Raw genomic sequence first — 144,179 nt, forward strand, 5'->3', positions numbered from 1 at the left:
ATCCCATCCCAACGAGTAGAATTCTGTGCCTCAGTTGTCTTATTTTTAAAAAATAAGAATAATGATAGTAGCTACTGCAAATAATTACTGTGAAAATTAAATGTTACCATATCTAAAGTGCTTGGAATGATTCCTGACACACAGTATGTGAGATATAAATTTTATCATTAAGATTGCACAAAGGCACATACAAACACACACAATTTATACTATCTCTTGTGAATACTGAGCAAGCGTTCTAAACAATGATTGGCTAATTGGTAGGTAGAATCCAGCAGAACACCAAAAGAATAATAGCCATGGCCCAAGATCGGTTTATTTTAAAAATACAAAAATGTTCAATATTAGGAAATTTGTTAATATTCACAGTTAGTAATGAGTGGAAACTAGGTCCTTTCTGGTTCATAAGTTAGGGGTAATTTTTATATTTTTTTGTTTTTTGGAGGAAGATGAGTATATATCCATAATAGCCCAACAACACAAACATTTATTATAGATTGCAAAAATTAGCTCAGCTGCTAAAATTGTTTTTTCTTCTCTATCAGAGTTTTGGGCAGGTGTTGAATTGTAACTACCTAATTCTGATTATAGATGACTTCTCTAGTATTATGGCCTTATGTACTAATACTAATAATGCAAGACCGGAAATGTAGTATATAAATAAACATACTTCTTTTATACATGGCATTAAAATTAGCTACAAATAAAAATATTGTCTCCATTAATATTTATTTGGTAGCATTATATTCAAGTGCTTTGAGATTTACATTTGCCACCAGATAGAGGAGCTGTTGATTCCTCAATACCAAACATTTTTTAAGAAATAATTTGATATTGTAACAAAGTGAAACTCATGTTTGTGAAATAATTAGTCCAGGCTGGAATTTCTACCTTTGATATGTTATAGGAGAAAATGCTCTTTGGGAAGAGAGATTGTATCCTTGTTGGATACTCCTTGCTGTCATTGGTTTTGCTGCTGTGCTCTCCTGCGTTTTAGGCCTGGAAGGAGACTTGGGTTCGCTGAAATATTCTGCAACAGGTATTGTCATCTTATTTCTTCTTATAAACACTGGAGGCTTGTACTCAGCCTCTGAAATAGAAAAATATCTAAATAAGACCATAAATGAGACATCAAACGTAGCTTCTGCCATGTTTTAGTAGCAAATGACATACAAAAAACTGTATGAAGTTTAGGTGAATCAAATACACCCAAAATTCAAAAAATAATCTATTCTCATCTTTCTTAACACCTGCTCATCAATAATGAGTTATTTGTTCTATAACATGCAGATATGTTCTTTACTCTTAGAATCAAATATTTTGGTAGGAATGAATGAGAGCTGGTGACAGGTAAATGCGATGGGTAAGGATGGGACCAGTGAAAGAAAAGAGAAGGACCTATAGCCATGACAGACAAAAGATAAATAGAAAAGCAGGTTAAAATAAATTAATTATACTCATGAGACCTTCCCAAGGCCTACACAGTCACCTCCAAAGAGTAATAAGGATTTGGGGAGATGCTGAATATCAATATTAGAGACAAAGGGGTATGATTTGGGTATTCTTATATAAAACATTTTCCAAATGTCAAGACGGTGAAATATATATGGGACCAACAGGTAAAACATAAAATTGAGTGATAGAAACTATCACTGTCAGAAATTTATAGCCCTGGGATGAAGAGTTTGGTACAAGAAGTCAGATACCTTGGAGTGTCAGAATAAGGGGATATTTTCTAATTTCTAAGTTATACTTATTATTGCGTATTTGCAGATAGAACCTCTTTGGGGTTGGATAACCCCAGTGAAAACTGTTGGGGTCTGGAGGAACTCTAATTGATTACCATGTCATTCCTGGTAGAAAGGGAACTTGTAGAAATAACAAGACAGACTTTTTGTTTGAGGCTAGTAGACAGACTTCATAGTTGTAGCTCCAAAGTCATTGCCCTGTAGTACTTGTTGCTATGCTTGTTTTAAAGCTAGGAGCTGCCAACCCCCACCCACCCCACCCCCGCCACACCCCGTCCACCACCACCCCCAGGAATGTTTCAGTTGGGCTATTCTGGACCAATGTAGGACTTTCCACAATTCTTGATTCTTCTTGGTCCAAATTGTAAACTGAGGTTGGGCTTCTGGTGGGGACACAAACCTGTTCCTTTCCGTTGTACTTCAGCCGTCTTCTGGGGCAACTGCTTGTGGCTAAGTGCCATTTTATTGTTTTTCTCTGGTTGACTTTGTTTCTAGTGCAAATCATTTAGCTGAATGACAGTTAAGCTGTGAAGAACCAAAACTCTGAAGTCACTGTCTTTTTGTTAAATCATGCAGGGCTTCTGTCACTAGACTGGCATGACTACACCTGTACTTCCTGTGTCCTGCTGTCTTGTTTCTTAAAGAGTGTCTGTCCCTGATGAGACACTTGACCTTCCAAAACAAAGTTAAATTTATGTCAAATTTATCTCTGAGAAATTCAGCAGCTGCTGTCCCTTAGAGTAGCTGAAAATCACTATTGTGTTTTACTGCCTTTAAAAAACCATAGAAGCTTAATATCTGTGTCCCTAACTAGTTAGATACTTACTGATTTCTTTAAACCAACTCAGTAATTACCACAAACTGTACTTAACCTTTTGGTACTTCCTTATTTTCTTCAGATCCTTGACTTGACGATCTAAATCAATTGGAGAAAGAGAAAATGAAATTCACAAACACAAACAAGTGTTTTCTATAGACTTCACCATTATCACATAAGCTAAGTTTTATATATCTTGATATCTTTATATGTCTTTATATATTTATATCTTAAATATGCTATTCCAATTCTTTATTTTTCAAAGCAGACAGTATTAAACGTATTTTCCAATGGAAAATTCTCCTGACTTTGAGTAAATATCTAAACAGTATATCATGTATTATTCGCTAAGGTAGAGAGTCTGACCTTGACTATCTTACCACATTCTTTCACCATGATGTTATATATAAATACATATTTTTTTCTGTCCTTGTAGTTACAAGGTTTAGGAAGAATTTCTACTGAAATAATTTCCAATTCCCTTAGTAGTTATTTTTCCCTCTGGCAGCCCCCAGGGATATGTCAAAGATAATTAAGTGAAGCAATTTAATCGTATTATTCTATACAAAATGAAGTGATACTTGTATGATATGCATTTAACAAAATATACAATGATGATACAATGTTGTTTCCTTTATAGCTTTTTTTTTTTTTTAGGTAAACTTAAAAAACTATATTTTCGTAGATTTCTGGGTGGCTACTCTTGCTTTGCCCGTAGTGGAAAGGGAACTTTCCTCAAAAAGAAAGCTTGTTGGGTGAGGAAGACGGCCCCTGCAAAAATGCTCTGAACGATAGGGTTTAGAATGATTCTCATTACATTTATGAAAATGAAAGAAAACAAGTACACATTGCTGTCATTTACTGAAGAGAGGAGATTTAAAACCTCAGCGCGTTTAGTGTTTTGAAAGACAATGAAAAGAATTCAGTCTTTATGTACCATATGCCCTCTAGGTGGCTGTTATATCTAATTACCTGGTGAGTTGATGTCCTTCCCTAGATGTGGTCAGCACTTTTGATTTTGCAGGTGAATTTGGGGGCGATTTAACTTTGGGTGGCTTGCCAGTCTCTGCTACTGGTTCTGGTGAGATGTTTCTGCGGAAGTGTGTCAACAAGTGTATCTCCGCCAGCTCAGCATGAATCAAAGCTGAGACCCACTCTTTTTCTGATTTAAAAATGGGGGGGGCACAAAGGTTGTAATTATAATGTTGGCTACAAACACTGAATTAGTTTTGTTTATCCAGCACTACAATGCGAAAGGCTGGTAATCTTTTTCGATATATTAATACTTAAGAGTTACAAGTATGTCTAGAAAGGTACATACCAAAGTATTCATTGAAATAATGTTTGTGGTAATTTTACTGATTGTTGTTGTTCTTTTATTTTTTTCTGGTTCAGCTGTTTTTTTCCCCCAACAATAAGCACTTGTTACTTGTGTAATTTTTTTAAAGTTACATTCTTCAAAAGGAAAAACAAATAGAGAAGAACTAAAGACTCCTTACTTCCAAATACTTCTCAATTGGCCTGCCCAGTAGTCTTGAGTTCCTGGGGTAGAGTACTATTTCCAAAATGCTCCCATGTGAAAACATTGCACTGTCCCTAACACACTGGTATTTCTTAACTTTGATTAATGCAACAATTCTCAAAGAACAGCCCCCAGACCATCATTATTAGCATCACCTGGGAACTTCTTAAAAATGCAAATCACCAGGCCCCACCCACCTCAGAAGTTTTTCCTCGGTCAGTCTGATGGCCAGTGTGGTTAGAAGATAGCTGCTCTCTGCTATTTATGATTGTCCTATTTAGGACTGGCATGTGTTTTCATGGAGCAGGCCAGGAAGGGCCTAAAGGAGGCTAAGAGATGACCGAGATGATGGTTTTGGTGGGGAATTGGCAGAGCTCTTAGCATCTGGAAGCATTATATTCTAGACAGGGTGAAATATATGTGGGTGCTACTGCCATCCATACCAAAGGAAGAAACTGGCTCTGGCTTCAGTGTTCACAGTAGGCCAGAAGATATGCTCAGGGAGAGCCCTGGGTGTGTGTGGACTTAGGAGAAGAAGCAGAAATCAGTCCTGGACACAAGTGTTTCTTTCATGTCACCCAAAGAAGTTCAATATGAGTACAGCAAATTTTAGGTCATTAAATGACCAGCTTGCATGGTCATCTCCTCTATATAGGACTACAAAGATTCTGATACTGAAACATTGTAATGTGTTACAATATATCTTTGCAAATAGAGTAGATTTGGATTTCTTCAAATATTGGCACATGCCTAGTGCCTGACAATAAAGTACTCAGTGTTTGCAAATGCTTAGTTTAATCTCACCTTTTGAACTTGCATGAAGCAGCCACTGTCGAACTTCTGCCAGAGAATCAGTACGTAAAATGTTACAGAGCCTTGCCAGAATCTGACAGAGAATAGTAGAGTTACATAGTAAGCAAATAAATAGTACAAGGCTCATAAAGTTCCCTTACCTTCCCAAATGTCACTCTGTGCACAGTGCTTCATTAAACCAATTGGGACTTTAGCTTGGGAGCCAGTGGAATCTTTAAAAAAAAAACAATGTCTCCAATACAAGTAGTATGTTATAGTTTAGGTTAGGCAATGCAGTATTTCCCCTGTTTTCTCTGTTCAGTACCAAAATCTTCCGGAGGAGCCATTAATTTTTCTTCTCTTGGGGAATTGATCCTTTCCTTCTGTATCATGAGGTTCTAATGGGGATCTTCCAGTCATTGAACTGTCCTTATCTGAACTGCTTCTCTCTATAATGGGTAAATCCAGCTGGATTCAGAATTGTTCCTCAGCTGAGCACAGTAATTGACCCAATGGGAGAGGAATATAATTCCATTTTGTCACTCAGAATCCTTCCTTGACAATTTTTTATCAGGAGGTAAGGGCCGAAGTGTGGATGATACAGGAGACATATATATGAAATAATTCTAATAAAAATGAACTGTAACAAACATTAAAGTGCAAAGTATTAAGCACATGCAATGATGTTTCCAGTTTGACCCCAAACTGTGCCTGCTGTTGGAATTTAGGCATATCTGAAATTCATACCTGTCTCCTGAACTTCAATCCTATATATCCATCTGCCTAGCGGCTGAATGCATTTAGATATACTATAGTTACTCTGAACCCAAAATATCTCAAACTACACCCCCATCTTTTTTTCCTAAAACCTGCACCACACTTACTGTTCTCCTGGTTCCCCTGTCTCAGTGGACAGCACCAGCATACGTTGAATGTATGGCCAACCCAGACTCTGGGATTCGTCCTGGAAAGTATGTTTTCTGCAACATACTGCCAGACAACGAGGTCAGTAAATTCTTCCTTCTGGATGTTTCTCACATCTCTCCGTTTTTCTTTATCAGCACAGCCTTGATCCTGTCTAAGCCATCATCAATTCTTCCTGGAGCTACTGCAACATCCGTTTTCCTAGACTCTCTGCCTGAAATCTTTTCTTAAAATGCTATTAATTCAACAAACATTTGTGTCTGTCATTGATCTAGATGTTGGAAATATAGAATTGAAATTAAAGGACAGAAAAATTCACTGCCTATTGAGCTTTGTTATATTGTTAAGATTCTTATCCTCAATAATGTCATATCCTGAAGACATCAAGTTAAATTTGCTCCTAATTTCACATTAAATCAATGGCCATGGCAAAAATAATAGTAATAAAAAGAACCCTGTGGCATTCTCTAGGCCTCTAATGGCATTTTCATCAATATAGTGATTGCACATTACTTTCAGCTTCTTGTAACTTGTACATCACTCATTGATCAACTTTGAGAGCATATAATTATCCTGTTAGTGAGAGGAAGTAGAATATGTCTTCCTAGAAAGGCTCCTCCTTGCTCTTCATTGAGTTTTGTTCTAGAAGGTAGTAAATACATTGGCAGGTGAGTTTGATCTGTTGAAACTTGATTTTAGGACTTAGGAATATAGGTCTAGAGCAGCCCCTACCTTGGGGCTAGAGTACCCTCCTTTTTTTTAAGGTGTGATCTTTCTGAGGTCTCAACTGACTTCCTGGTGTGTTCAACAAGGTCTCTTCACTCTGGTAAATCACAAGCCCAGCATCTGTAAGCAATGTGCCGCCTTCCAGTAGCTGCCTCCTGCCTCGTCTCAGAGTCATCCTCTGCATGTGCAGCTGATGTTGAACTGAAGACTCATAGAACCCTTTGCAGATTTGGGGAGCTTGTTTTCTCCACAGATACCTCTCCTTTAATATCTTAACTCGCAAATTCCAACCACTTCAGCAACCCCAGAGTCTGAACTGTTTTCTCTACGTAGTGAAACTGTTACCTTTGTTTGGGCTCCACTTTTCTGTGCCATGATTCAGACCATGCCCCAGACAAAAACGTGGAAATCAAATTGTTTTCCTTCTCTCAATAGTCATATATTTGTATTGTCTGTTGCCCAAAACTGCCCGAAAACAGTTTCTTTATATGTTTTCCCCAATTATATAATTGTTTCTATCAGGAGGCTAAGTCTTGCACCCAGTCTGTCGTTTTGGAAGCAGAGGATCTTGCCTACGATTTTTTCCTCCTCCCAAATTAGTTCTGCACGCGAGTATTGTATCTATAGTAATTTTTTGAAAGTACAACTCTGACCATGTCATTCTTGTATTTCCAAAGTGATTCAGTATAATTCACTGCTTAACATTCTTTGTTGACTTCCCACAACACTTTCAATGAAATCTGGACACCTCAGTATGGCTTTTAAAGTACTTCCTTACCTTAGTCTCCAGTGCCATCCTCTTTGCAGCATTCTCTCTGCACTCTCTGCAATGGCCATTTTAATTGCTTTTAGTTCCTTGAATAAACAATGCTCTTACCTCTTAACCATTAGACAGAAGTTTTCTTGGCTAAGAATGATCTTTTCTGTACTTCTTTTTATCTTCTAATTATACCTTAAACCTTCTTTAGGCTTCTTCCTCCTTGAAGACTTTCTTAACTCCCAAATCTCCTCCTATATGATTTTACAACACCTGTACAATCCCTCTCATAAGCTCTGTGAATGAAGGAACCAACTGTATCTCCAAACTATAGTATTTTGTCATTTTACTTAAATACTTATAGAATAAATGAATGTGTTTGGCAGACTTTGGTGTCGATAATAGACTATTATTTCTGTACATTCAAGATCTTTGGGAGGAAGGCTGAGAACAAGATCCTAACTGCCACCGAATTCTGTTTTCCTTTAAAGTAATAATTGTAAAACTACATGGTTTTTCGTACACACCCCTGCACAAATATTTCTTGATTACACAGCCCATTCAGAGTTACCAGCCTGGGTAATAAGAAATTGGAAGATAGGTCAGATTTTTTTGTGGAAGGCGTAGAGGGATGAAATGCCACCAAGATGAGCTCATATTTAGGACTCACTTATACAAGCCAAAAAAATTTAATAAGACCTATTTTTTTTCACTTTACTCCCTCTCCTTTCATTTATTTAACAAATAGTCAACAATTATTTGGTAAAATGCCATTCTGTGTGTGTCAGTTAATATTTTTCAAGCAAAGTGATAAGTGCGGAAGAATCACTTGTGAACAACATAAGACAAGATCCCTTCCTTCAAAGAGTTTACATTTTAGTGGATTTTGTATTAATTGATACCTAGTTAATATCTTTAAAGTGGAAGATGCTTTTGAGAGGAGAACTCTTTAATGGATGCCCACAAGGTGAGTTTTACAGGATCTTGGTGGTCTATTGCTGTGCTCAAGGAAGCAAGACAGCCTTACGAAAACTGCACTCAGCTCATGGTTTGGTTCAGTTGAGGGCCTCCATGGTTAGCTGATTTTCTACAGTTTTTCCTTGATCTTGATAGAACTTTTCTTTTTAATTAATGTATTCAACATTCATTGAGTACGTATTTAATAATTCCTAGGTGCCTAGCACTTATCTAGGCACTGAAGATAAAGCAATACTACTAAGACAAGACAAGTATGAGATTGTGTAAAGACTTAAATTTTAGTGTGAGTGGGGTGAGGAGGCAGAAACAATATTGGGGGGGAAAATGAACATCAGATATGGCATGTGCTATGCACAAAATAACAAAGGGCAATGGGATAAAGAGAGACTTAGGTAGCTACCTTAGATTAGGTGGTCAGGGAAAGTACTTCTGAGTAAGTGATATTTAAACTGAGACCTTACTGAGAAGACGGTGACCACTGAAAGGATCAAAGAGAAGAGACTTCTTAGTAGGGGAAAACCCGTAAGGAGGAAATGAGCAAATTATCGAAAGATCAGTGATGCCAGAGTGTAGTGGGTGAAGTGGGCAATAATTCTGAAGACTCTGTGTAATATAAAGTCTTTAGCCATAATTATCAGGAAATCATGTATAACACAAGTCATAGCTGTAGATATTATCTTTTATTGTCCTTCTTCGCTTTTATTCTTCCCAATTTTAATCATCGGCATAAATTATACCCAATGATACTGTTATCCTTTACTTTTAAAATAGCTCCTTATCAGGATTATTCAGTAAGAACCCTTACAACATGCGCTGTTATTTGCAATTGCTATTACGGATACTTATTTAAAACTTCTATCAGAGTCATCATTATAATATTTTGACCCTTAATTCATTGTAGTGGGTCTTACAGTGAGGGAAGGTGGAGGTTACCAAAAGGAACTAAAGAAGGAAAACAAAGAATAGCAGATGACAAACATCAACTGATTGACTTACTCTTGATTATATGTCATTCTCAGAAATAACTGTGGCTAGAGAAAACCTAGTAGTCTGATATGATGAATTACCATTAATATAACTAAGTTTATAACCTCAGGCAGAGAAGGTTTAAAGAAACAGTTTTCCACAGATAAGAGAGAGAGAGATGAGTGTTGATTGGAGGAATCTCTGCACATTAAACTATGTGAAGAAAATGTATAGATAATGGCTAGACATCATGGAAAGTGCCTCTGAAGCATTCTGAAGATGATGAAGACAGACATTAGAAGAACAGGGCCGAGGTTGTTTGGCCAATGCCAAGCATTTCATTATGTCTAAACCAAAGGTGGTGTTGCTTTAAGAGTGCAGGATTTCAGGGAGAAGTAAGACTGCAAATGAAAATAGGAGTAGGCCTTGGATTTCAGGCTAACCAATGTTAAATCAATTCAGTTGTCAAATGGGACCTACCAGAGTTTTAAGGGTGCTACAAGATGTGATTGTTTTTATTGTTTGTTCATGCTGTTCCCAAGTTATGGATTAAATAAACCTGCCTTACTTTGATTTCCTGCTCCAGATAGTTTGGTATGCGTACGGTGTTCTCTTTGGCACCGGTCGTGGTATTCAGCTCCTCTGAAGAACAACAGCCAGCAGTAGACCATGCCTTTGGAGGTAAGGGTGGGTTTTTCACCTTCATTTTTTCCTAAATCAAAGACACAATACAATCAATATATGCTTGCATCCACTTATATTTTGCATAACAATGAAATGATTTAGAATAAGAAATATTGTAGCAAAATGAAAGACATACATACAAGCAAAATGAGGTTCGTTATACTCCTCCCTTAAATATCAAATTTTAAAATATTTGCCTTTGGAGACAGAACAAATAGTAATACATTATTTACTTTTTGTGAAACCGTTTTAAACCCTTGGTTGAACATTAAGATAATAATTTTTAAATGTTTACTATGTAACTTTGATTTGTATCGATGGTTCAGAAATAACAACCCTCTCATGACACTTGAGATTTTCTGTTGAGGTGGGAAGATTTGTCTTTTATGACTGGAAAAGACAGCTGAGAGGTTTTATGCTGTATCTGAGAAGCAACTGCATGGTGTGAACTGTTGCTTCCTGGCTCTGCTAAATGTCAGCTGAGAGCTGGAGAATTAGAGAGGTAAACTACATTAGCTTTCCTTGATTAGTTGGAAGAAGAAATAGAAAGTCTGTTTTCTTGTTCTGGGAGGTAAATATACTGTTTGCAATTTAAAAAAAAAAAAAAAAGGTTGTAGGAGCTTTTAAGTCCAGGAAGAATTATATATCTATGTGCCTATTCCAAGAAAGGTTTTTCATGTTTAGAAGTGAGTGATATGTAAAGACACACAGAAGCTGGTGGCTGAATGAGTCAACAACCAGGGACTGTGATGATGGGAATTGATAGAACAATGTTGACATTTAATTGTTGACGTTTACTGAAAATAAAGCTATATTGTATTTAGATGCATTCTTTTGTTAAAATTTATTATGTAGACTTCTTGTTTTGGGGAATAGTAATATACTTTTTTGTTGTTATTGTTTAACCCTCCCACTGAACACAACTAAAAGGTCAGATTAAAATTAAAAAACAAACAAACTGTCAAGGACTGAATAAGATAGGAGTTAATAGATCAAAAGTGATGGGGAAGTGAGAAGCCTGAGGTATACACAGTGCAGCAGCCATTTTTGCCCGGAGGTCATTGTCTGACCCAGGAAAATGAGAACTCTCCTTTTGACTCTCCTTAAGGTCCTGAAAGACAGGACTCAACGTTCAGGACCCAGATAAGAGCCACCCAAGGACTGTACTCTCAAGGCGAAGGTGACCTAGAAATGTAACAGCCCTTGGAGAGATATGTATAGCTTGAGATCAAGGTTTGAACTTGATTTAAATAGTTCTAGGCTGGTAGGGCCTCTGGGTTCCTATAGAAGCAAGTGCATATTTTCTCTGAAAGAAAATCCATTTGCCATGGACTTCAGATTGCCACAAATATTTTTTCACACACAGTATCTAGCAATTGAGCTGTGAGTCAAGAAGAAATTATAACGCAAGTTAGAAAAAGTTTTAACTTAATAATACTGAAAATGTTATAGTAGCAAAAATTATGAAAGCAACTAAAGGAATCCTCAGAGGGGAATTTATAGCTTTAATATGTATGTGTATATGAGAAAGCTAAAAGAAGCTAGAAAAAGAACAATAAAATGAAGTGTGTGAATAGAAAGAGAAAAAAGATAACAGAAGTCAACAAAATAGAAAATGTTCAATATAGAAGAAAAAAATTAGTTCTTTGATAGACTAACAAATTGATAAACTTCTGTTGAAACTGATCAAGAAAAAGACACAAATTAACAAAACTGATATGTAAAACCATACACCTTATAGATCCTACAGATAATTTTAAAAGAATATGAGGATATTATATAAAACATTGTCAATAAATTTACTGACAATAAATAACATTGTCAGTAAAACTCTTAAACTTCTAGCTGGATACACCAGGAAAAAAAGAAGATACAAATTATCAATATCAGGAATAATGTGAGAGCATTTCTACAGATCAGATAATCATTAAAAGAATATTTTATGATTGACTTTATATCAGTAAATACAACAACTTAGATAAAATGGACAAATTTCTTGAAAAACATAAACTACCAAAGCTCACTAAACAAGGAATAGATAACTGAAATAGCCTATATCTATGAAAATGAGAAATTTAATTTGTAGTTAAAAATCTTAAATCAAAGCAAACTCCAGCCCTGATGGCTTCACTGAAGAATTCTATCAAAGCTTTAAGGAAGAAATACCAATTCTTCATAAAATCTCTGAGAATATTAAAGAGGACTTCTCAACCTATTCTATGAAGCCAGTATTATGCTGATACTAAAACCAGCAAAAACATCACAAATAAACTGCAAATATTCCTTATGAACATAGAAACAAGAATGGTAAACAATATCTTATGAAATTAAATATATAAAAGGGAACATGACCGAGTAGGTTTTTTTCCAGGAATGCAAGATTCATTTAACATTTGAAAGTTAACCAATCAACTTTACCCTATTAACAGACTAAAAAAGAAAAATAATGTGATTATCTCAAATAGACACAGAAAAAGCAATTGACAAAATCCAACCCCCATTTCTGATTTTAAAAAAAAAACAACAAAAAAACTCTCAGAATGGAAAGGAATTCCTTAGCCATATAAGGGCACTTATGAATAAAGTAAATTAACGTCAGACTTAATGGTGAAAGTCTGAGTGCTTTTCTCCTATGATTTAGATAAGGCAAGGATGTCTGCTCTCACCAGTTCCATTCAGCATTGTACTAGAAGTTCTAGCCATCATAATAAAGCACAATAGAGAGATAAACAGTATGTATATTTGAAGCTATAATAGAAAAATTAAAAATGTGGGCTTCATCAAAATTATGAATTTTGCTTCAAAAGGTACAGTTACAAAAAAAGTAAACCTCAGACTACAAGAAAATATTTGCAAAATGTCTGTGTGACAAAAGATTTATACCTAGAATATATAAAGAACTTTTATAACTTCATAATAAGAAAACAAACAACCCAATTTAAAAAGTAGACAAAAGATTTTAACACACACTTTCCATAAAAAGATATATGGATGGCAATTAAGAATATGAAAACATGTCAGCCTCATTAGTCATTAGGGAAATGCAAACTGAAACTACAATGAAATACCATTACACACCCACTAAATTGGCTAAAATAAAATACTGGCCACACTAAAGATGTTGAGGAAAGGAAAGTCTTATAACTATTGCAAGAACATAAATTGGTATAACCACTTTGAAAAACACTTTGGCAGTTTCTTAAAATTCAAACATACACCTACTATAAGACCCAGTCATTCCACTCTTAGGTATTTACCCAAGAGAAAAGAAAATGTCCATACACGGACTTGTACACAAATGTTCATATCACCTTTGTCAAAAATTGAAAACAAGCTAAATGTCCATCAACAGGTGAATGGATAAACAAATTGTGGGATACCCATACAATTGAATATTCCTCGGCAATAAGAAAGAATGAACTATGGAGGCACATTACAACATGGATGAATCTTAAAGTAATTATGCTGAGTTAAAGAAACCAGATTAAAAAAAGAGAACACATGTGATTTCATTTATATAAAATCCTCAAAATTACATGCTAAATCTTTAGTGATAGCAGATAAATGTTTGCCCATGGGAGGGACAGGGTCTCGAGGAAACTTTTGGGAGTGATGGATAAGTTTATTCTCTTGATTGGGGTGGTGATTTCCCAGGTGTGGATATATATTTGTCAAAACTCATCAACGCCCGTGCTTTAAATATGTGCATTTTATATCATGTTAATATACTTAAATAAGGCTGTAAAAATACTGTCTTTTCAGAAAGGTTTGTGAAGAAAAGGAGAGGGAACGATAGAAGTCAAACTAAATAGGTAGCTGTAAATAGTTGTTTCTTTACCTTTTTAATTACTAAGGGATTCTCACTGGAAGTTTTGAAGCACTCCTTGATTTTTCTATAGGGCTCTGAAATGATATTGAGGAAAAATACATTTAGATCAAACCAAAAAATTTCTATCACATGCCATAAATGACATCAGTGGCTTAAACAGATGAGAGTACTTCTGAATTTCAATTAAGGGCAACTGGGGATCTGTTTATAAGTATCCTGTTTCCCCGAAAATAAGACCTGGCCAGACAATCAGCGCTAATGTGTCTTTTGGAGCAAAAATTAATATAAGACCCGGTCTTATTTTACTGTAAGAGTGGGTCTATGATATGATATATGATATGATATGATATGAACCGGGTCTTACATTAATTTTTGCTCCAAAAGATGCATTAGAGCTGATAGTCCGGCTCGGTCTTATTTTCAGGGAAGCATGGTATTAGAAAACCTGCAGGTAGAATTATACTACAACAACATAATAAAACATATTTATCTTACAAAACTAATTCTTTGCCCAGGAAGATGATATAAAGAGACTCTGCAAGAGCTTTCTTGATCTGGGTAAACTGATTTTTAAAAGTACATATTTCAGTGTAAGTCATGTTTTTCTCTGATTTCTATCCATATAACTGTCACTTTCTCTAATTAAAGAGACTGTGTGCCGTTTGCCCTGTAGACAGAAAGAGAAGATGTATGCTGAGTTCTTATTACGTTCTGTATTTTATTTCTTGCTTTATCAGTCTCTCAACCCTACCCATTTCATTCAGTCATCCAACTAAATCCCCCTACATTGCCCTAAAACCACTTAAATATTTACTTAATTTTTCTTTACATTAATTTAAAGATATATTCTGTGTAAGTGATACTGTGTCTTTACTGAAGCCATAGTTAACACAAAAATTTTTTTTAAAACATGAAAAGATTTTGTGTATATACCTAATGGTAACTAAATTCATTACTTAGAGTAAGGAGAACAAAGTTATGTGTGTGAATTTATTTAATGTTTTTTTTTGTGGGAAACAGAAACTACTCTAGCTATTTTAAGCAAAAGTGTAAATAATACAGGGAATTAGTCGTTTGTAATATCATTGGAAGGGCTGGAACAGTGAACTGTGCTCTTGACCCTTCACAAATCATTTCAAAAACAGCATGTTGCACCTGGCCCACCAAGGGGCCACAGCCTTTATCGCAATCAGGAGGAAGGGGTGCCATGAAGTCATTGCCACTTCAATTGCTGTCACAACACCCGTGAGGCTAAGATTAGGCATTGGATCGCTGCTGCAATCAGAAAGCTACCATATCTGCTGACTTTGCCATTTGACATCTATAAATCCAGAAGCTGAACACTGGGATGTTGTAGGAAATAAAAGAACAAAAAACCCACATCTCCAGTCATGCTTGATAGCAAACATCAACCAAAAAAATGACCTTAGCCCCACATCTGTGATATAAATTTTACCATATGGCAACACCTAGTTTCCATCAAGGGATTCTTGCAAATGTAATTTTTAAGTTTCTACAGTATATAAGTAGGGACATCAGAAGGAAGATGGAATAAGTAGGCTTTGATTCTTCATTGCTAGTGGAAAGGAGGGAAGAGGAACTTTCAAAAAGATGAAATGGGTGAACAAGGCTGAAGACCTTAGAATGGAATCATATAGTAAGTACTCTATTAATGATCCCTCTTATTGTTGTCTATTGAAAGCTATACATTTTACCACATTACACCAAAATAATTTTCATGTGCCCTGGAACTTTTAATAATAGCATGTAATTGGATAGGGCAGGAGAAGGAGAACTGGATGTAATTTCTGCCATCCAGAATTCCTTCTATTTTACCTTGACCTTTAGATTTTGCCATGCTGTGCTTTTTTTTTTTTTTTGTATTAGTTTAAGGTATATAACATAATGATTTGACATATGTATATATTGCAAAGTGACTATCACAATAAGTTTAGTTAACATCCATAACCTCACATAGTTACAGGTTTTTTTTCTTGTGATGAGAAATTTTAAGATCTACACTCTTCACTTTCAAATATACAATACACTCTTGTTAACTATAGTCATTATGCTGTACTTTTGATGAATTCCTCGATTTCAATTCAGTAAGCATTAATTCCTTAATGAAATTGTTTACTAAAGTCAAGGCACTGTGCTGGAACCTGGGGAGATACCAAGAATAGCGAAAACACAGAGCTCTGATCTTAAGGAGGTGACTGTCCAGTGGGGCAGATGTAAATATTAATTCTATCCCTATTGCATTTCCCCCATTCACTTTTTGTCTGAAGTAGCTTCCCTATCAATGTTAGCTAAACGCTCACTTTTGGTATCTCTTAGCTACTTTCGTAGGGACTAGAGACCAGAACCACACCAAATATGCCTTGTACATGATAATGTTAATAATAATTATTACTATTATTATTATTATTAACATTTTTGAACTATTGAGTTGAGATTAGATGAGTGAAAAATTTTTGTAATGAATAACCTATTTCACAGTGAGAAAATTTCATGACTATTTAAAAATCACTGCAGCTATATTAGTAATCATACAGCTTTTTTACCCCCTGATAGTTGGCAGGAGGCCTCAGGAAAGAGTTCATCAGTTGAGAGGGACTCACCAGAATGAGGCCGTGGAGAGTGTACCTTGACCCTGACTGGGTCTGGTGGGCCTTCTCTGACTGTGTTCTCCAGAGCTGCAGTGCATGATGGATGTGGTATTTCGTCCTTCTCCAAGTGGTTGAACTGGCCAACACCCCACAATGTTCCGAATGAGTTTTGATCGTCATTCACAGTACAGATCGGTATGTTATTCAAACCTAGGTGAGTAAGGATAAAAAGACCAAACCACTAGATTAGGTTTGGGGCAGGTTTTCTTAGAATGATCAGTGATTTCCCTCCCAACCAGATAGTGTTAAATATATGTAAGATGTCCGACTTCAAATTGTATGAACCAGTGCTAGTCATTGAAAGTCACTGTAGCAAATTAGTCTTACTACATGCTTCCGTAAAATGTTCTGCCATCTTGTTAGCCTTGAGAACCATACCCACATCTTTGATCTTGGTCTTAGAGTCAAGTGGAGTAGATCTGCCTCTATCCCAGACAGAATTCTCATTTCTCAAGTTTTGATGATGACCAAGAGGGGTTATGTTAGTCCTCTTTGTGAATACCAGATTGAGATTTTTGAAAGCATCCAGAATGTCGTGTGGCAAGGCCTCTAAAAGACATACACTGGCTCTTATTTTGTACTGGCAGAAGGTAAAAAGCTGTTGGAGCCAGGAATAGGAGACAGGCTAAGATAAATTCTGAGGGCAGGAAGGAAGAAATGTGGGGTACAAAAGAACCTCCTTCCTCACATCAGAGCCTTGCAGGTTCATTCCCTCTCCTACAACAGCTGTTTGCTTTTGGCTCACATATTGATTTATAGACAGGTTGTCTTTTCAGTTCCAATGCTATGTCGTGTCATATTGGACAGCTGAGGAAATGGGGACACACAGGGCATTGCTTTGTGTTAATCAATGAATTATGAGAGGTAGTAATGGATGGCTGCTTTGTTCCACAAGAAGTGGCACAGGAAGCTTCTCAATAGTGTGTTTCATAATTGCCCATTCTTCCAAATCTCCTTCTAGTACCATTGGTCCATGCCCTTCTTATCTATCTGCTCAAATGACATCAAAAGGTATTTGATGACAACCTGTCTGAAATACACCCCAGCAGGCTCTGTCCCCTTATGCTCTTTTATTCTTTCCATAACAGTTGTCACCTGTCATATGGATTTGCACACTGCTGGGCTGAGCTGCGCTAGGATATAAACCTCATGAAAGCATGGATTTTGTCAGTTTCATTTGGGGCTCTATTCCTAGAGTCTAGAATAGTACCTGGCACAAAGTAGGTGTTCTATGATTATTTGTCAAATGAATGAGTAACATAGCCAAATATAAAGCTTTTATTTAGTATAATACTTTGAAATTCACTGATAGTAACTAGTTCCAAATAGAAATGGGACCAAAATTTTAAAGACAGTATCACATTTTATCATTTTATCTTAAATACCTGGGTTAGCAATTGGCCCAGGTGCAGAGTGAAAAATTGATTATCAAGTGAAATATATAAAACATTAACACAGAGACAAATCAATGGGAAAAAAATCCCTATTTTCTCTGCTATCTCCTTTAATTAGTAAAAGATGTGTGTGGGGGGGGCTTTTTTTTCCTTCCATCCCTACTTTTTTTTCAGCTTTATTTTCCTTATTCATTCACACATTTTCCTTTCTGGTATGTATATATAAATATACATACGTGGATCTATATCTGAACATAAGTAATAAGAAAAAATTCAGATTACATCTATCTGAAGAGTTAAGAAAGAACTATATAAGAATGCATGAAGGGTCAAATAGAATGGCATTTTAGTGACCTCAGAATCAAATTGGAAATGTTAAATGATTTAAAGCTACTCAGAAAAATATTAAATTCAATCCAGCAGTGAAGGAGGTTAGGGACAATTTTGATGGGCGTTTCATTAACTTCCTTGAATATATAGAGGTTTCCTGTGTCTGCTTATCTCTTGTGTTTTTCAGAGTTCTGTTGGGGGTTCTTTGCTTTCTTGGGCAGCAACTTGATAGTTTTAACCTATATGCCTCTGTCTTTTAAATCTATTTTATAGCCCCATCCAATCCTTAGGCTCCAAGTCCTTATATCCGTTTAGCTACTTGGCCATTTCCTCCTGTATGTTTCATCAGCACATCAAATACGTGTTTAAAATGAAGCTTATGATCTTCTCTCCAACATGTGTCCGTCCTCCTGAATGCTTAAGACTAATTGGATGGTGCACCATCCAGCTAGTCAACCAAGCTAAAACCTAGCAGTAATTTTAGATTTCTTACATTGTTTCCATTCCCCAAATCCAGTAAATGCCAAGTTCTGCCTATTCTTTCCTTAATATGATATATATATATATATATATATATATATATATATATATATATATATGTATATATGTGTATATATACATATATATATACATTATACATATATATGTGTGTGTGTGTGTGTGTGTATATATATATATATATATATATATATATATATACACATTACTGGATGTATATATATATATTTGGGGTAAAACCAGTGAACAAACTAGCTGTAATGTTCCTGTACTGAGTGTGGGTTCCAAGCACATGTTGACTTTTAACATACCGTGTTCCCCTGAAAATGAGACCTAGCCGGACCATCAGCTCTAATGCATCTTTTGGAGCAAAAATTAACATAAGACCTGGTCTTATTTTAATATGATATAAGACCAGGTATAATATAATATAATACTGGCTATAATATAATATAATACAATACAATACTGGGTATAATATAATATAAAATAATACATAATACTGGCTATAATATAATATAATACAATACAATACTGGGTATAATATAATATAAAATAATATATAATACTGGCTATAATATATAATACAATACAATACTGGGTATAATATAATATAAAATAATATAATATAATACTGGCTATAATATAATATAATACAATACAATACTGGGTATAATATAATATAAAATAATATAATACTGGAGCTGATTGTCCAGCTAGGGCTTATTTTTGGGGAAACATGGTAGCTATTAATAGTCAAAATAAAGCAGCTGGCTTCTCTTCACTTTTTCATTTCAATTCCAGTTACTAAGCTTTCTAGAAATTAGCAGAAAGATGTCCAAAGAAAATTTTCTATTTAGTTGAACATATATTTCTTTGTGAACATATATTACTATGAGCAAGCCTTTTGGTAGGCATTATAGGGGATTTGAAGACATAAAAGTGTGAACAGTTCTATACTGCTTTGTAGGTATAATTCAAGGAAGAATGTGAAATAAGATATAGAAGAGTTATATATCAAGTACATTCAAGTATTTGAAGTCAGAAAAATATTATACTCAGTTTAGTATTTGAAACTTGTGAATGGTTTAATTTGACTAAGGTCACAGTAGAGTAAGCAGAAAGAAGTGCCAAGGTCTAAGCTATGAGGGACTCCAACGTTTACTGCAGAATCAGCAAAAATAAAAGCTGGGAAAGAGAAACCACAGAGGTGGGGGGGGTATTGGAAGACATGGTGTTACAGAAACTAAATTTAAATTTTGAAAGAAAGACAGGGAAGGAGAGTGTGGGAAAGATGGACGGAGGAAGAGATGAAGGAAGGAAGGAAATGAGGAAGACAAGAAAGAAGGGAGGAAAGGAGGGAGGGAGGAAGGAGAGAGAGAAAGGAGCAAGAGAAACGGAGGGTGGGTAAAATACATGCTTCACCAGGGCTGATATTCAGCGCGCAGATGTTAGCATGACTGTGCAAGTTGTTAAAATACTGAAATACTTTCCTACAGTTTGCTCAGTTGCTGCCCTGAGCTCCCTGATTGGCCCCTTTGGCGCTTCTTCAGGCCTTTTTCCTAACAATCGAGTTATCCAAGCATGAAGGTGGGGCACAGAGGGTGCCTGCCGCCTCTGCTCTACCTCCAGGGCTGGCATCTGGTCTCCACAGTCAGTGCCTGTGCCTGGGCAGTGGTTAAATATTCTGAGTAGTACACCAGAACCAAGTAGCCCAAGTGTAGAGGAGAGAAACACATTCTAGGACTTGAGTCACCTTACCTTTGATGTGGCAGACCCTTCTGGGATGAGGCGTATGCCTGACCAGAAAACAACTTTCATTTTTCGCCATCATATGGCTGCCTTTGTTCTCAAACTGAAGAGCAGACGTCGGGGATTTGAGGCTCATGTTCATGGAGTGTTGTTTCCCCGTCTCCACTGTTGCCACAAAATGTCTTGGGGGTGTACCTCGTTAGCCTCACTTCCACTTCTAGCAGTGCTCAGACCCTGAAATCACAGAATGACAGTTACTCTGACAAGGGGTTCTCAACATTTCCTGACACAGCAAACATTTCTCCAGCTTCTTTGTTTGCACTGAATTGTTTTCATGTCAAAACAATGTGAGGCTCTTTTACTTGCAGTCCAAATTTTTGTAAACACTGAAATCAATATAGGCATGAGTGGAACAGAAAAATATTTTCCCTGGAAAAATCAAAACATTTGTGCGAAACTGAAAGTATATTCTATACTTAATTGAATTTAAGTTCACTTTGTTGGCTTACCAACATAAAAACACATAACGTTGTTACCAATTTTGGTATAGTAAATTAAACTGATAGCTTTAAAATACCATACCTACAAATGCGCTTTACATTAAATTAACTTTAAATGAGGACCTTTCATTATTGTACTTTAAGAAAGTCAACATCGTAAATTTGTGTCATGTTCTGAGAGAATGGTAAAACCTGAAGGAGAAAAAAATCCAATAGCAAAAGAATGATATTACATTTATAGATGATAAACTGGAGAACCTTTGTCATGTTGTTATTTGCCGTATTCAGTAGTATGTAATCAGGTTCCCTCAGTCACTCAGCATCATTTATTAGATATGTACAGTATCATAGGCCTAAGGGATAAAAGATAATATTATGACTCTTGGGGAATTCACAATCATTTGGGAAAGAAAATTTCTGGCTTAGGAACATAGGAAAGAGTTATTTAAACTTTCTTAAAAATGGTATACTTGTCTTGAAATTTAAGGATGTTTTTTCTGAGGTTTGTTGTATATTTCCTATCTTACATGGAAATCGTTTTCATCACAGCTGTATTACGAAATATACAGTTTATTTCTAACCATGGTAGGGAGTTTTTCTGGTCTGAACAATTTTCAGTGTCAAAATATTTCCATATTCTAGAAATTGATCTCAAGAATTTGTTGGGGCAGATATTTTTAGTTCAATGACTATCTTTTTAGACCACAGCAATCTGTATTCAAGTTTTTCATGAATATACTCAGAATGTATGGTATATTAATTATCAGCCGTGTTGCCACAAAACATCTGATTTTCATAAATTCTAAAATTGTTCTAGGCTGAATAAAATATATTCCAATATTTTGAATTCAGAAAATACTATCATCTAACAATAAAAATATTTTTATTGTTACTTATGAAGAATGAGGAGGTAGTTCTAACCTCTTTGTGAAAATCAAGCCTTAGACGTACTTGTTTTTCTTTCTGTGTGGGACCTTTTGTCAGTAAATTCATTTTTTATCTGTGTTGGGGGGAAAAGGTATAGTAGGCAGTTTGGAGAGTGAAAAGGATGCTGAACTGGAAATAAAAAGTAGGATTTATGGTCCCAGCTTTGCCATTAACGAGCAAAGTGACCATGGGTGAATTGTTTTATTTCCTAGATTTTGGCTTGCTCATCTGAAACCTGTAGGTCATTACATGTCCACTGGAATACTCAGCTTTTCTACGTTGTGTGTCTTCCCCATATCAATTCCCTTAGGTTAATTTGAAGGATAGTAATATACTTTAAATTCTGATCTAAAAGATCAACAAGCAAACAATGCAGAGAATTCTTCTTTCTCTTATGAAAATCACAGTGCAATCTGAATTCACCTTGCTCTTATATTTTAAAAGGTGCTATAGTGCTTACTCTTGGATTATAGAAAATTTAATAATCTGATGTCATGGTTTTTATTGTTTCTTTTGGAAGTTTCAAAATAATGTTAAAGGAATAAAGGCAATATATAAATATTTTGTCCACATATATCATTAAAAATTCTACAAAATTCATAACATGCATTGTGTACTATTGAAAGTTTTATTTGAACTTAAATTTTCAGAAGTAAAGTAAATAAATAATTCAGGACTAAGTTTTACTTTGATGTGTTCTAACAAGTGATCCAATAATAACAATAAAAAACAACTACCTCAAGTCTGAGGAAAAGTAAAACTATGTTTTGCTCTGTGACAGACACTGTTGAAAGAATGAAGAGTCAAGTCACAGACTGGGAGAAAATATTTGCAAAACATGTCTGATAAAGGACTTGTATCCAAAATGTACAAAGAACACTTAAACTCAACAGTAAGAGAATAAATAGCTTGATTAAAAACTGGGCCAAAGATCTGAACAGACACCTCACAAAGATCATCAGATGGCAATTGAGCACCCATATGAAAAGATACTCAACATCATTTGTCATTAGGGAATAACAAATTAAACCAACAGTGAGATACCACCATATACCTTTTAGAATGGCTAAAATGCAAAACACTGACAACACCAAATGCTGACAAGAATTTGGAGAAACAGGAACTCTCTTTCATTATTAGTGGAAATGCAAGGTGATACAGCCACTTTGGAAGACAGATTGGCAGTTTCTTACAAAGCAAAACATAGTCTTACCGTATGATCCAGCAATGATGCTCCTAGGTGTTTACCCAAAGGAGTTGAAAAGTCATGTTCACACAGAAACCTGCACATTAATGTTTATTCATGTTTGCCAAAAACTGAAAGAAACCAAGGTTTCCTTCAATAATGAATGGATAGATAAACCATGGTACATTCATATAATGGAATAGTATTCAGTCCTAAAAAGAAATGAGCTATCAAGCCATGAAAAGACATGGAGGGAACCTTAAATGAATATTGCTAAGTGAAAGAAGCCAATTTGAAAAGGATACATACTGTATGATTCCAACTATATGACATTTTGGAAAAAGCAAAACAATGGAAAGGGTAAAAAGATTGGGAATTCTAAAGGAAAATGGGGGAGTGGTGAATAGGTGGAGCACAGGGGATTTTTATGGCAGTGAAACTAACCTATACTTATACTGCTCTATGCTGTAACAGTGGATAAATGACTTCATGCATTTGTTGAAACCCCATGGAACAAAGCAGAGTGAACTCTAATGTAAACTATGGACTTTAGTTCATAGTAATGTACAATATTGGTTCATTAATTGTAACAAAGTGCACCACACTAATGCAAGATGTTAATAACAGGCAAAACTGGGCAGAGGTTGCAATATATGGAACTCTGCTCAATTTTTCTGTAAGCTTAAAAACTACTCTAAAAAGTAAACTATTAATTTTTTTTTTTAAATCTACCTTAAGCCTGAAGAAAAACAAAACTATTTTGGTTACTATTTTTTTTACATAATGAATAGACTTTAATTTTTCAATTAAGTAGTAATCCATTAGTTTTCCTGAAGAGCATATGATGATAGAACAAGATATATTAGTAAACCTTTCCAAATTTTTGTTCACGAAGCATTACAAAATGACTATTTTTGTTTCCTTATGCCATTTCCAACCAAACTTTATTTTCTTTTTTAAATCAGGAAATTAACCTGAATTAAAATTAGTAGGAAGACTTAACTCTAATTGTGCTATAACATTATAACATATCATCTTTTTTTTTCATTATCAAATGCCAGTGATTAGTCACTTGTACATAAAAGTAAAATATAATCAGGGTTAAAGATGATCATCTTAAGGACCCCTGGAGAATCCTTATGACCACCAGTATTACTAATATATATATTTTTTAATTTATTGGGATGACAATTTTTAGTAAAGTTACATAGATTGCAGGTGTACAATTCTGTTACATCATCTATAAATCCCATTGTGTGTTCATCACCCAAAGTCAGTTCTCCTTCCATCACCATATATTTGATCCCCCTTACCCTCATCTCCCACCCACCACCCCCCTTACCCTCTGGTAACCACTAAACTATTGTCTGTGTCTATGAGTTTTTGTTTCTCATTTGTTTGTCTTGTTCTTTTGTTGTTTTTGGTTTATATACCACATATCAGTATTAATAATGACCTACATCTTACCCTTCCACCTATTGCCTATATTGATTTCAACACTTTAGTTGACTGACAATTATTGCCCAATGATTTTAATGGACATCTTTCCAAAGTTCATGAATTGGTTTGGAATAATATTTCTCTACTAAGATTTCTCTTTCTAACAAGCATTGCTTTTGGACTATAACTTTTTAAGATTTATAAACTCAGAAATTAATGAATTATTCTTTCTCATACTAAACGGCAGATTTTTCCCCCCAAAAAGACAAGGGAAATATGAAAAGGACATATTATTAAAATAAGAAACTAATAGAAATGGAAACCAGGAAATAATTTGCTTCTTGATAAATACCCGTAAATATTATCTTTATTGGAGAATCAGAAATCTCATTTATTTTGCAATGAAGTGAGTAAAAATTTTTCTAAACAAATGTTACAGAAACCCATCAATGCAAACCTGGTCAATGTATATCATGGATAGATTCTATAAACTAAATCAGTTGTAGTTATTTGTACAAATGTGCCGTGGATTGTTTACTGTGACCCAAATTCAGTTTTGTGATAATTAATAGGTATGTCAAAAAAAAAAAAAAGGAAAACAAAAAACACACAGTTGTTTCCAGTCTTTTAGCTAATAGGTATTGGTTATATTAATATAATATAGATCAGCAGTTCTCAGACTGTTTTCCTCACCATGATACACATGACAGATGATGCTGACATGGAAAGACACATTCCCATCACACGTCCAGATTTTTAAAAATGCATCCCCAAATTGTGGAGAAGTAAATTTTTTCAAATTTTTTCACCAAAAAATTTTTTCAGTCACCACAACTATGGTGTGTCTGTAACTGTTGCTCAGAAGAGTCGTATAAACAGGGTCTAACTCCAGTCTTTGCAGTCAGGTAAGCATATGGCATTGCAGCTAATGCCAGAGATCCTGTTAGAGAATTACCCTTCTTTGTATTAATAATTCCTTTTAAAAACCAAACAATTTGCGAACATGAGCATTTTACTTATTATTAGTAAATATCTATGGTCTGGGCTCACTACCTGTGTGTTGCAAAACCTAGGCTGAGACCTCCTGACTTAGAGGATACACCCGAATGATTTGCTGAGTGAAAGTAGCTGAGTTCCATTTATAATTCTATTTTAATTGTGACGTTAACATCTTGCTTTCACTTTGAAGAGAAAAAGAAAACCCTGTATAGAGGTAACTCTGTGGGAAAACCTAATTATAATTACCATCCACCATTCAGGGAATTGTGTAAGTACTTCTGGGAGCAATATTTCCTTTCCTATAGCCTCTTGATTTTACCTACGTATTAGTAAATTATTGAATTTCATTTAGGCTGCATAACACAAAATCCTCAAATTAGGTGGTTTTAAAAGCATGATTAATCCATCTCCTCCTAACTCTGGCCATTGTTACTTAGAAAATACCATGCAAATCTGTATTAAATACTAATATTCTGGGTCCAAAATAGCACATATGTTAAATTTATACTTACAAAAGGAGAATACTACATCTGATCAATGAACAGCTGAAAGTTGCTTTATAACTTGGGATGTAAATATTATTATTTTGATGAAGGCTGAACCATTTTGTGTTTGCAAATCCCTTACCCTAGACTGCATACCTGTGACGGGCCAGCCGCCACGAGTCGATCAGTACCTGAATGGGGGAGTGGGAATGAAATAAAAGACACACACAAATGCTAATGCGGCCGGTCTTCAGTCATGCTAAAGCCCTGAGTTTATTATCTCTAACCAATATATACAGTTTGAGTACGTGCAGTTAAACGAAGAAGATATGCATTATCTCAGTGAAAGTAAATCTTTCCAGCTTCAACCTTACTTTGACATAGAAGATACAAGGTCACTGAAACTCACAAAAGTAAATATCTCAAGGAGACAGAACCTACCAATTGTCCAGAAAGCCCTTAGTTTTCTGTGTCTGGGAACTGGCCGTTTCCACCACATTCCTCAGCAGCCGTTAGGCGCTTCTCAGATAAGGCAGAGACAATGTTATGGGGGCAGAAACCGAGCCAGTCTGCAAGGTTCAGGGCTGCAAGAAACCATGGCTCCCCACACATACCAGTCAGACCTTCCCGTGGCTTCTTCCCCGCTCCATCTAAAGGAGACTTTCTCCAAAGGGCTTCCTTACTCTTCTCTAAAGGACTTCCCACCATCCTCCCAGCCTCGATCAGTCTATCCCTCCCTCTCCTTAAACTGTCTTCATAGTATGTGTCACTCATTGACATTATTTTTTTATTTATTTTTACTTTTCTGTGTGTGTTTTCCAGTTCTCTCAGTGGGATGTAATTATCAAGCAGGCGATGATGTGGTCCAATTTTCCACAATATATGCTCAGTAAGTATTTATTCAATGAAGTTAAATGTTTCCCACAGAATAAATGTCTTTATCCCATAAACTTAGCGTATTTTATTTGTATGCTCTCCTCAAAAATAGATAATGTGCTTTGAAAGAAAATACCCCATTTCCTCAAAGCAGGCTTATTTGGCTTTTACATAGTCTTGAAAAGAAGATGAACTTGAGGTCCATTAACTAAATTATACCTAAAATTTTTGAGAATTATTTTAGTTAATGAATTTAAAATTGTACCTGAGGACAGATTTGAAAGAAGGTGATCTGGTTGACAAGAACTCAAGGCTGTTGATATCCTCCAAACATCATAATGGGTCTGTACTAAGTTGTCCTAGATGTCCTTAAATGTTTGCACTTGAGATGGGAAGTTTTAATTGGCAGAGACAGCCTAATTTCTAATGCTTCCAGAAGAATACAGCTGTCTCCCTCTAGATTCTCCCACTCTTGCTCCAAGGAGCCTACGTGGTTCCCTGGTTGTTAAGTTACACTACCTAGCTTAGCAACGTGGTAACTAACATTCCTTAGAGAAAATCTGAGTTCCAAAACTTCTCCACCTGTCATTCTTCTCAGAGCTCCACTTACCCACAGCTTGACAAAACCACATGGCAGCAGTGACTTTTCTTAGTTTTAGACGTGTGATAGAGTTGGATCAAGTGCAAAAGAAAGAGATAGAAAATAAATACTAATTTTAATCTTATTAATACTCCTCCCCACAATTCTGCGTAAAGAACGCATACCATGCAGATATAATCAAACTTAACTCATTCAAAACCTAGGACAAGAAACTTAAGAGTGTGAATGATTTTAAAGATATCCGAATCAGCCTGTTCTAGGAGTTAGGATGCTTATTCTGACAACTTGTTCAACAGCCTTGAAAAGAATTGAAATGTTAATTAAAAATTATAAAGAAACATTAATACAGTGAAAGTCATAAAATTGCCTGTGAAAAGTGAAGATTAATTCAGCCATAGTAATTCCATATATGCACACACATAGTACATATACATGTGCTGTAAACTATCAGGGTTTTATACACTGGTGCTCCCCAGTATTTTTCTTTCAGGCCAGACATGATTTTTAATTTCTGAATTGCAGTCTCTGAAAGCAATGTAGACAATTTCTGAAGGACAAATACTAATTTAAAACAATGCAAGGATGGAGACTCATTTAGTCTGTTTTCTTGACTCGTCCCCCAAATTAAAGGCTCAACATCTCCGCATGCCTGTAACCCATTCAGGACCTATGCCACACAACTTTACTGTATTTTATGGGGCCGGGGGGTAGGGGGGCGGATTTAAAGGATATTTTAAGGTAATTTTGGTATTTTGAGATTTTCATTCTACACTTTGTATCAGTTGGGAATTTGTTTTACACAGTAAGAGACTTATTTCTCCCTCACATGAAAAAATTCAACAGTCCATAGTTGGTATGGAAGCTCCCTGGTGTCATTATGGACCTAGGCTGGTTCCACCTTTTAGTTCCATCTTCCTTGATGTGTGGCTACCCTTCTTGAAGTCATCTCTTGTCCAAGACGGTTCTTGAAGTTCCAGTCATTCAAATGGCTTCTGTATTTCTAGACATCGAATCCGTAGTCCAGGCAGAAAACAAGAGGAAAGGGAGGTAAGGCAGACATGGCACATGCTAGCTGTGTGCTCCCTCCATAAAACCATTTCCATGAGTCCCAGACAATAGTCTAGATGCATTGATCACTTCTCGCGGCAAGAGGGTGTAGAAAATGTAGGGAGAGGGGTTAGGTACTAACCAAAGAGAGAGAAAATGTGTATCTGGTTATGAACAGCAATCTCCACCACAGATTCTGACATTCATTCCTAACCTCTGTGTAAACGGTATCTACACTCTATGTGGTTGTACCTTTCCTTAGAGAGGGCTGAGGCCATTATAGGGCGACATACCTCTGGCTGTGTAACTGTGGCTCTGTTGTATTTCCTTTATGAAGACCTACGGGGACCTGTCTCATCTCATTACTAGAAAATAATGATACAGCTGGTTTGTTTGAGCACAGTTTGCAGTAATTCTGTCAGAACCAAGGGACACAGGTTGCTCTGAGACACTACTCATGGCAGCACATATATCCTTGTTGCCTTGGTAACAAACAGGCTACCAGTCCCAGACACTCTATCATTTTCAGCAAAGATAGAAAATAGGTGGAGACATTTCTTAGAATATGTGCATACATTTATGAATGTTGACTAGTGTTTTTTAAAACACTGTGGTAATGACAAGCAGGGCACTCCAGAGCATGAGATAGGGCGGCCAGGATGAGTCTCCCTGAGAAAGTATTAAGTCGAGATCTTCAGCAAGGCAGAAAGTTGGGAAGGACAGTCCAACAGAAAACAACCAACATTTTAATTTGAAATGAAAATTTGTTGTCCTCTCCTGTGTGCTGCGTTATACAGTAATGGAAAGTGATCATCCATTGTGAACTTGGTTCCACATGCCATCCCAGCTAATTTAATCCTGAGAAAGGGGCCCTAAAATGTTATTCTGGCATGTGCCTCCTTGTGAAGAAAGTTTTTCAAAGCTCCAAATAGCCAATACCCACCCAATCCTGACTCAAGCCTAATTCAAAGAAGACATGACTGTGTGTCAAATTCTCTTTTCACTTGATTCAAATCAGCATGTTCATAAGTATAGACTTGATGTAAAAATCTTAATCCCAGTCTTAATTTCTATACATTTATATCTAAAAGGCAGACTCGAGCACATAAATCTATGTCATCTCCCAGCTTGTCCATGAAATGTTAACTGTCCTAAATGCAGTGTGGTATCTTGCATTGGATCCCTGAGCAAAAAAGGCCTAGATGGCATCTTCTTTGGGAATTACCCGCTCCTGATTTTGTTTTCATATGCTCCACTGAGGTGTCTAATAGGTACCAGGGAAGATGGTTTTAACTCAGCCAGATAATAATAACACAATAATAGCATGTTTTTAAGAACTTGTTTTTAAATACTTGCTTTCAAATACTTGTTTTTAAATCAGAGTCAGTGCTGTATTAAGTACTTTATATGGATTATCTTGCATAATTTTCACAACTCTTTGAGGTAGATGTTATTCTTATTAGATATTATTGTCAGATAGGGCAAAACTAAGGTTTCAAAAGGTTATATAATATTCCTCACATCATGTGGTAATGCTCTCAGGGGTTTACCTCAAGTCTGTTTGAGGCAAGACCTGTGTTGTAACCACACCTGCATTCCTAACACAGCTAACAAGGATTACCTCAAAAAGGGGAGCTAAAGCTCTTTCAAACCCTAAGCTCCATGATAAACTGGGAAATGTGATGGAAATACTTAGACATGCATTCTAAACCTGTTCTGAAGTTTTTAACATTTAACATTTTTAGGGAAGCCCTGTGCACCAGGCTTACCCACCTGAAATGTGGCTAGTCTGACATGAAACGTGCCCTTCCATGTAACATATACATGGGATTTTAAAGATTTAGTACCAAAAAAACTAAAATATCTAATTAATAATTCTTATTGTTGATTACACTGTGAAATGATAACATTTCGAATAGATCAGGGCTATTAATATTTATTTCACCTATTTCTTCTTACTCTTTTCAATGTAGCTACCAGAACATTTTTAATTACATATGTGGCTTACATTATAGTTCTATTGGGTAGCACTGCACAAAACCTGGTTTTGTGCCTCTTTAAGCTTGTCTCAGTGGCAAAACTATGCTGTTTCTCACATGAATTCTCTTTGGCAAGACCCTTAATATTTCAATACTGAACAGGAACAAAGATTTTCCTCTTCACTGACAACAGACTTCAGGCAGATCATTGCAGTAAAAAGATGGTTTGACAACTGTTACAGCAGGTCTTTATGAAACTTAGATTTGATAAAGGCTTTCCAAATTTCCTAGAAAAAGAAGCTGGGCTAAGGATCAAGGAGGCATGTCTCCAAGTGCTCAGCTAAGCATTAGCTAAATAACTAAGTTTCTGCATTGTGTAAAGGAAAGCTGAAAAGTAACAACATATCTTTAGATTGGCTGATATCTAGTAATTTGGGAGACAGTGCAGACATTGTGGGAATTTATCTTTTCTCTTTATCTTTTTAAAGATAATTACAAACCAATGTTCCTATTTCATTGGCTAAATTAGGAAGCCATTTATATTGACAAGTTCTCCTTTTTGGCAGATAGATTAGATTAGATTAGATTAGATAGATAGATAGATAGATAGATAGATAGATAGATAGATAGATAGATAGATATTCATAATGAGAAGGAAAGTTGCAGAGAATACTGAAGCATTGACCATAGAGCAGGCGTCTTCTCTGTGTCACACGTGTAGATGACCCTGAATGGGGGGAGTAGAGGAGGCTCAGATAGAACACTGTGCTTAGCAAGAGAGTGCTGGTTGATTCCTTTTTTGTTGTGTTACATACTTGTAATTCTCCTGTGTTTATAATAGTTTTCATTTGTGACTAAGGAAAGAGTGAACGTTAATTTAAAATTTTTGCATTCATTATTTGAATAATTTTTATTTTGGAATAATTTTAGATACACAGAAAAGTTATAAATATAGCACAGGGTGTTCCTGCATTCTCCTCATCCAGTTTCCCCTATTGTTAGCATCTTCCATTACCATAGTACATTTGTCAAAACTTAGAAACTAACATTGGTACATTACTATTAATTCCAGACTTTCTTTTCCACTGATGTCCGTGTTTTTTGTTTCAGTATCCAATATAAGATACCGCATTGCATTTATGACAGTTAATATTTAATGGACAAGCTGGGCAATGACTTGTCCTAGGTAGTGATTATGAATTTTTTTTAAAAAAGCTTTATTGAAGTATAATTGACACACAAAAAAAAAAACTTGCATGTATTTAATGTATATAATTTGATGAGTTTGGACACATGCATACGCCCATGAAACCATCCTCACAATCAAGGTAACAGATGTAGCCATCACCTCCAAAAAGTTTCTCATCCAGTTTTGTTGTTGTTGTTGTTGTTGTTGTTGTTGTTATTATGGTAAGAACATTTAACATGAGATCTATACTTTTAACAGATTTTTTTTAAGTGCACAATACAGTGTTGTTTCCTATAGGCACATGTCGTACAGAAGTGCTCTAGAACTTAATTCATTTTTTTATAACTGAAATTTTACACCCATTGAATAACAGCTTCCCATGTCCTCCTCCCCAGCCCCTGGCAGCCACCATTCTACTCTCTGCTTTTAAGAGTGATATTTTTAGTTCCCTCCTATAGTGAAATCATGCAGTATTTGTTCTTCTGTGATTGGCTTATTTTTCTTAGCATAATGTCCTCTGAGTTTATCCATGCGTTCGCATATGGCAGGATTTCCTTCTTTTCAAGGCTGAATAACATTCTATTGTATGTATATACTACATTTTCTTTATCTATTCATTGGTTGATGGCTACTTAGGTTGTTTCCATATCTTGACTATTGTGAATAAAGCTATTTAAAAAAATCCATAATTCCTACCTTGGACAAGTGAGAATATCCCAGAGAAGACGGGATCCTCTCATCTAACCCTGTCACCTGAGTACACAGGAGAAAATTCACCCATTACATTAGCAAGTTAAGATCTGGGAAAGGATAAAACGTTAATGTGACGTAGGACTAGTGTGTTTTGAATAGTCATGTGACAAAATACGCAAGCCTGGCAAAATGGCATAGAACCTGGTGACCAGTAGAGGGGATTGCCTGAGGAGGACAGTGCACCCCAGGGTGAGAGGGTGGGACAGGTGAGGGCAGGGCAGGCTGGAGTGTGTGTCTCTCTCCCACACTAGACTGTGATCCTCTGAATACTGGGGCCCGCACCTTCCTCATCCTTGTGTTCCTTACAGTGATTTGCACACAGCAGCACAGCACATTCCGCATGTCGGTTGACATTCTGACAAGGAAGTGTCCTAGAGAAGAATTTGATAATAGGAGAAAGGGGAGGAAAGCCTGAGACAGGCAGGGCAGGGGGAAGGTGTCAATGTTGAAAGGGGAGGAGTGGGGCAGGCGGTGACAAGAGAATGAAAGAGATAGCCAAAGAGCTGGCAGTGACAGGAAAGGAGGTAGAAAGGAGACTGAGAGGTGGAAGAACCAGTTAGTAATGAACAAAGAGAAAAGGAAGCAAGGAAAGTGCAGAGGTTGTTGCTGGGTGAGCATGTCCGTTGGTTCAGGCTGAGGAAGTCAGTTCTCCCAGAGTAAGTAGGGAGTAGAAGATAGAGATGGTGCCCACGGTAAATGGCCACTATGTATGGTGCTTAATCTGTGCCAAATCTTTTACCTCCATCATAGCATCTAATCCTTAAAATTTTCCCGGAAGTAAGAATTACTATCTACAGAGATTAGGAAATTGACACTCGGAGAGAGGAAATGATTTACCCCAAGAGCAAAGGAGTTGAACCAAAGTTCACCAGATTCCAAACCAGTGCTCTTACCCCTGACCAGTGGACACTGAGCTGCTGGCAGGCCTCCAGGCCTGAACTCTGCCCAGCAGTAAGAATTGATAATGCTGTCTGCATGCGGCAATGGGAGTGCCTCCTGAGGACAGTGCAGGGTTTTGTGTGACTTACAGCTTTCTCTGCGAACTCCGTATGTCATTGCAGTGAGTGAGACACCCTTGCACTGGAGCTCTGACTCAGCCAGTTACATGTGACTTAATACTTGAGCACTTGGCCACTATCAGTCTCTTTTCTCATCAGAAAAAAAGGGATCTATTGTTTTGGATGCAGAGGGCCTCTGTAAAGTTCTTAGCACATAGCCTGCTCAATACAGGGCTGCATTGTTATAAATAGCACAACCTACTTCCCCCATGGACGACTCCATAAGCCTTGAGTCTGCACTGATCTTGTTAAACAGTGGGCAGACGTTTCTCCCAGTCCCAGATGCCTCCTGCTTCCAGCTACTTTGGTGTCACAGGCGCTGTGGGGAGAGCAGGACTGGGAAAGCCAGTGGAGGGACCAGAAGAAAATAGGGACAGGAAACCTGAGCTTCTGTGTTAAGGTCAGAACACAGGAAACATGGCCGAATCAGAGGGGAAAGGTTTGGAAGGCTGCAACCAGTTTGGGGTTTGGGATGGACACTGGGTAAGTGTGCCTAGATAGACACTGGATAAGTTTAAAATGGAGTTTGACAGTGTAGGGAAGGTTGAAGCAAATCTTGAGAGGACAGGCAGAGTACAAGAGCCAAACAGGGAGGTGAGGAACTGTCCTTGAACACGAGGCAGGTGCTCGGTAATATCGTGGCTGTTCTTTAACCGTGTGGCAAAGGTTTGGAGGTGCCTCTTGCAACTACATTTTGTCCCAACAAGACATGGTGGGTGGGCTCTTAAGCCCTACTATGTGCTTCTCTTATTTTTTGTCGTTGTGTTGAATCTGACTTCTTTATGACTTGGCATTGTGTTAGTAAAATTCATCCATTTTGTTGGGAGTAGTTATAGTTGAAATTCGTTTTTGTTGGTATCCCATTATAGACTATGCCATAATTTATTTACCTCTTCTTATGTTGATGGACATTTGGATTGTATATGCATTTGGCTATTTTGAATAATGCTTCTGTCAACATTTTTGTGCATGCATTTCTATTGAACACATATTTATAAATGGATTGCTGAGTCATAGGTTGTACATCTTTAATTTAGTAGATATGGCCAAAAGTTCTTCAATGTGATAGTATCGATTTATGTTCCTCTCAGTGATGTGTAAGAGTTCTAGTTGCTCCATATGCTTACAAACACTGGGTATTATCAGTCTTTTAAAATTTTAGGCAGTTTAGGTAATAATTAGTGATATCTAATTATGAATTTATTTATTTATCTGAGGTAGAATTTGCATATAATGAAATAAATATTTTAAAGGTATACAGTTCAATGAGTTTTGACAAATGTGTGTAGTCATTTAACCACCATCACAATCAAGATATACAATATGCCCATCACCACAAAAGTTTCTTCATGTTCCTTGGCAGTAATTCTCCTTCCTCCATCCCATTAATTTTGCAAACACTATCTATTACCTGTCCCTATAATTTTACCTTTTTGAGAATGTTATACAAATAACATGAAGCTTTTGAATCTAGCTTCTTCTACTTAGCACAATATTTTGCAGATTCATCTATGTTACTATTTATATTGTAGTTCTCTCCCTTTTTTTGCTGAGTAGAATTCCATTGTTGGGATGTACAATTTGTTTATCCATTTACCAGCTGTTGGATATGTGGATTGCTTCCAATTTTTATTATTATAAATAAAACTGCTATGAGCATTTGTGTACCAGTCTTTATATGGAAGTTTGTTTATATTTCCCTGGGGTACAAATGTCATGATCAACTTGCATCTTATCTGCCCTTTGGAATTTAAATGACAAAAGAAGTGTATCTGGACACTTAGATATTTCCTGAGTACTTACTATTGCCAATAACTGAACTAAGTACATAACATGCATACATTATTTAATATATATTAACAATATACAAAACACCTGTGACCCAGACAGATTCAGGGAGTTATACAATGTCACACAGACCTTGTCAGAGTTGTCGTTCTAACTCAGGCTGATTGAACTATATCCATATTCACAGACTCTAATCCATGCATGGAGTAAATGTTGCTCAGGTTCCTGCAGATTGATTCAGAGAATCAGCCAAAATCAATGATGGATGTGAAAGTGCTGTGCAAATGGTAAAGCAATATGCAAATTTAGGTATTAATATGATGCGCCGAATTTGGTTGTAAATTTTATTGTAAAGGCTGTAGACGATACAATTCAACAGACTTAGCTACAGCCTGGAATAATAGCTGTGAAAGAAGCACATTTAGTGGTTAAGAGCATGGATCTTGTAGTCAGACAAACTTGAATTTGAATCTAGACTCGGCCTTGTACTGGAGATTTTGCCTTATAAAATTATGTAATCTCTTTAGGTTAGATATTCATTGGATAAAGAAGGATAATAAAACCTACTGGATAAGAGTTCCATGAGAACTAAAAGAAATAATGTTCAAGAAAAAAAATCCTAAAATTTGTATGGACTCTTAAGCCCTACTATGTGCTTCTCCTCTTATTTTTTGTCGTTGTGTTGAATCTGACTTCTTTATGACTTGGCATTATGTTAGTAAAATTCATCCATTTTGTTGGGAGTAGTTATAGTTGAAATTCATTTTTGTTGGTATCCCATTATAGACTATGCCATAATTTATTTACCTCTTCTTATGCTGATGGACATTTGGATTGTATATGCATTTGGCTATTTTGAATAATGCTTCTGTCAACATTTTTGTGCATGCATTTCTAGCACAAAAGGCCCCAAATAGCCAAAGCAATCCTGAGGAAAAAGGAACAAAGCCAGAGGTATCACATTTCCTGATTTAAAACTATACTACAAAGCTATAGTAATTAAAAGCAGTTTGGTATTGACATAAAAATAGATACATGGATCAATAAAACAGAATAGAAAGCCCAGAATCAAAACCCCACATATACAGTCTACTCACATTTGACAAAAAAGCCAAGGACACCCAATGGGGAAAGGATAGTCTCTTCAACAAATAGCATTGGGAAAACTGGATAAACACGTGCAGACCATCAATTTGAACTTCCATCTTACACCACTCACAAAAATTAACTTGAAGTGGATAAAGCCTTAAACATCAGACCTGATACCATAAAACTCTTAGATGAAAATGTAGGAAAGAAGCTCCTCAACATTGGTCTTGGCAATGATTTTCTAGATATGACACCAAAAGAACAAACACCAAAAGCGAAAATCAACAAACAGTATTACATCAAACTTAAAAGCTTCTGCACAGCAAAAAAAAAACAATTAGCAAAATGAAAAGTTAACAGAATGGGATAATTTTTTTTATTTCAATTTTTTAATTAAAATTTACTTGGGTGACAATGATTAGTAAAATTACATAGGTTTCAAGTGTACAGTTCTTTACTACATCATCTATATATCAGAATGGGATAATATTTTTACAAACTATATATCAGTTAAGGGGTTAATACCCAAAATATATAAAGAACTCAGACAAGTCAATAGCAAAAAGAACAATCCCATTAAAAAATGGTCAGAGGAACTGGATAGACATTTGTCCAAAGAAGACATCCAGATGGCCAATAGTGATGTTCAAAAAATGCTCAACATCACTAATCATCAGGAAAATGCAAATCAAAGCCACAATGAGATACTACCTCACACCTGTTAGAATGGCTATCAGAAGATACGAGATAGTAAGTGCTGGCAAGGATGTGGAGAAAAGGGAACACTTGTATGCTGTTGGTAGGAATGTAAATAGGTTCAACCACTATGGAAAACAACATGGAAATTCCTCAAAAAATTAAAAATAGTTCTACCATATACTCTAGCAAGTCCACTTCTGGGTATCTATTTGAAGGAAACAAAAACACCAACTTGAAAAGATATATGAACCCCCATTTTCACTGCACTATTATTTACAATAGTCAAGACATGGAAGCAACGTAAGTGTCTACTGATGGATGAATAGGTAAAGAAAATGTGGTGTATATAAACAATGGAATATTACTCAGTCATAAAAAGGAAGAAATTTTGCCATTTGTGACAACATTGATGGACCTTGAGAGCATTATGCTAAGTGAAATAAGTCATACAGAGAAAGACAAATACCATATAATCTCATTTAGATGTGGAATCTTAAAAACAACAAAAAGCCTGATAGATACAGAGAGCAGATTGGTGATTGTCAAAAGTAGGGGGTGTGGGGTGAGCAAAATGGGAGAAGGTAGTCAAAAGATATAAACTTCCAGTGATAGAATAAGTAAGTTCTAGGGATGTAATGCACAGCATGGTGACTATAGTTAGTAATACTGTATTGTATATTTGAAAGTTGCTAAAGAGTAGTTCTTAAAAGTTCTCATCGCAAGAAAAAATTGGTAACTATGTATGGTGATAGATGTGTATATTATGTCATATACCTAAAACTGAAATAATGTTGAATGTCAATTATATCTCAAATAAAAATGGTTGGTGGAATTTGGCTTATAGCAACTTCCCATTTGGGATGGAGCCTCTAAGATGATCTAATTCAGCCTTATGTAGAGCAGGGCTCCCCTGCTCACTGTTACAAACACACTTCCATGAGGAGGAAGGTCACACAAGACAAGGTAGCCCTTTCAGAAAAAGGGTCATAATTGCTCATTTCCACATTTAGACACCTGTCTCCTTCCTAAAGCTGTGAACAATCGCAAGCGCACTTCTTTCAGTATCCCAGAATGTACTTTCCAGCATTCACACCTGCCACTTGCTATCTTACCATCCTTTGGCCTATTTTAGGATTCAACTTCTTCTTAACAATGCTGCATCCATCCAGTGTTAATCTACCAGGATTTTCCTTATTAAAAAATGTAAGAAACATGAGAATTGAATAATTCTCTTTCCTTCTCTTTCTCTTCCTTTATTCTTCTTTGAGACGTAGCATTAAAACCACCATTTTAGCTTTGAGACCCAGTTCTTTTAGGTCCTGAGACTCTCTTTTACTATCCTTGATTGTAGGGCTGTCCTCTCATTCGTTCTATCTGTGACAAGGCTGGTTTAAGAGTTCTGGTATAGCCAGTGTGCGTCCTGTACTTCCTCACAGACGCTTTTGTGGAATCCACCGTCAGTTTCATACTTCACACATTCCTCCCCTATTAAACTTTTTTTGTATGCATAGCTATAGACTCTTAACATATGTTTTTGAAACCTAAATAAATCAGCCCTTCTAAAGCTCGAATATAAGTCTGATTGTGCATACAGTTTCTTCTTTAATGATTAGGAAGGACTCATCTAGGATGGCATTGTCATTGGGGCAATGTCCCAATGGGACATTGTCCCAATTGTCATTGTCCCATCACCATGTTACCAAATAACTTTTCCTTTTTAGCCGATTAAGTCAAAAGAAATAGTTCTCTTCATTGCTCTCTGGTTGGAAGATGCAACTGTTAGCAAAGTAAAAGCAAAATGAGACCTCCAGTCCTTATTCAGGGGGGTTAGTTTCCAGCCCTGCCATTCATAATGTGAGCCATAAAGATATACATCTCTGCAGTTTCTTTTGCCTTGTGAGTCTTTGTCCAAGTGTTTTTGTCTTCACTTGAACCAAATCACTGAAATTTCATGGGACTCTTTTAGAGGCATAAATTATTTATTTATTTATTTATTTATTTATTTATTTATTTATTTATTTATTTATTTATTTATTTTAAGTGATTTACTGATGAAAAGAGATCATTTTAATTGGGAGAGGGTGGGTTGCCAGAGCTTTCTAAGCAGGACCATATCTAACCACCTATTTAAATGCTGTCTTTATGTGAAATGGTCGTTCTCTCTCCTCTGCCTTTAATTTCTCCTCCCTGGAATCCTGAGTTATGGAAAATATGTGATGCTGGGAACAGTTCCTTTTGGAACATGTTTCATTTGATCCAGTGCTGCTCTTTAATGGACAAAAACGGAAGGCTCTACCTGTGTGTTTGGAGGTAAGGAGATAAGGCGACAGTAATGTTCGATATAAATGGGAACCTAGCCCTACGAAAATCTGTTTGTTGTTCTACTTCACAAAAAGCGTGAAACAAACAAAATAGTGAAATGTGAAGGAGAGATTTTAGTGGCTGAGCCCCACACACCTTCAGCCCAGGCTGACTCAGCTTCATAGAATTCCTCACCAACTCCCATCCCCAGGGCATGTCAGTACAGTGGCTTAAACAACCTTCCAACCGCACCCCCCTAAACATTAAATGAAGGGAACAACCCAACAGCAGTCCAAGGAGGAACATCAAATCAATTTTGGATGTCTTAAATATAAAGAGAAAAGCCAACGAGGGTAAATTTTCATGCATAATTTCTAAATCTCTTCTAGTCAGAGAGACTAGAGTTCATCATAATTTTCTTTCAAACTTCAAAGTTTTGTAATCAGTATTCTATAAGCAGGGCACCCAAGGACATACAAGCACAGACAGATACAGCACTTTGCTATCAATAGAAGCAATAAAACTCCTCAAAATAGAGGTTGTGTTACACATAATATATACTTAAAGGAAAAAAGTCTGTAAGAAAATTCTCCAAAATGTTAGAAGTGATTTTCCTGGATAGGACATTTTAATGTTGATTTTTTTTTTTTTTCTAGTCTTGATTTTTCTAAACTTTTCTCAGTGAGTATGTTATAGTTTTTTTTAAAAAAATTATATTCAGATTGAATAGCCTAAACCAGTTTTGCTTTTTTCAATTTATAATGTATTTATTCATTTTAAATTACAATGGTAATAGAAGGATTACTTTAAGTGTAAAAATTCCAAAAATGGCTATTAGTATAGAAACTATAGACATATGCTGTCCATTGTTGTCACCACTGGTCACATATAGATATTGAACACTTGAACCAGTCCACATTAAGATGTACAATAAGTGCAATGTAAAATATCTAATTAATAGTGTTTTTTCCATCTTGATTACATGTTGAAATAATAACATTTTTGTATATACCTGGTTTGTTCAAATATATTATTAAATTTAATTTCACCTGTTCCCTTTTACTTTTCTTCATACAGCTACTAGAAAATTACTGATTACATTTATGGGTTGCATTTGTGGCTCATATATTTTTTGTTTGATGGTGCTCTTACAGAGTCCTGGCTACGATTGCATTCTCCTCCTGAGGTAATTACTATTAGAGGTATAGTTGTATTCTCTATTTTTTCCTACACATTTGGCTCCTTGAAACATATAAAAAGTATGCCCTTTTCTCATACGTGGGGATTATATTATTAATATTGTTGTGCAATTTGCTTCCTGCACTGCCTATCAGGTGTGATGGTATATTTCGGTTATTCACTGCTATGTAACAAACCACCCTAAAGCTTAATAGCTTAAAACAAGAACAAGTTGCTGTGTTTTTTCGGTTGGTTTTGTGTTTGTTTGTTTGCTTGTTTGTTTGTTTTCATGATTCTGTGGGTTGACTGGGTGGTGGTATTTTGTTTTTGTTTTATTCCCACTTTATACCTGAATAACGTCTTTTACTATTTCCTCTTGATTTGTGTATTTCTAATACAGAATGTTCAAATGTGGGGGCCCAAGGCTAATAAATCTTCATATATATATATATTTATATTCTCCCCATGCACCATAAAATTATATGAGTAATGCTTAGATACTCTTTTATTCACTCACTTCTTTAGTGCCTTGAAATGTTCTTTAATCTGGGGCATGGTGGGGGGGGGGGGAGAAAGGGGAGATTAAGTCTAGAATGCAGAAAAGTCTTCATTTCCAGGTAAATTCTCCTGAACCATACATAGCTCCCAGGATTTTTAAACTGCATTCAAATTTCCAGACCCCTGTTTTGAAAATTTCCATGGCTGATGTGATGTGCAAGATCACCCATCAACAGAGAAGGAAAGATGATATATTTATGTGTTCCAGCTTGTACATCTAGTTACTATCAGCTCCTATCACGTGACCCCTATAAACAGTGAGATTTATCTCTGTTAGAAGTCAAAGTGGAGTGCTTCTGAATTGTTCTTCTGACTCTGAGAAGAGGTATTTCATCCACTGGGAGAAGTGCTATATATTTGATACTTAAGTGTTTATAAAAAAAGTTGAAAGAGCATTCTCTGTCATTTGTATATCCACATTAGATTTTTCAGATATTGAGAGGTTAGGATAATTGTTTCTGGTTTTTTGTTTTGTTTTGTTTTTGTTAATTTAAGAAAAATTACCATGGGATGTGAATAGAGAAAAGAGGGGAAAGGAGCATTGCCATGCCCATGTGAAAAATCGTGATTATATAACATTTAAACTTGTCAAAAGGATACAAAAGGTTGTTTTGTGTGTGTATGAAGAGTGAGAGCGGATTCATGATTGTTCTTAAATTGATGTTACAAATCCACCTTTTCCTACACTCCTAAAGAGATTTTTATTCCAGTCACAGGTTTGTGTCATATTCACCACTGGGTGGCGACAACACGATGCACACATACTGCTGTGCCCTGGTCAGCCACGGAAGGAGGAGCCTTTGGAAGGAGGAACTACTGTGGCCAGTGTCTTAAACTAATAACCCCCTAGAAGGTAAAAATCAGTGAAGGCTTATGTAGAGCCCTTTCAATAAAATACTCTTTGTAAATTGGAACATCTGCAGTAGACTGCTTCCACTACTGGCACTAATGTTCTACATCTTGACATGGCCATTTATGAGCAACGATCTTTACTTTCCATTGAAGTTGGGCTATAAAACTTATAATATTACATACCAGGATAATCAGAGTGCACAATTAAAATAATTCTTACAAATATACCTTACAAACTCAAAAGTGCTCGAGAAATATGGGCTACCATTGACGCTTTTTGAATTTATTTTTCAGTTAGAGTTAACATACAAGATTATATCAGTTTCAGGCGTATGACATAGTGATTAGACATTTATATACCTTATGAACTGATCACCCCAATAAGTCTACTCCAACACCATTCACAGTTATTACAATATTATTGGCTTTATTCCCTATGCTGTACTTTACATCCCTGTGACTGTTTTTATAACTGGCAATTTGTACTTTTTAAATTTTTTCACCCATCCCCTTAAACTCCCTCCCGTACTTGTTCACTGTATCTATGAGTTTGTTTCTGCTTAGTTTGTTTATTTATTTTGTTTTTTAAATTTTACATATAAGTAAAATCATATGGTATTTCTCTTTCACTGTCTGACTTATTTCACTTAGCATAATACCCTCTAGGTCCGTCCATGCTGTTGCAAATGGTAAGATTTCCTCCTTTTATGGCTGAGTAATATTATGTTGTATATACGTACCACTTCTTCCTTAGTCAGTCATCTTCCTATGGACACTTAGGTTGCTTCCGTATCTTGACTATTATAAATAGTGCTGCAGTGAACATAGGGGTGAACAAATCTTTTCAAATTAGTGTTTTGGATTTCTTCAGATAAATACCCAAGAGAGGTCATATACTAGTTCTATTTTTAATTTTTTGAGGAATCTCCATATTGTTTTCCATAGTGGCTCTTTATCTCTCCTTTGATTCTAAATGATAGCCTTGCTGTGCAGAGTAATCTTGGTTGTAGGTCCTAGCTGTTCATCAGTTTGAATATTTCATGCTAACCCCTCTGGCCTGTAAAGTTTCTGTTGAGAAATCAGCTGATATTCTTATAGGAGCTCCCTTATATGTAATTAATTCCTTTTCACTTGCTGCTTTTAAGGTTGTCTGTTTGTCTTTAACCTTTGGCATTTTAATTATGATGTGTCTTGGTGTGGGTCTCTTTGAGTTCATCTTGTTTGGGATTCTCTGCACTTCCTGGACTTGTATGTCTATTTCCCGCACCAGGTTAGGGAAGTTTTCTGTCATTATCTCTTCAAACAGGTTTTCAATCCCTTTGTGCTTTCTCTTTTCCTTCTGGTACCCCTATGATGTGAATATTGTTACACTTGAAGTTGTTCCAGAGGTCCCGTAAATTATCCTTATTTTTAATTTTTTTTTTTCTTTCTGCTGTTCTGATTGAGTGTTTTCTGCTACTTCACCTTCTAAATCACTGATTTGATCCTGTGCTTCATCTAATCTACTGTTGATTCCCTCTAATGTGTTCTTCATTTCAGTTATTGTATTCTTCATTTCTGACTGGTTCTTTTTTATGTTTCTGTCTCCTTTTGCATGTTTCCTATCTCTCTCTCTCTGTTTTTTTCAATTCTCACTTAGATCATCTATCCTTCCCCTAAGTTCACTGAGCATCCTTATAAACTGTGCTTTGAATTCTGCATGTGGTTAGATTGCTTGCCTCCATTTCATTTAGTTCTTTTTCTGGCATTTTCTCCTGTTCCTTCCTTTGGGACATGTTTCTTTGGGTCCTCATTTTGGCTGCCTCTGTGTTTGTTTCTATATATCAAATAGATCTGTTATGTCTCCCAGTCTTGGCAGGGTGGCCTTATGTAGAAGGTGTCCTGTGGGGCCCAATGGCACAGTTTCCATGGTCATCTGAGCCAGGTGCTCCTGGGGTGTCTCCTGTTTGAGTTGCATGTGCTTTCCTGTTGGAGTTGTGCCTTGACTGCCACTGGCACATAAGTGGGTGGGGTTAAACCTCAGTCCAACCAGCTAAGAGGGCTGGCTGTGACTATAGTGGACGAGCTGTCGTGTAGGGGCTGGCCCCACAGAATGGGAGTTGCTTTAGTGGGGATCTGGCACCAGCTGTCTCCAGTCTTGAGTGTGTCATTTGTGGAGCTGGTTGGGTTGTGCTTTGGTGTGGTCTAAAGCCAGCCACCAGGTTTGTTGGTTCTGGAGACTCTTGGGAGGGGATACTATGTAGGCCAATGTTAGCTGCAGTTTGCACATGGCGTGGGGCCTCTTGGTAATAGCTACAAAGTGATCTGTGTGGTTGATGGTTGCTTGTTCTGGAAGTGATTGGGAGGGGTTATGCTGTCTGGCCGTCACTTATGCTGGGCTTGGGGCCACCTGATGAGAGTTTTAATGCAAGTTGAGACAAGTCGCCGCTTGTGCTTGGCTTACAGCCACTTAGTAAGAGCTACAAGTCACACTAAACCTGGCCCTGCTTGTTTGTGGTTTGGGGACTTTTGAGAAATTTTGCAAAAGTCTGCAGCTTGACCTGAGGCAGTCAACTTGTGCAGAAGAGCCACAAAGAGGCTTGGCCCAGTGGGTGAGTTGGATGGTGTGGACTCCTGGGAAATCACGAAAGCTGGCACACAGTGTTAGCCAGGTTAATGGAGAGCACAGGTTTGGTGCCTGCCTACATTGGCTGGCTAGATGGGGAGAGAACTCCACAAAGGAAAAATGGTGGCTGCCAGTGCTTTGGTCCCCAAAGAGACTTGCCCTGACGCCTAACCCTCCAGCCCTAAGCCTAAAGTTAATCAGTTTAGTTCCTTCTATACATCCCTGACACTTTTCAAGCTACAGTCCCTGCACTGGAGCTTAAAGAAAATGAGTTTATGAGTGAGTAACTCTGTGTGCAGGACTTTTAAGAGAAGTGCCTTGGTCTCTAGAAGCCCTTTGTCTTTCTTTTTTTTTTTTTTTTTTTTTTTTTTGCAGTCTCTGTGTTTTTTTTAAATTTATTGGGGTAACAATTGTTAGTAAAATTACATAGATTTCAGGTGTACAATTCTGTATTACATCATCTATAAATCCTATTGTGTGTTCACCACCCAGAGTCCGTTCCCCTTTGTCTTTCTTAGATGCAATCCCGGCTGGTTTTCACAGCCAGATGTTATGGGACTCCTCTTCCCAGCACTAATACCCCAAGTTGGACATGCAGTGTGGGGCTGGGACCCCTCACTCCTCAGGGGTACCTGCACCCCCATGATATCCCGTCCAATTCTTAATGACTACACCATGGATGTGGGACATGCCCATTCTGCATCTTTACCCTTCCTACCAGTCTTGACATGGCTTCTCCTTTATATCCTTAGTTATAGGAATTTTGTTCAGCTAGTCTTCGAATGGTTCTCATTGATGACTGTTCTATCATTTAGTTGTAATTTTGATATGATTGTGGAAGGAGGTGAGCACAGAGTTTACTTACTCCTCTATCTTGACCGGATGTCTCCATTGACTCTTAAGCTATAATTCCAGGATGACAGTATTTAGAAGCATGATCTTCAATCCTGGATGTGCCAAATAATTACTTGCAGATTTTTTTCTGGTAGGTGCTCAAGATATGTGGGTAGATTTCACCCTCTGTGATAACTCAATAAATACTTACTGAATGAATGATTATGCAGACCAAGAATGGAGTTAGTGAGAATGAAGGGTACTGCCCAGAGACAGTCTCTTTTGGCTGGACCATACGCTGGCAGGGAGAAAATAGATGGAATCTCTCAGCAGAGACAGCCACTGTGCTTCCAAGTAAGTTGCAGGTTGGGCAGTTGCAGTAACCATGAAGGACCTGGACTCTAACAGACCATGTGCAGAAGTCGGCAGAGTGAGGGTTTCCCCCGGTGAATATTGAGTTAATTAATACCTGGCCCCAGGGCTCTATTTTCCAAGTTGAATAGGCAGCTCCTATCTCTAATCTAATCTACATATAGAGTATATATTATCATCCTAGTTCCAGGATTTTCTAAGTTTTTGCTTTCTTTGAAAGCTGATGTGATTATTCCCTGTGGTGTGGCTATGGACCAGAGGAGGGCCACAAGGTGTAGCCCAGGGTGGCCTCTGCCCAGCATGGTACCAGTGCCCTTGGCCTAAAAGGGTAAGTGTTCATAGTCCAGGCTTACTATCAGAAGTACTTCAGGAGCTTTGCAAAAATTATAGAGCTCTAAAACAGGGCTTGTAATTTGTTTTAAAAAGCTTTCCCTAATAGGTTGATTCAGAGCCAGGATTGAGAAAAACAGCTATGCAGCCAGGCCTCCAGCAAAGACCTGCTCTATAGTCAGAGCATGCTAACTGCTCTTCCAGCACACAGCTGCCCTGCTCCTATTCATACTGGGTTTACACAATGCCTGATTTTCCAGTACCACTTCCATGGCCTGACATCCTATAAGACTGAAGGCAAACTTGACAGCTCAGCTGCTCATTTATGGTCAGCTGGGCATCCTTTTCTTATTCTTGGCATAATAATATTATTAGCTAGCATTAATTGAATGATTGCCATGTTCTAGCTGTGCTAAGCAATGTATATGCATGTATTCCAACCAACCTAAGAACTATTATTATCCTTGTTTCACAGATGAGAAAATTGAGGCTTAGAGAGAAGTTTTGGATAGACCACATTGCTTAGAATTGGCAACCATAACCAGAACCCAGTTGTTTGAAACTAAAGCTTCTTTTCAGCCAAACTTCCTCCAGAACAGATATTTCTGTTAGCTATGATGGAGGGCCTCATGGAAGAACCTGATTCAATTAAATATAACTATAATCTGCCATTGAAACAAAATCTAATGAAGTTGGGAAGCAATAATATTGGAAAGTGTAATAATTATTGTGTCATTTCTAGCTCTAGCAAGAAATAGATGGCATCTCCAAGCTGAGTTACTGAGAAGTGTTTCTTAGATTATTTATAAAGTTGTGGATAGAATTTTTCAAAATCAGTAAGAAGTGGTCTAGTACCCTGGAGCTAGTATGTGGTGGGGAAGAGGGAGCATTTACTGGAACTTAGAAGGAGTTAGGGCTACACAGAGAGGCATCATGATGGCTGTAGCCTTTGGTAGAGGGACCCACAAAGAGGCATGTGGGAAATAAATAGTCAGCCCAACTCTTTATCTCGTTCTTCTGCCCTCTGATCCCCAGCCTATAACCAGCTCCCCCACACCTGCCCCCTTGGCCAAAACCCAGCCAGAGGGCAAGAGGGCCCATTGACTAATCCGGTGAGTCAGCCTCCTCTGGGGATAGATCAGGGTGTAGAGGGGAACTTTGAGAGTAAACAGCTGACATCCAGAAGACTAGTATGAACTTCAAATATGTCTGTAGGCATTTGGGTTGAAAAATGAAAAGTATTACACTCCAAAATAATGATCAGCAATCACAGATAAATAAAACTATCCTAGTAAGTACTTATTACAATATGTTTTTAAATTACATTATCTTATTTAACCTTTAAAACACACCTTCAAGACTTGTCTCATTTACTGAGGCTCTGAAAAATGTAGAAGCTTGTTCAAGATACATGGCAAATTCCTTGCCAAACCAGACTCTTAAACTCCAATTTTTTTTTTCACTATAAAACACTAAAAATGCACCAAATTGAAAATGATTAAGCAGATCGTTTTATCTAGAAAGACATAGAAGTATGGGAAGAAAAAAATATGGTTAATAACTTTTAGATGAATCATTAATATTTAAGTTTTTATATCACGATCATTCAAATATATAAAACATTGCTGTTGCTCAGTCTTCTCTCATTTTTCTTTTTAAAAGAAACTATTTCAACCTAATTGTGCACTTGAAAAAGTTAATCATTTGTTTATATGGATGAACTATTTTAGATTCTCCTGATTTTTTGTTGGCATTCACTGGGGTGGATGGAGAGAAGGTGGGGGACAGGATCTGCATTTACACAGTGGCTGTGATTTAGCGTGAAATCAGGTTGGTTTCTTTAAAGCCGGGATCCCAAAAGGAACAGAAGAAGCAGAATATGGTGTGACCATGGTGTGACTCAGGCTGACCCAAAATGACCTGATACCTTTCTAAAGTCCCAACAGTGGAATCAATCTGGAGCCCCAAATTTCCTAGACACATTACCATTTTAATCCATGAGTCCAAATTAGTTTGTGAATGGGTTGGTGAGTTTTGTCCTCACATAGCGAAAAACCAGACTGCAAGGAAGGGGACGAGTATGGGGAAACATATGTAGGAATGGCCCAAACCCAAAAACATTTCAAGAAGAGAGCTGTACATTTGGGACCCTCAGTTACATAGGGTAATGGGGAAATACGGGAAAGACTGATGAAACAGAGGAGATTCATGGCCTAATACGCAGTTATATCTGGGACTAGCCACAGGCAAGAGTCATTCTGTGCGATTGCTTGTCTCCAACGCCGTGCTGAACTCCAGTGCCATGGCCCTCTGGGTTAATTCAACACTTCTATTTCATTTAACATTAGCTGCTTGTATTCTTACTAAACTTTTCATGTGACTGGGCCTTATGGTTTTTACCATACTGTACATGTGTGTTCTATTTTGCATGTAGTCTGATGCTGAGCTAGTGTTAAGAAGATTAGTATGAACAGTAGTCTTCCAAATGAATATCCAAATGAATGAGTGAAGTGAAAGGATGATGGTGAAGAGTCTTTGCAGACAAGGGCAGACATGGGAGAGGTGTGGAGAAGGGGCCGAGACAGTGATCATGTTTCAGTTCCCAGCTCCTTCAGGAATGATTGCTCACTCAGATAGCTCCAATTACTTGTTTTCTTCTTTGGGTTAAAATGCATAGAACTCTCTCTCAGAGACTACTCACTGGAAGCACCTCATCTTCCTCCGTCACTGTCCTTGACTCCCAGGTTGCCCTCTTCCCTAGTTCCTCTGCCATGCCAGTATTCTCCAGGTCTCTGATGCTTCACTTTTCTAGCTCTAGGGAAAACTATTCTTTATGAATAGTAATAAATAGAAACAAATGGGAAATGGGGAATAACTGCTTTGGAAATTTCTCAGTGTGTTTATTATTCCCTCTTGCAATTATTTACCAGGTTAGAAACAAAATAGAACATATACTTTATTTCCAAGCAAAGGGTTTCACCCTGAAATCTTCTAAGAATAAGAATCTGTGTGGGATCGATGTCTAGATTTGTGACTATTATAGAAAAGAAAGTTAGATTCATGGTTTTCAATATTTCTTTAAGCCATGGAATTCTTCCTTCTGTTCCCCGCCCCACACACACACAAACACTTCTCTTTGGTTGTCCCTAAGAGGACTTAATAAACAACATTTGAAATCTGTTTCTAGATTATTGGAAAAGGTAGAACTCCACAAACAGTGCCATTTAGTGGGGTAGCTGGCAATCAGGCTGAAGGAGATATTTGGAATGACTGGCTATTAGATTTAAGTAGATTTTATGGTGCACATTGGTGGGGATAATCCACAAACAGTAGAAGTGTTGGTCTGGAGGAAGTTTGCATTCAAATTCCACTGCTCCTAGCTGTGTGACATTGGGTTACTTACTTAACCTATCAACACCTCAGTTTACTTATCTCTAATATGGAGATAATAATGCCAACCACTTCATAAAGTTACTTTATTAGAATAAAATGACATATTGCATATGAAGCACTTAGCACTGTGTCTGGCATGTGATGAACATTCAGTAAATATTAGCTAATATTTTTATAATTATATCTATAAACAGCTTGAATTAAGTCCCATGCATGCCCAGTACAGGAAGTCTGCTGTCCAATACAACTTCAAACTATTGTTGACTCCTTTAGTCCAAATCCACCAGGGAGAAACCTATAATCAAAGTTTGGGTTTACTTGCCTGTTGCAAGAAGAGATAGTGTATCATCAGGAACCATGAGCCATCTTCTCAATAAGAGGGTGTTAGAAAAACTTACGAGCTTTGGGCTTGTGTTAGGTGAGTCTAGGGAGGGTTAAAGGAAGTGAGTCTTTGCTCTGGATTGAACACTGTCAGGAAGCAGAGGCAATTCTGATTTTGCATCGTAATAACATTTGTCAAGATAACATTTATCAAGAAGTCAAGAGAAATGAAACTGTAATTAGTAAAGGAGCAGTAGTTATTCATTTTAACCAGGTGTCTCAGTTATCTTTGCTGTGTAACAAATCATCTCAAAATTTAGCAGCTTAAAACAACAACGATTATCTATCTCACACCGTTTCTGAGGGTCAGGAATCCAGGAAAGGCTCAGGTTGGTGGTTTGGGCTCAGGGTCTCTCTTGAGGTCTCATTCAAGCTGTCAGCTGGGGCTACAGTCCCTGAAGACTTGACTGGAGCCAAAGTTCAACTTTCAATTTCACTCACATGGCTGTTGGCAGGAGGCTTCAGTTCTTCACCACAGCACTGTTCATGACATGGCTTACCTCCGTGTGAGTGATCCGAGAGACAGAGCATGGAAGGCAGAAGTCCAATGACTTCTGTGTCTCAGAACTACACCTATCACCTCTACCTTATTCTCTTCATTAGAATCAAGTCACTAAGTCCCACCCACTCAAGGAGAGGGGATACTCCACCTCATCAAGGGAGAAGTATCCAAAAATTTATAAACATGGTTTTTTTAACTACTACATTAAGAAAATAGCATATTTGGTCATTTTTGTGATTTGGAACATGCTCTTGGTGTGTGTGTGTGTGTGTGTGTGTGTGTGTGTGTGTGTTGTGTATATGTGTTGTGAGTGTGTGTGCATGCTCAGATGTGATTACAGAGTGGCCATGCTTTGTTACCCCTATTCTACCTTTACTTTTCTTTAAAAAAAAACTTAGGGTTATTTGGCTGAGACAAAAGATCATTGCAAATCTGTTATATTCTAAGATTTTTGTAACAGAAACTACCTCATAATCATTTTAGTACCTGACCTTACTACCAATATCCTAGCACCTACATACACCCTTAGTAGAAACTAATAAAATCTTGTTGAATGAATGGAAGGAAGAGTCATTGAGTAATTGAACAAATGAATGGACATTTACACTGGTGACATTTGTGACTTTTTGGAGATGCAATTGAACTGAGTTTCTCAGATTCCAATTTGATTGTTATTTCTTTTCTCATATGCCCTGTCAGGCTATCTTGATCACATTGTGACCTTGGATACTGGAAAACTAGTTGAGTAATTGTTCATATCTTTTGGCTTCTTCTAGCTGCCAGAAGAAAGTTTCATTTTCACCGTGACTCAGCTCTTCTCCAATGCTTGGCTGATGTACGATTTATTAAATAGATCTCCTGTTTGAGTTTGGCAAGAAAGGTTTCTCAGGAGGTGCTAAAATGAAGTCTCAGTATAGCATCTCAGGACAACCCCCATCCTGAGGCCTAGGACATCTAAATTAAAAAATCATTCCATAAAAAAAAAAAATGTTTAAGTTACTTAGTTAACAGGCTACCCCTGAATTAAAATTTGTAAGCATTAGATTTAAAACTGATTGATATAACTTGCTTTATTTAATACAGTACTTTAACTTTAGGTGTCAGAGTTGTCATTGCAGTATAAGAAGGTAGTCAGCTTTTGGCTATGTACTTAAAAGCATTGGTGAGTTAATGTTGTGTGGGGTGCCCTAGCCCCTGAATCTGTCTGGTGAGTCACCCTTGAAACACTCGAGCAGCCCAGTCTCTGCATACATTGTCCCTTTCAATGTGGATAATGCTTTCTTGCCCATTCATGCCCAGCCACCCACTCCTGATGCTACAGTTGCCCAATGGGCCTTGATAGAACATATACCTGCCCCCCTAGCTGAAGGCCCTCTGTTTGTCTAGGTACATATAGGACCCCATACATGTACCTCCTTCACCCTTCCTTGCTGACTCTGCGTGGAGAAGAGAGATGCTGTAACATTTGCTCCCTCTTTTGACTAGAGTTCCCTCATGTATTATTTCCTAGGTCTACCCTAACAAATTACACTAACATGGTGTTTTAAACAACAGATGTTTGTTCTCTACTCGTTTCTGGAGGCCAGAAGCTTAAAATCAAAGTACTGGCAGGGTTGGGTCCTTCTGGAGACTCTGAGGCCAAATCTTTGCCATACCTTTCACCTGGCTTTTGGTGGTTGCCAGCAATCCCTGGCATTGCTTGGCTTATACTTGCATCACTCCAATCTCTGCCTCTGTGGTCACATGGCATTCTCCTCTGTGTGTCTGTCTTCACATGGACTTCTTATAAGTACACTAATCATTAGATTTAGGACTCATCCTAATGCTCATATTAACTGCTTACATTACATCTGAAAAGACCCTATTTTCAAATAAGGTCACATTCCAAGGTTGTGTTGGTCATGAATTTTGAGAGGCAATGTTCAACCCAATCCTTTCTTCCCAGTTAAATCTTATAAGAGCTTGAGGCAGCATTCAAGCTTGCTTGAGATTTTACCCACGCCTTGAACCTATATCTCTGCTTGAAGTCTTATTTATCTAAAGAGAATCGAACTAGAAAGCTAGCCTTTCATCATTAAATACACATTTGCATGGCAGCTCAGAGAATGTAATGTGCATATAAATCATTCAAAGTTTGCCTATATCCTAATAAGGGTAGTTACCATACATTGGGCAGCTACACTGCCCAGACTTATCACTGATCTTCAGTCATGATAATAAAAGCTAACATTGTTGATCAGTCATCATTCATCAGGGAATATGTCAAATGTTTAATATATAGTATCTCATTCAATTCTTATAACAATTCTGTAAACCAAGTGCTATTAGTGTGACCCTTCTGAAACAGATGAAGAAATTAAGGCTCGCAGACATAGTTATTTATCAAAAGTAAAAGCATTCTCAAGTGGATGTCCGAGTCCAGAGATTGAACTCTTAAACCTTGTTCAATGTAGTCCCCCTAGAAGAAAGACATTATCATCTCCATTTGGCAGATGAGAAACGTGGGTACAAGAAATTAAGTCATCTGCCTGAAGTCTCCTACCCAGTAAATCTGAAATGCAAATCCTAGTCCATTTTCCCTCAATCTAAATTCTTTTTTACAGCACATGACTGCAGTTTGGGCGCTACAGGGACCCAAGTGATGATGGCAATGGGAAAAAGTGCGTGGTTGGCTCTTTGAGGATTCAGCTGATCAAAAAAAAGAGGAGGTAGAATCGTGGCTAATAAGCTGGTGTGTTTACCCAAGAGTTTGTTCAATCCATGCTAATAGTGGTTTGTGTTTATCTTCCCTTTCCTCCTCCTTGAGGCTGATTCTGTGTTTGTGGGGGAGTGGGGAGTGGGGGGGAGGGGTGAGATTAAGACACTTTAAGGGCTCATACTACTTGAATTCAGGGCCATGGGGACTGTCATATAGGCTACTTCATGCTGTGTGATGGCTGCACACAGAAGTTTGTTTCAGGACTCAGGCCACTTGCTTTGTTTCTAGCTCATTCTCCCTCCCCTTTTTTTTCTCTTCTTCATCTTCTTCCTCTGTGTTCAGCCATTTTACAAACACTTATACAACCCACCCATAGGTCTCCTGTCACTCCAGTGACATGTCATTGTCACTTGGGGATTACCTTTGAGGTTAATTTAAATTGTGCCTTAGTCCCTCATCTCTAAAGTGGACTTAATGTCATTTACTTTGTAGGGGCTTTATGAACATCAAATTAGATAATGATTGAATGAGCTAATAAACATAGCTACTATTAATTGAAAGAACATTCAGTTATGAAGTGAAAGATTCAGAGCATGATTTGACCAAGGTAATTTCTACCGTCTACCCCAAAATAAGACTGGGTCTTATATTAATTTTTGCTCCAAAAGACACATTAGGGCTTATGTTCAGGGGATGTCGTACTGAAAAATCATGCTAGGGCTTATTTTCCAGTTAGGTCTTATTTTCGGGGAAACATGGTAGCAAATTGAAGTCCGTAATTCCAGATGGAAGAAGGCAATCCAGTCTTCTTCTTTCACAGTAGCATAAATTTGGCCATGTTGCTGATTTTCAAGCATATTCTGATAAGCAATATTCTGTTCCAATTTTTCCATAAAGCATTGAAATATTTCAGAAACATTTGAATGTCCAAATTACATATCCAAGATGAGACCTCAAATGTGAAAGGAAATGACTTCAACAATATCAAACCAAACCCTTTATTCAACTACGTGTTGATTTTTAATTAAGAAAATAAATTCACTATATTTTAGGCATAAAATATAGCTTTTTTTAAAATTAGAAGTTGTTTGTTTGGAGATAATCCAGGGCGAGTAACAGACTTGTTTTCAGTTTAGTCATCTCCTACAGGATTATAGCTCAGACCTCAATTTAGCCACTAGTTTTCCCTCATTATGCCTTCCCAGGTCTTGTCCTCAGTGAGAATTGCTATACAGCTCGATCCTATCACATAACTTCACTCCTAGGACCAGAAAAGAAAAGCAAGTCCACAATTCTGCCTGACCACAGACCTTCAAAATGCCCAGGGCTCTTCCCTCTCAAAGTGTGTTTGGCTGAGGAGCCTCATATTTACTACAAGTCAGTCACCCACTTCTTCATCTCAAGGTGCAATTGAGCTCTTCCTTTTCCTGTTATCACTTAGAGGTAATTTGTGTTTTACATTCACACATTTCCATTCTCCCCAGGTACATTATAGAAGAAGTGAAAGAGTGCAGCAACTATGTCCTCTGAGAAGAACTGGCAAAGATAAGTCAAACCCTTGAAGATGCTATACTTGACCCTGATAAAGGATCCAGTGGCAGTCATGGGAGGGCAACAGGTATGTGGCATTTCCCACAAAGTGGGATGAAACAAGGTGATCCCAATACCTGGTGTTGAGCTGTGCTTCCCAAACCATCTGTGAAAAAGAGTCCTTCCTCCCCTCCCCTTCTCCATCATGGTCTGATCCTTTTGTAAAATAGAAATGAATTACTAGAAAAATAAAATAAAGAACAAAACCATACAAAATGCTAAACCATATTTTTTTATGTTAGATACAATAGACATATGCTTAACTTGTCAAATTGCTGTAAAAGATTCTTTTTTTTAAATGATATGAATAAGTTTATTTTCATTTTCTTTGACATCTGCTGAAGTGTGGAGCCAGGCTCCCTTGGTAGGGCTGTGTGGTGCCTTGTATCTGTCTGCCTCCTAAAGTTGTGTTTACCATCTCCAGAAGGCTCAGCTTCTCAAGACACTGAAAGTATGTTTAGAAGGGTATGTTCCCAGGATGAGAGAGATTTGAAGTCCAGGCTGATGACATCAAATTTATCTCTTGGTCCATTTTGTTCTGGCTTCAGAGAAATATGACAGGTGCTAGTGAGATTGGTGCCATTTGGTGTAATTTATGTACCTTAAAATCCCTTGTCTCAGAGATTTTGTTCCTGGTCTTATTTCAGTTCTAAGGGCCCATCAAGTTCTCCTTTTTTCTGTACATGGAATCTAGAGCTTCGATTTTGAAACTCAATTTGGGCTCTTGACTCTGGAACCCCAATTTCCTTAGCAAGTTGTTCTCTGGAATTAATCCCAGGATAAGGGTTGTTTGTAAATGCTGTGATGAGGGTGTGTAACTGGGAGGAAGTGTAGCTGGTACGACACCGTCTGTCTTCTCTACCATGAATCTTCTCTTCAGGGTGATCTTGGCCTTGGCGTGCTTCTAGGTCCTTCTCAGGTTCTGGTCTTTTCTGGACTCGGTGCCTAGCTCTTCGATTCTGAAACCAAATTTGGATTCTAGACTCTTCAGTGTTGATTTCTAAAGCAAGCTTTCCTTTGGTAGCATCACCTGGGTAAGGTGTTTGATTCGATGCTTTGATGAGGATATTCAACTGGCCTTCTGTGAATTTGGTGCGGCTTCGTCTATGAGTCCTTGCTGTGGTCTTGTCTGGAGAGTTGTTTTGGGCCGTGTTGGAATAGAGTCCTGAAGCTTTCAACCGGGGCTGTAAAAGATTCTAAACACACTCAGTATTAGTGCTTAATTCATCATGCAGCAGTAATTAATGGAGGATAGACACGGGAGTGTGGACTGCACTTTGAGTGGCACCGCTAGACTGGTAGAGTAGTGCTCCCATAGGCTTCTCACCAGACTCACCTGGGAAGATGTCCCCAAATTGTTTTTAACTGAAGGGGGGAAGCATGGCAGTTGGTCTGGTATTGCATGTTTTAAAAGCTCCTCAGGTCTTCCTAACATGCAACCAAAGTAGAGAAACATTGCTCTGGGATAAAACGCCTCACTTTTATTTCAGCTTCATTCCTGCCAAGCACTGACCAACAGCCCTCTCTACTGTATGCAAAATAACCCTGAAGGTCCAGAGAACTTAGACATTTAAGCCTAGTCTTGCCAAAATAAAATAAATGTCTAGCTCTTGTTTTTTAGTGACAGTCTTGGTATTCATAAGGAAAACTGTAAAAGTTTTAAAAATTATTTTATGAAACCATGGCATCCTTTGCTTTTATCATGTTAACACTAGCTGACCATCTGATCTAAATTTGTTTCTTATGTGAACTTACCAGAGTGAATTTACCTTTGCAGTATGGTGCACATGGGCCTGTGTGTAAAACCAGACTCTACATTTTACTACCTATGGGACCAAGAGCAAGTTCTCTGAAGTTTCTAAGGCCTAGTTTCTTAAATGCCTTCCTCAAAGGGTCCTTGTAAGTTTTCAATGAACACAATCTACATAAATTTATCATATATCAGTTTCTGGCACGTTTTAGGGTTCCTCAAATATTAACCCTTGCCCCCATTTCCAGGGCTGACATCTCCCTAATATGTCCTGAAATAACAAACAAGCTGACATGTATTATAAGAGATCATGGATCCGTTCTGATTAATTGGTGCCCATGTCTTTCAAGTGGACCAATATTTTGAATATTACATCTGTCCATCATGTTCCTTGTGTAGGATGTGTTCAAAGTTATAGTGCCGGGTATTTACATTAACAAACTATAAATTAACAAATTGTTATCTAGTTTATCAATGTTTCATGAGTGTGCTTCATGTGAATCAGAATCTATCAAACTTAGACATACTAATAAAATCAAGTCCTTGAACTTGGGAAGCTGAGGTTTCTAGGCCCAACATAACCTCATCACACCACAGAATCCCATGTAGGTGGGATTGAACATTGTCCTAGATCCACTTTTCAATCATCTTAAAGACAATACAAAATACAAGGAGCGGCAGGGTGGAGTAGCAAATGCAGAAATAGCTGATTCACTATGAGAGCAGCATTTCCTTTGTGCTTTGAAGGCCTGGATGGCACGAAGATTTTGTTGACTGGAAGAAAACAGTTCAGAAGTGGATGAACATTGTGGTTTGTTTTTTTTTTACAATGTGTTTGTTTGTACCTCCTCTTCCTCTCTTTCACCTCACTCACCCATTCTTACAAACACTCCTATGTTTCAAGGTTAATGTTATGTGATTATTTCAGAAGACTTACACCCCAAGGACTTTGCAGTTTACCTGCTGAGATGTGTTGCTCCAAGCTGGGCTTCCCATTTCCAGCAGCAGAAACAGCAGTGCACCTGAGCGAAGGAAGAAAGTCACAGTGATCTCTGTGGGCTCGAGCCTCGCTGTGTACTGTCTCGCTGTCCTTGCATTTCCAACGACCAGTCCTTATGCTCCCGTCTGAGCTGACACTAGGGCTAGTCTAACCTCCCCAGCAGTGTGGGGGCTTGCTCCGTATGGTTACTTGCAGGTGGTTCTGCCCATTTAATGATGAGCAGCTCACAAACTTCATAAGCAACCCATTTAATATTCAAATTCTTTTCTATGTACTGAGACCAAATAGCCTTAAGAGTTTCACTTGTGTTTTTATCTCTATGCTCTTGAAAACACAGGGCATTTCTTTACCCCTCCCACATAGGAAACTCCTCTTCTTTCCAAAGTCTTGTGGCTATAAAACAGGTTAAAGCCATTCTAATAGGTGGGAGGTGGTATCCCATGCCATAAGAAAGGATAGAATACGGCCATTTGCAACAATATGGATGGATTTTAAGAGTATCATGTTAAATGAAATAAGTCAGACGGAAAAGGACCAGACCATATGACTTCATTCATATGTGGGACATAAAACAAAAAGCAACAAACAAAACAAACACACTCATGAATACAGACAACAGAATGGTGGTTACCAAACGGGAAAGGGTTTGGGGGAGTTGGAAGAGGGTAAAGGGGGTCAAATATATGATGACAGAAGGAGAATAGACTGGATGGTCAGCATACAGATGACGTATTACAGAATTGTACACTTGAAACTTACATAATGTTATTAGTCAATGTCACCCCAACAAATTTAATTAAAAAAAAAAAACAGTTTAAAGCAAAACTGTGGGAGTTTAGATGGGGTGAGGGCCAATGAGCCTACTCACAGGCCCACCCTGACTCACCACAACTGCTGCAGCCCAGGGGACATCTGAGAGTTCTGCTGAATATGCAGCGGACCTCTGCAGTGGAGAAGTGGTCTGCAGTGCTTGTGGTGCTCACGTTCTGGAACCCTACTCCATGTTTACAAGACAAGCCCAGACGGGAACTCTGGAGACAGATGCAAAGAGAGAAAAATCCCTGAACTTGATTAATGACATGCAATGCCTCCCAGAGCCAAGTCTGCCTTCTTCCCAAGGCCTCTGCCTTCCGTTTCTTAGCCATGTTTCCTCCACTTCCTGTGACAGTTTGTGGTCTGTCTTTCTCTGCAAGAAACAGCCCCGAGGCTTCTTCTCTGTAATGAAGAATGGCCAGGCCTTGGTGCTTTGAGTTATTTTCCACTTGTCCTCAGCCAGTCACATAGCAAAAACGATTTCTCTGAGAGTCTTTTTTTTTTTTATTAAGAGAGATTCTGAGGGGAAAAAAAATATCTGGGATTTACATTTTCCCACAATTCCTGATCTCGAATGGAAACTCTCATCAGCCTGCATACCCAGTTGCTGAGCTGAGTGCCATGCAGAGTTCACTTGGAAAAGAGATGAAGCCCTTGCCTTAGGGAAAATCCACTTTGGATTCTTTTTGTGGGCAGGGTGTGTGTGCAGAATAAAATTCGCTGAAACTGCCAAGCACAGTATCACACAGCAAGCAGTTGAGAAAGCTGCCACAGTGTTCCTGGAAAGGATTAGCAACATGTTCACCTGTCAGGACAGAGCTGCAGAAACCCCACCCCACCCTGCTTTCCAGCAGGGCCACATCCCCATGGGCCTTGGCAGAAATCAAGCATCCAAGAATGGGGTTCAGCTTGCATCTGGCTGTCTGACTTACCACCCGAGTTGCAGTGTTGGAGAGAGAAAATTGAAAACTTCACTCACCCTTAAGGTTTGGCGTTGCCTAAGGCACAACAACAGTCTTTAGTGTTCTTGCTGATTCTGGAGGACTAACAGTTGTAGCCGCTCCGTATTAGAATTGTATAACTACTTCTGTTAAGAATGGTTCAGAAATAAACTGAGGTCCATTTTCCTGTGCACACAGAGGCTCTTTCCTTTCTCAACTTTAGGGATATCACTTACGGTAGTTTTATTTACTGAGTGTTCGACAGTTTAATAAGCACTTCCACACACATTGTCTCACTTGGGCTTCACGACAAGCCTTGAGGTAGGGACAATTTCCTCTTCTTGTGAAGTTCAGAGCATTTCGTGTGTTGTCACAAGCACGTACCAGTCACTGCTGGAGCTGATATTTCCCCTAGTTCTCCCGAGTCCAGGGACTGCTTTCACTTGCCAGCTGTTATTATGAGACGGGGGCGCTCAGAGTCCTCATCAGTCCACGACCGAAGGCAGCTGCTGCAGGTGAGGGCTCAGGGCTGTGAGAGACGAGGGCTGACAACCGAAGCTGACACGACCCTGTAGACCACGTACACTGATGGACTCGAGGTGACGCAGCCTATGCATATGGTGACCGACTGGTCCCCATTTCCCCGGGACTCTCCTGGGTGTAGGACTGACATTCGTGCGTCCTGGGAACCGCCTCAATCCAGCACAAACCAGAACGGCGGGTCACCCCGTGTGGATCACATTCTACCTCTTCGATTCCACCTGAATTTCTGGCAGCACTTCAGGCGCAGAAGCTTCTTAGCTCCAAACTCAGGAAATTCTGGAGGCTTCCGGGACCCTACGGTTGATTTCTGCAAGACAGTGTTTACTGAGCCTGGACTCCAGCTCATTTTATTCCACATGGTTACATTGAAAATACTTAAAACACCCAAGGCCTTGGTTATCGATGGGAACCAAGTTACTAATACTGATCTTTGCTCCTGATTATGATCCAGGCTGTAAGGGAAGTGCGTTATGGTCCTCACCACTGACCTCAGGACACCCATGCAACGTGCTGTTTATTCCGCCCGTTTTACCACTGTGGTAGCCGAGGTCGTGCATGTTCCAGCACGTCTCCAGGTCCTGAGCCAGGTGTATGTGACTGCAAAGCCTTACTCCTGCAGCACACTTCTCAAAGTCCTTCCAGGTCCCTGTGTCCTGTCCCGAGGAAATTAGAGCGCATGGGTGCTCTGACATTCTCACATTTCTTTAGAGGCTCCTGTAAACTTTTAGAGTGGCACTGGGCTCATAGCACTTAGGAGGTGCAGTACCCTGAGCGATTTGGCCCAGAATTTCATAGGTACACTGAGAAAGGCTTTACGAGAGATTCAGCTGACAACTTCTCTGAACCTAAAATTAGTACAGATGTGCTGTATTATCCAGTGTGACTGTGAACTTTTTTGCTCAATAGTTTTTTAGTAGGTTACCTTCCAAGTTGCAGTTTTTAACATTTTATCATCCAATCAATTCTCCTGGAAAACAAATTAAGACCATAAAGATTTATACAGATATTAAACCTCACTCGATAACACTATTTTTTGCCTAAGTTTGTTTTTTAGGTTAATGTGCTCTAAGGTTGTGCCAAGGCCTTAAGAGTTTACCAAATGAGTATTTCTGTGTTTGTACTGGCACCACCCACATTTGTACTCTTTTTCCTGTTCATAAACAAATAACTTTTTGTTGCTGAGATAAAGTTTGGTTTCTTTGGTTTGAAGGTTGAGGCTCACAAAACCAGTTTTGTCCACACCTGCTTAACTTTTGTCTGATAATACCTGCAAAACATGCCTGGTTTCTTCAGTGTTTGCTGCTGAAACAATGGCACTCCCTCTCAAGCCTGAGCTGGTAGAACTTTTACCTGGTAGATTTAATTTGGCTAGTGGGTTGAGATTAATAATTCTGAATTCTGAAATGAAATCTCTCTTGCACGCTCTCCTGTCAATACAGTCAGTAAATTCTGGAGATGGCAGCATCATTGCAGCTTATATAAGAAATAATGGTGTGAAGTGGTGAAACAGCTACTTCAGAAGAGCTGAGCACTTGCTCAAGTCAATGAAGCCCTTGACCTATGAGAGCCAGTACCAGGCTGCCTTTCAGTCCCCTCTGCCCTGCACTGAGCACCCCTGTGCGATGCACAAACTACACAACCATATGAGACAACTCTGCGTGTAACTGTGATTTGGGTCCAGATCATAATCTGTCCCCCTGCAGGAGCAACAGTTTTGGTTTTCTTTCTATTTCCCCAAACTCCTAGAAACCACAGCTGTCGATGATCTAGGTACCCCTGACTCCCCTTTCCCAACCCTGACCTTCTATTCTAATTTGTTTACGTTTCCTTGGCCCTATTGACACTTATGTGTAATTATATATTTTCCAGGAAGTGCATGAAGGCTTTGTGGAATGAAGTAGAGCATAAATATACATGTACATGCACATCCTTACAATCAGCTGCGCTGAGCAGAGCAGCTGAAGAAGCACAAAATGTATTTTTAATGAATTGTGTTCAACTCAACTAACCTGCCCTGTTTCTATATTCCCAAACACAAGGAGGATAAGAATGCTTTCAGGCCTTTTCAATAGGATTCCTTATCCTGTCTTTGTTAATATGCTTGTTGATAATAGTAATTTGCTGTTTTGCTTCTCCTGACTTGATCTGCATAGGGTGGGGCACATGGACCATTGGAAAGTCTTGAAGGCTGTGACTCATATTTCTGAAGGCAGACTTTTGAGCCAGAGTATTTATCTGACAGTACAAGATGCTGTTATTTACAGCAGTGTGAGCTGAACATCACTGAGAAAAACTCTCTGTTTACTGAAATACAGAACGAAGAGAAAGGTGCAATGGGCACTGCTGGAAAAGTAAGCAGAATATTTTTATATCCTCATGACCATTATCTAGTAATGTGGGGTTTTAGAGATTTGAATACATTAAAGTAATTAGGTACTTGGGGATGTTTCTTGTGGAATTAAGTGCCTGGGGAGCAAGCATACACTGGGGAGCAAGCATACACTGGGGAGGGCATTGCAGAGAGTGCCAGTAAAGTGGGGTAAAACAGCGTATGGAAGGATTTTTAGTAAGACATTGGAGGAACATGGAGAAATGTGGTTTATACTGATATTATTAATAGTTTAATTTCAGGATAGCTGGGTGTTTGCTCTAGCAAGCAAAATGCTTCCATAAGGAGACTTTCAGTAGTCTCATTTGCACACGTTGCGTTCACCTGTAGTTCAGTGGGAGACCAGGGTCTTATTCTCAACCAACTGGAAAAGATTTATTGCTGTTAATGGAAAAATGCTAATTCTGGAATGCAAAGTAGACAACAAAGTATTATGCTTTTAAGGTTTCTTAAGGATGTAGTTTCCATGAAAATATGTTCTAAAAATCTTAAAAACAAGAATACATTCTAGTGAAATATTTCTATCCTTTAAAAACAGAGTTGGCATTAACTTTAGAAACAGCTTTAGCATTTTTTTCATTTGCAAGTTGGTCAGTATTGTTCCTTTCTTTGAATGGTACACAATTGTTTATACAGTTAGGTGCTTTTGTTTGTTTTATTTGTTTTTGTTTAAACAACTTTGCATTTAGCTTTCTTTAAGGTTTGGAAAAATGAAGACGACATTTAAAGTCGGGGTAATGTGACAAGTGAGGAGGCCCTATAATGTTAGAATGAGAAACATTACTCTTGGAATTGAATAAAAGTAGAATAAAAGCATTCCAGTTTGGTCAGGAACCCATCAACACTGGATTAATTGGAAATTACTTTTGTACTATAGAAGCTAGCAACTCTACCTACTGAAGGTAATCAATCTTAGGGTTGGAAGGAATCTTAAAAATGTGCAACCCTATCCAACCAATAGATGCTTGAATTCTAGTATTGCCACCTCTATAATGTGGATATCTAGCCAGTGTTAGAATATTTCCAATGATGGGCTCAGGAGGCTCAAGTCAGCACTTTCCAGTTATAATTAATAATATAGTATATAATTTAACACATAGCATAAAAGCTATGTTATTTTTATAGTGATAGTGATGCAATAGTGTGATTTGCATAAAGGTTATATGTATCCCAAGTTGCTCTAGTGTTTCAGTGTAGCTCATGAAAGGAGGGGCTCACTTTACATCGGGGATTACTTTTTTCACTTTTTATAACAAATATTTTCCTTTTCATTAAAAAGATTTAGTTTGCTCGGGTTGCCTTAGCAAAGACCCACAGGGTGGGTAGCTTAAACAGCAGAAATTTATTTTCTCACTGTTCTGGAAGCTAGAAGTCTGAGATCAAGCTTTCAGCTATGTTTGTTTCTTTTGAGGCCTCTCTCCTTGGCTTCTTTCTGTTTTCACATGGTCTCCTCTCTCCTCTGCTTACACAGACACCAACCATACTGCATTAAGGCCTACCCTAATGACCTCAATTTAACTTAATTACCTCTTAAAAGACTCTCCAAATACAGAAACATTCTGAGGTACTGGGGTTTAGGACTTCAGTGTATGAATTTGGGGGAACACAATCCAGCCCATAACCGTGATCATTTTAGAAAATTTGAATAATCAGAAAATATGAGGGAAAAATATCGTCTTACATCCTAAAGACTACCATTGATTTCATTTTTGTTTGTACTTCCCTCTTCACATTTTTTCACCCATATTTTATGTAAATGTACTCACACTATTTAATAATATTTTATCCTGTTTTTCCTACTTAAATTTATAAATGTTTTAAATGTATAACTAATTTCTAGATTTACAATAATTTTATCATTTCTCTGATTGTTTACATATTTATTTACACATATTGGTTTTATATTTCTCTTTATAAGCAGTGCTGTGATGACCTCTAATATATATTAAGATTTTTCTGAATTTAGCATTGTTAAGGTAGATTTTTAAAATGAAATTATAGGGTGAAAGGGTCAAAATAGTAGTGTACAGAGTTTCAGTAATACAAGATGAATGAATGAGTTCTGGAGATCTCAATGTACGGCATGGTGATGATAGTTAACAATATTGCATTCTATACTTGAAATTTGCTAAAAGGATAGGTCTTAAATCTTCTCAACACACACACACACACACACACACACACCATAGTAACTCTGTAGAGGTGATCGATAAATTATTTAGCTTGATTGTGGTGATCTTTCACAATGTATACATCTAGCATCACATTTTGTTCCTTAAATATATTCAATTTTATGTTAAAAGTATCTCAATAAAGTTGCTAAACAAGTAAAATGGGACCATCTACCAGAAAAAACATTCTTAAGTATCCTGATACATACTGAAAATTATTTTCCAAAGGTGATGACATAAATGAATCACCCCTTTGACAATACTGTGTATTCTCATTAACTAAATAGTTATTATGGACTTAAAATAGAATTATAAACAACTTTTTTATAATTGAGGAGGACAAATACTTCATGATATATTTTTTAACTTGTTGTATTTTCGTCCCATGTCCTTTGAATGCACCTCCAGGTGTAAGTACCGTATATGGGAGAGCAGGAGTGGAAGGAGTGGATGTCTTCATGCTTTCCTTATAAATTTGATCAAGCTTTGTATGTATCGAAAATGTTGACTTTTGTCATTTTTGTCTTCAGCATTTAAGACCCAAAGAGATGCAAAAACTAGTATAGGTGCAAAAAAGGGTTACAGAGATGCAAAGTCCCAGGTTGAATCATCCGAACTCAGTCTATATACTTCATGACCTTTATGGTTCCCTTCATCTTTAAGCATGCTAATTTTCTAATTTCTTCTCCATTGCTACGTGATTGTACAACAATTAAATACTGGCTGACATTCTTGCAGAAAAATAAGCAGCATTTTCTGTTTTATAAATTTGCCCTTGTGGACAAGTGACACTAAGATGACAGTTTTGTTAATTTGAAATTGTAGTATAAGAACCTAGTTTAGTGTAAGGTTATGTGACCACAAGCAAAAAGAGCAAAGGGCTGGGAAAGATGTAGTACCTGAGATCTAGTCCAGTCCTGCTTCTCATGTGTTATGCGACCATGGGTCAATCATTAGGGCTGCATTTCTCATGTATCAAACACGGGTGCACACAAGATGATCTCAAAGGATTACAATTGTAATTTTTGATGAAAATCATCACGGGAGAATTAGAATGTTATATGAAATCTTCTGTCCATATTTTTATTATTTGGGGAATCTGTATTTGTAATGACACAATGACGACCCATTATAACTCTCACATAGGTTATTAAATGCAAAGCAGCTGTGTTATGGGAGCCGAAGAAACCTTTTTCCATTGAGGAAATAGAAGTTGCTCCACCAAAGGCCAAAGAAGTTCGTATTAAGGTAACAAGCCTTAGGATACATAAGCCTAAAATGTTATCATACCTGTATTGAGTATATCATTGTTGTGAGGTTGGGTTCTTAAATAAGGAGATGCTTCCCAAATTTTTGATATTAATTCTCTTACTGGTCTTGTTGATTGTTGAGAATCCTGTCATAATGGATATGTAATTAATGACTTAATTATCTATTAAAAACAATGCTACTAATCTATGCTATTAAAACTTTTATTTGTTGAATTTTTTATTGACATGGTTCTGATTTTTTTTTAAATGGCTAGTAATTATGACTATGACTTCTTTTAAAATCTTCTGGGAGTCAGATAGTATTGAAACTACTTCTCACAAAGAATGAGGAACTCATTTGTGCCTGGAGAAATGACAACTTCCTGGAGTGTTTTCCCGCATTCCTTTGGACAGAGCCTAACTGTTGGTTTGGACACCAGGTTGTTGAGTAGGCGTTGCTGCCAATCTGTCTTTGACCTTCTCCTGTTACCTGAGCACTGTAGTAACAGTAAGATTTTGCTCCTCAGTTACCTTCTTGCACGCCATTCCCTTTACTTTCATTACAAGAGCCCTAGGAGGGCCTGGCTGTGAAAAATCTACTTTTGTGCCAGCCACATGGTAACATCTGCATCCTGGTACCCTCCCAAGAGCAACAATTTACTCTAGAAAGGCACTGAGATTCAAAGTAGGGCCAGAGGTAGTAATACTGTAAATCTCATGATGAGAGGGATCTTGTCTCATGGTTAATATTAGACTTGGAATCTTCTATGAGTCAACACTATTAGGCTATCATACTGAATAAACAATTATCTTTTCAATATCTAGTTAAATATCCTTCCACTGTGACCAGTGTGCTGGTTGGTGCAATGTTCTTGTCTTTGAACACAGATTTTGGCCACAGGAATCTGTCGCACAGATGACCATGTGATAAAAGGAACAATGGTGGCTAAGTACCCAGTGATTGTGGGACATGAAGCAACTGGTATTGTGGAAAGCATTGGAGAAGGTGTCACTACAGTGAAACCAGGTATGCAGATGTCAAGTCACTAGTTTGAGATAAGTAGGATTTGACTTTCCTATCAAAGGAAGCAGCACAACTAGCTCTTGTTAGAGCCTTAATATAATTTAGGAGGATAAAAGGGTACGAGGAGAATAGATGATACAGAGTGAAGTTTAATTTAGCAGTCTCGACCTTTTTCACAAGCAAACCTTATGATGCTTATAAAATTTAGAATACTTTTAAAAAATTCTTGCATTGGCATGGGCTCAAATCACATTTGTTTATTTCATATTTTAATGTTAATGACCAGCATCTTATATCATGATGTTTTCTCTCTAGGTGACAAAGTCATCCCCCTCTTTCTCCCTCAATGTAGAGAATGCAATGCTTGCCGCAACCCAGATGGAAACTTTTGCATTGAGAGCGAGTAGGTTTCAGTCATTTTTACTCTAATACCATTTAAACTGTTTTTAAATCCAATGCTGATTTTTTAATTGACTTAACTAATATGTGTATTTGATGTATCAAATAGCGTTACTGGTCGTGGAGTACTGGCTGAAGGCACTACCAGGTTTACGTGCAAGGGCAAACCAGTCTATCACTTCATGGGCACCAGTACATTTACTGAGTACACGGTGGTAGATGAATTTGCCCTTGCTAAGATCGATGCTGCAGCTCCTCCTGAGAAAGTCTGTTTAATTGGATGTGGGTTCTCCACTGGATATGGAGCTGCTATTAAAACTGGCAAGGTAAGAAGCAGGACGCGCTAGTTTCTTCCTTTTTTATTTTTCAATGACTTTCTTGGAATCCTAAAGATTTTTGAAAAAAAAAAAAAAAAAATTTGAAAACAAATCTCACATGCTGGCTCTTTCCTCACAATGCCAAATCAACTGGAGGAAAAATGAAAACGTTTTTTCGAAACTTTGTTTCTAAATGAGTGAAAATAAAATGTCTAGATTTAATTTTGTTTCCTCAACATTTCCTTCAGGTTCATTTCTCAATTTTAGGTTCTAAAATTTAGATCTGAAATTCACCATTTCTCTTTCACAAAATAAGTATCAGTGCTGCTGTGGTAGTTGGCTAGGGCTGTCATAGCAAAGTACCACAAACTGGGTGGCTCAAACAGAAATTTATCCTCTCACATTCTGGAGACTAAAAGCCCCAAATCAAGGTGCTGACCAAGTTGGTGCCTTCTTAGGGCTGTGAGCGAGGGATCTGTTCCAGGCATCTCTCCTTGGCTGTCTTCATCCTGTGTCTCTTTGCATTGTCTTTCATCTATGCCAGTCTTTGTGTCCAAAAGTCCCCTTTTTATAAGGACACCCGTGATATTGTATTAGGGCCCACCTTAATGACCTTAGTTTAACTTCATTACTTCTGCCAAGACACTATTTCCAAATAAAGTCACATTCTGAGATACTGGGGTATAAGACTTCAATGTATGAATTTGGAGGGGACACAATTCAACCCATAATAGCTGACATATAATATGAAAACATGAATGAGTTTTTAATAATGGTTATTAAAACTCAATTTGTTATTCTTAATGAGTCAAAGAAGTAAGTAAAATAGCATACAATTCATAATAGTATAGCCATCCCTACAAGCAACTTACTATGGTGGTCTCATCAACTCCAAAGTTTTTAGAAAAAAGTTATATATTAATTGATTCAAAATTTATAACTCAAACTCTCTTCAAGTTCTTTTATCCAACTCCCTGCCTGATATCTCCATTTGGATGTCTCACAGGTATTTCAAACTAAATATGTATAAAATTAAGTTCATACAATTAATTTTAGTTTATACAATTGAGTTTATAAAATTAATTTTCTTAACCCCTACCCATCAAACATATTTTACCCACTCTAATTTTCTTCATCCTTGATCTTCCCTCTCCAATTCCTTGTATGCAATCCAGCAGCAAGCCCTCTTACCTATACATACAAGGTATATTTTAAATCTCTCAATGTTCTTCAACTTACTACCATCATTATATCTTGACTGGACAGATGCAATGGCCTCCCTTCTGTCATCCTCATTATTTTTCTCGGCCATCTTTAATAATTCTCATTTACAAGCCAAAGTAATTTTATAAAACATATAAATTGGACTACATTACATTTTCGACCAAAAATCCTTCAGTAGTTTTCATACTTGGAACAGACTCCTCTCTCCCACTATGATCCAGCCACACCTGCCTCTTTTAGGATCCTCAGACCTCAAGCTGTTCCTGCATAAAGGCATTTACTCATGCTATTCTGATTATCTAGAAACTCATCTCCTAAGCCCTTGTGTGATTGGTTCCTTAATGTAGCTCTTGGTTTAAAATCACCTGCTTGCTTAGAGAAGTTATTGTTTTTCTGTGTACTCCATCTAAGCAGAAACTTTTCCCCATTATTCAAGGTAACATAATTGCTTCATGGATAGTGGTGTGTGCCCCAAATTTCAAACTCTCATTATATCTTTAGTCTTCCTAATTAGACTATAAGCTCCAGGGAGGTATATTTATCAGAGACATGAATTCAAGACAGGTCTGAGGTTTATGAATGTATAACATTAGCATGTATACACGTCAGTGGCATATCTTAGTTACTACTATCTTCTAGATTTCTTTGGAAAGTCCTCGCAATGGAACATCCCTTGCCAAAGGTCTCTTTGAGATTTAACTTAAGAATTTTCCTCAAGAACTTTCTCAAGAATTTACCAAGATAGAGGTGGAAGAAGGGACATAGGACATAGTTTTACATTAATATTTGTACCTCTTTTTATTCTACTTGATTTGTTAGCATCATATTAGTACTTGGCTAATACACTATTCAGCAAGACATTCTCCACTTTTAGGTATGATTTTTTTCCTGGAAGTTAAATCTTAAGGAAAATTACTTAAAGGAAAATGCATTTTTTCCTTTGCCTATTTTAAAATAAGTCAAACTTATTACATGAGGGTATGTTGGGAGTCTCTAAAACTCCTTTGGTTCAATGATTCACTAGAAAAAGCACAGAAAGTTATTATACTCATGGTTACAGGTTATTATAGCAAAAAGATACAGATTAAAACCAGCAAAAAAAATTTTTTTAAAGCATGTAGTGTGGAGTCCAGGAAAGACCAGGTACAAACTGCCGGTTGTCCTCTCCCGGTGGTGTCCCATGGACAGAGCTTAATTCTCCCAGGAACAATGTGTAACAGCACATGTGTGTCAACCAGGGACATTCACTCAAGTCTTGGTGTCCAGGGTTTCTTTCTACTGGGGAACCTACACATACGGAACTCACATGGGTGACCTCAGCTACTCAGACCCCAGCACCACCAGCAGTTAAGCTGACGGCTCAAAGCTCCAGGCATTCAAAAACAGGCATCCACCATAAACCACATTGTTCGCTTAAATGATCTGACACAGCACAAGGTCTCAGGTTCACAAAGATACTCATATCAGGCAGGAAATGCCAAAGATTCCAAAGTTATCTCCCAGGAGCTGATCAAGGGCCAGTGCTGAAGGCCTTTGGAACGGTGAAGCATAGATTTTTACTAAAGAACACTAAGGGGGTCAGAACAATGAAGAAAAACAATAGCAAAAAGTGGAAACTTACTACATTTTAAATTAATAAAATGTTTTTAAATAACCTATATTTGACAGTTTTATTTTAGATTATGGTTTCCTTCCACAACAATGATATGGATAATTCACTATAGATATTAACCTCCAGTTCCCATTCCCTAGAACATAAAGGTTGGGAAAGGGAGAGAAGTTGTTGGTTTTTTATGGTTGTTGTTGTTGGGTTTTGTTTGTTTGTTTCTTCAGTTAGAGGAAATACCTGAAATTAACAGAGACGGGGACCATGTTCAACTCAAAAATTCGGAGGCAGGATGACTATCACTATACAGATGGGTGACTGAGACCCGCTGAGCAATGTTTAGAGGTGTATTCCTTGGTGGTTAGAAAGACCACATGTCAGGGCCACCAGAGTCTAAGGCTTGCTAGGGATTAAATAAGGAAGGCTGAATGAGGTCCCAGAAGACAGAGCTAGAATCATAAACTTTTGTTCCTAAATATAGAACCTGAAATGGAACCATCAACAAAATGTGCCATCTCACATGTAGACAATGAAGCTGGCAGATAAACTGGAAGAAGAGGCAGAGAATGCCCAGTTTAGTTTCTGGTATAAAACTATAAAATGTTAACCACCAAGGAATCCATCAGTAGTTTATTGAATGGATGAATGAATGACTGAATGATACTTGAGAGAATGACTGCACTGATTTCAAAGCTCCAGATTCAGGAATGGAACTGAGAGATTAGGATGACATGGCTGAAAATAAAACTCATGGAGAGTGGGTACAATTCTCTGTCGATCTCTGATTACAAGTGGGGACATTTCAAAACACATGCACATGTACACAAGCTATTTTTTCAAGGTAATTCCCGCAAGAGAGAAGAAAGTCAGAGAACCAGGATGTCTGAAAAAAAAAAAGAAAGAGAGATAAAGAAAGACAAAAGAGGGAGGGAAGGAAGGAAGGAGAAAAAGAAAGGGGAGAGAGGGATGAGGGCAGTGAGACAGAAAGAGAATGAAAGAAGGAAAGGAGTGCCATACCCATCCTGTAGGTTTCCCTCAGTTCGGGGGTCCCTGCAACCTGATGGGAAACATGATTAGGATTCTTCCAGCAAGAAAATTACTTTTGGCTAGAACATCCTTTAATATAGAACAGTACAGGGTAAAAGTCCCAAAATTGATTTAACTACACTTATTTCCTGGAGCTACACATGAATCATTTAATTGCAACATGGAAGTTTGACTCTGATTTTTTTTAAAAAAATTATTTACAAATGATGCAGAGTTATGGTTACTAAGAAAATGCCAGTCAGGCCAAACCTAAAACAGTACAGCTTTGTGGAGAAGAGATAATACAGATCTGAGTGCTTATTTAATCTTGCTTTGGGGTTGGGTGAGGTTCTGCGTGGTAGCCAAGAAAGCTGCAAAAACTTCCACAACAAAGGCCTGAATGATGTAACTTTTTATAAAGGGTTTTCATTTATCTGGCAAAGACTGTATTTGTTTGTTTTTTCTGTTCTCAGACTTTCTGCTGTTTTCAGTCCTCTTTGGCACCTTATCATCAGAACAAGTGATCCAATCCTGAGATCACAGTTGTCCTCTGAATTCTGTGTTCCTAATACTGGAGATACATTGCAGGTTTAAATTTTTGATCCTGCCTCTAGATTTTACTGGAACTTCTCTCTCCACAGGTCACCCCTGGTTCCACTTGTGCTGTCTTTGGCCTCGGAGGAGTCGGCCTTTCAGTCATTATGGGCTGTAAATCAGCTGGTGCATCCAGGATCATTGGAATTGACCTCAACAAAAACAAATTTGAGAAGGCCATGGCTGTAGGAGCCACCGAGTGCATCAGCCCCAAGGACTTTACCAAGCCCATCAGTGAGGTGCTGTCAGAAATGACAGGCGACAATGTGGGCTACAGTTTTGAAGTTATTGGGCGTCTTGACACGATGGTAAGAGCCAAGATTAGGGGAGCCACACGATCCCGAACCTATTTGATCGCACAAGGTAAAACTCATTCTCCGTAGCTTAATTAAACCAACTACGGAAATACCCATTAGGCAAAAACGTAACCACAAAGAAATTGTACCTAAAAAGTCAAAAGCTAATGATCAGGTCTGCGTGACCAAAGTGAAGTATCACATGACATCACACCACTCTCATATTGCTGAGTGCAAGGTAGTCAACCATCTAAACAAGTTCCTGGGTTCTCTTCTTTGTGTATGTGGATTTCTTGGCAAAGGTGATTCCATCTCTTATACCTTAGCAAGCCAAACAGCACAAAATGACTCCCTGAGGAGAGATGAGGAGATCCGTGTGGAAAAGGGACTATTCCACATTTGGCAGTCTCTTCCTCCAAATCCATGATATATCCAACTTCTCACTCTTGACACCCGAGCTTTGTTTTCTCTCATCAGAATTTCCTTAGACTAGGCGCCTTCAGCTTTCTCAAACATGCCTCCATTGTGGCAGCCAGCAGCACCAGACCTCCATGGAGATCTGAGAAACAGGTCCCGAGCTCGGGGGTAAGAAAGCCCCACCTGGGCTAGGGTCACGAGACTTGGAAGTATGGGACACAGTCAACCATGGTCATGTAGAGCAGTAGATTCAATTCACTTTAATAGTTTTGGTAATTTATGAAAAATTAGTCTTCAATTTACCGTTGTTGTCATACTCCTTTCCTAGTGCCAGTAAGAATTATTCTACACAAACAAATAGCATTCTATGTTGTATGTTTATACAGTCAGCGTGCCATATTGGATATATTTTTATGGCCTGTTGATTTCCAGAGGATACATTGATGAACCTTGAGCTCTGAAAAATGCCAACATTTATTGCTACAATCTAGCAAATATTCAAAAACTATTAATGAAACAATGGACAGGTGAATGACCAGAAAATGGGAGGTCAGTCTCAGAGATGCAACCAAAAAACACAGATTCTTGTATCTCAAATATTAGTATTTTATTTTTCAAACTAAACTTAAAAAAAAACTAGCTTAAATGATTTAGTATAGTTAATTCAATTTAGTTCAAATGACCTTCGTAAGCTTATCTTTTCAGATATTAATTTGAAAGTATCACAGGAATTTCCCCCTGTATTTTGATCCATGGCACACTGAAAATGCCATGAATACTTACGATAGTAATTTCTGTTTTCTACCTAAAGGGCAAAGGTATCAAAGAGTTAAACTCAGACAAGAGTTGTGTTGAGAATTTTTAAATACAAGCAGAAAACAAAAGGACTAATTTAGTGTCATGAATTAGAAATGTCAAATAACTACTGGAACTCTGATGGTATGTAGGGCATTTATAAGCCCAAGGAATATTATGAGACCTAAACGAATAGTCACCTTCATTTTAAACTCAGGTTGATGCCCTCGCATCCTGCCATTTGAACTATGGCACCAGCGTGGTGGTGGGCGCCCCTCCGTCCGCCAATATGCTCACCTACGACCCTATGCTGCTCTTCACTGGACGCACGTGGAAGGGATGCATTTTTGGAGGTAAGGAAGGCAAAGCCCAGGGCTGGTGGCTTTAACTCTGTTCCTTTGGCAAGTAAGAGAAGCCTATTGTCTCATATTTCCCTTACGGGTCTTTCTTCCAAGGATGGGTATGAAGAGATCTAACATGAGACTGAGCGCAGTGACACAGAAGATGATTGGCCACTGCTCACCTTGATTTAGGGTCAGTAATTGTGGGCACATGTTTAATATCAGTATTTGCAACTCAAGTTCCTCCAAGGCCTGACTGAGAGGCATCAGCAGTATCTCTGTGGGGATGATTTTATGCTGATTTAATCCATTCTCAATATATGCAAGAACATTTGTAAAAAATAGAATTTATTCAACTCACAATAGCATCAGCAGAAGAGTTCTGGACCCAAAGCCAAAATAAACGAACAAAAAGGGATTGTCGCATTTTATAGGGACAACTGAGACTCACTCTAGAATAACTGATGCAGACGATGGTCAATTCTCAGTCCTGGTCTTATGTGAAGTATCAGCAGGATTTGATACAGCTGGTGGCTCCCTTTTTGTCAAACTCTGTCTTCACTTGCCTTCTTGATTTTACTATTTTGTTTGTTGTTTTTGTTCTGTTTCTTCTCCTCCTACGTCAGCGGTCACTCCTTCCAGGAAGGTGCTGCATCCTCTGCATCCTGAGACCTCCGACTTCGTTATGTCCTCGGGCTCAGTCCTCACACGTGCTCTTCATTTACATGCACTTCCCATGTAATCCCCTCTGGTCGCATGGCTTTAAATACACCCTGTTTATAACCCTTAAGTTTATATCTTCAGCTTAGACGTCCACCTCAGCTACAGACTCATATATCCAATTGTCTACCTGACATCTCCATTTGAATATTTATAGACATGCAAACTTAACCTGCCCTAAACCACTCCTGATTGCACCACTTGCACCCTAACCCTCAATCTACTCCTCCCACCATCTTTCCATCTCAGTAATGATGGCTCCATCATTCCTGTTGATCAGGCGCAAACCTTGGATTACCCCCTTTCTCTCACATGATGCATATTGCAGCAAACCCTGTTGGCTCTGTCTTCAAAGTACATCCAGGATCTGACCACTTCTCACCAGCACCATCACTTCTCCAAGCAGCCATCATCTCCTTCCTGTAGTATAGTAACTTCTTAAATGGCCTCCCTGCTCTTCACTCTCCCCCATATAGAACATTGGCCACAGAGCAGCCAGAGTGAGACTGTTAAAATAGAAGTCAGGTCAGGTCAAGTCCTTCTCAAAACCCTCTAATGGCTTCCTTTCACATTCGGAAGAAAATCGCAAAACGTGCCATGGCAGAAGGTCCCATGTGATCCGGCCCTCTGACCCTAGTTACTGCTCTTCTGTTTCACTCCGCCCCAGCCATGCTGGCCTCACTGGTCTCACTTGCAAACACTCCACTTCAATGCCATTGCATTTACTCATCCCTCTCCCTGAAATATTCTTTCCCAAGTTTCCCAGCTAGTTCAGTTCCTTTGTTTTTGCCGAAATGTCACCTTCTCTGGCAGGCCTTGCCCTGAGCTTTACAAAATAGTTTCCCTGCTCCTCTCCCCAACTGTCCCCTGGCTCTGCCTATCACCCTGAGTCTGCTTCACTTTTTCTCCCTTGTAATGTCACTGGGTGATGTGCTCTGCATTTGCTTGTTTAGTGTCAGTTTCTCGGCACTAAAATGAGAGTATGCTCATGCTTCCTGAGAGCAGGGAGTTCCTCTGTTTTGCCTCAGCTATATTCCCATCCTCTTACATGGTGCCTGGTAATGGTATATACCCAATTGATATTTGCTGAATAACTGAATTTTATTTCTAATATTCCGAAATAATCCCCTCACATCACATGAGTATATTAAGGGAGAAGGCTCAGCTTATATCTCTTATTGTTTGTTCCTCAGTTCAAGTCTTACTTCCTCTAAGGATCCTGCTCTAAAGAACTGTATTTGGATCCAACCGCCTGTTGCTCTTGTGCCCCAGATAATGTTGTGGGAAGAGAACAAGCTTTGGCCTTGCATGGAGCGTTGCCTGTGTCATGGGTGACCTTGACAAGAGCTGTAGCAGCAGAGTTTCAGTGCACTCAGGAGAGATTGGCAGGAAAGGAAGTGAAACTGGAAAGAGTAAATTGGAGATGATTTTTTCTGTAAAGAAGTTATTCTGTAAAAGGAACAGAGATACGGGGAAGCTCAATGGAGATGTTGGGGTCAAGAAATGTTTTCGTAGGGTTTTTTGTTTTTGTTTTTGCCTTTGCTTCTTAAAGTGGATGAAATATAGCTTATTCGTGTGCTGTTGAGAATAGTCCCATATGTGGCAAAGATAAAAATGCAGGGAGAGAAGGAGCAAATATAATATACAGATCATTAAGTGAAATCTGAAAAGAAATATATGCTTATTTACAGGCTGGAAAAGCAGAGATGATGTTCCAAAGCTAGTGAATGATTTCCTGGCAAAGAAATTTGACCTGGACCCATTGATCACCCATGTTTTACCTTTTAGAAATATCCAAGAGGGATTTGAACTGCTCTATTCAGGGCAAAGGTACCTGTTGTTGTTTTTGTTGTTGTTGTTGTTGTTGTTTTATGGTGATGTTGTCTCCTCCCCACAGGTTACTTTTAATATTTAATATTTATAAATGCACCCACATCTTCCACATTTTATTTTCGATTCTTGAACCTAGTAAGATTGAAATAGCTGATTTGTTTTTCATAGATGTAATATATCATTGTCTTACAGTAACCAACTGTTATAAATCCTTTGTGCTTTGGTTCTCTACACAGGATTGATTTCATTTGGCTGTTTTTATGTCATCTTAAAGATGCTAGCTAGCTTCCTCATGAAACACCATAAAGTTTCCTTACTTTACAGTTTTCAAAGTGGTTTTTTTAAAAGTGCTTTCTTCTGATTCTGCATCCTGACTCCGTTGGATTCAGGCCTTCACTGCACTGCTAAAACTCAAGTTGCCGCAAGCATCAATGCTTTAGCATGGTTTTGAAAGACTTACTATTCATTTATTAATGTATCTAGTCATTCCACAGCAAAGAATTTAGCACCACTCTACTGCAGCCTCCCTGCCAGGCTCTGGGGATAAAGGGAGGGTGCAGGTCTCACCTACTTCTACCATCTCCTAGGCCTCCAGAAGCCTAAGCACCCTGGATTACACTCTCTGTGCACACCTTTCTAGCCTTATTCATGCTTTCCCTTCAGCCAGAAAATTCTTTCCCCCTTGTCAACCTGTTGCAACTGTGCTGAGGCTTCAAGAATCAGCTGTGATACCCCTATCAGAGACCCCAAAGAAAGAAAATGAATTGGTGAGGACCTCAGGTCCAGAAGGATTTCCAACAGCAGAATGTACCTAAATCTCCTGTAACAAATAAGAAGATAATTGCTTAAACTGTTCTTGTTTGGAATGTATGGACAGAAATCAGTAAAACGATCATGTTTACCTTTCAGCATTCGAACTGTCCTGACGTTTTGAGATTCTCAGTGGCAGGAGGTCGTGTTGTGCGATGGTGACGTGGAGCTTCCCTTTCCACACTCACCTCTGCTGAGATCCTGGATCTATTTCATAAGTACAAGCAGAAGTAGAAGATTGGTGACGATATCTAATCTTTATGAAATAAATTCTTAGAGTCATATGAGCACCTTGGAATTAGCAGGGGGCTTGAGTCAAATATATTAAAATTTTAAATTTACATTTCCTAAGGCTATAATTATACATTTTGAAAATATGTACTTGAATTTTTATGTTAAAATGGAGATTTATTTAAAAAGAGTTTTAACCAGCCGCCACCACTTAGAGCAGATTTAGCATTAAAGATGTGGTATATGTATTTCCTAAAGTAATATTAATTTGGTGGAAGGTCTTTAACATATTGTATACATGCTTTTTTAGATTCAAATGTAAGGGTTTTTTTTAATTTGTTATAAATTAAATTCAGTTTTGAAATCAGCTCGTTGCATGGTACAAGTTGATTAGGTTAGGAAAGAAATGGGGAAATTTTTTAATGATTAACTTTAAGAATCATCATTATGTAAATAGGTGGACCTGAAAAAGCATACTATCAGGGTGCATGAGATATTGGCCAGTCTATATTAATATTTCAGTAAATAAGCCTTTTATAATAATACTTAAATATCAAAGTGCAGCTAGTATCACATTGTAATACATACCCTATTAGTCAGTTCAGTAAAGTAGGATTACAAATCCCTAAGTACATGTTTACTTAGTAATGACTCAATTTTCCAAAAAATGTTTTGAATTTGGTACAATTGCACTGACACATCTATCTAAATAAAATTTAAATATTTTACAAAATGTTTTTGTGGTAATATATTTTGTTTGAAGAGGGAGTTTCATTTTGTGATTGAATTTTTACTGGCTATGGATAAAATGTTAAAGCACCTAAAAAACACATGAAATACTTTATAAAAACATGAAAAATTGGGGCAGCCGGATGGCTCAGTTGGTTAGAGTGTGAGCTCTGAACAACAGGGTTGCTGGTTTGTTTCACACATGGGCCAGTGAGCTGCGCCCTCCACAACTAGATTGAAGACAATGAGCTGCCACTGAGCTTCTGGAGGGGAGGCCGGATGGCTCAGCTGGTTAGAGCTCAAGCTCTCAACAAGGTTTCTGGTTCAATACCGCATGGGATGGTGGGCTGCGCCCCCTGCAACTAAAGATTGAAAATGGCAACTAGACTTGGAGCTGAGCTGTGCCCTCCACAACTAGATTGAAGGACAACGACTTGGAGCTGATGGGCCCTGGAGAAACACACTGTTCCCCAATATTCCCCAATAAAATATTTTTAAAAAAAAGAAAGAAAAGAAACACAAGTAAGGTGACCAGAGCCGAAAATGGTGGTTTCAATACAAGAATGTAAAAGAGCTTGGACAGTCCTGCTTCGGTAATTGTGAACTGTCCAGGTATTATAAGTCAATTTTGCACAATGAATATTTCCCAGTGAAAAGTGGCTGGAACCCAAGGGATAAAAGATTTCCCTTTTACCAATTTGTTGACCTAGGCTTAATGTAAGTTTGTGGAGAAAAAAAAATTCAAATACCTAAAAAGTATATGGAATTCCTTTGTGAAGTACTTTCAAACATCAGCTAAGTTCAGTTGTAGCAATCCTTGAAGCAGTTTTAAATAGTAACAGTGTGATAGGAAAGGCATAGGCAGTTAGGAACAGGACCCAGACAAACAGTCTCAAAGTGAGATGGAAAAATCGTGGGCAGTCAGGGATGGGTGGCGGTGGGAGGGCCTCAAGGCCAAAGAGAACAGCAGCTGACAGGAAAAAAAGAAAAATGTAAAAGAGGGAGCTGGACGGGCGGGGCTACCGCATCAGACTGCGGATTCAGCCAAGATACCAGCCCAGGGGCAGAAAAGGGATGGGGGTGGGGCCAAACGACTCCTGGTAAACAACTTAAAGAATATGGATCCAAAGGCATGAAGTCTCCCACTCAGTTCAGCCTGCGGGGTATTCTGTTCAGATCCCTGGTCTCCTCGGAGAACTGTACTCTTTTGCTTTTCCCTTTTACAATAAAACTGCTTCAATTTACCTCTCAAGGCCAACGTTCTCATTCTTCTAGTGCGGGAGGCCATGAACACCGGGCACCAGACGTCAGAATTCTACATCAACAGTTTATAAAAATGTATATTATATATACACATGAATGCATAATATATATGTGTATATATATATGTATAATCACCGCCTAAGAATTATTTGGAGACAGCTCCATCATCCATTTACAATGCATATAGTTAGAACCCTAGGACCTAATTAATGAAGGAAAAACTCCCCACAAAAGTATTTTTTAATGTTTATGTTTTTTATCTCAAATTTCAAAAACCATGTTACATAAGGATATCTAAACTCATATACAAATATAGTTGCATCAAAAGAAATAAATCCAAGAAAGAATAAACATGTATTTTCTCAGATCACAGTTTTTGAAATGAACTCCATTTTTTTGTGTAGAGCTTCTTATAAATTCTATTTTTATAAATGTTACACATGTCACAATTTTATATATTTAACATTTATTATGAAGCTTCGTGGAATCATTTCTCAGTTCAGAGCTTGTCATGGCCAAATAGTGAGCAGAAGACCTACCATTTTACCAGGGAACCTTTTTCAAATCATCTGAAAACACTGATTCCAAGGACAGATCATAACATTGATAGTTTTTGTGTAGTTTTCATTTCTAGTCAATGAAGCCAGGAAGCAATATCAGCTGAGTTCTTGGATGTTAAATCAAAGGATAAATGAGCAAGAAAGAGCTAGAGGAATATTAAACGAGATACCCAGCTTCTTGTTTAAAAAATAACCTAGAATTTCATCACTTAAATGATGCTTGAAGGGTATTCATTCATTTGGCATTTCCCCCCCATTTCAACCTTGTACCAAGCACAGGATTAGGTAAACACCTAGCTCACAGTGGTCAATAAAACAGACATGGTCTCTGCCCTTATAGAGTATATGGTGTGTGGCAAGAGACCAATTATAAGAAAGTAATAAACCTATAAATATATCACTTAAATTTGCAATGTGTTAAATAGGGCAGGGACCAGGGTGAGCTGGAGCAGGCCTCGAGAACAGAGGGCAAAATCCTCCCGGTTGAAGGAACAAAATGCCCAGAGGCTAGTATTTTGAAGAAGCTGACCTCCTCTTACTGGGAATTGTAATAAGGGCAGCATAGCTGGCTTTTGCCTCAAAATGTTAATAAAATTGTTCAGGTTCATGAAGCTGAAAATGCTAATTCTTTATGAACATGTATATACATTAATTTATCTTAAGAGTCAGCTTCCTCACACACTTATCCAGGAAAGAACAGGCTTTAGCTGTTACAAGACTGACATGAAATGATTTTTACTTACAGGAAGAAAAGGACGTATAGCACTTTCCCAGGAATGCTCTTGCCCCCATGACATCAGATCCGGGCAGCAAACATTCTTTCTACCAGCATTCCCTTTCTTATTTCTCACTCCTCTTTATAGCAAAGGTTTTTAATATTCTTCTGTAATAATTAGCTAACTGAGGCCTCATAAACTAGCTTCTAGTATTTAGCATCTTCATGCACATATATTTGTCCCTCTTTTTGTTTCTCACTCCCTCACACAGTTCACTTTCCTTTACCTTGTAATTTTTCTCTTAAAAAAAAGACACATGTAACTCTCTGTATCAATGCCAATAAACGTGTTACTTAATGAATTCAAAAAAAAAAGGAGGATTATATATTTCTGGCTGTGTCAGGATTCCGGCACGCAAAATACATCATCATAGTAGCCAACGAATCAAATGAGGCAGCGAGACATGTTCTTAGCAACTGCTCTTTCAGATTGTCAAACATTTCATTTCAAATTTGTGTTTATTTTTCTCTACTGCGAGTGAAGGACTCTCACTTAAAATTCTAGTAAACATTTTAATTAAAAATAATGTTTACTTGAATTTGCAATTACACATTTGGGAAAAAACTTTTAAACTACGAGCATTTTAGAACTTTCAATGCAAGTTTTGGCAAAGAATCATATGCTTACATAAAATCTGACACACCCCAAATGTAATACTATTCATTCAGCAAAGCCATTTGCAAAACAAACATTTCTACAAAATAAACAAACCAAACATAAAATGTAAATATTGTACTCTGATTGTGGATTACAACATCAGTCAAAAGCCTGACGTGGTAGCTGGATTCGGCACGCCTGGGGTTAAAACTCTCAGCACCTGTTTCCTGATGTCCCACCTAGCTCTAACTTCCAAAGGCTCAAATTAGAAAGAAGCCTCTTGAGATACTCCTAAACTTGCTTTGTCTTTACTTTGGGAAAGGAGATTGTGGAGTGCCTCCCTAGCAATAAAAGGTGCTAAAACATTTACAATTTATTTGTGCACAATAGAGGACCCATGCTAGTGCTTTCATTCTGGCAAATAAAAATCATGGAAATAGACTCTCCCCAGGAAGCCACCAAGGTTCTGGGAAGCACTTGGCGGAATTCATGAGAAACTCTCAAGATAGTCAGCTTGACCAAAGACTAACTCAGAAAAAGAGAGAGAGGACTGACTGGGTTCTAGGACCTTGGCCCTAGCACTATCAGGGGGCCCTATTTCATACCTCCTGCTTCTAGGATGCATGTTATGGCAACATTGAAACATAATTTGGGCTGTTGTCCATCTCAAATGCAAAAAATGGTCATTATAACATCTGTCATTTTTTAAAAGCCAACTTCCCCATATTCTGAGGTTTACCTTACTTGAAGGATGTGGTCTCATCTCTTTCCTCCAGTTGCTTTATTAAATGACTAAACCATGGGAAATAGCTCATGTTATCCAAATTATTTACTCTAATTGTAGTAAATGCAAATTGAAGAAACTGGGCTACTCCCCTACCCTGGAGGTCATTGCAGAGGCTCAATAACCCCTGGCTTCCACACTAAAGGCTTTCATAGAAAGGGTCAGCCTTGGTCTTTTGATGGCAGTGCATTAGGCAATGTTTGTGGGAATAGTAAGAGTCCCTAAAGGGGAAACACCTAATCATTGCCTGACGTCTCCCCACCTCACTTAGGAGACCTCTAACATGAGGTCTCTCTACCTTTACCCAAGAATATTTTTTCATTTTCAATATGTACACAGTGGGAATCCCCGAGAGTCCATGCCCTACTAGTTTGCCCTAAGAATTGCTTGGCATTTGGATCTTACCCTTATAGATTAACACCCAACTAGGGAATAACCACCTGGATGTGCCATGGGTAACTCAAGGTAACATGACCAAAATCAAACCCTCCATTTTCTAAAGTTGATTTCCTTCCTCACTTCTCCACTTTAGTTTGTGGCAGCACCATCCACTCAAACCAGAAAGCAGAGCATCATGCTGGATTCCTCCCTCTGCACCAGTCCACACATCAAGTAAATCATAAAGAGCTCTTGGTTTTACCACCTAAATATGAATCAATCATTTCCCTCTCCCTCTTGCCTGCTAGCATGTTCTCCCTGGTCTGTTCCCTCATCTCCTGTCTAAATTCCAGCAATAACCATGGACCACATGTCTCAGCATAGAAAGGCTTTGGACTGACCTATCCTAACCCTCCAAGCACAGCCACGGGAATGCCCAAATTGAGAACTCTCTGTTTCTGTTCTTGAAATACAAAAATATTTTAAAGAGCCAAGGAGGAAGTGCCACAGACCTTCCTGTACCCCATTCTCTCACTTCAGGCCTGAGAGCAGGATACGATCCCGGGATGGAGAGGATGTGTAGGGTGGAGAGGGATTGAATGCCCTGTGCTCTCTGGACCAGCTCTGCTTGGGCCCCTGCTCATGTGGGAGCGAGAGGATGAGGCCAGCACCTGAAAGGATGGATTAAGTCCAAGCACAGGTGACTCTGGGCCAGGGCTCAGGTCTCACTGAGGCGGTCTCCTCATTCCCATCAGATCAGGAACTCTTTCTTAATGTTGCCTATCCCTCAAGAAGAAGGGGATTTCCCCTACTGGCTTACTTCCCCTAAAAACCAAGACAGAGGATTGCGGGTCTAAATACCATGGACTTAAGTCCATTATCTTTCTCTAGAGGCAAGCTCAGTAAGACTTTGGGAATCACAATATTCTTAGAGTTAGATTTACTGCGTTTGTAAATTTAAGTTGACTTCAGTACTAACCAAACTCATAGTCTGTGTGACTGACTTAATTTTCCCTCTTTTTGGAAAATTGTTAGTATTGAAAGAGAAGTTTTGCTAACCTATTATCTTCCTCCCAGTACTTACAAGAGAATTTTGGGAAATTCCATGTACCTTGCTCTTGTCCGATTCCCCTCAGACTTATTTTCCCCACAGTCCCCAGGTGAGGCAACTTGAAGGTAAATCTTACCACGTCACTCCTTTACTAAAAAGTCATTCAAGGGCTGCACTTGGCCTCCATGATATGAACACGAATCAAGGGCCCTTTGTGACCAGCTAGCTGACTTCCCATGGCCCCCTGAACCCCGCATCCCACTCAGGCAAACTTAAATGCTTGAGTACCCCTGTACCCACTATGCTCGGGTTTCTTTTGCTTCCTGGATTTCTCTTGCTATTCGTCTTCCTAGAATATTCTTCCATCATGTCCTCTTGTCCTAGCAAACATCCCCTCATCCTTTCAGTTTCAGTTTAGCCTTTACTCCCCCGAATGTCTCCTCTGAGCTCAGTGCCTCGCTGCTCTCAGTAACCTGGGTATGATTGTCACTGCGTGCACCACGTTATATTGTAGTGCTCTGCTGATGTGCTTCTTCCTGCAACAGTCTATTCATCTATATCCAACTGCTGGCAGAGAGCCTAACAAGAATAGATGCTCAATAGTGTTTCTGAAATAAATGCATATGTGAAAGGTTCTTGATACCATGAGGGTTGGTTTCCTCTGCAGGACTGAGAAAGGGGCTGCAGGTGGCAGTATCTAGCTAGGCCGAAAGTCTGGAGTGAGTTCATATTTAGACAGGAGGAGAATCAGAAGTAACTGGTTCCTTTCACATGTGCCTTGGGACATTTTCCAGCTACTTTGTTTATTTCTCTTTTCCAGTATAGTTGAGGAAAATGGAAAACCAGATGAAAAATTCATGTTTGATGAGGACACCAAATCCTGCAATGCTGGACCAGCTGTGCAACTTTCAAATACCATATCCTCCCAATTTTGTTGTTCACAGCCCAGAACTGCTTCAGGAACTAGAGATAAGTCATGGAAAATGGTCTGTTACTCACTATGTAAATCATCTTCCAGTTTACAAACAATTTCACAGACTGAGGGATTATTGGATAAAGTGTGTATATCCCCCCGTGACTCCAAGTCTTCCTTTTATACTTTATTTATATTTAGTCGTTTATAATACAACTGAACTGAGCTCATTCTCCCATGCTAAGTTCTACCATACCCCGCACAGTTCCTAGCCTATCATTGGTTCTAAATAAATACAAGCAGTTTGAAGTCGTAGTGGTTTAGTTTAGTGATTCCTACGTGTTTGCGTTGGTGATTGCTATAATTTTCATTTTATATTTTTGACTTTGTTCCTTCTGTTGGTGGACTTCTAACCCAGTAAGCCAAAACCTAGAATTCTCATCACAGTTCTGCTCACCGTGAATAGTCCCTGTCTACTGACTTATCTGGTGAACGTCTTGACGGCAGGACCCATACAGAAAGGATCCTAGCAGAAAACAGTCAATCAAATTAGAGTTTAACTGAAGAAAGATGAATAAGGGTTTATTTCAGAGGTGTAGGTAGGATTAGTCACTCCAACAAGGAGTGAGGAAGTATCAAAGGTCTCGCTACAGTGGGAAACTGTAATCGCCCTGTGACCTGAAGGACAGGGCAGAGGAGAATGACCAGAATCGAGCAGGAGCTGGAGCCACAGCAGAGGGGCTGCCCGACAGGAGCAATGGCCACAGGCAGAAAATGGCCAGACCAGGGTGGACAATGAGGAAGACAGGGAACAAACACCCCAACCTCTCTCCTGTCCTCCAACCTCCTCCTGGTGACTTCCTTAATCCACCCAGTCTGAGGAAAACGTAGTGTCCCAGCGGTCGGGATCACCCCTGAGGGCAGAGAATGCATCTGAGGGCAGGCAGAGCGTCACAAGCACAGGACATATGCTCATTCCCAGTTTTTGCTCCAGTACCAACAAAGTGCTGTGACATAGGTCCCAACAATATTAGTAACTACACGACTCCTTTGAAGTATTTAGAGACAAACTAGGCTAATGCAAAAGCGACTGAGAATTGCCGGGGAAATTATTCACCAAACAAAGACTGGTTGACCTGACCACTGGCCTTTCTATTGCTAGTGTTTCTTTAATGATTCACAGCCATTCCCCTGTCATTATTATAACCCCTCATGGAATTCAGGTTTTGAGATAATTTGTCTGCCAGCATACTTTTAAAGCAATTATCGTGACTCAATACCACACATTGTCACTCAGTTTTTGATCATCATAAAATATCTAGGGTCACCACACTGACTTTGTACAGCCCAACCAAAAGAAAAGCAATTTGACGTTTTAGTTAACCTCTGCAGCCTTATCAAGAAGAAGACACACGCTATTTAGTATGCCAACTAGCTCTTTTCTCCTGTCACTCCTTTCTCAAAGCCTCAGGACTCTATAATATTGAGAACAAATGGAGTAAGTCTTGAAATTTGATCAACTAATGTTCTGGAGAAGAATCAAAGCCACCATGAAAATTACAGTTTACTTTGTGACCACCATCTTCCCTTTATAATACAAATGTATTATGTCTTTACATAGGAATTTATTTTTCCAAATGTATAAAATAATGCAGTGTTTAAAATGAGATTTGTGTCTTGAAGAGGGACCATCCTGGGACGTGAACATCGGCCTTCTCTATAATGCTAACCCGCCAATTTCTGAGACACACTTTGGTCTCTAAACAGGGCATTTAGCTGCACAGCTTCTCACATCAGCTCACCACTGGTTTTGTATGTAGCTGGATCTGTCTTCTCATTTCACACAGTTTCTTTCTCTGAAAAATGGGCATAAAAAATCTTCCTCGTTGAAAACCAAGGTTGAAATTTTATGTATATATTATGTCACTACTTTGAGTATCAGCTTCAGGATAACTGTTTAATATAAAATACTTTCTGATTTTGAGAAGATATAAAAACCACATTCAGTTCTCACAGTTCTATAGCTATTATAGGTTCAATGTTAGGTAACACATTGCATTTATAGTCATTTTAGATCTAGTATTGACGGTTTTCTCTCCCGAACTTGCATCCACAATTCAATTTTAGGGATAATCAAGAGCATATTTCCATCACTAATCATTCATTTTTAGTGGTCGATCCTGTGTATGATTAGCACAGCTTCAAAGTTCAGAAATGCGGTAGAAATCACCAGGAGAAACTCTGTTCAGCTCTAACAAGCATTCCCAAAGTGAGGATTGAAGCCTGCAGTCAGAGATCCTTTGAAAGAAGGGCCTTGCCTGCAGGCTGGGTCCCTGAGCAAGACGTGGGACTTAAGAAAACCTGTGGTCAGCTGCCTTACAACTAGCAGGACAGAATTCATCATAAAGTGGAAGGAGTACTCCGGAAGTAGCTACAGTGTTAATTGTCACAGCACTGGTCTCAGGACAGCCAAAGGGGTCCTTTGCCTTGGTCACAGTGGAAGAACAATATGTGCTCATTGTATGTGGACGTAGGTGCTTCAGATCTTTTTAGGCTTCAGCTACTGACCACATGGCAAAAAGAGACTGGGAAAGAAACCTAAATTGGACTTTTTAAAAAAATATATGTGAACATGTGTATAATTAAAGAGCTGGCCTCCTTTTCCTGGCAGGGAACATGGGTTTGACTAAGTAAAAAGGAACTTCTTAGGGTGGGGTGTGGGTTGGGGTTGGGGTGGCTTTGCCCTACTATAAACACAGGGACATGTACTTGATGTGCATAAACAGCTCTCTGTCAGGGTGAAGGACCCTTTCTATTGGCCATTGAGCTCTTAGATGCAATGATTTTGATGCCCCTGTGTAGCAATGGGCAGACAGGGAGACTACTGCCTGGCGGAGTTGGGGGCTGTCTCAGCCTCTCTTCACCATCCTGTGAACGGGGTGAGGGTTGATACATGCAGCTCTGGGAGACAATACAGGAGAGCGTGGGAGCAGCTTGTGCTCTCAGACCCAGTGAGCTGAGAGTGAGTCTTACCTCCTTTAGTGCACGACGCCTGGTGCAACATGTTGGCCACTCCAGCTTATTTCTCCCCATTCACTTCCTACCAGATGTCCAGATGCTGCACAGACGGTAACGGGAGGTCAAGTCCTAAATGTCATAAGACTGTCTTGTTTATTTATATGCCTACGATATAGACCATGGAGTATGAAGCCCTAAAAGGGGACTTTTCAATGAATGAACGTTTCAAAGAGTCCCTACCCTGGTTCACCTGTAACATATTCCTAGTCCCATGCCACTTGTGGGGACAGAGTCCCAGAGAGCATTTTCCAGGTTCTCAGACTCATGTGGAAAGATGCTGGCTCAGGTAGTAGATGGCTATCAGCTGTAACTAGTTGGCCATCAGCTGTAACCAGTTAGCCATTAGCCACTGGTATAACTGCCATGGCTGAGCTAGCAAGCGCGAATTGCAGTTAGCAAGTGGGGTGGGTTGGTTGGTTGGCAGGCAGGCAGTCAGGCAGGCAGAGAAGCAGTCAGTGGATTGCAGATCATGTGGATCCTACTTCCTGTGTCTCGCCAGGCTGCCAGCGAGATTGGGGTATAGGAAGACCCCTCGTTGGGGTACTGGCAGATGTTTGCTATTGTGTCTTGGCCAGCAGCCAGCAATCATATAGTGGTATGACTCTCCTATCCATGGCTCTGTTGGTGTTCCTTTTTGGCCTCACCATGTCCTGCGTTCTTATGTGGGAAGTGGGGAGAAGGACTAGAGTCCCTGCATGACACATGATGCAGCGAGCAGGGTATGGTGCCTCCAAAGCTCTCCAAAGGGCGGCGGAGCAGTTTGTGCGTATGAACGCTCAATCTCAGGAAGCTGGTAAGGAGCGGCGATGGGAACAGTAAACCGATCTGCCTGGGAGAAACTGACCCCTCGGTGAATTTGCAGTCCTCTCAAGCCTCCAGATGTCATGTCGCCCTATTGGCCAAAGCAAGCATCGTCTTCCTTTTGGTGGTTTGCTGCTTCCTTGGCTCATAAAGTTGTGGACATCTTACCCTGGGGCCACCACCCACTCAGATGCCTGGTGTGATGAGCAGGATTCCAGCCAGGTAGGAAAGATGTCTGACTCTGGGCAGAGAGACATGTGGCTCCCACACAGTGTGTGGTACCCAGTAGCCACTGTTCTCCAGAGTTGGACCCCCGTGGAGGGGTAGGAGGATATGGATGGTTCTCCAACCAGCATAGAAAAAGCTGTGTAGCTGCCAGAGAGCTGGACTCCTGCGGAGGGGTGGAGAGATGTGGACAGTTCTCTAACCGGCATAGGCCAGAGAAAGCAAAGGTGGTTGCGGCTGTGTGGGCTGGGATGTGCTTACTGGGGCAGTCAGATGCGGGACTTGTAGTCCCAGGAGGAAACACTTGCTGAGTCCTCGGTGGAAGATGCAGGTGAAGTCAAGGTCGTGCCTCATCCCCAGGTTGGGGAGAACTTGGAGCCCTCACCCTGCGGGGAGGCCACACATTCTGAGGCCAATGCATAGCCCTGGCGAATAACTGTGGACTATGGGGAATTGCTTTCCATCCCTGACTATTGCTTGGGAACGTACCACCATTTAATGAAACTGGCGGATGTTTGCTTACTGTGTCTCACCTGGCTGTCAGTGAGACGGTGGTGCAGGAAACCACTTGTTGGGTTAAAGGCGGATGTTTACTTCTTGTGTCTCAATCACCCGCAGTCAAGAATATGTAAGCACCTTGGTTGTGAGCCACTATTGTTCTAGCACGGTGCCCTGAGAACCGTGGCTGTGCCACGGAAGTCTGGCTGTGCCCAGAAAGGCTGATGGTACACTGAGAAACCCTGCCTGTGCCCAGACAGTGGTGGACATCGAAGGACACCCCCTGGGACATTACTTGACCTAGACTGACACTTTTTCTCATGAGCTGGGTTCCTGACACATGGCCCCTTGCAGAAGATGCTTGTCACGTAGATTGTGAGGAGAGACCCTGTAAGGGTGGGTTGTGGGGACAGAGTCCCAGAGAGCAGTTTCCAGGCTCTCAGCCTCACGTGGAAAGGTGCTGGCTCAGGTAGTAGATGGCCATCAGCTGGAACTAGTTGGCCATCAGCTATAACCAGTTGGCCAATTAGCCACTGATATAACTGCCATGGCTGAGCTAGCAAGCACGGATTGCAGTTAGCAAGTGGGGTTAGTTGGTTGGTTGGTTAGTTTGTTGGTTGGTTGGTTGGCAGATAAATGGTCAGTGGATGGCATATCATGTGGATCCTACTTCCTGTGTCTTGCCAGGCCGCCAGAGAGTTTGGGGTGCAGGAAGACCCATCATTGGGGTACTGGCAGATGTTTGCTTTTGTGTCTAGGCCAGCCGCCTGCGAGAATATAGTGGTATGACTCCCCTATCTATGGCTCTGTTTATGTTCCTTTTTGGCCTCAACATATCCTGCGTTCTTATGTGGGAACCGGGGAGCAGGAGCTGAGACCCTGCATGATACCACTCATCTTAAACTACATGGCCTGGAGAATACATACTGAGAGGAAAAGGTTTAGGTATGGTAGGGTGTCACCTCCTAACCCCACACCTCTTCTCCCTAGAATCATGAGGTAGAAGGGCTTAGAAGCTTCCAAATCATAGAAATTCAGGCTAGGATACCTCATAATAACCCTGCCCTCGGCTGCCAGGCCCATGGGGTAACCCTGTACCCTCTCTTTGGAGTCTCGGAGGGTCCCTGATCAAAGGCGTGGGGAGACCAGAGTGGGAAGCTGCCATGGCAGCTCAGTGCACCTCCTGTTTTCACCTGTTAGTAAGAGCCCGTAGGACTTGCCAGTGGCCTCCTAGGATCCTTGCTTAGGTGATGGTCTGGAGTGTGGGTCTCTGCCTGCAATTGTCAAAAGAGTTAACTTCCATGATTAGCAACATTAGCAATTCAGGTGGCTATGCACACAAAATGTATGGGTTGGGTGGGAAAAGGCAGTAGATGCACATTCGTGTATACTATTTGGAGGTTCCAAGAAGAAAAGAGGAAACGTTCAATTTCCTGTCTGTAAAATGGCCAGAACCCCATTCCCCTTCTCTTTGCTGGGGTGATGGTAGGACTCAGTAAAGGTAGGGAGGAAAATCAGGGAACAGTGAACTCTGAATCTTCATGGTTGGCTCCAGACAGCAGTTCCATCGAGAGGCTAAAGGGACCCACAGAGCTGTTGTGAAGAGCTGTGAGGAGGAAGCGTGTAGGATGGAGGGTGCTGCCTTCTTTAGCTCTTCACCTGTGGAGCCCTGCAGACGTCACAACCTCTGCAATAAAATTCTAGCCTCAATCGGATCACAGCCTTAACTTCAGCTTGAGTCACTAGTGGTGAAATTGTTTTCACACCTTATGAGCTTAATTAAAGCATTGGCAGATGCTGTGCACAGAGAGGGAAAACGGAAATCAATGATTCTGACATGAACGTTTGTTTTCATGCGTCGGTTCTCACTATTGGTTTACACATGGAAGTCTTTGTGAACTTGATTTACAGTCAAAGAAAATCTGTTTGTCTGTCTTATCCTCTCATCATTATATCCCCTGACACTCCCCAGTCACATGCCACTAGTCCTGAGCCTCCTCTGTGGCATATTTTACTTGCAAAATATGGAACCCTTGAATTTTTATATGACACGGCTGAGGGATTACCCAAATATCTCAATCTGAAAATAAACCAAACCCAGGAAAACTGGAATACGCAGATTTTTATGGGAAGGAAAACTGAACTGATAGTATCTGCCTTTTCTCACCACATATTATTTAAAACAAACAAACGAAAAACCACGTGATAGAATTATAGGTTGTGAGAGCCAGGAATGACCTTAAACTTCTTCAAATTTAACCTCCTTATTTTACATGAGAGGAGGGTAGAGAATAAAGAGGTACAGCTGCTTGGTTTAAAAATACTAGCAACAGAGAGAGGAATCGTGATCTCCTTAGTGCAGTTTCATCTGCTCCTTTCAGTGGGACAGTCTACGTTCCAGTAGCAGGTGTGTCTTTTCATTATTAAGCTTTAGAACAGAAGAAACTGTTCTCTTCTGATTGCTGTGAAAAGGTCAGGGAACAATGTTTGTCCACTCACAGTCAGAAGGTTGTAATTGCCAATTGGACGAGCTGTAGAAGTCATCTCTTGAGACCACCCTCCTTTCCAGTGTTGATATTCTCCCCACTGGGATTTGCTTAAGAATTTTCTACTCTGCTGGAATTATGCAGTGTGCAATCCAAGCCTGACCATAAGTGTGTTTTACTGCTCCACAGGCAGCCTAGGGAAGTTGTCCGTAGGTCAGGCTGGACTGCTGCTCTCTAACTCTTAGCTTTGCCCTTGTATGCCTCACAGGCCCTAGAAAACGGGTCAAATCTTTTTTCCACATGCCAGCCCTATTCAGATAGTAGTGCTGGCTGTCAACTGTCTTCCCAGCTTGCATCCCAAACCTTTTCCTCTGCCGAGTAAACACCAGTTCCATCAATGTTTTCTTTACTCTGAGCAGGCCGAGCAGGGTGCAAAGATGGCAAAGCATCCTAGCAGTGTCTTTGGGATCCAGCAAAGATATGTCCTGTGAGGACTCCTGCCTTCTCAGATGGAACATACATTGAGAAATGAGCAGAATATTAAGGATTTTTATTTGTAGGATTTATTATAGGTTTAATTTTTTTTTCTTTTCTCTCTTTCTCTCTCTTTTTTTTCCATCAAGAATTGTAATGATTTTCTGCCTATAAGGGAATGGAAAAAGCCCTCATGTTTTCTTTTTTCCCCCCAGTAACTATTTAACGTTACTCAGTCTGAATTCCCACTTCTATAAAACGGCAGTGATATTAGCTTTGTGGGGATATTAGAGATTATGTCTGCAAAGTGCAGAGAGGAGGGCCTGCCACAGAGTGCCACCTCCTGGGTGGTAGACATTGTCACAACCTGTGAAAATCGTACTTGTGCTCTCTTCCCCTCTCCTGGCTCCTCACACCTCCTCCCTTTCGTCTTTGCAGAGCTCCCTTTGCCTCACAGCCCCTCAGGCTGCTTCCATCTGAAGATTCCAGTTAACAATTGTTTCTCCTTCCTCTGGGTTTCCACAAACTTGGCATCAGAGTTGTCACAGTCTCCCACTCTCTCAAGTGTTTTACCAGCGTGTTCTCCATTCTCAACCAAAAGGCAGAAAGATCCTGTTAAAATATGTGTCAGATCAGGTCATACCTCTGCTCAGAACCTTCCTGTGGCTTTCTATCTCAATTAGAATAAAAGCTGGAATCTTCTCAAAATGTCCTCAGCACCCCCATCACTTCACCCCCATGACCCCTCTAACTTGCCTTCTTCACTCCCATCTTGCTCGCTGTGCCCCATCTATGCGGGTCCCTCACTGAGCCTCGAGCCTTCCATGGGGACTCTCATGTCTCCTGTGCCCTCTGCCTGGCATGGTTCCCTCAGACAGCTTTGTATCTGTCTCCCTCCGTTCTGTTAGTCTCGGGGAATGGAATATTCTAAAGGGGGCCGTCCCTAACCACCCTATTTGAAATTGTGCACATCCTCTCCCAGGAAATGCTATGTCCCTTCCCAGCTTTATTTTTCTTCTCAGCCTGTATCACTAAGTTACTCTGTAACTGGCTTACTTATTTTGTTTCTTCTCTGTAAGCCCTCACTGAATGTAAGTCACCTGGGGACATGGCTTTCTCCCAGAACAGTGCTCATTATCTGTTGTGTACTCTATTTGTTCACCTAATATGAACTTGTTGTGGGAAGTATGGTGATATGATGGGAAAACTGTGGGTTGAAGTTCAAATCTCATTCTGCCACTTACTGTTTGACCTTTGGAACAGTAACTTAAGGTCTCTCAGCTTGTTTCCTCACGTGTGATAGAAGAGTATATTATTAACTATCTTGTAGCATTTGTAATGGTCTACCAAGTTGGTGAGGTCTTTCCAGGTGCAAGTGAGAGAATCCCACTGTCGGTGTCCATTTACCATATCTCCATCTGTGGCTGTCATTCCCCCCACCGCCAACTACCCATTAAAGGCTTGCTTTCCCTATGCAGGGGGCAATTAGGATACAGACAGCTCAGGACTCTTGTCATCCTCGAAGAAAGAAAACTTCCCTCTCTAAGATTCTTTGCTTAAAAATCCCAATGTAGGCCTCAATCAACTGTGGCTGGGGTCATGTGCCCATGGCAGGGCCAACACTTTGTTCAGAAGGATGTGATGCTGTGATTGGCAGGTATAGGTCTGGTCCTCACACTCATAGTCAGGGTGTGGCAACGGCAGATCCATTGGACAAACACGAGGTCAGGGAAGGCTAATTCCCACAGGAAGTGGATTTAATTTTAAAAGAAGGAATAAAGGAATGTTCCAGATTAAATAAAACAGCTGTCCACAACAAACTGAGACTCTATTAACTCATGGAATTCAAATAACGATGATCAACCAAACAATGAACAGGCTAGAAGGCACTTTAACCTCAGCAAACGTGGAACCCAGGAAGGGAACTTGGCCTCAGGGCAGACTTCCCCTTTATCTTTTTTTCTGCTTCTTTGTGTAGTTGACTCTCCGGTCTCCACTTCTCCATACATAGCAGTGTTAGGACCATTCCCACCACTGTTCATGCCCTCTTGATAGACTGGTTGATGTACGAGCAGAGGATTTAGGCAGCTCTAAGATGCCAAAGACTTTGATGTGTGTGTCCCACAAGCTCATGCTTCTTTGCTCCATCTCTTGCCTCATAGCCATCCACAGTAGGTGACCATGTAATTTATTATCCAAATCAATATAATTTTAAGAGTGCATGACAGCATTATTAATTATGCTGAGAGAACAGGCACACACTAACCAGATCCAGGAAAACTAGTCATCCTGCCTTTAGCTTTTCACCATTTCACTCACCTTCTCCCTTAAGAGCTGTTTTTAGAAAGGGTTTTATGTCAGTCATTTATGTCTCTGCATGAATCAAATTGCTTTCTCTCCCAGGGAATTGGGGACAGTGGGTGTCTTGTACCTTCTGCCAATGCTGGGAAAGAAAGAGGAAGGGAGGGAAGAGCTACAACTCTCTCCACTGAGACAAAAACTCATGACTGACAATTCCTCCTTCCCCCCTGCCCATTGTTCTAGATATACTGGGAGAGTGGGAGGGATAGTTGTCGTAGGGCTAACCATTACTAATCTTTGGAGGAAGGGACCTCTGGCTCCAATCCTCCAATCATTAATGGAGTCCTTAGGGTGTCTATGTTATGTTTTCAGAACAATAAAAATTGTTGATTAAATATTCTGCTTAAAACTCCTTTATGTAAATATCAGCAGTAGAAATAATTTTAACAAAACTTTCTAAATTATGTTAAATGTTGTTTCTATTCTTATATCATAATCTTTTCTAATTTAAACTAAATTTTCCATTTAAAATATCGGTTAGCAAGTAGTATCCCATTATCTCTTTCTCCTATGCTTTCCCACAAGTCAAAATCTTACCCCAAGTGACAGTCCCATCTCTACTCACATGTCTCCTTCACCCTTCACATTGCTCAAAAAGTTCCCCAAACTCACTCTCCTCTCTAAAGCCTGTCCTTACTAACAGAAAGTGATCCCCCTCTAAATGTCTCCCTTGACTACCGAAAAAGTTTACTCTAAATGTGTGAAATTGTACTTGAAAAAAATGAGCACAGATGTAAGTGACTAATAATTATATGAAAAATTCCTTCACATGTGTATTTGTCTTCTATTGCCAAGTAACAAATTACTACAAAATCAGCAACTTGAAAACATCCATTTATTATTATATCTCATGGTTTCTGTAGATGAAAAGTCTGGGCACGGCTAAGTTGGTTTCTCTGCTCAATGTCTCTCAAGGTTGAAATCAAGTGTCAGCTGGGCTTCCTTTCTGGAGCTTGGAGTCCCCTTCTAAGTTTACATTATTGTTGGCCAAGTTCAGTTCCCTATGGTTAGAGGCTTCTGTATGCTTGCTGGGAACAATCTCAGTGTGGTTCCTTCCCTTGGCCCTCTCACGCTTCTAATTTCCTGATTTCCAAGCCCCCTCCAGTCTTATATAGTGTAACATAATCATGGGATCTACTAAACCAACACCATTTGTTATATGGCATAACCTAATCAAGGGAGTGACTAACCCATCATAGTCAAAGGTTCATCTACACTCAAATGTAGGGGGTCACAAAAGGTGTGTACACCAGGGAGTGCGAATCCTAGAATCATCTTAGAATTCTGTCTACCACAACAGGACACTAGAATTCAGAACTAGAAACCCTCAATTTCAAGTACTTATAAATTATTAAAGAATGTGATTGACAACAATTTCATTGCCAAGTCCCTCTTCAAGCTTTCTAGTATATTGCATAAAGCTACTTTTACTATAGGGCAAATTGATTAAATACTTCAATGAGACCTACCTCATATGTTAATTACAACGACAGAATTCGATGAGACAATGTATGCAAAGTAACTACCAAATTAAACACTTCATGAATATTAGATATGTGTAATTTGTGTTTTCATGAAAAATAAGAAATATTTTTAAATTTTGAGGAGACATCTCTTTATCATTAAAATGCTATTTTGAGTTTTAAGATATTTTTATTTTGTTGCAACCATGGAATTTGTATTACTTTTTATTATTTTAAAGTATTATGAACATGTGTTTCTACATCATCTCAGTAATTATATTTTGCATCTGCCAAACGCATCATTAAAATGATTTAAAATAAGTCACCAAAACATTTGTGGAACATTCAGAGTGTTTGTTGTTTAGCTCTCACGGAGAGGACTGAAGTGTATGCCTTCGCAGTTTGGGATTTTGGCTTCTCTTACATTATTTCCCAAGACCCTCAGGAGATACGCAAACAACATTGACTCACAGCGCTCTTCATGGCAAGGTTCCCAGCTCCACAGGCACAGCAACATTAGCAAGCATTTTAACTCCCTCAACATCGTTGGCTTCAGTATTAAAATCAAAATGAAATGCTAATTAAATAGCAATTAATAGTAATTAATGTGGGTATTTTTCAAAATTGCTCTAGGAATTTAAAATCTTGGTCCAGAGTTCTACTTACTCTTACTAAATTTTCTCCCCGTCTTCATTTTGCACCTCATCCCTCAACATGCTTTAAAGTTTGCAGACTATTTATGAATGTATATGAAGATTACATTTAGTTTTCTTTCTAGATATTTAAAAAATAATATTAACCTCACCAGTTTTCCAAGTAATTTAAGCCCCTGAATGAAGGATTTAGACTGAGGATGATTACTGTTAATTACAATGTTCTCTCTTAGGTTCTTGTCAATTATGAGCAAGAGACAGTTGGGTCTCTTGCAGAGATACTGGTTTTTTCCTCCTAGGCTTTGGAGTCAAATACTGTGCTCATTATTAGCTCCATAACTGTATTAGAGATGCCAGTACTTGCCTTCCTGTTAATCTTCCTAGACAGTTTGCGGTAATTTGTTATAACAGCAGTAGAAAACCAATGCACACTCTGTTGTAACACGGCCATGTACGGGTTGTGGGGTAGACACACCGCTCTCTCTGACCACAGCCTTGAAAGTTTCTCGTACATTAAGAACCTATGTGATTAGGTTGGGTCCACTTGGATAACCCAAGATAATCTCTTCATCTCAAGATCTTTAATCACATCTGCACAATCCCTTTTGCCATACAAGGCAACATATTTATATGTTCCAGGGATTATAAGTGGACTTCTTTGGGGGCCATTATTCTGTCTACCATCGTGGAGAGGCCTGGCCTAAGCTCAACTAATCATATCCTCTCCCTGGAGAATCTGTATTTAGAAGATGGTACTTGGATTGAAATGTCGTCTAGCATTAAGCTAGGTTACAGAGAAAATGAAAGAGGCACAGAGAGAGACGTAGAGGGGAGTGATACCCTATGACCCTTTAGAGGTTAATAAGATTAGCTTTGGACATTCCCGATGTTGTTCCAGGCCTGTTATGGCCCTCTTGATATTGGAACTGATGCCCAATCATGTGTCTTCTGCTCTTCCCACCTGCCCACTTAAATTCTTAAAAGACAGGGCAAGGGGTGAGAGCAGAGAACTTGCCAGATGGTATCAAGGAAGATGCCCTGACTCTATGGAGTTTGTCCCAATGCATTCTTGGTAATTCATGGAGTGATGCAAGGTCATGATAGGGTGTAAGGGCTCCAAATTCATTTGTACCTTGAAAACAAACTGGTAATAACTATAATTCCCTCAAACCCAAGGCCTCCATGTATGGAAGATGAGTGAACAGAAAAATGTGTAGAAGAGGGTATAAGAGAAAAGAATTTGTTCCAGGTTCTTTGCACTAAATGATACTAAATGCAGTTGAGAACATTAATGAAATTTAAGAATGCCTCTGACCAGGAATTTCCAGTAGAATTTGAGAGGTTGATCTCTCATTAAATACAGAGAGCAGCAGGAGAAGGAGACCCTGATTCCATAGGAACAATGCTAGTATTAAAAGGATGACTGAGATGGAGCTGCCACATCTCCACAGTGGGGACACTATGACCTGGATCTCAAGGTTTGGGTAGGATTTGAATGGGCCAAGAGGACAGAAAGAGGATAAGGAACATGATGGGGAAGGGCTGAATGAGGAATGGATTCCTATTAGGGGCACAATGTAGACACAAGATTTAAAGAACATGGGCTCTTTATTGGAGACTATGGAGGATTAAGGTAGACTAGAAGGTTAGAGTCAGGTTATGAAGGGCCTTGAATGTCAGCCACAAGATGTGGTACTTTCTCCTTTCTTTCAGTACTTTGTAAGCTGGAAGCAACTTGAAATTGGAGGACCCCCGTTGCCTCCTGTTAGATGAATGCTTCTCAGCCCTCAGTCATTTTTCAATAAGTACATAATTAAAGCTTACTGATATAGCTATGAACTAATCACAACATCATTCCCTTGGCAATTCTACAGAAACATGACATGTCCTTCATGTTAATTTACCTACATTAACAGACTACATCTAATTAAATAGCTACCTATATTGTACAATGGATTTTAGGAGGCCTCCAAATGTGGATAAAAGAAAAGTCAAATTCCTATTCTATGGAAACCATATACAAACTAGTTACACTGAACAAAGGACAATAGAAATGACCCAATAAGGATTTTTCTCCATTTTCCAAGACTATTTAAACTCTACCTAAAGTGCCTGCTTCTCTACAAAGCTTCCTTTGACTACTTCATTTAGAATGGCACCTCCTTTTCTGCTCCCAAAGCACTAACTTATACCTGAGATACAGCTCTTCCAGACCGGCTGACACACACAACACCATGTGTCTGTTCTCCCATAGATTGTGAGCTTGCTTTTATGGATAATTATTGTAGCTAATATTTATTGAGGATTGTTCTTTCTGTCATGCTCTCTAATAAGTCTTTAAAAGAATTATCTCATTTGCTCATCAAACAACTCTTTGAGGTGATACTATTATTCATCCTCATTTTACAGATAAGAAAACTAAGGCCATGGACAGTTAAATAATAAGTCCAAGTTCACAAAGCTACCATGTTTCCCCCAAAATAAGACGTAGCCGGACAATCAGCTGTAATGTGTCTTTTGGAGCAAAAATTAATATAAGACCCAGTCTTATTTTACTATAATATAAGACCCGGTATAATATAATATAATTATATGCCTGAATGTAAGGCCATGTCATAACCACTGCCCCATGTTCCCTCTTAGCGTGGGTAGAGACCATCTCTTATCCATCATTGCCACCCCACTGTACCCAGCTGAGTGTCTGGAACAGGGAGTTGCTCAGTCATTGGTGATTGGTATTACATGGAGTAGAAATGCCGGGGTCAGTGAGCACCCTTGCTGTGACTGATTGTCGTCTGACTGCTCTGCTATGAAGAGTAGGAGAGTGCTGGAGCATACGTCAATCTCTCTATGGAAATGTGTTGACTGGTAGTATCTTTACACTAATGAAATAGGGATTGATATGAATGATATCAATTTAACTCAATATGAAGTTCAAGGCTAAAAATTGCTAAGCAAATTTAATCCCTAAAAATGATGATCCTTAAACTGCCCTGGGTAGAGAGTCAAACCCAGTTCAAACCCTACACAGAACAGGAAGAGGAGGAAGAGAAATGGGAAGAAGAAGAAGAAGGAGGAGCAGGAGCAGGAGGAAGAGGAAGAGGAAGAGGAAGAGGAAGAGGAAGAGGAAGAGGAAGAGGAAGAAGAAGAAGAAGAAGAAGAAGAAGAAGAAGAAGAAAAGGTCTACTTTTCGACTATAGTTCTGACTTCCACATCTCTTGACTCAAATCCAACCGAGAAAGCAGTCTCTACACATAAAACAGACATCAAAAGAGGGCGTGCACATTAAATTCCAAATGAATTATACGAACAAAAATCCCCTTGTTAGTTTTGTGGGAAGAGAGAATAACAAGAATGAAGCAAACATACAGAGAGTGAAGGAGGAACCCTCCCAGTCAGACAGAAGGGAGAAAGAGAAGCAGGGAAACAGGAAGGTGCATGGAACAATAAACACAGATTGGTTTGACTGAAGCAAACAATTGAGTAAGAGGGCGGTAGGGATTATATAAACACATACAACATCTTTATATTGACCAAATAGTGGTGATATAGGATTTCATGCACTAACCCACAGTAGTGGTTAGATAACACTTAGAGGACTGCGTTAGGAAATACAGCCATGTGCCTCATCACGGCGTTTTAGCCCATGACAACCGCATATATAACGATGGGCCCATAAGATTATAATGGAGCTAAAAATTTCCTATTGCCTAGTGACGATGTAGCCGTCCTAATGTTGTAGCTCAACACATTACTCACATGTTTGTGGTGATGATGGTGTAAACAAGCCTATCGCACTGCCAGTCATATGAAAGTATATCACATGCAATTATGTACCCTACATAGTACTTGATAATGATAATAAATCACTATGTTACTGGTTTATGTATTCATTATACTATGTTTTTAATCATTGCTTGAGAGTGTACTCTTTCTACTTATGTGTGGAATCTAAAACAAATGAAAAAAAAACCATAGATACAGAGAACAGATCGGTGGTTGCCAGAGGTAGGGGTGGGCAAAATGGGGGAAGGTGGTCAAAAGGTACAAACTCTTGGTTATAAATATGTGCCAGGGGGTGAAATAAACAGCATGATGATTATAGTTAATAATAGCATGTATATTTGAAAGTTGCTAACGCAGTAGATCTTAGAAGTTCTAATCACAAGAAAAAAAATTGTAATTTATGTGTGGTGAGAATGTTAACTAGAATTATTGTGGGGATCATTTTGCACTGTATACATATATCGAATCATTATGTCATACACCTGAAACTGAGATAATGTTGAATGTCAATTATATCTCAAATAAAAATGGTTGGTGGAATTTGGCTCATAGCAACCTCTCATTTGGGATGGAGCCTCTAAGATGATCTAATTCAGCCTGATTTATGCAGAGCAGGGCTCCCCTGCTCACTGTTACAAACACACTTCCATGAGGAAGGTCACACAAGACAAGGTAGCCCATTGCCCTTTCAGAAAAAGGGTCATAATTGCTCATTTCCACATTTAGAAACCTCTCTCCCTCCTAAAGCTGTCAACAATCGCAAGTGCACTTCTTTTATCCCAGAATGTACTTGCTAGCATTCACACCTGCCACTTGCTATCTTACCATCCTTTGGCCTACCTTAGGATTCAGCTTCTCCTTAACAATGCTGCATCCATCCAGTGTTAATCTACCAGGATTTTCCTTATTAAAAAATGTAAGAAACATGAGAGTTGAATAATTCTCTTTCCTTCTCTGCTCTTTCTCTTCCTTTATTCTTATTTGAGACGTAGCATTGAAACCTCCATTTCAGCTTTGAGACCCAGTTCTTTTAGGTCCTGAGACTCTCATTTACTATCCTTGATTGTAGGGCTCTCCTCTCATTCGTTCTATCTGTGACGAGGCTGGTGTAAGAGTTCTGGTACAGCCAGTGTGCGTCCTGTACTTCCTCACAGACGCTTTTGTGGAATCCACCGTCAGTTTCATACTTCACACATTCCTCCCTTCTTAAACATCTTCTTTTCTTGAGTGCACAAATATGAACTCTGACCTATCTTTTTCCTAAATTAAAAAAAAAAATCAGCCCTTTCTAAAGCTTGAATATAAGTCTGTTGTGCTTACACTAACCTTCTTGAGGATAAGGAAGAAATCATTTAAGATGGCATGGTCACTCTTTCCCATCACTGTATCACTAAATAACTTTTCTTTTGGCCAGAGTTAAGTCAAAGAAATAGTTCTCTTCTTTGCCCTCTGAATTACTTGGAAGATGCAACTATTAGCAAAGTAAAATAAAAAAGGGACTTCCAGTCCTTATGTAGGAGATTTATGTCCAGCCCTGCCATTCATAATGTGAGCCGTAAGGATACATATCTCTGCAGTGGTTTTTTTTGCCTTTTGATTCTTTATCCATGTGCTTTTGTCTGCACTTGAACCCAATCACTGAAATTTCGTGGGAGTCTTTTAGAGGCATAGAACATTAATTTGTTTTGTAAGTGATTTTCTGATGAAAAGACATTATTTTAATTGGGGGAGGGTGGGTTGCCAGAGCTTGCTAAGCAGGAGCAAATCTAAGGGGTGGGCAGTTAGCTCAGTTGTTTAGAACATGGTGTTAATAACACCAAGGTTGCAGGTTCGATCCAAAAACAAACAAAAACAAACAAACAAACAAAAACACCTATTTAAATGCTGTCTTTATGTGAAATGGTGTCTCTCTCTTCTGCCTCTAACTTCCCTGCCCTGGAATCCTGCAGTAGAGTTATGGGAAATGTGTGATGCTGAGAACAGTTCCTTTTGGAACATGTGTTTCATTTGATCCAGTGCTGCTCTTTTATGGACAAAAATGGGAAGGCTCTGTGTTTGGAGGTGAGGAGATAAGGTGACAGTAATGTTCGGTATAAATGTGTACTTATACCACTCTAAAAAGCAGATTGTAGCTCTACCTCACGAAATGTAAATAGCAAACAAGCAAACCAAAGCAGTGCACAGTGAAATGTGAAAGAGAGATTTTAGTGGCTGAGCCCCACACACCTTCAGCCCGGGCTGACTCAGCTTCATAGAATTCCTCACCAACTCCCATCCCCAGGGCATGTCAGTACAGTGGCTTAAACAACCTCCCAACCGCACCCCCCTAAACATTAAATGAAGGGAACGGCCCAATCAGCAGTCCAAGGAGGAACATCAAATCAATTTTGGATGCCTTAAATATAAAGAGAAAAGCAAGAGGGTCATTTTCACATGTAGTTTCCAAATCATTTCTGGTCAGAGGGATTGCTGGGTCATATGGTAATTCTATTCGTAATTTTTTGAGGAACCTCCACACTGCCTTCCATAACGGCTGCACCAGTCTGCATTCTCACCAACACTGTATAAGGGTTCCTTTTTCTCCACAGCCTCTCCAACACTTGTTACTATTTGTCTTGTTGATGATAGCCAATCTAACAGGGGTGAGGTGATATCTCATTGTGGTTTTGATTTGCATTTCTCTGATGATTAGTGATGTTGAGCATTTTTTCATATGTCTATTTGCCATTTGTATGTCCTCTTTGGAGAAATGTCTCTTCAAGTCCTCTGCCCATTGTTCAATTGGGTTGTTTGTTTTTTTATTGTTGAGTTGCATGAGTTCCTGGTATATTCTGGATATTAGCACCTTATCGGAGGCACTATTTGCAAAAATCTTCTCCCATTCAGTTGGTGGCCTCTTTATTTTGTCAATGGTTTCTTTTGCTGTGCAGAAGCTTTTAAGTTTCATATAGTCCCATTCGTTTATTTTAGCTTTTACTTCCATTGCCTTTGGAGTCAAATTCATAAAATGCTCTTTGAACCCAAGGTCCATAAGTTTAGTACCTATGTTTTCTTCTATGCAGTTTATTGTGTCAGGTCTTATGCTTAAGTCTTTGATCCATTTTGAATTAACTTTGGTACATGGTGACAAATAGCAGTCCAGTTTCATTCTTTTGCACGTGGCTATCCAATTCTCCCAGCACCATTTATTGAAGAGGCTGTCTTTGCTCCATTGTATGTTTTAGCTTCTTTGTCAAAAATTATCTGTCCATATTTATGTGGTTTTATTTCTGGGTTCTCAATTCTATTCCATTGGTCTATGTGTCTGTTTTTCTGCCAATACCATGCTGTTTTGATTATTGTAGCCCTGTAGTACAAGCCAAAGTCAGGAAGTGTGATACCTCCATTATTGTTCTTTTTTCTTAAGATTGCTTTGGCTATTCAGGGTCTTTTGTGGTTCCAAACAAATCTGATGATTTTTTGTTCTATTTCTTTAAAATATGCCATTGGGATTTTGATGGGGATTGCATTGAATCTGTATATTGCTTTGGGTAATATGGCCATTTTAACTATGTTGATTCTTCCAATCCATGAGCACGGAATGTCTTTCCATTTCTTTGTGTCTTCTTCAATTTCTTTCAAAAATGTCTTATAGTTTTCAGCATATAGGTCTTTCACATCCTTGGTTAAGTTTATTCCTAGGTATTTTATTCTTTTTGCTGCAATTGCAAAAGGAATTGTTTTTTGTATTTCTTTTTCTGAGATTTCATTGTTAGTATATAGGAAAGCAATGGACTTTTGTACATTGATTTTGTAGCCAGCAACTTTACTGTATTTGTTGATTGTTTCTAATAGCTTTTTGGTGGAGTCTTTAGGGTTTTCTATATATAGCATCATGTCATCTGCAAAGAGTGATAATTTAACTTCTTCATTCCCAATTTGGATGCCTTTTATTTCTTTCTCTTGCCTGATTGCTCTGGCAAGGACTTCCAACACTATGTTGAAAAGCAGAGGTGATACGGGACAGCCCTGTCATGTTCCTGAACGTAGAGCAAAGGGCTTCAGTTTTTCTCCATTAATTATGAGATTAGCAGAGGGCTTGTCATATATGGCCTTTATTATGTTAAGGTATTTTCCTTCTATACCTATTTTATTAAGTGTTTTCATCATAAATGGATGTTGTATCTTGTCAGATGCTTTTTCTGCATCAACTGATATAATCATATGATTTTTGTCCTTTATTTTGTTTATGTGATGTATCACATTGATGGATTTGTGGATGTTGTGCCCCGGGGATGAACCCCACTTGATCGTGATGAATAATCTTTTTAATGCATTGTTGCATTCGATTTGCTAGAATTTTGTTTAGGATTTTTACATCTGTATTCATCAGAAATATTGGTCTGTAGTCTCCTTTTTGGGTTGTCCTTACCAAGTTTTGGTATTACGGTAATGTTGGTCTGATAAAATGAGTTAGGGAGTACTGTCTCTTCTTCAATTTTTTGGAAGAATTTGAGCAGTATTGGTATTAAATCCTCTTTGAAGGTTTGGTACAATTTACTAGTGAAGCCATCTAGTCTCGGACTTTTGCTTTTGGGAAGGTTTTGGATGACTGATTCAATTTCGTTACTGGTGATCGGTCTGTTTAGATTTTCCAGGTCTTCATGGTTCAGCCTAGGAAGGCTATATGTTTCTAACAACTTGTCCATTTCTTCTAGGTTATTGAATTTGGTGGCATATAGTCCTTCATAGTATTATTGGATGGATCCTTTGTATTTCTGTGGCGTCCATGATAACTTCCCCTTTTTCATTTCTGATTTTGTTTATTAGTGTCTTCTCTCTTTTTATCTTAGTGAGCCTAGCCAACGGTTTGTCAATTTTCTTAATCTTTTCAAAGAGCCAGCTCTTTGTCACATTAATTTTTTATATTGTCTTTTTGTTCTCTATTTCATTTAGTTCTGCTCTGATTTTTATTATTTCCCAAAGGAAATAATAAAAATGACTTTGGGTTCCATTTGTTCTTCTTTTTCTAGTTCTTTAAGGTGTAACATCAGGTTATTTATTTGGGATTTTTCTTGTTTCTTGAGATAGGCCTGTAATGAGATAAATTTCCCTCTTAAAGCTGCTTTCGCTGCATCCCAAAAATTTTGGTAGGATGTATTTTCATTCTGATTTGTTTCTACGTATCTTTTGATCTCTCCTCTAATTTCTTCTTTGACCCGGTCATTCTTTAAAACAATGTTGTTTAATCTCCATGTATTTGTGGTTTTTCCTGCTTTCTTATGGCAGTTGATATCCAACTTCAAAGCCTTGTGATCAGAGAATATGCTTGGTATGATTTCAATCTTCTTAAATTTGCTGAGACTAGTTTTATGTCCCAATATATGGTCTATCCTTGAGAATGTTCCATGTACACTAGAAAAAAATGTGCAGTCTTATGTTTTTGGATGAAGTGCTCTATAAATGTCAATTATGTCCATTTCATCTAATGTGTCATTTAGGGCTGCTATTTATTTCTTTATTTTTGTTTGAATGATCTATCCATTGCTGTCAATGATGTATTTAGTTCTCCTACTATAATTGTGTTTTGGTCAATTTCTCCCTTTAGTTCTGTTATTACAGTATATATTTCAGTTCTGGATTCTTTTTGAGTGGCTATAATTAAATTTATGTAAAAGAAAGTTTGATATTAGGAATATTCCATTTTATTCAGCATGCTTAGTTCTTCATTCCCATATTCCGGTTCAGGCCTTTACTCTCCCCCCTTTTATGTTTCAGTTGCCACAAATTGTCCCTATCGATGATGGTCAAATAGCCTCCTTCAGTATTTCATGTAGTGCAGATCGTGTCTTAGAAAATTCCCTCAGCTTCTGTATGTCTGGAAAGGTCATTCCTCCTTCGTATCTAAAGGATATCTTTGCTTGATATATTAGTCTTGACTCACAATTTCTCTCTTTCAATAGTTTGAATATTTGGTTCCACTCCCTTCTGGCTTGTAGAGTTTCTGCTGAAAAATCTGATGACATTTTAATGGAACTTTCCATTGTAGGTTACCGTCTTCTTTTCCCTGGCTACCTTGAGGATTCTTTCTTTGTCATTGATTATAGACAGCTTCAATACAATGTGCCTTGGAGAAGGCCTGTTGGGGTTGAGGTAATTAGGTGTTCTATTTGCTTCTTGGATTCGAGGATCCAGTTCTTTCCACAAGTTTGGGAAGTTCTTGTCGACTATTTGTTTGAATATACTCTCTGTTCCCTTCTCTCTTTCTTCTCCTTCTGGTATGCCCATTATTCTTATATTGCTCTTTCTGATGGAGTCAGAAAGTTCTTGTAGAGTTCTTTCATTTCTTTTAAGTCTCAAGTCTTTTTCTTCTTCCATCTGTGTCATTTCCCAATTTCTGTCTTCGATGTCACTGATTCTTTCCTCCATCTGGTCAACTCTACTACCTAAGCTGGCTATTTCATTCTTCATTTCTTTTATTGAGTTCTTAATCTCCAGAAATTCTAATTGGTTCTTTTTTAAAATTTCAATCTCTTTGGTAAAATGTTCATTTTGTTCTTTGATTGTGTTTCTGAGTTCATTAAACTGCCTGTCCATGTTTTCTTGCATCTCTTTGAGTTTTTTTCAAAACTGCAATCTCGAATTCTCTGTCATTTAAGTCACATACTTCCGTATCTTTAAGTTCATTTTCTGGAGACTTTTCATTTTCTTTCGGAGCTGTCTTGTTGCCTTGGTTGTTCATGGTAATTAATGATTTATTATTTCTCTTTCTAGACATCTACAGGAAGTGGGTTCTGCAACAGGTTGATAGAAAGAGGTTTTTATTTTGTTTTCCAGTAGGTGTTGATAGAATGTTTTATTTTCTCTGTGACTACAGCCTTTTATTCTGTCTCACACTGTAGTGTTATGTTTTCTCTGCACTATTCCAGCTTCTCACTCAATGAGGGGGATTCCCTGGAAGGCAGGCTTCTCTGTGAACTATTCGCCTGGGTCATATGGCACCGCCTCTGGGAGGGGGATGTGGAGAGCTTCTGAAGTTCCAAAGCTCTTCCTGCGCCAGATTCAGAGCCCGTTTGTTTCAGCAGCTCTGTTTGCTACTGCAGGGATCCACCCAGATAGGTGGGGACAGGGGCAGGGTGAGTTGTGAGAGGTGGCCCAGAGCAATGACAGTGACCACAACCACAGCCAGCCTTGCTTCCACAGCTCCCTCCCCTTTGCCGGAACTAGTTGGGCTGTGAGTCCATGTCTGTGGACCACAGTTCTCAGAACTGCAAATATTCTGTTTTTTTAATCTGACAATGCTACCGTTCTGCTTCTAGCACTGGGCAGGTGGGGGAAGGGTAACCTCTGGGAGGGTAGGTAGGGGGCAGCTGGGCTCAGTGCCTAAGCCTTCTGTTTTCTGCTCAGCAGTGAGGGCTTAAACCACCGTTTTCAGCCTTCTTCCTCAGTCTTTGCTCCAAGGTCTCTACCCTGAACTTTGGGTTCAGCTGTGTTATATACTGGCCCCTCAGCCCTGTGGACCATAAACGGAGCCCTAGTAGTCAAAGTTCTTCCTTCTCCTGCAGCTGCGGTAGTTCCGGGATGCAGCGAGCTCAGAGCACCAAGCTAGGTCTGTGTTTTGCACCCACAAAACCCCATCTCCACACTTCTCCCTTCCCTCCTCCCCTGCTCGCACAATTTGCCCACCTTTAGATTATTTCAGTAGTGAGCCTCTTAGGCTTCCCTGTCCAAGGGAGTCCTTTGTGGAGTTATAGTTGTTCAATTTGTTGTAAATTCCAGCGGAGATTTCAAGAGGCTCACCTCACACTGCAATTTTTATGATGTCATCCCTTTTCACTTTTCCTTTGACCCATTGGTTGTTTGGGGGCGTGTTTTCACATATTTGTTAATTTCTAGTTTTCTTCTGTTATTGATTTTTAGTTTCATACCATTGCGGTAGGGAAAGATACTTGGTATGATTTCAATATTCTTAAATTTGCTAACACTTGTTTTGTGATCTAAAATATGATCTGAGAAAATGTTCTGTGTGTGTTTGAGAAGAATGGACTTCTGCTGCTTTTGGACGGAATTTCTGAATGTGTTTGTTAGATGCTCTTGTTTTAAAGTGTTCAAATCTAATGTTTCCGTATTGATTTTCTGTTTGGATGATCTATCTGTTGTTGAATGTGAGATATTGGAGTCCTCTATGGTTATTGTATTATTGTCTGTTTCTCTCTTCAGCTCTGTTAGTATTTGCTTAATCTTTAGGTTCTCTAATGTTGGGTGCATATGTGTTTACAATTGTTATATCCTCTTGATGAATTGACCCATTTATCATCAAATAATGACCTTCTTTGTCTCTTGTTATAGCTTTGGACTTAAAGTCTATTTTGTCTAAGTGTAGTTACCTGTACTCTTTTCTTGTTTCCATTTGCAGGGAATATCTTTGAGGCTAAAAGTCCTGGAAGCTAAAGTGTCTCTTATGGGCAGCATATTGTTGAGTTTTCCTTTTTCAGCCATTCAGCCATTCTAAGCCTTTTGATTGGAAAATTTAATACATTTTCAATTTAGAGTAATTATTGATAGATGAGGACTCATTATTGCCATCTTGTTAATTGTTTTCTAGCCATTTTGTAGTTCCTTTGTTCTGTAATGGGTTGGTAGAGTAATTTTTTTAAAACAAAGGATGAACCATGTTCAGAGAGTTCGAGTAACTTACTGAAGGTTCACAAGTAAGTGGGAGATCACTTGCTCTTGGTCTAAAGTCCTTTCTACAACATCAAATTGTAGACATGGAAACAAATATACTTTTGGAGATAGCTAAAACTCTTTAAAGGAATAAGTTTTTCATTACACGTTTAAAGATAAAGCTCAAAATGCAAATTTTTACCTGAAGTGGAGAAACATTAACAAATATACCATAGGCTTTCAATATGTATTTATTCTGTTTTTTTTAATTAAAGTTTATTTGAGTGACAATTGTTAGTAAAGTTACATAGGTTTCAAGTGTACAATCATGTAATACATCATCTATTATATATACTATATATCACATTACACAATGTGATATATAGTTCACCACCCAGAATCAGTTCTCCTTCCATCACTATATATTTGATCCCAAGGGTAAACAGGCTTTCAATATTTAAAAAATTAAACTAATGCCAGGATAATAGATGCTTTAAGACATGGTAGTTAATAGAAAAGTTCTAGATTGAAAATAATTTTTTGCAAAAGTGTACATCTGTATGTGCATATATCTACTTACAAAAATATATTGCTTTGGATGTTCGTCCCATTTCTTTTTTTAAATGATATTAAGAAATTACTGTATTTTAGGTGCAATAAATGTGCCATTTCTTAGTTACCATTTTACATGCTGTATCCACAGCTGCTTCATTTCCATCCCTACACTTCAAGCCACCATATTACTTTTTAATTACCTATGTCTCATTTTTAGTTCACTGTAATAATTAACTAAGATTGTTTAGCCAATAGAGCACTTTTATGAGTAAAAATTTCAGATTTTAGTTCAGGTTTCACATTTCATATCTGAACCTCACATTTATCAGATACCATGAACCTGTTTTTATTTAAAAGAACAATTACATATTCATTGCAAACAGTATAAAAGCAATAAGTATACTTCCCTCCATCATATACAAAATGTGTGTGTGTGTGTGTGTGTGTGTGCGTGTGTGTGTGTGTGTGTGTGTGTGTGTGACATTTTGCTATGAAATTCCCTGCACTTAGATGTTCTGTTTATTCACTTATGAGTGTAGCATTTCCCAGACTATAGTTTTTACCTTAGGGCTTTGGTACATTTCATAAAAAGGAAAATACAGACAGTGGAATAGAGGCAAAAGTAGAAGACTTCAAACATGAGAGTCCATCATGTGCATGTTGCCGGAAAGCATAATGAGGCCCTCCTCCTCTGGGCTTCAGTGACTAAAGGTGGCAAAGATACAAACAGTGCAAGGAGTCAAAAGAAATACTTTTCCTCGATGGGAAAGATGGCATGATTCAAGGTGAATGGAATGATTAAGAAGGAATGTTTATTGGATTCAGTTACTCAGCTAATAATTGATCTACCTTTCACTTGGATTTTAAACATTTGCTTGAAAAATGATTTTACATCAATTTTTGTTTCTTTGGGAAAGCTCCCATGTGTAATTTACTGATAGCATCTCTGAAGGACAGAATTATTAAAGTTTGGCTGATGTTCCAGATGATGAAGGAGCCAGAAGACTGCTACAAGTGAAGTGTTTGTATGGTCTCAAAATGTCAGGATGGTACGGATACTGAAACAGAAAATAAAAGATAATAATTGTTTTGATGTTTAGGTAATTCAGACTCTTCCATGTGACAGTCTAAGGAGCATTTGATGTGTCTCAGTGAAAAGCTGTCTGTGTTTCCTGCCACTCCATTCCTATCCCTATGCATTCAAGTCAATTCAAACATCAACTCACCTTTTCCTGGTTCACTCTTGTGTTTTCTTTAACCTTACACTCGCACATAACATCCTGAACATGACAGTCATTTAGACTTCATTATATACTAGCATCCTCAAAAACTCATTTTTGAGAGCCTACAAGCCTGGCATAACAATGAATTCAAAACAACAACAGGTACTTTTCTGCATCCACTACCCCCATGATGCCTATGAAAACGCTTGTGGGGAAGGGAGGCAAAAAAAAAAGAAGCAGGTTCTAAAGTTTACCCTTGACTGCACCCACTGGTAGAAAATGGAATCCTGGAGGCTGCCAATTTTGAGCAGTTTCTTCCTGAGAGAATGAAAGTGAATGGAAAAGCTGGGAATCTCGGTGCAGGGGGGTTGTGATCATTGAGAGGAGCTAGAGCAAGATCAGTATAACTTCTGAGGTGACTTTTTCTAAAAACTCTGTGAAATAATTCACTAAAATTATTCGCAGAATAATAATCCTCATGATTGGTTGCACGTAGTTGCTAACAGCACAGAGAGTTACAATTGTGTTACTTCCAGATTAACCAAGATGAAGAGGAGGAGGAAGATGAGGATTAAAACTCATTTATCTGGAATATGTTGTATGAGTTCTTGAATAAAACTTGGGAACCAAAACAAAACAAACAACCCCCCCAAAAAAAAACCAAAACAACAATGGGTAATGACATATAATGAGGTCTTGCTATTTCTCCCATGCTCTGTTAGATGCTTCTTGTGCACTTTGTCATTTAAACCTCAACTTAAACAACAACTCTATGAGGCAGGTTCTAGTGTTTCCATTTTAGAGATAAAAACACTAAGGCCTAAAGAGATATGTAACTTGCTCTAGGTCACATATCTAGTGTGGGGTGCTGGGATATAAAGCCAAATACAAAATTGCACAAATTACAAGATGACAGGTAACTTGACTGAAAGAACTGATGATGAAACAAAGGTAAGACCATGTTGAAGGTTTAACAGAGCTCTGATAAAGAGATGTTAGGGAGTCTTAGAAGTAGATAATCAAGTTGATTTGTATTCAGAGAGACTTCATTCTTGGGAAGATAAGAAATGTAACATTTATACTGGAACTCATGTCCTTCTAAAAATCATCTTTTGATGGATACTTTTAGAAAAAGAAGGTCTTCATGCCTTTAAAAAATTGTATATATATATATATATATATATATATATATATATATATATACACACATACATATGTATATATACATGTATACATATGTATGTGAGATATATCATATGTATACATATGATATATGTATGTATACATATATATCAACATATATATAACAAGAAAAATATATGTAAATAATTTAGAAACTAAAGGACAGTGTAAATAAAGTAAAAATAATCTGTAATTCCACAATTTACAATTAATCAATGTTAATATTTCTTGAATTTTGATCTTTTTTCTAGACTGAATTTTGATCAACTTTTTTCTAGACATACGTAAATTTTTTATTGTGCTTGTGGAAAACTTGGGATCATATTGTACATATGTGTGTGTGTGTCTGTATTCTCTATTCTGTAACTTAAAATTATATCATGAGAATTTCTCAATTTAATGAAATCATCCCTGTTTAATGGCTTCATTAATTTCTACTGTGTGGTTGGAATTTCTTTAACTATCCCCCTACTGTTGGGCTTTTAGGATGTTTCTAGTTTTTGATATTATAGACAATAGAAGAACATGATTAAATAGATGGGTTTGCATATCTGATTATTTCTGTAGAATAGATTCCCAGAAATGGAATTGCTGGGACAAAGAATCTAAGTGGGTTTTTTTAATGTTTCTGTTACAAATTACTAAATTGCTTTCTAGAAAGAATGTAATCTGGTGCATTGTGATGCTAGTTTCTTTCCTTCTTCAATAACGTTTATTAAACTAAGTGTCTCCTATATGTTGCACGTGTGGGTGCTTAAGAAATACTTAAAGTGCTTAGAGTGCGTTAGAAAGCCTCGTGATAAGGGTGAGGTAGCAGAAAAAGCATGGGCTATGGAACTGGAAGTTAGAAGTTAGATATGCGTACAAATGCCTATTTCTAGTTGTGCCTCATATATAAATGCAGGTGACAAAATTTTTCTTTTTAGGTTGTTGTAAAAGCTAAATGTTAGAGGTAGGAAATGAGATTGGCTTAGTTTCCTAAGCTTTGAAGAAAATGTATGACTTAAACATTTAAAACAGCATTCCCCTTTACAATAATTTTTTACTTGTGAAAAATTCTTTGTAAAGTAAAAAGTAACGATAATAGTGTTTTGTATGAAAAAATAGTGATATTTACATAGAAAACAACCCCAATGTAGCTCCACCTACTCCCATAATGAGTAGGTCCTGAATATAATTTAAATTTACAGCTATTGATGGCCAACGTTTTTAGGTGGCCAGGCAGAGCCTGCAGTGACTCCAGTTATAATTATGACTGTGTTACTAAATCTTTTTCCTTGCAAGGGTGAGTGTTTTCTTGTAAATAAAGATGAGTGGCTTTGATCATTTAGATTCACTGTAATCAACATACGTAATTTGGTTTCAGCAGAACAGGAAATGTAAAGCAACTGTTCTTAGCTTCTCACAGTATGATCTTAAATATTCTAGTTGCAAAGACTGAACTAATAACAGAAAACCAAGGCACTCCAATGTTTTTCTCATACTTCCACTTTTTGTCTCTGTTAACCAACTCCCCACCAATAAAAAAGAAACTTAAAATCTACCTCCTTCCAGATCGAAGCAGGTCGAATCCTTCATTTATTTTTTCAAAAGGTAAAACATGGGTTATTAATGCATCTAATGGAAACTTCTTAGCCATAAAATCATCCACAAGTTTGGGGACAGACTCTTTACTCTTAAAGCCTGAAAAGAAAACAACTTCATTGTTAAATGCAGCCGGTAAGTGGAGAATTGGAGAGGAGGCTTTCCAAACAGAATTAAAATGAAAGTTCTGCTACTATTTACCACTACTCAGACGACTATTACTGAGGTTAACAAGAGATAAAGTGCTTCAATGTCCTGATATCCTTTTGCAGTGGTTAGACTTTTTTTTTTTAGTCTGCCTACATAAACCAGTGTCCTTAGTTATTAGCTCTTTCACAGAGAAATTATATTGTGTATGGTTATTCCCAAAGCCAAGGAGCGAATTGAGCAATTGTCTAAATTTGGGCAATGAGAGCAGACATGAATTATTGCTTAGGAATTTCCTGGGTCCTACTCAGTATTTCAGTGCCTCATACAGTCACGTGTATAAAAAGAAGTGGTGTTGAAAGATCCTAGTTTATGGGGACACCGAAAAAGTCTGTCTTGAGAACTTGTGTAATAGTTCCATATCTAGTTGATTTGGAGCCTATAGAAACAAAGGCTTTTCATTTATTTTTTAACACTGCTGATGTTCAAAACCTGGCCTTGTCACTTGTAAAAGGGAAGAAATCCTGAGGTTAATAAGAATTCAGCCCTCTAGCCTAAATACGTACCACCAAAAATCGCTCCTTTCCAGGTACGTCCACTCAATAGCAACATGGGGTTCATGGAGAGGTTTTGGGAATCAGGAGGTACTCCTACAATGACACTTATGCCATATGCCTCTTGACAGCACAACAAGGCAGCCATCTGGAATAAAATTAATAGTTGGCATCGTTAAAATGGATTATCTGCTAGTATCATGTTAGCACTGATTGGGCTAGATTGTGAGCATGTGGAGAGAAGAGGTTAGGTCTCTGGCGTCTTCATTCCCCATTATGCCTACGATAGTGCTGTGGCTTTAGGAAAGGCCCAGAAAATAAGTTTTGAATCAGACAATGGATGAATGAATTTGTGTATGCTTAATTCTTCCTTATAAAGTAATGAAGAGGGAAATATCATTACAAGCATATCTATATAAAGTCTGATTCAAATAAAAGTAAATGTTTTGTCATCACATGACTCTCAGGCAATCTAGGAGTTGATTAACTCATTATCTATTTATTTATTGAATAGATATTTTGAACTCAGTACTTTGAAACAGGTATTCTGATGGTGAACAAGATATAAGGTCGATAATTAACATCATCACAATTTGTCTCTTGTCCACTTGATGGTCTCCCTTTTTAATGGTTCAATATACTACTGTTCATTTCTGAAGTGAACCTTTTTTCTGATTTATTTTTTCAAAGATTTTTATTAAAACATAGCTAATATACGGTATTATATTTTCAGGTGTACACCACAGTTATTCAACATTTATATACCCAAAGAAGTGATAATGATAGTAAGTCCGGCAACTATCTGACACCGTACCATGCTATCACAATATTATTGACAATATTCCCTATGCTGTACATTACATCTCAGTACTTATTTATTTTATAACTGGAGATTTGAACCTCTTATTCCACTTCAATTTCCCCCACTTTTAAAAATTTTTCAACTACAGTTGATATTCAATATTGTTTTATATTAGTTTCAGGTGTACAGCATAGTGGTTAGACTTTATATAATTTACAAAGTGATCCCCCTGACTAGTCTGGCACGATACATAGTTATTACATTATTATTAACTATATTTCCTATGCTGTACTTTACATCCCCATGACGATTTCGTAACTACCAATTTGTACTTCTTAATCCCTTCAACTTTTTCACCCAGCCCCCCAAATCCCTTCCTATCTGGCAGCCATCAGCTTGTTCTCGGCATCTATGAATCTGTTTCTATTTTGTTTGTTCGTTTATTTTGTTCTTTAGATTCCACATATAAGTGAGATCATCTGGTATTTGTCTTCTCTGTATGACTTATTTCACTTAACATAATGTCTTCCAGGTCCATCCATGTTGTAGCAAATGGTAAGATTTCATTGTTTTTATAGGTGAGTAGTATTCTATTTTATATATGTACCACCTCTTCTTTATCCAGTCATATATTGATGGGCAGTTAGGTTGCTTCCATACCTTGGCTATTGTAAATAGTGTTGCAGTAAACATAGGGGTGCATATGTCTTTTTGAATTAGTGTTTTGGATTTCTTCGGATAAAATCACAGAAGTGGAATTTCTGGGTCATAAGGTAGTTCCATTTTTAATTTTTTGAGGGACCTCCATACTATTTCCCATAGTAGCTGTACAATTTGAAATCCCACCAGTGCACAAGGGTTCCCTTATCTCCACACCCTCACCAACTCTTGTTTGTTCACTTATTGATGAAAGCTATTCTGACAGGTGTGAGGTGATATATCATTGTGATTTTTATTTCCATTTCTCTGATTATGAGCATCTTTCATACATCTATTTTCCATCTGTATGTCCTCTTTGGAGAAATGTCAATTCAGGTCCTCTGAGCATTTTTAATTAGATTGTTAGTGTTTTTTTGGTGTTGACTTGTATAATATCTTATAAATTTTGGATATTAACCCATTATCAGATGTATCATTGGTGAATTCAGTGGGTTGTCTTTTTGTTTTATTGATGATTTCCTTTACTGTGCAAAAACTTTTTAGTGTGATATTGTCCCATTTGTTTATTTTTTGTTTTGTTTCCCTTGTTGGGGATATAGATCAGAAAATATATTACTAAGAGCAATGTCAGAGAGTTTACTGTCTATGCTTTCTTCTAGGAGTTTTATGGTTTCAGATCTTACATTTGATTTTTTAATCTATTTTGAGTTTATTCTTGTATATGGTGTAAGAAGATGGCCTAGTTTCAGTTTTTGTTTTGCATGTATCTGTCCAGTTTTCCCAACATCATTTATTGAACAGTCTTTATGCCATTGTATATCCTTACCTCCTTTACCATAGATTAATGACTATGTAGGCGTGGGCTTATTTCTGGGCTCTCTAGTCTGTTCCATTAATTTATGCATCTGTTTTTATGCCAGTACCATACTATTTTGATTACTATAGCCTTATAGTATAATTTGATATCAGGTATTGTGATATTTCCAACTTTGTTCTTCTTTCTCAATATTGCTGTGGCTACTCAGGGTCTTTTATGGTTCCATATAAATTTTAGGATTATTTGTTCTAGTTCTGTGAAAAATGCCATTCGCATTTTGATAGAGATCACATTGAATTTGTAGGTTGTTTTGGGTAGTATGGACATTTTAATGATGTTAATTCTGCCAATCCATGAGCACAGTATATGGTTCCATTTATTTGTATCTTCTTCAATTTCTTTCTTCAATGTCTTATAATTTTCTGAGTAAAAGTCTTTCACCTCTTTGGTTAAATTTATTCCTAGGTATTATGGAACTGTTATTATGGAAACCTGTTATTATGGAACTTCAAAAGAAAGCCTTCCCCCTCCAGTCAGGTTTTTATACATGTCTATAGTATGAAAATTGTAAAGGATTCCCCAGCAATATATAATAATTAACACCTTGATTTTAGAGTATGACATTTGGAAAACCAGATACCCTCAGAACATGTGGCTATTGGACATTTGTTGTCTTCAAATAAAGTAACAATCTAATTCCATGTGAGAAACTGAACGGTATATAGCTGGAGCTGTCTTCTCCATGGTAAATAATGATGTCTGCAATTATTTGAAAGTAATAGCATGTATATTCCAGCAAGACTGGAAACAGTATTTCCTATCAGTAACACCAGCTGACATTTATAAAGAGCTCATCAATTGACAGGTGGCACTGGGCTAAATATTTTACATGCATTATCTCACGTAATCCATAACAATGCTGTGAGATATGTATCTCTTAATTTTTTTGGTGGAAAAATATGTTCACTTTTAAAAGTATGTTTACTTTTAAAAGTAACTCATAGATTTGGGTGCTTACTATATGTGCCAGGCACTGTGCTGTCTGCTGTGGTAAAATGGCACATATTTTATGGTAATAAAATGATACTTAGCCTTAAATTGCTCGTGATTCCTTTTGACCAAATTATGATATATGAAAAATATCAAAATCCACAAAAACATATAAAAATTGTTAAAGTATTTTGTTAAAAAATGTGAGGGAAAAAATAAAAATGAAACTTGCCAATTTGAGAATAGAACTTGTATTATTTATATTTACTTGAGTTTGTCTTTTTAAACTAAAAATTAGCAAAGTAAATTTATAATGGCTCAGTAAAATAACCCTCTTGCCTCTCTGAAGGGGAAATATTACTTGAGATATGTGGCCTAGCTGATGGAATAAAACATTTCTTATAATAATAAATTAAACAATGGAGGTGGAAAGTCATCATTCAAAATCTTAAAAATATTCTGTATATCTGATATTTATAGTCTGCTGTCTAAAAGCATAACCCAGAATGCAGAAACAGGTATTTCAAGGCATTTTGTGGTACATACCATGGTGTCAAGCCGACCAATGACTTCAAATGAAAAATCCACACCTCCACCGCTCATTTCCTTCAGCACCTCGTCGATGGGTTTCCTGAAGTCCTGTGGGTTGATGCACTCAGTGGCACCCACTTCCTTTGCCTTCTCAAATTTATCTTTGTTGATGTCCACCCCAATGATCCTGGCTGCTCCTGCCGCTTTACAGCCCATAATAACAGACAGGCCGACTCCTCCAAGGCCAAACACCACACAAGTGGAGCCCTGGGTAACCTGTGTTTCAGAAAATTCAAAAATGGATTAAGTAATAATTGTTGGAAAATTCCTAAGGTGTATAAAGTGTCATCTGTTATGAGATGCTACTCAGACTCTTATGTCCAACCTGCTGTCAAAACCTCTTTTGGCTTCAGTTGCTTCATATTTAAATTGAGGGAATTGAACTAGATCCATGGTTCTCAAACTTTGCCAGACATTAGACTCACCTGGGGAGATTTAAAACCATTCAGTGCCCAGTTCATAGTCCATAACCAATTATATCAGAACCTCTGCAGGTCAGACCCAGTTCATTCCCAAGTGACTACAGTGGTGAGCCCAGGCTGGAAGCCAGTGGACGGGATAATCTTTGAGCTCTAAATGCAATGACTCTCATCATGAAGAGAATCTAGTGGCTCAAATCCATTGACAGCCAGTTTCAGTACATTGTACATACACAAAAGCAAATTTGGGGAAATGAAATTTGTGGAAAAGGTTATTCGAGGAGACTGAAAAAATAATCCTATCAAACCCTCAATGATTACTCCTTGGTTCATTAACTTTTGGTAGTCATTACCAGTAAGAGAGCAGAAATTAGCTGTGAAGCATAGAAGAGTTATTCTCAGCTTATAGCCAAACCTAACAACAGGGTAAACTTAACAGGAAACTTTAAGGTAATACAGCTTGAGATTATGTGATCTTAGTGAGTCTTTGTTCTTGCTTTTAAAAATACACTAATGAACAATAACACAATAAAAAGTTGGTCTACATTTTAATAATGGATGAAATTCACTATCAGGAGAGCCCATGGCTTCTGCTCTGTATATAAGCTCCTTAGAACAACAGCTCTGATGATGCAATTGCACAAGTGACTTAGTAGTAGAGTCACAGAAATTTGAAAAACACATGCTCTCAATTGTTGAAATTGGCTAGGGACTGTTTAATAAACCTAGACTGCTATAGGAGTCAGCCTTCAGTATGGGTAAACTATTCCTTCTGTCCCAAGTAATTATTCTCTGGGGTACACCACCACTTTGTACTTTACTTAGAAAAACATGAGGCTTGTGATTGTGATTTTAAAATGCAGGTAATTATGTATTATGGTTTAAGATTCATCAGGAGGTTTGATAAAGACATGCTGGTCGCAGCTCTAATACGAACCAGCCATAAGATTTTTGGGCAAATAGCTTGTCTCTGGACCTATTCAATTTCCAAACATTTGGGAAGAAGAGCCTTTAAAGAATTTCTCCTTAAAATCTACCACCTCTGAAGGGGTGTGTGTGTGTGTGTGTGTGTGTGTGTGTTCATGGCAGGGGAAGAGACACAACAGTGAAATCCCCAATGAGTGGGATACATACATATGGCACCATTGAAGCTTCACTGCTTTCTTCATAGAGATCCACAGAGCAGGTGTGTTGGTGATCCTTGGTCTAGAGGTGTATCAGGTAAGGATTTAAAATCTACTATTGATCCTAATTCTGAGAGTAGAGGACCTGGAACTAGATGTTCCTCAAAGGCAACTCCTTTATGTCGATAGTTTTGCTGCCTCAGAACCTAGCAGAACCTAGTGTGCTTGGCGTGTGTTGGTGCTGACTAACTGTAGAATGAAGGACCATATGAGGCCCCAGCTCTAAAATTTATTAATCCCCAAAAGAACAAATATAGGAAAATAATAATTGAAAATGGCACCTTTACTTTTTCTTCATTAATTATCAACAGCTTTTTCACTTGTTATAAACAGATAAATTTTCTAGGATATGCTCTTAATTTTTTCTGAAGGCATTTTTCTACTAATAATTGACACCCTAAATTCTATGGAGTATATCAACATCATTGTGGTAGCAATGGGGAAAGCTATGAGTAAATCTATGAAGAATTATCTCTGATTCCTGTGAGACATCACTTTCCTTTTGGTTTCTCACAGTCCGAGTGCAACTGGTTTTATCATCCGTTGTCATTCCTACCTTGGCAACTTTGACTGCAGACCCATAACCAGTAGTGAATCCACAGCCAATGAGACAGACTTTCTCTAGTGGTGAGGCTGCATCTATCTTGGCCACTGAGATCTCGTCCACCACTGTGTACTGGGAGAAGGTGCTGATGCCAAGGAAGTGGCTGATGGGCTTCCCTCTGCAGGTGAACCTCCTGGTACCGTCCTGCATAGTCCCCCGAGGTTTGCTCAAACTGGCCAGTGCAACACACAGACACACAAAGGCATGAGACAGGAGCATAGCTTATGTGCAAATCCATTGCCTGTGTAAGAAGATTATCAGAAACTCACTCGTTTTTCAAGCAGAAGTTGCCTTCTGGGTGTTTACAAACACTGCATTTCCCACACTGGGGTGTAAAGAGTGGGATGACTTTATCACCTAGAGGGGGATAGAGCAAATTCTTATTAAATTTCTACCTAGGAACTAATAGAGCAAGACCTAAAGCTTATGAGTATGGATTAGAGGCGTTCGTCTTTGAATCGTCTCTAAGAAATAGGATCCAGTCACCACGATGTCATTGGGTACTGCCTGGTAGCATTGTTATTGGTTTGGGTTTATATGTGCCTGAAGATTGCCAAAGAGGAAATACAAATATGGGAAACAACATGGATTTAATAGTTGTCTTTCATGGCGTGCCCTTTCTCTTGGTGGCTTTATACATATCATCTCATTTAATCCTTAGTAATTAAATCTTAAATATTCCCACTGTATGTATAATTATAAATTTTAGTTGTGAGCAGGCTGCCACAGTTCCACTAGATGTTGAGGATAGCCACTATTTTGAAATAGTTTGGGATGCAGTAAAAACAAGAATTTTTACAACCTTACCTTGGCTTTTCAAAGTGACTATGCTGATCTTTATGATGAAATGAGTGCTCGTTTTTAAAATTTTAGTTCTTTTTTAAGGAAAAATAACAAACATGAGACAAAGAAGAATTCAAGAAATTCCTTGGAAAACCTCAACCCTCAACAATGAGTTAGGCATATTCTTTTAGGATAAGAACTGACTTTCAAATGTTTTTAGCTAATAATTTAATTTGTTAACTATCTATTCTTTTCTGCTATGGTGGAGGGAGCCAGGGTGAAAAGTAAGGGTATCGTTTTTTATTAATTTATTTTTAACTAAAGGAAATACTTAGAGCTGAAACTCAAACCAGACCATTTGTTTTAATATTTTCAGTTCACAGGTCAATTATGTGTTTGGTAAGGGGGTATCTAATCTACTGGCTGGAGTGATGTTTTAGAATTAAATAATTTTTATTTTTAATCATCTATGCTACCTATCCACAAAACCCATAGAAATGGTTGGGCCATAACATTTAATATATAAAATTGATATGGAGGTGATGGCATGAAAATTTTCTATTTATTCACTCCTTACCTCTAATATATTAATGCAAATAAAATTAAGATAAAATAAATACTAAAGATAAAATAGTACTTCGTAACCAGTTACATATAACCATAGTTAAAGGTAATAAAACAGATACTGTTTATGGCAGAGTGCCTCCTGCTCGGTCTCTTTCCTTTCCGTCCAACTAGTCTGTTTCATTCATTCCATGTTCAAGAAGGAAGGCCATATTGGAAGAGGAAACCAGGGAATTGGCTGCACTTCCTCCCTAAGAAGAGATCATGTTTACTTAGACAGAGCCTCACGGTCCCTAACCTGTGAAGTCAGCACAGAACCGTTTCCATACACTGATCTAGAGGCTCAGTGCATATACTTTTGTTTTTTAACTTGTCCCAGGTGTATTTTTTTTTTTTTGGACCTGAAAGAAGAGAGTGCTCAGCAACACTAAAATGAAAGTTATTTGATTATGAACACGTCTGTGGCAGGCAGTGGGTCTCTTTTGATCCTCATGTCTCCCCGGGATCTAACGGGGTGCCTGACATCTAGTAGGTACTCAACAACTACTTGCTGAAAGAGAGAAGATGCAAGTGCATGCAAGCACGCATGCCTGAGTCAGGCAGGGAGGCAAGAAAGGAGGAGACCTCTGCTCAAGTCCCAGCTCTGCCTCAACCTTCGGCCAGCTCTTTCATCTCTCATTGCTTCAGCTTGATCATTCAGGCTGGACGACCTTGGGGTCCTGAACTGAGGCCCATTCCCCAGGGGTGAATTCTGTACCTGGTCTTACTGTAGTCACTCCTTCTCCAATGCTCTCCACAATCCCAGCTGCCTCATGGCCAGCGATCACAGGAAGAGGTATGAGAAAGTGTCCACTAACTACGTGGTCATCTGACCGACAGACTCCTGTGGCCACCATCTACAGGATAAAGGGAGACTAATTAGATTCCGAAAAGATTATGGCCCTTGGATGGACTTCATATGCCCGGTTTACTGAAGTTGGGATTTTATAGAGTTTTCAAGGGTTTTGCTAATAATCCCTACCCTTCCCAAATACAAATTTGTTTATACCCAAGATTATTCAGTCCAAATCGCTCCTCTACTCACCTTTCTTGCCTTAAACAATTTGGAACAATCTGTGAATTTAATTCCTGAAATATTTAAGTCTTGTATAATACACAAAAATGCATTCTTTTTTATAGAAGTAGAAATTGCAGATTAGCACCAAGAAAATTAAGTCAATTAAGTTCTAATGCTAATTGATTTTGAAATCTCGATATATATCCCTCTGTACTTTTTTTTCTGTAAAACACATCAATTCTTTTTTATTTTATTAGTGTGAAAGAATTTCAATCTAAAATGGAACCAGATGATATAAAACGGAAAAATCTCACATAAATGTAATCAGGAAAAGAAAACAGAAGGACTGAGAGACTGATTTCCTATAAATGCTTGCTTTATAAAAAAAAACTGGTAATATTGGAATTTTCTTAAATGATAAAGAGTTGGTCAGGGGTTGCATCTTATCAACCTTTGGAAATTCTGCTTGTCGTTTCCAGAGATGTAAGCAAAAATGGTTCAGGTCGGGGTAACCTCACAAAATAAACTGAATTGAGCTTTGTTTGTATGACTGGACTGCATTTGTCTCCTCAGGGAATTTTCAAAGCTTGTATCTATTTGTTTTTGTTTTAAAAATGAAAAAACATTTTTAATGAAATAAAAAAAAATACATGATTGCAATATTATCATCAGATTAAGCAAAATTTAAGGCGCAAACTGATCAAACAAGACAAAAAGGTAATAATAAAAGAATCACAAATAATATATACATTTTAATAGACTGTACCTGAACCCTCCTCTCTTTAAATTTTCTGTCAATAAGTACAGACTGCCCCAAACCCTCAAGGGACTCTCTAGCTTTCTACAGGTTGCATGTTCCAAATTGCAATTCCTCGGCTTTCCTGAATAATCGTTTTGTCCATTTTGAGCCGGAGTCAGTTTACCACTTTATTTGGGTCGACATTAGGATTATACTGTATATACTCTTTGTTCTCTTTTTAAAAATTTAACAGTTTGTATTTATCTTTCCTTGACAAGAAATGTAATTCCACTGTTTGGATTACCATATAAAAGGTGTCTCTTAATTAATTTTTGGTTCTTTGCATTTTTACTATTTTCTGAATTTTTTAAACCTAAAATTAAACAGAAGTGAAAAAGATGTTTCACCTTTATTCGAACTTCATGAGCTTTAGGGGGTGCGACCTCCACCTCCTCAATGGCAAAGGGTTTGTTTAACTCCCATAGCACAGCCGCCTTGCATTTAATTACCTGGAAATTGAACAGAAAGATGATACCAGTTTTTCCCCACTCTTGAAGTCAGGGAATGTGACTTTCATCTTTTTTTGTGCAACATCTAGCCCCATGTCTGCGGCCTGACAAATTTTACCTAGAAATGGACAAACTCTGATTTGCAAAGAGAATAAAAATACCTGTTTTAAAAAATGTGTAAACAGTAACATAAGGAAGAGAAACAGAATTAATTATAATGAGACATTGAGATAAAATGGAATATGTTCTTTTAAGCCATCCTTATGCTGTTTTTGCTCCGAAGACTGTTTATTCCTGATATTTCCTAATATTGTCTTGAAATTGGTTGTTTACCTACAACTGTTGGCTTGTAAATGAAGTTATTTATATATATATATATATAATTTTATTAGTTTCAGGTGCACAAGACAAAGCAATACTTAGACGTTTATCATTTATATCCCTCACACTGTGTAAAAAAATATGGAACGCTTCACGAATTTGCGTGTCATCCTTGCGCAGGGGTCATGCTAATCTTCTCTGTATCGGTCCAATTTTAGTATATGTGCTGCCGAAGCGAGCACTACATGAAGTTTTAAGTCACAATTATTTCACTGACAGATTCACTGTCTGTTCACATAAAATCTACTGCCCCCTTGTTCAAATCTCCATTTAAACCAAAAAGATCTGACTTATGATTCCAGCTGCATACTTGCCTCCCTGCTTAAGATGACTTTTCTTTCTCTATTTGCCTGTTTTCCTCCTTTGATTTTTCTCTCCCCACTATTTCTGTGTGCTACTTGATTGCACCACTCATTTGAAAGTGAGCTTTGAGAGCTCTGTTTTCATATTTAATTTATGTGTAGCAATTCTTTCCAGGTTAGATGTGAGCCAAAAATTGCTGCAGTTACAGCTACACACATACACACACACACACATACACACACACACACAGATGCACCCACTCACCCACATAACACACACATATATTTAAAAATGAGATAACTGTGCATTTGACTTTTTAGGTAGCGTGGCTTACCCATAGATGTTCTTTAAAATAAAATTTGAACACATAATTTTAGCTCTTGAGTATGTAATATAAAACCTGTCTTCATTGTTGCAAAGCTTATACAGTTAAGAGAGCTTTTTTCTAGACAGAATTGGCATGCTTATAAATATATTTAAAAATTCAATTGAAATTTATCCTTTTGACAATTCATTTTCATTTTTTCCATGTCAAGTTCTTCCACTTTGCAGTGTTTGCCATGGTCAATGTCACAATAAATATCAGAGTACTTGGAAATAATATACTAGAAATCCTATAGAACAACATCTCTCCATACAAAGGTCAACATGATTTTATAAAAAAATTAATACTGATATAGTTTGAATCACTTATTAGCACCAGGAACAAGGATATTTTGTTCTAAGTCTGCCTTAGATTTTTTTCTTTGCTCAGTGTGCTTATAGGCACAGAGGCATGTACTTTCATTCATAGGTCATTCAATATGATCAATTCATGTTGTTTAACTGCTTAATTCCAAAAACCTGTGCAGCCATGTCCGGTACATTTGTTGTGTTTGGACATGTAGGTCGTGCTTATCAGGTGATTATCACATTGTGTCCTGTGTGAAAGAGCCATGTGCTTGATTTTTAAACCTCACAGGGCAGTGTTATGAATTATTGGTCTATTTTACAGATAAAAAAATAAGGTTCATTTGACTCAGTAGTGGAGAAATTTTAGTAGTCACAAAGTTGGCTGTCCAGAGAATTAAGATCAATCCAATTTATCTTTTCACCATCCCATGGCAGTGAAAGATTAACAAAAGATTAAACAATAACAAGAACGATAGCAGTGACTAACATTTATTGAATTATTCCTATGTACCAGGCACTATCCTAAGTGTTTTGTAGTATTAATTTATTAAGTTCCCATAATCACCTTATGAAGCAGGTATTATTAAGATTGCTATTTGGCATTTGAGGGAAATATAATGCAGGAAGTGTAAATATAAATGAAGCGTTACCACAAAGCTGAAAGCTATTGATTGATGGCGTACATGAAGGGGAGGATTGATTTCCTATCATTTATTGTTTTCATGAATACTTTTGGTTTGCCTTTTTGCTCTCTGGACTCATTATTTCTTTCAGCCTCAGTTTCAACAAATTTAATTTTTGTTTTTTCTAACTATTCCTCATTTGAATTGTAATGTGCCATTGTAAATGCTAATCAGTGATGAATGAAAATAAAGAGGTTTGAAGTGATAAAACTGACAATTGGCTACCCATGAGATTTCCAATCAATCTTTTTAAAAAATTGTTTCATTTTCCAATTACAGATGACATACAACATTACATTAGTTTCAGGTGTAAAGCATAATGGTTAGACATTTATATAACTTACAAAGTGATTCCCCCAATAAGTCTAGAACCCACCTGGCACCATACATAGTTACTACAGTATTATTGACTATATTCCCTATGCTGTACTTTATATCCCAGTAACTGTTTTGTAACTGCCAATTTGTACTTCTTAATCCCTTCACCTTTTTCACCCAGTTCCCCAACCCCCTCCCATCTTGCAAACATCAGTTTGATATAGGCCTGTGTATCAAAACTTCAGAATCTTTTAATTGAGTTATCATAGCAAGATATTAAAATGTGTGCTCCACTAGTAACACAACAAATGTACCAGACATGGCTGCACAGGCTTTTGGAATTAAGCAGTTAAACAACATGAATTGATTATATTGAATGACCACATACATTTCTCTGTGCCTATAAGCACACTGAACAAAGAAAAAAATCTAAGGAAGACTTAGAACCAAATATCCTTGTTCCTGGTGCTAATAAATGATTCAAACTACATCAGTATTATTATTTTATAAAATCATGTTGACTTTTGTATGGAGAAGATATTGTTCTATAGGATTTCTATAGAAATTTCCCAGACTGAGCCAAAAAGAACCCTGTTAAATCAGAATTTGCATGTTGATGTTGGCTTGCTTAGCATTGATGATTCTAATGCCTTGAGATCAATAAAACTTTCATCAGACTTAACTTTCTTCTTGTCTTCATAAAAAAATAATAAATAAATAAATAAACTACAACGAGTAACATTTAAATTATGGTTTCTTGATATAAAGATAACTTCATGATTAAAACTATTTCTAACTTTAGATTTCCAAATTACTTATGATTGGCTATAACTCCTGTACATTTATTTAATATAGGAAATAAAGACTTAAATAGGTACGGATGCCACACATTCTTGTTAAAGATATTTAGGAATAGGCTATTTCAGTGTAGTTCTATACACATTGCATATTGAAGCATATATTCTATGTTGTATTTCAGTATATGTACTGTTTTTAATTCAGATATAAATTTTAAATTATTCATTAAATACATCTCTTTGTGTATTATATGAGAATATATTTCCAAATCTAAAAAAAACAAAAAACAAACAGACAAAAAACTGTTTTGCTTACTTTTCCTGCTGTGCTCATGTTTCTGTTTTTTCTGCAGGCCAGGAGACTGCTGAATTCTTACAGACTGTTTCCTACTCGACTACATAAAATAAATATGTTGCACAGATATTTTGTTTGCTTGAGTAATGCCCAATTCCACACATGATTTGCTGTCTTTAAGCCCCACCCAGCAGTTTATTATCAAACCCTATTAAATCAGAAAGAAAAGGGCACTGAACCAGCACTAAAACCTTGACTTGTTTTGCAATATGCTAATTACATATAACATCTTGATTTCTTTAGGTTAAATATTACCCTACGCATAAATTTTAATCTCTGTTTTTCCTGGATTCCAAAGGTTTTCCTTCTCAATCATGTTTTCCCTCTGTGCACTAAACTCTAACTTCTAATCCACATACTTTAGTTAGAAAGGAGGAAGAGAAAGGAAGCAGCACAAATGATGTGAGACAGAGCTAGGAGCCAAAGGAGTATATTTGCTCCAGCACTCTCCTCCTCTTCATAGCAGAGAAGTCAGACACCAATCAGTCACAGCAAAAGTGCTCATGATCCTGGCATTTCTGTTCCACTCAATACTGGTCAACACTGACTGAACGCCTCCCTGTTGCAGACACTCAGCTGGATATAATGAGGTGGCTATGATGGATAAGAGACAACCTCTACCCATGCCAAGAAGGAATATGAGGCAATGGTCATAACATAGCCTTGGATTCAAGGCAGACCCTACCCTTACTAGCTGTGTGAACTTCGCCTTAGTTTCCTTATTTGTAAATTAATAGAAATAATAGTACCACCTCAAAGGGTTGTTTTATGAACAAGTAATACAAGCCCTTTAAAGTACTTATCAGGGAGACTGGCAGATAGGACAACCTTCAATAAATATTAGCTACAATGATTAACCAGAAAAGAAACCTCATAGTCTATGGGGGAAAAGACCCAGGCAACCAAGTCAGACCATCTGGATGTGCTACATCAAAGGGAGGGCATTCTGATGGAATGCCTCAGAGGAGGCTTTTGAGTTAGAAACTAAATAATAATCTTTTTAGCAAAGAATCAAAAAATACTCGTGCATTTCTATTATCCTTTGGTCAGTGCATGAATAAAAGAGAATGTAAGTTTGATTTTTAATAAATCTTAAGTCTTATACCAACACTTGGGGGACACAGTGCATCCAACTACTTAATTAGATATAGTCTATCAACAAGTTTATGTTAATGTAAAGGGTATATTTCTCTAGCCTTGTCAAGGGAATGTCACTGTTGTCTGTTTCCAACTTTACTTATGAAGGTGTAGAGAGCGATACTGGGGATACATCCACATGGCAGAGAAGATGCTACTTGTAGAGAATGGCCACCACTCTGTTTTCCCTGCCCACACACCTTTACTTGTGGAAAGCAGTGCAAAGAAAGGGAGTCCGACCATTTTTCAGAGATTCTGTGTGGTATTAAGGAGCTCATATGTCCCAATCAATTTGAAGGACTCATTGGATTTGAGTGAGTTTAAAGAGTGATGGAGGGATAGGGTATTAGGAATAATTTGAATTCTTAATAAGTTGGTGGTTTATTTATGAGGCATAAATTTACAGAAAAACAATGGCCTCAGTTTATTGAGCACCTACTATGTTTCCAGAACTCTACTGGGAGTTTTTCATACATTGTCACATATAATCTTCAGAGAAAGTACATACAAAGAAGGTACTAATCTTATTCCCATTTTACAGATGAGGTAAGAGAAACTCAGAAATTATAGATCCCTATCCTCAACAAAATATTAGCAAACCAAATTCAGCAATGCATTAAAAAGATCATACACCGTGATCAAATGGGATTCATTCCTGGTATACAAGATTGTTTCAATATCCACAAATCAATTAATGTGATACATCACATAAACAAAATGAAAAATAAAAATCATATGATCATATCAATAGATGCATAAAAAGCACTTGACAAAATCCAGTATCCATTTATGACAAGAATTCTCAGCAAAATGGGGATAGATGGGGACATATCTCAACATAATTAAGGCCATATATGAGAAACCCACAGATAATATCATACGTAATGGGGAAAAGCCAAAGCATTCCCCTTAAGACCAGAAACAAGACAAGGATGCCCACTTTCACCATTTTTATTCAACATAGTACTGGAAGTTCTAGCCACAGCAATCAGACAAGAAAAAGAAATAAAAGGCATCCAAATGAGAAAGGGAGAAGTGAAATTGTCATTATTTGCAGATGACATGACACTATATAGAGAGACCCCCAAAGATCCCACCAAAACAACTATTAGAACTGATAAATGAATTTAGTAAGATAGCAAGATACAAAATTAATATTGAGAGATTTGTTGCATTTTCATACACCAATAATGAACTATCAGAAAGAGCACTTAAGAAAATATTCCCATTTACAATTATATCAAAAATATATTTAAGAATAAATGTAACCAAAGACCTGTACTCAGAAAATTATAAGACATTGAAGAGAAATTAATGAAGATACAAATAAATGGAAACATATACCATGTTCATGGATAGGAAGAATTAATGTAGTTAAAATGTCCATACTATCCAAAGCAATATGTATATTCAGAGCAATCCCTACCAAATTACTAATGGCAGTTTTCACAGAACTAGAACAAATAACTCTAAAATTTATATGGAACCATAAAATACCCCCAAATAGCCATGGCAATACTTAGAAATAAGAACAATGCTGGAGTTACCATGCTACTTGATATCAAATTATACTACAAGGCTATCGTAATCAAAACAGCCTGGTTTTGGCATAAAAACAGACACATAGATCAATGAAAAAAAATAGAAAGCCCAGAAATAAATCCATGCCTATATGGTCATTTAATCAATGACAAAAGAAGCAAGAATTTGCATTGGGGTAAATGCAGTCTACTTAACAAATGGTGCTGGGAAAACTGGACAGATACATGCAAAAAAAATAAAACTAGACCATCTTCTTATGTCATATACAAGAAAAAAATCAAAATGGATTAAAGACTTAAATGTAAAACCTGAAACCATAAAACTCCTAGAAGAAAATATAGGAAATAAACTCTCAGAAATTACCCTTAATAATATTTGTACTGCTACATCTCTGGCAAGGGAAACAAAAGCAAAAAGCAAACAAATGGGACTACATCAAACTAAACAGTTTTTTCACAGCAAAGGAAACCATACATAAAACAAAAAGACATCCTACTGAATGGAAGAAGATATTTGCCAATGATACATATAACAAGGGGTTAATATCCAAAATTTATTTTTAAAAAACACAAATAATCCAATTAAAAAATGAGTAGAGGACATGAATAGACATTTCTCCAAAGAGGACATACAAATGGCCAATAGACATATGAAAAGATGCTCAACCTCACTAATTATTAGAGAAATGCAAATGAAAACCACAATGAGATACTACCTCACTCCTGTTAGAATGGCTATCATCAATAAATCAACAAACAAGTGTTGGTGAGGATGTGGAGAAAAGGGAACCCGCATGCACTGTTGGTGTTGGTGCAGCCACTACAGAAAACAATATGGAGGTTCAACAAATTAAAAATAGAACTACCTTATGACCCAGCAATTCCACTCCAATATTTATCCAAAGATATCCAAAAGACTAATTTGAAAAAGTATATGCAGCTCTATGTTCACTGAAGCACTATTCACAATAGCCAAGATATGAAAACAACCGAAAGGCCCATCAATAGACGATTGGATAAGTAAATTGTGGTATATTTATACAATGGAGTATTACTCTGCCATAAAAAGAATGAAATCTTACCATTTGCAACAACATGGATAGACAAACAGAATATTATGCTAAGTGAAATAAGTCAGACTGAGAAAGACAAATACCATATGATCTCACTTATACTTGTATGCGGAATCTAAAGAACAGAATAAGTGAGCAAACAAAACAGAAATAGACTCATAGATACAGAAAAAAACTGACGGTTGCTTGATGGGAGGTTGTTGGGGAATGGGGGAGAATGTGAAGTGATTACGAAGTACTAATTGGTAGTCACAAAATAGTCATGGGGATGTGAAATGCAGTATGGGGAATATAATCAATAATGTTGTAAAGACTACTCGTATGTAGTATGTCAGATCGGTACTAGATTTATTGGGAGATCACTTCACAGATTATATAAATGTCTAACCACTGTGCTGTACAGCTGAAAGTAATATAAAATAATAGTGAATTTCAAATACATATATATGGCACAGGGAATATAGTCAATGGTATTGTAATAGCTATATATGATGCCAGAGGGGTAGTGAGGGGTGCAAATGTCTAATCATTATGTTGTTTTGTACATCTGAAACTGAAAAAATTTATGGATCCCTAAATGTCTTTTCTAAGTCAGAATGCTGACTTCAAGACTAGCAAGGTAATCAGGCTGGTGATTAAGAGTTTTATGGTATAAATATAATAGGCAATCACTTAAGCATCAAAGGATAAGAAGTGGATGGAATGCCTTGAAAAACTGGAATATCAGAGGCTAATGACTATCTTATCTCTCTCTCTCTTTCTCTCTCTCTCTCTCTTGACGTTCTTGGCAGTTTTTCCTGGGTGCTAAATTCAAGTAATCTGAATGTTTAAGTGAAATATTATGGATCAGCATGATGAAGTGCTATAAAAATGATCATTTTTGAGATAACGCAGAAATAAAAATATTGTATAACGATTTTAAAGTAATGCAAAATGGCATGAATTCCACAATTTCAGTAATATAAAAATATGTACCAGGGAAGGGTGTGTGCATGAAAAAGTAATTTTATGGAAAGTAACCGCACAAGTGGTCTGATCATTACTTCCTAACTGGGCAGATCACGGTGAGTAGTCATGCCCACTCACAACTTCTTTAGTAAAAGGCTTAGCTTGGCCCTAAGCAAGCCCTGGATTGTTTCAGTGCGCTTAGGTTAACACCTAAATGCCTCTTTAAAATGCTTCTTTTCAGGCCCCTTCTTCTAAAGCATGACCACCCTTGAGAGAGCACATAATCTTGTTAACTATCCTGTAACCCAATTCCTGCTTTGCTTTCTCCCAGCTTCATGTAATCTTACTTATGGTCTCTCCTTGATTCCAAAAGCATAAAGGAAGCTGCAAATGGTCATTTCTTCGACACATTTTTCTCAGCCTGTTGAGATTGTGCCTCCAGGAGTATCCTCTGTTTGGCTGATATATTATTATAAAAATTCTCTACAGCTTTGGGCATTCATACACTGACACATTTTAGGTAACCTTGAAATATTCTGAGTGGGTGGAGACGGGAAACCCACTGGTCCAACAGACACATGTGGTAGTTAAGAATCAGGGTGGGGGGTAGGTATATCACGGCTGTGGAGGTCCCCATTGGGGAACAAGATGTATCATCTCCACACTGGGCTCCCCAGCCTGGAGAAGCAGTGCTGGAAGAGGAGTCCCCACAACAAGTGTCTGTGAAAATCAGCAGGGACTCAGTCTGAGTGAGATGGAGAGCTGCTGGAGACCCAGGTGTCCTCTTAACGGGCACAAGCACAGACTCACTTGCTCACAAACACTCACTCTAAGCTCCAGAGAAGGCACAGCAATTCAAAAAGCACCAGAGCCATATGGGGATGGACTAAATTATCTGGTTTCAGCGTAAGTGCTAGAGGGGCAGCTCTGTCAAGGACCAACATGTTGGCAGGTGCCATTGTCCCTTTGTTGAACCCTTCCCCTACACAGCCTTCAGGTGCAGGTGGGTGCCAAATTTGAGTCTCCATCAACTTGGCTAAACCACTCTCATCCCATCCTTGTGATTCTCTGGGGACCCCCACCCCATCCAATTCACATGCCTGGCCAACCCTCTTTCAGAGGCTAATCCACACAAGTGGCTGGACTCAGTACACACTGCAGACTTTTCTAAAATCTTTCAGGAGTCCACAAACTCCAAACAGGTAGTGGCTGGCCTCAGAGTGCTCTGTACTTGTTCCTAAGTGTTCCCAAACCTGCCACTAGTGGCAGCCAGCCTCAGTTCACAGCATAACCACTCCCAGGTATTTTCAACATCAGCACAGGCAGCTCCCAAGTGCAGATTACTTTGTAGTTCCTACTAGGTGGCCCCAGGCTGCTCATAAGCAGCAGCTGACCTGGGCCAGCACTGTAGCCCCTCCCAAAAGGCCCCAGAACCAGCATACATGGTGACCAGCTTCATACCACATCAGAGCACCACCCAATTAGCTCCACAAATGACACACCCAAAAGGTGGACTTGGCAGGCATAAGAGCCCCACTAAAGTGAATCCATCTCCATGGGGCCAGCCCCTGCATAACAGCTTCTTTGCTAGAGTCATGGCCAGTCCTTACAGCCAGTCCCTGGTGTGGCCTGAAGTTAGCCACCAAGTGTGCTGGTTCTGGGGTCTCTTGGGTGGGGCTACAATGCAGGCCAAGGTCAGCTGCTGCCTGTGTCCAGTGTGAGGGTCAATTACACCCACTGACTTGCCAACAGCAATCTAGACTCAACTACAACAGAACACATACAACCCACATAAGGGACACCCCGAAGCACCTGGCTCAGGTAAACACAGAGACTGCACCACTGGGCTCCACAGGACACCAACTATATAAAGCCACTCTGCCAAGACTGGGAGATGCAGCAGATCTACCTAATACATAGAAATAAACACAGGGAGGCAGCCAAAATGAGAAGACAAAGAAACATGTCCCAAATGAAAGTACAGGACAAAATATTTCATAAAAAGAACTAAATAAAATGGAGATAAACAGTCTACCAGAAACAGAGTTCAAAACACTTGTTATAAGTATATGTTCGATGATCTCAGTAAGAACTTCAACAAAGAGATAATAAGCATTAAAAAAAAAAAAAAAAAAAAAAAAAAAAAAACAGAGAAAACATAAAAAAGAACCAGCCAGAAATGAAGAATACAAAACTGAAATGAAGAATACGTGAGAGGGAATTATCTGTAGATTAGATGAAGCAGATGATCGAATCAGTAATTTAGAAGGTAAGGTAGCAGAAAACACCTAATCAGAACAGCAAAAAAAGAAAAAGAAAGAAAGAAAAACACACACACAAAAATCAAGATTGTTTAAGGGACCTCTGGGACAACTTGAAGAGTAACAACATTCACATCATAGGGTTACTGGAAGGAGAAGAGAGAGAGCAAGGAATTGAAAACCTATTTAAAGAAATAATGACAGAAAACTTCCCCAACCTGGCAAAGGAAACAAACATACAAGTCAAGGAAGAATAGAGAGTTCCAAACAAGATGAACCCAAACAGGCCCACACCAAGACACATCATAATTAAAATGCCAAAGGTTAAAGGCAGAGATACTTAAAAGCAGCAAGAGAATAACAGCTAATTATCTACAAGGGAGCTCCCATAAGACTGTCAGCTGATTTCTCAACAGAAACTTTGCAGGCCAGAAAGGACTGGCACAAAATAATCAAAGTGATGAAAAGCAAGGACCTACAACCAAGATTACTCTACCCAGCAAAGCTATCATTTAGAATTGAAGCAGTGATAAAGATGTTCCCAGAAAAGAAAAAGATGAAGGAGCTCATCACCACCAAACTAGTATTACAAGAAATATGAAGTCTGACAATTAAGTTCACAAACTCATCCTGGAAAAAGTGCTACATACCTCATTGTTGAATATCACTATGGTCACCTTTGAAGTACTCCCCTTGGGAAGCTATGCACCAATAACAGTGCCAAGTTGACCTTTCAAAGCAATTTTGGAACTTTTTTTCTGGAATGGCCATCAGACCTGTCATCATATTATCCTTGATGTCCTGAATGTCATCAAAATGTCTTCTTTTCACCATTTCCTTTGTCTTCAGGTAAAGAAAGAAGTCATTGGGGGCCAGATCAGGTGAGTAGGGGGGGTGTTCCAATACAGTTATTTGTTTACTGGCTAAAACCCCCACAGACAGTGCCATGTGAGCTGGTATGTTGTCGTGATGCAAGAGCCATGAATTGTTGGTGAAACGTTCAGTTCATTTTTATCTAACTTTTTCATGCAGCCTTTTCAGCACTTCCAAATAGTAAACTTCTTTAACTGTTTGTCCAGTTGGTACAAATTCATAATGAATAATCCCGCTGATATCAAAAAAGGTCAGCAACATTGTTACATCAAGTTCGTGAACTTAATTGTCTGATCTTGTATTACAGGGACTTCTTTAAGAAGAAGAAAATATATATACGAATAAGAAAATATCTCAAAGAAGAACAATTCTCACTGACAAAGACAAACACATAATAAAAGCAGAGGATCAACCAACACTAAAGCTAGTACAAAGATTAAAGGGCAAAAGTAGAAAGATCATGCATAATTACAACAGTAAATTAAGGGATACATACAAACACAAACACACAGAAGAAATAAAAAATAATGACAAAAACATAAAGGTAAGTGGGTGAGTAAAAATGATAGTGATTTTAGAATCTATTTGAACTTAAGTGACTATCAATTTAAAATAGATTGCTATGCACATAGCTTGGTATATATGAAGCACATGATAACCACAAACCAAAAATCTATAAGAGATATACAAGAAATAAAGAGAAAAGGATTCCAATACAACACTACAGAAAGTCATCAACGTAGATGAGAGAAGAGCAAGAGAATAAGTAACAGAACTACAAAAACAATCAGAAAACAATTAATAAACTGGCAAGAACTATATATCAGTAATTACTTGAAACATAAGTGGATGAAATGCTCCAATCAAAAGACAAATGGATAAATAAGAGGTGGTACATACATACAATGGAATATTTCTCAGCCATAAAAAAGAATGAAATCTAACCATTTGCAACATGAATGGACCTAAAAGTATTATGCTAAGTGAAATAAGTCATACAAAGAAAGACAATTACCATATAATTTCACTTATATGTGGATTCTAAAAAACAAAATAAACAAACAAAACAGAAAGAAACTCAGATACAAAGAACAAACTGATGGTTGCCAAATTGTAGGACGGTTGGGGGACTGGGTGAAAAATGTGAAAGGATCAAGAAGTTCAAATTGGCAGTTACAAAATAATCACAGGAATGTAAACTACTGCTTAAGGAATATAATCAGCAAAACTGTGTATTGTGTCAGGGGGATGCAAGACTTATCAGGGGGATCACTTTGTAAGTTATATAAATGTCTAATCACCACTATGCTATACACTGAAATTAATATAATATTGAATGTCAACCATAATCGAGTAATAAAAAAATTAAATACAAGAAAAGATTATCTGGAAAGGCATAAGTGAAGATAAAATAAAAATAGAAAAATATATTTGATTACATATACATACATATGTAATATATGCTTATGTATAGTGTAATGAATGACAGCAATGATACAAGGAACAGGAGAGAGAAATTAAAAATAATTTTCTTATTATGAGGTACTCACAATATCTGTGAAATTGTATAGTATTTGAAAGGGGACTTGGATTAGTTGTAAATGTGTATTGCAAATTGTACGACCACCACTAAAAAATGTTTTTAAAAAGTATAATATCCTAAGAAAGGAGAAAAATGGAATCATATAAAATGCTCAGTGAAAACCACAAAAGGCAGAAAAGAGTACAAGACAAAAATAGTAACAAAGAACAAGGACAAAAATAGAGAATAGTAGCAAATATGGTAGATATTAACCCAACTATATCAACAATTACTTCGAAGGTCATTGCTTTAAATGAACCGATATTGTCAGAATGAAGAAATGAGACTCAGTTATTTGTTGTGTATAAGAAATCCACTTTCAATATAAAAATATACCAATTAAAGTAAATGGATAAAGAAAAACATACCATGTTATCATCAGAAGAGAGCTGGAGTAGGTGTATTTCAGACGGAGCAGACTTTAGAGCAAGGAAGTTATCAGAGATAAAGGGCATTACATAATAATAAAGGGGTCAATTGTCCAAGAAGACATAATAATTCTAAACACATAATGTGCCTAACAACAGATCATTACACTGTTTGAGGCAAAAATTGATAGAACTACAAGGCGAAATTGATGAATCCATTATTATATTTGGGGATCTCAACACCTCTGTTAGAAAAGGACAGATCCAGCAGCAGAAAATCAGTGAAGATCGTTTAGTTGAACTAAACATCACCATCAATTGACTGGATATATGACATTTATAGACAACTTCATTCAACAGCAGCAGAACATACATTCTTTTCAAACTGACATGGTTAGACAGGTTAGTTAGCATGTTGTTAGGTAGACAGGAAGGTCCCTGGTAGAATAAACAAAGACAGCCATATCCTGAAACGCCAGATTCTGAGATAGCTCATTCACTGCAGGACAAAATGCAACAGGCCTTGAGGTTAACTCCCTTTGGGCTGGACAAATGGAGCAGATCTGATAGATAGAAGTGGGTTACTTCATTAATCCCTTCAGGATGGACAAACAGAGCAAACCTGATAGACAAATTCCATTAGAAGGCGCCAGCTCCCTTCTCCAAACAGGCAAGGGAAGATATAAAAATAAGAGCCTTTGCCTCGGTCACTGGGCACCCAGTCAGGAGTCCCTCTCGTTCAAGAGCTGCTACTCTTTACTTTTACTATCCTCTTTTGCAACTCCTCACCGCTCCTTGGTCCATGCTTCCATTCTTCGGTTTTGTGAGACACGATCCCTGCACTCACAGAAATATCCCACATCAGTGGGACTTTCACCAAGCTAGATCACATTCTGGGCCATAAAACACAGTTTAATAAATATAAAAGAATAGAAAACATACAACGTCTCATCTCAGATCACAATGAAGTTAAACTATACATCATAACAGAAAGATAACTGGAAAATCTCAAAATACGTGAATATTAAGCAACACACATTTAAATAACACATGGGTCAAAGAAGAAATCTCAAGAGACATTTAAAAATATTTTCAGTGAAATAAAAATGAAAACATAACTTAGGAAATTTGTGGAATACACAAAAGCAGTGCATAGAAGGAAGTACTGTGTTTCCCCAAAAATAAGACCTAGCCGGACCATCAGCTCTAATGCATCTTTTGGAGCAAAAATTAATATATTATGTTGCTATATTAATATGTTATTTTACTATAAGACCCAGTCTAATAATATAATACCGGGTCTTATATTAATTTTTGCTCCAAAAGAAGCATTAGAGCTGATGGTCCAGCTAGGTCTTATTTTCAGTGAAACACGGTATATATTCATCCTATTAGTGTCACTCTGTGTCGCACAATTGGTTCTGTCCTCCAGCAGCTTTCCACCTCCCTGGCATCAGCCTTGCCTCACCCCTCACACGGAGCAGCAGCAGCTGGCCCAGCTTTCTTGGCAGTGTAAGTACGAACTTTCCTTCTGAGCAGCCATGAGGCTGCACCCTGTCCCCAGATGTCTAAGCCCCAACCCCATTGACCCTTTTGCTGAGGTTTCAGTTCTGGCAACCACCTTCTTTTTGTTCTCTCAGCCCTCTGGGGGCTTAATATTCTTAATGTTCTGGGTGACCGCAACATGCTCTTTGTAAACTTTCAAACTTCAAACAAGTCTATAACCAATTTTCTGTGTTCAGGCCACTTTCAGAGTTTTCACTGATATAGTTCTTGGCACCAGGAGTGGTTCCGGAAGCAGACCCTCAGGTACACAAAAGTGTTTACACAGATTGAGTTGATGTGGTTTTAGTGGTCACAATTTTCTGAAATCAAAAGCCCTGGAATGAGTATGTTTAAGGGACTTGAGAAGAAGGGAAAAGATCCAGGATCATCAACAAAGAAGGCGCCAATAGAGAAACTCATGGAGCCCAGCTGCTCTTTTCCATCAGAGATTTAATACAGGCCTGACTTGCAAGGTTTTGCACACCCTCCCTGCACCTTCAAGTACACGTTTTCTGGAGCACCAATGGTTTCAATGGTTTGAAACATAGTACCTTTCCACTCCTTATATGATACAGTCACTGAGAATGTTATGCTCAGCCACATATACTTATTTGCATAATGTTAAAATTTTGTTTTAAAAATTTCATTCATTTTGCATTTTATGAATCCTAGAATGTAACCCAGCTCTTTTATTCTCTTCATCATTTTTTTGCAGTTTTTGATTTTTCATGTTTCCCCAGCTTATACATGCATGTGCACATGCATATGTTTTTCTACAAAGTCTCAAGAAAACCAACAGTATTTGCTTTCCCATTTTTTAAAAAATTTTTACTCCTCCCTAGTAGACACTGCTTTCAACTTTTTGTTTTTTATTGTGAAACTTATCTTGTTTTTTATCTCCACTTCTCTAAGTAAGATGCATATATTCCTAAATTGACTTTTCTTTGGACATTTCTATTAACTTCCCTTTTGGGAAGATGAGCATTTAGGGCAGTCACGACCAAAAAAGACCCTACTTGTCCCTTCTTTCCCAATAGAGTAATAGAATAATTTACATACAATTATGTAAATGCTACTTACAGATGAGCCACGTAGTTTGCAATGTTTTTATTTTTCTTTATCTGAACAATTTTGTTGTTCCCTAGGATTAAATACTGGCTTTTAAAAAAACTGGTTTTGTTTTGTTTTTATACTTATAGCAAATTCAATGCCCGAAACATTGCCCGTTGTCTAATTCGCCACTCGAGACACACAGGTACATCAAGTACATCGTGTCCCATCAATTTTGTCTTGCAGAGAAATCTCTCCTGGAGTCTTTGACTTGCTCCAAATGGCCGGGGTGTGTTCTATGTCTGGGGCTACCCACTGTGTTGGTTTCCTGTGGCTGCTGTAACAAATTACCAAACCCTGGGTGGCTTAAACCAGAGGTTTATTTTCTCCCTCTGGTGCTGGAGGCCAAAAGTCTGCCATCAGTATCACTGGGCTGAAACCAAGGTGTTGGCAGGATGGATCTCCCACCAGAGGCTCTAGCAGAGAATCTGTCCTTGCCTTTTCCAGCTTCTGGTACTGTCACCTTCCCTGGCTGGTCGGGGAATCTCCTCCTTCTTCCCTGCTTCTTTTCTTCCTCTGCCTTCTTCATACTGTGTTTGGAAGCTTGTAGGATGTTCTGTTTATCCCTAGTAGTCTGAAATTTTATAAGGATTTGTTCTGAGTGGGTCTATCTTTATCTTGCTGGCATTCAGTGGCTTTTTAAAAAAATATGAAGATTGGCTTGTTTAAGTTCTAGAAAATTTACTTAAATTGTTTGAATAATGTTCTTCCCTCCCCAACCCTCATACCCTGCTTCATTTGTTCTTTTATTCTGGAACTCTTTCTACTCAGATATTGAGTGTCTTGATTTGGTACTCGCAATTTCTCTCCCCCTGCCCCTTTCTCCTTTCTTTCCACCATTGTGTGTTCACCCCCTCTAGCTTCAAATCCCCTCTTAAAATGAAGGTGAGGTGGCATAGTTAGGGTTTGCAGATCATGGCAAAATCCTCCTAGGATCTGAGGGGACCTCTAAACCCAGCACTAGCGCTTCATTTTTAGTGCAGTGGTGAGGAAGGAGGTGGGTTGGAATGAAAGTCTGTAGTCAGGTCATGCAGTAGTGTACCAGCTCAGAGCGCCCTGCTAATTCCCAGCAATAAAAAATTGATTTCTAAGATCAAGAACTACTTTTGTTAGTCTCCCCAAAAATTGTCACCCTGTGAGTGTACATATCTTGCATTCTTGGAAACCAGGCCCTGATTTTTTGTTTAGCAGGCTAGTTAGTCCTCTGAGAAATTATGAGTAATAGTCATATGATGATTTTGTTAACTACATGGTCTACTTAAGGCCTGTGCTACAGCTTGAACAGATATAGCTACATAAAAAAAAACCACACATCTCGGTTTGCCAGAGACAATTACTGTTGTCCCAAAGGAATTATTAATAGCTCACCTTTTACTTTGAAAAGGGTTCTAGTTCAGATGATTAATTATACCTGCATGTGAACTAGCACTGCGCATGTGGTCCCCCTGGATGAAACCTAGATTTAGTTGGCTACAAAGGCCCCCTTGGAATAAAGAAAACTTCAAACTTTCAATGATTAGAACTTCATGTTAATTGTTTGACTCTCATGGTGGTGACTTATTTTAGCAATATTGTCACAATTGGAATATACAAAATTCTGTATTAATTAATACAGAATAACACGACTAACCTTTACCACTTTATAAAGCTAGTCTAGTATTAGAAAGATCAAAGTCTAATGTACCTTTACAATTTTGATAGATTCAAGAAAAATACTCTCAGAAGCTAAGCTAGAATGAATCAAAGTCTATATTCAATAACTACATCATATTTAAATATTTAATTTTGTTAGGAGTTGACTATTACCAAATCTCAATTAAGTGTTCACTGAAAGACTTGAAAGTGGTGATTGTACTGAAATATGTCGAGTTTTATTTCTACAATATTTACAATAACCTGGAAATGGGCTATTGCATAAAACAAATAAAAATATTGGCCTGAGTGAAAAATACAATAGTTATATTAATACTATGGCTTTAATCAAATTGGTGTTTGAAGGGATTACTGTGTTTCCCTGAAAATAAGACCTAGCTGGACCATCAGCTTTAATGCATCTTTTGGAGCAAAACTTAATATAAAACCTGGTTTTATTTTACTATAACATAAGACCAGGTCTTTAATATAACATAATGTAATATAACACAATATAAAATACCAGATCTCATATAATATAAGACCAGGTCTTATATTAATTTTTGCTCCAAAAGACACATTCGAGCTGATGGTCCAGCTAGGTCTTATTTTTGGGGAAACACTGTAACGGTTATATACGTGGACTTGGGTTTTTTTTATTTATGATCCAGAAGACATTCTGTGTGCTGCTAGCACAAACATCAAACAAACCAGAACTTGTTTATTCGTCTGAATTTCACGCTAAGTGGAAGTTTTTAAAATCCTGCTTTGCACAGCTGTGTGAAGGATTGTCCAGGATTGCTGTTTAAGATAGTTACCATGCCAAAAAAGGTTAAGAAATTTTCTTTTCAATGAAAGCAAACCAGGGGGAAAAAGCAAAATCATTCTTAAGTAAGCATTATGTTTCTGCTCGACTACTCACTTGGAAATTCAGGGATTGCAGTAACCTTGGCTGTATCCAGTTGCCTAAGCTGAATCACTGTAGTCTCAAAACAAATTGTTTATTCTAATGTCAAAATTAAATATCCTCCTGTGTGCCTTGACTGGGATATGAGTTGCAGGGAGGGAAAGCAAAGGATACTAAAAATGACTTCAGGAATGAAGTATATTTTTTCAATCTATAAAACAGAATTGAAAAGCATTCTCCCCTCTGCCTCCCCCAATGCTCAGATAAAAATAAATAGCAGAAAAGGTTTAGGGGAGTCATGAGATATTTATCTGACACACAGTAACTTCCTGTCTTACAGGGACATTCCAAGGCATACAATGACATTCAAGCACTGGATGGTTTCCAAGTCTAAGGAGCTCTGGAGCTTTTTGAGCAGTTGTTATTTATTTTTAAATTAACTTTATCAATGTCAACTTTATATACAAAGATACATCCATTTTAAGTGTACACATGGATGAGTCTTGACTAATTAATATACCTTTGAATCTAGCACCACAAACAAGATATGGACCATTTCCGTTACCCCCCAGAAGTTCCCTTGTGTCCTTTGGTTTCCTATAGGCAAAGATATAACACAAGGGTGGATTTTGTCTCCCTATTTGTTTAATTTGTACATATCATACAGAAAACTGGGCTAGACTCAGAGGAAGGAGTGAAAATTGATGGAAGAATTATCAATAACTTAAGATATGCAGATAACACCATCTTACTGGTAGAAAGTAGCCTAAGGGTAGGCCTGTTACCTGGCTCTCAAGTCACATGATTGCTCAGTTCCCTCTCCCCAGGCCCCTGCTCTATCCTACAAAAAGGAATAAAGAAACATTTTGTTTCCATCTCTGGATTATAGTAACAAAAAACTGCCTTGAAAAGCAAAACTTCAAAGGTCATCTATGTCTTAAAAACACTCCTATTGCACTGAGATTTTGTTATAAACATTCTACCTATTGAATGGGATCACTTAGTCTAAATTACTTTCACATGATAAAATCAAATGTCCTCTGAGATTATGCAATTTATTCAGTTCACACAGAGTTGGTGAAATGTCTGGAATGGAAACTCCAAGTATTTCCTAGTATACTTCACTAATATGAGGGCGTGATCACTAGTTTCTTTGTTTCCCAGGTTAAAAATAAGACATGATGATAACTATTATTTCAATTAACTTTTATTGAACATCTGTTATGTTTTAGGCATATACTGGGCAAATTCAAACAAAAAGAAATCAACATGATTTCATGAACATCATACAGAGTAAACTCAAGACAAAGAGGATCATTTTGCATCAAATAAAGGAAAGCTTCATTGTCAAGAAATAATCCTAGCATTAAATAACGTAATATTTTTAAAGTTAGAATTATAGAGAAAATGAGAGAAGCAAACACTTAATGGGAACTTGGAAGTGCTGATCTAATCTAAGGAAGAAAAATGCAAACAGGTTGGGTCACTTTATCCAAGAGGATGTCTGGGCTCCAAGTTACAAACTCCTATTTGAAAAACGGCTTAAGCCCTTGCTCCTGAATGTGAGGTCCACAGACTGGCAGTCTGGGCATTACCAGGGAGCTTGTTAGTGATGCAGAATCTCAGGGCCCACCCCACACTTCCTGAACCACAAACTACATTCTAAGACCCCCCAGGTGATTCAAATGCACATCACTCATTTATATGCACACATACTTGACATGGAAAGATGGTGAATAATGAAAATAAGGTAAAATTATACATGCTATGTATTCTATATACAGAAACTATCCCCCTTTTTGAAGATTTATGGACAATTTACAAAGTGCATCAGAAGGCTTTAGACAAAACTTCTGTAAGCTCTGAAGAGTACAAACTGTACAATTGATACAGTCTGAAAACTAGATTAAAATTTAATTGCACAGATTTAAACAAAAATCAACCAACCAAACAATAAACAAACTAAAACTTGAGTTAGCTATTGTTTCAAAGATGAAATTAAAAATAAAATTGTGGACTCTTTGGAAAGCTACATAGCAAAGTTTATAAGATGCTCACATCTGTATTCACAGGTAAAAGCTTTACTTATTTAACAGAAAAACTACGGATATTTATGTTGA

General features: G+C 38.1%; 3 protein-coding genes, 1 non-coding gene and 2 pseudogenes across 6 annotated transcripts in view; 2 read left to right on the forward strand and 4 right to left on the reverse strand.

Moving 5' to 3' along the window:
- Nucleotides 1-241: 241 nt before the first annotated feature.
- LG02H4orf17 (linkage group 02 C4orf17 homolog) lies at nucleotides 242-20,613 on the reverse strand. The gene is made up of 8 exons (XM_019757665.2): nucleotides 20,396-20,613; nucleotides 16,365-16,562; nucleotides 13,753-13,817; nucleotides 9,799-9,942; nucleotides 4,892-4,973; nucleotides 3,538-3,727; nucleotides 2,621-2,664; nucleotides 242-1,090 (listed from the first exon to the last, which is right to left on the reverse strand). Exons 1-8 carry the CDS (start codon nucleotides 20,526-20,528, stop codon nucleotides 888-890), a joined length of 1,059 nt encoding a protein of 352 aa, XP_019613224.2. The 5' UTR covers nucleotides 20,529-20,613; the 3' UTR covers nucleotides 242-887.
- ADH7 (alcohol dehydrogenase 7 (class IV), mu or sigma polypeptide) lies at nucleotides 16,412-77,820 on the forward strand. 2 transcript variants are annotated; one of them, XM_074323183.1, is made up of 17 exons: nucleotides 16,412-16,547; nucleotides 26,746-26,812; nucleotides 39,203-39,312; nucleotides 40,381-40,489; nucleotides 41,751-41,893; nucleotides 45,487-45,685; nucleotides 52,913-53,040; nucleotides 54,213-54,411; nucleotides 54,492-54,625; nucleotides 65,351-65,452; nucleotides 66,343-66,481; nucleotides 66,794-66,881; nucleotides 66,987-67,203; nucleotides 71,692-71,952; nucleotides 73,370-73,505; nucleotides 75,905-76,043; nucleotides 76,956-77,820. In XM_074323183.1, the coding sequence occupies exons 9-17, from the start codon at nucleotides 54,572-54,574 to the stop codon at nucleotides 76,978-76,980; spliced, it is 1,161 nt and encodes a 386-aa protein (XP_074179284.1). In that variant the 5' UTR covers nucleotides 16,412-16,547; nucleotides 26,746-26,812; nucleotides 39,203-39,312; nucleotides 40,381-40,489; nucleotides 41,751-41,893; nucleotides 45,487-45,685; nucleotides 52,913-53,040; nucleotides 54,213-54,411; nucleotides 54,492-54,571; the 3' UTR covers nucleotides 76,981-77,820. The 2 variants fall into 2 exon arrangements, with proteins under 2 accessions (XP_074179284.1, XP_074179283.1); XM_074323182.1 differs by lacking the exon at nucleotides 45,487-45,685 and having other exon boundaries at nucleotides 41,736-41,893.
- On the reverse strand, nucleotides 54,641-58,492 carry LOC109461436 (double homeobox protein A; annotated as a pseudogene).
- Nucleotides 77,821-108,844: 31,024 nt separating the features above from the next.
- The window catches only part of LOC109461442 (alcohol dehydrogenase E chain), a 51,686-nt gene continuing 16,351 nt past the window's right edge, over nucleotides 108,845-144,179 (reverse strand). The window contains exons 1-9 of one of the 2 annotated variants that reach the window (XM_019757675.2): nucleotides 127,044-127,196; nucleotides 123,472-123,573; nucleotides 122,026-122,164; nucleotides 120,191-120,278; nucleotides 119,874-120,093; nucleotides 117,670-117,930; nucleotides 113,867-114,002; nucleotides 113,114-113,252; nucleotides 108,845-110,222 (exon numbers count right to left, since the gene is read on the reverse strand). In XM_019757675.2, the coding sequence (XP_019613234.2) occupies nucleotides 110,198-110,222; nucleotides 113,114-113,252; nucleotides 113,867-114,002; nucleotides 117,670-117,930; nucleotides 119,874-120,093; nucleotides 120,191-120,278; nucleotides 122,026-122,164; nucleotides 123,472-123,573; nucleotides 127,044-127,061 (1,128 nt within the window). In that variant the 5' untranslated portion in view covers nucleotides 127,062-127,196 and the 3' untranslated portion in view covers nucleotides 108,845-110,197. Of the gene's footprint in view, nucleotides 110,223-113,113; nucleotides 113,253-113,866; nucleotides 114,003-117,669; nucleotides 117,931-119,873; nucleotides 120,094-120,190; nucleotides 120,279-122,025; nucleotides 122,165-123,471; nucleotides 123,574-127,043; nucleotides 127,197-144,179 lie in introns of those variants that run through there. The other variant, XM_074323221.1, reaches the window with a different exon arrangement.
- On the forward strand, nucleotides 110,575-111,100 carry LOC109461443 (large ribosomal subunit protein eL22; annotated as a pseudogene).
- Nucleotides 124,030-124,136, reverse strand: LOC141570334 (U6 spliceosomal RNA). Its single transcript, XR_012494326.1, has one exon. It is a non-coding gene; the product is annotated as a U6 spliceosomal RNA (small nuclear RNA).

Source organism: Rhinolophus sinicus, linkage group LG02 (assembly GCF_036562045.2).
Source record: "Rhinolophus sinicus isolate RSC01 linkage group LG02, ASM3656204v1, whole genome shotgun sequence".
Lineage (NCBI taxonomy): Eukaryota > Metazoa > Chordata > Mammalia > Chiroptera > Rhinolophidae > Rhinolophus > Rhinolophus sinicus.

Coding starts and splice junctions, on each gene's coding strand:
- LG02H4orf17 (XM_019757665.2), bottom strand. CDS start 20,528: ATGAACATGAGCCTCAAATCCCCGACGTCTGCTCTTCAGTTTGAGAAC. Junction 3,728..4,891: donor GCTTCATGCAAGTTCAAAAG/GTGAGATTAAAC, acceptor TTTTTAAATCAG/AAAAAGAGTGGGTCTCAGCT. Junction 2,665..3,537: donor GAAGGACATCAACTCACCAG/GTAATTAGATAT, acceptor CAATTGATTTAG/ATCGTCAAGTCAAGGATCTG.
- ADH7 (XM_074323182.1), top strand. CDS start 54,572: ATGCTATACTTGACCCTGATAAAGGATCCAGTGGCAGTCATGGGAGGG. Junction 54,626..65,350: donor CAGTCATGGGAGGGCAACAG/GTATGTGGCATT, acceptor ACTCTCACATAG/GTTATTAAATGCAAAGCAGC. Junction 73,506..75,904: donor GAAGGGATGCATTTTTGGAG/GTAAGGAAGGCA, acceptor GCTTATTTACAG/GCTGGAAAAGCAGAGATGAT.